We start from the raw sequence: 144,179 nt of genomic DNA on the forward strand, positions 1-144,179 counted from the left end.
TTACTTGGATGTTTCGTGGCTCTAACATGTCTTACTTTGTCCAGGTACACCTACCTGTCTCTGCCCACTCCGTCTCCTGCGTTGGACTTCTGGCTTGCTTTCGGACTGAACTTCAGTGTTTGGATCTGTGGATTGAAATTTGGGCATCCCTGTTCTCGGACCTCTGTGCACTTATCTACCGCCTGGTCCCGGGTTGTTATTTGGACTTTTGTGAATTATTCAGCCATCAGTTTGTGGCTAACTATTATTTCAGTAAAAACTTTATGAAACTTTGTCCTGTCTCTGTTTGTCTGCTGATTTGGAGTCCACTGTTTTGCTTAAAATCTAACAATTACATGTACATAAAGCTACATTATGTGGATGGATGTCTCCACAACTAATTACTAAAGAAAATAAATTAAATCCAGTTTTTACAATTCTGTAGCACAATGAATTTTCTACTCCATAATTCAATTAATGTACACCTGATGTTCATACACATTCCTCTTGAATGTCTTGCAGCAATTGTAACGTGTTATCATGTTTATTATCATGTTTTGAAGTAAATGAAGACTGTTTTTATTTCTATACCACATCATAAATCCTTGAATATATAACTCATTGAAATCAATTGAAAAATGTAAGTGTTATAGTGTTTTATCCAGTAATGCAGCTGCCTGTATTTATTTAAAGGCTAGTTTTGCCTTTTCCAATATGTCAAATATGTAGACACACAATCAAGTGACCAAGAGGTAAAAAGACTATCACTGAAAAGAGACTGAGATGCTTTTCATTGAAAAACATCAAAATATAATTGAACTTTTATTGAATTTCTTATGCCTGTGGGGTTTTTTTTTTTTTTTTTGACAAATACAAATGTTTCATTATAAAGTTTTAAGTTTTAATCTTCAATTATAAGTTTTATTTTCAGTGATAAACTGTAATGCCACTGTTCTTGCCCTATAAAAATTAAGGTACTCTGTAAGTGTATACCGGGTACTCGTCACTTAGGTAAACTCGAAGATCATCTCTTGGTAATTTGTGAGTAAATTCAACAGTCTAATGGCATACATTACCATGGCACATTTTAATTTGTCAACCAGAAGACATGAATCTTAAGCCAGTATGATTTAAGGTTAGAAAGACAACAAAAACCAAAAATGTTGCCATAATGCTATGATCTGTTAAAATGGTGTGTTGGCCAATTAAATACATGCAAGTTTACATTCTTGATGAATTAGATCATAACAAATTATCCAGCTACAGTAGATACCTTTTTGATCTGGTAAGCTGCTGATTTTAAGTTTAAATAGTTGAAAAAGGGTGTATACAGGATCATGTAAAAATTCACAAAGGCATTTTCATTTTAATATCACTTACAATTGTATACAAGACGAGTCAAGATGAGTCATGTTTTTTCTGTGTTGATAAATAACACTGTTTTCAATAGAAAACACATTTTAACTCCGACTCACAAGAGCTTACAGATGATTGGTTTAAAAGGGGAAAAAAGCTACAGTGACATTGATGTACAGTACATCAAATTCTGAACAAGTTTCAAACGGATATACTTCTACGTCTCCTTATCACTTTTGTTTTTGCCCTGCTGAACAGAGTATTAATGCTTTCAGAAGATACAGGGGTTATGACCATCTCTGAATCAGTTGTGTTGACCTCATTCACTATCCCTGAGCTCCTCAATATAGTTGATGTACTTGATATGGAAAGCCTGCCATTTTGTAAGGATGTATCCATTCCAGGGATATCTATATCTACATCTGCTTCTGAAGTTGGACTAGAGATGACTCTCCACCTCCTCAGAATCCTCTCCAGTGTATCAGTTTTGGATCCCCAAAGTGCTTCATAGCACTTGGGTAAGAAATGGCAGAAGATGATTCCATAGCTGGATACTAGAATGGCTGAAGCCTGCACAGCAGTGCCTTTTTCATGGTTGGTGATATAGACTGGAATAAAACACACCCATACAAACAAGTACATCAGCATGCTGAAAATGATATAGCCTGTTTCACTGAACTCCTGAGGAACCTTCCTGCTTTTAAAGGCCAAGAGGAAGCCAACCAGTGCTAGCAGAGCTATGTAGCTCAACATAATGCTAAAACCTATGTATGTGCTACCTTCACTACATTGGATTATTTTCTTCATGCTTTGTGGGGATGGAGGTGTGTCATCAATATCAGGAGAATCAAAGATCAGCCAGAGAAGACAGATGATCCCCTGCAGAGCAGTTTGGATAGTGATAAGTATAGGGGGCTTATAAAGTTTGTGTAGTCCCCTGTTTGTTATCTGACCAAAGGGAAGGAAAGCAAGGAAGGTGCGAAAAGCCTTGATTAAAATGCAGGAAACACACAAGGTGAAGCCCATTGCATACATTAGCTGGCGAGCCCGACAGAGGTGTACACTGGGCTTGCCTATGAAGCATATTACACTTGTAAAACTCACTGCAAGACCAGCCATCATCACACAGGACAATCTCACCTCAGCTCTTTTCATAGGTGGGGAATTTCTGTGCACCATAAAGATAATGAAGATAACCAATAAGAGCAGGATGCCAAAGGTTGCTGCTGCCATCATGGTGATGGGATGAGGATCACTCCATTGTAGGTAGGACTCCCACCTAGGCTTACACTGAGTCCAGCCCTTGAGAGACCAAGTTCCATTGGGACACTTTTTGCAGTCATTAATATCTGATGAGAAGATGATTTATGTGGATAGCATTAGCCAGTTGTCTGTATACTCTATATAAACAGCCAAAAGGCTATCTGTAAGGGTTACACTGTCTCAAGTTGGTTTACATTTATAAAACTGAATATTAAAATCAACATAACAATCAGGCATACCCCAGGTGTCTGAATATGTCCCCTCTGGACATAGGGTGCAGTTGTAACAGCAGGATATGTTTGAAATCTTCTTTACTGAGCCAGGGGTGCAACGTTCTGAGCATCTAGACTGAGGGATCTGAGAAAGCAGAAGAAGGGCACCTGTAACTGATCAGTCTCAAATGGCCTGTTTAAGATGCTCACACCAGCTTTTGTTCTGCTGTGTTGGTCTTTTTGGAAATCTGAAACATACTGGTTCTTATGGATCTATTCAGAGACATGAGAGTATCTACTATTGTAAAATGGTGACCATACAGTTATTATTGAACAACTACAGCTGTGTAATTGTAGTGTCATGCTCAATCATGCCTCGCTATGTGAACTAGACAACTGAAAAAGAATGGTTATTTTATTAATTTTAGATACCTGTTCTGAATAGCCATACTCAAATTAGGGGCAAAATTTCTCTGTATTCTGTCAGTCTTTAGATATTATGAACAGTAGATTCTTTGCAGCTGTACACTGAGAAATGTTTTTCATGGATTATTTATTCATGCATTCATTCATTCATTCATTTTTCACAAAGTGATGAACTTTGGCCCATCCTTGTTGTTAACATCTGATGCCTCTTTTATACCCAATTATAAACCATGATACTATCACCTGTAACCAATGAACTTGTTTACATGAAGCATGTTTGAAACAGGTGTTTTTTAAGTGTTCTACAACCTTACCAGTCTGTTGTAGCCATTGTCTCCAGTTTGTTGTTGCCCCCAAATTCAGAATAAGCATATACTGGTATTTACAGAAGTCAATTAAGTTGATGAGGTCAGACAAGATTCCAGAAATTATCATATTTTGTTTCACTTGTGTTTTACACAGCATCCCAGCATTTCTGGAAACATGGTTGCGAAACTGAAATAACGGTAAAAACTTCTGGATAGTATCCCCTCAAAGGCATCAACGGTGTTGGTCTTGTTTGGTCATATGAAAACTAATGTAAGTAGTTATTTAAAAATTTGCTCAGAAGGAAGTACAAACTTGCCAAATTTCTCCCACTTTCGGCGACATGATTTGATCATGGGAATAATCAAAGATTCTCTGTTTTAGAAAGAAATTGTCTATGATGATATTGTCCTCTGTTAGAACAAAAGGGTTGTTGTATGATCTGACAAGTCCTTACTTTAAAGCACACTGGGGATCGTCTGTCTTTTTCGACCACCTGAACTTTTCTCTTGATTCATGCATTTATTTGTAGACATGTAACTATGCTGTTTATTGCAGCAATTTACCTCTGAGTGGATGCTGAGTGTGAGTACAGGTTGTCTTACCGTGAAATTGCCTGTTGAAAGCCAGGTGAAATTTCCCTCATCAAGTTCTATTTGTTTATCAAGAACATGGTATTTCCCAATCCTTTGAAATCTTCTGTGGTTTCCAACCCTTTCCCACATGATCATATCATAGCCATTTACAAAATCACCATTTACATCAAAGGAGAACTTCTCGTTCCCAAGGTTGAACTCAACCTTCTTTAGTTCTTCAAGAAGCTGCAAAGCAAGTGCCATTATGTTAATTAAATTTCTAAAATATTAGAAAACTACACTTTAAAATTAAAATCATTTGAAGATAATATCAGTTCTTACCTTCCATGGTGGGAAGTCAGTTTCTCCCAAGCATAAAGAACTGTTGCATTTTAGCAGATTTTTGAGAGCATTTGCTACTGCCCACATTGCAACTCTGATAGGAAAAACTTCACTTGTATCCAGAACCTTTACAAGATAATCATCATTTTGTGCTTGGGGATCTTTGAAATTGCATGCATTGGCAGATTTAATTTTCAGTAGGTCAGGTGTGGGACAATAGGATGGAGACTTATCTGAAGAACATTCTGGGGTGCAATTGAATCTCAGGTTCTTGTATTCTTCAATGAAGTGATTATATCCTCCTGGTGTTGCTGTAAGATTCTGGAGATAAGTATCAAAAGATTCACTCTTGCCTGAAATAAAGGTAAAACCTAAGATGTCTCCAACCAGGTTAATATCATCCATTTGAGCAAGGGAAGAGGTCCTGGACCAGGCATCACTTGCAATCCATATCCTTGATGTGTTGGTCCTGATCATTTCATGAAAGAGGTCCTTCACCAGCTCTGCCTTGAGGATCAGCAGTACCACCTGAGCACTGGAGGAGCGGATCTGCTGGGCAATCTGCTGGACACGATGCATGTAGAGTGAATCATCAAGGTGATAAGGAAACACCTCCTGGTAAGCCAAGCACACACTATTTGCGTCAGCATCCCTGAGGAAGCTCTGGAAAGCTGCTCTGCCATAGTCATCATCCCCATACACAACACCGACCCAGGTCCAGCCATAGTGATTCATAAGTTTGGCCACTGCTTTAGTCTGATGGATATCACTGGGAATAGTGCGCAAAAAAACTGGGTAGCGCAGCTTATCACTCAGTTCTGGTGAAGATGATGTGCTGCTCAGCTGATAAAGATAAAAAACGAGACAAGAACAATTTTAAATACACAAAAATAAATTCCAATATAAATTTCAAGTATTATGCACTATAAAGGTACAGGTAGAATTTAACATCATAAAGTCTCCTCAAATCTCACAATTTTCCCCCCAATATGTTTTGAATTTCAGCAACAAAATCAGAATGGTATCAGTAATATTGCAATATTTACTGGAATACTACAAACTTGTTGTTTGAGAGGTTAGGTGAGAGGATCAGACCAATTAAATCTCCAGTTTGAGTGAAAATTTTGATCCAGGATGTGCTTAACTGGTCTTATCATAAAGACAAGAAGTAGGGGCAAACATCTAGTCCCTACCAAAGGAACAAACGTGTCCTCCAGCTGTTCCAAATTTGTTTTAAATGTATAGGTGATAGCTAGCAAGCTGGACACCGATACATAAAAAAATTACCTGTGTTTTGAAGACAAAGTGCCCCAATTCATAGGCTAATGAATACAAAATACAATTTGGACCCTGCGATTGTAAAAATACATCTTGGAGACAGCTTTGGAATTTATAGAAGGCAACTTTGGTGGAGCTAGGCTAGGCTAGCTGCCAGTTTCCTTCTAGTTCCATTGTGCTAATCTGAGATAAATGTATCATTCCCTTGTACTAAATGCATAGACCTGTAATTGAGCTTAAACATTAAAGCCACCGTCAATTAAAGTATCATTAAAGGGCCACAATTAAGTTGAGCAACCAGGGCATAATGCACACTCAGAAATTAAATAAGTGATCATGAATAGGAACAAAAAGGTACTAAATACTTGGCAATATGGTGTATTTACTGATACTTACTAGGGGCACCATGTACACATTCAGCAGTCTGGCCACAGCAATTGACACCTCAGAGTACAATGCTCCTAAAATAACTTTGACCCTGGGCTTGAAGTTGGTGTAGTCACACTCCAAGTTCAGAGAACTGTTTACTGCAAGCATGGAACCCACATTCTGCAGAGCTTTGCTTGCATATGAGCATGTGTCACACATCAAATATCCAAGACGCACTCCCGGGAGGAAGCTGGCTGCATTCATCTCCTCAATTTCGTGGACTGCAGCCAAGGACATCATAAATGACTCTAGATCAAAACTGAAAATGGACAGTGTTAATGCACATGAAATGATCTGTCCTTGAAGAACTGTGGCAAAAAGAAAAAATAGCACATTTTTATACATGTAAATAGTTAAAGGTGCAATGTTGAAGAATTGGCCCCAGACAAACAGGGGAAGCATATCACTGGAATAACCACTAACTGCTGCTAATTGTAGCTACAAGTAGGATCTTGGATGTAACAAGACAAAAATGGGTGATATGCAATTGATGGAAAATTAGACTCATACACTACAAAATCAAAGATTACAAATCAGCTTTCCCTCACTTTTTAGATTATAAGAAGGATGCCAAACGTACAGCCTTGCCTTTGTCTTTTTTTTTGTCCATTGTTTTTTTAAGTAAAGGTACTGTGACAGTGTCTGCAATTTCTTCTTCAACCTTCAACGTCAATACAATGAATATGAAAGGGATTAAATTTGTGTTGCTCACAGTGTTAAACTGCTGTATCTTTAGACTGTATCTAAAGATTTCAGGAGCAATACCTACTGCCCAAAACAACACCTCTGTAAGATTGGAAACAGGTGATAGCACTACTTATAATTCTCTGTGGTATTTCTGTTTATTGATTAATAAATTGATTTATAAATCTTTGTTTGAGCCTTTAAGTTGAAATAAGTAATGACAAAGAAAAAAGGATTCAATCAGTGATCATAGCCTTAACTGAAAAGATGTAAACTGAAGCCAGCATCATTACCCCCACACCTCACACAACAGAAAAATCATTGTGCATAATTTTTTTTTTTTTTAAATTCATAAACCTACTATTTATAACCTATATAAATGTAAACATTATTATTATTTCTTTAAATTGTTATTGTGATTTCTCTAGACTAAGTGCTATTAATATGGCTGTATGGAATTGTAGCAGTTCAAAAACTAAGGTATTGAAAAATGAAAAAAAAAACCCAAAAAACCATTAAGTGATGTCAGCAATTTATTGAAATTACTCTTGTATGTCCAAAACTGTTACTATTACAAACATCGAACAAACAAACAACAAAAAAGAGCCTTTATCAAAGTTGGCACTGTGTCTTTACATATGGGAAGCTGCTTTCATAAAATAAACAAACAAGCAAACAAAAAAACACATACAGACGTAAAGGATCACCAGCAGTACTGAGAAAACAAAAGAAACATATCGGCTCTTCTACTCACTCTGAGCATTGGAAGCTTTCAGGTCTCAAGCGTTCGTGAAGAGCCTTGACTTTATGATGACACGGCAACATAATACCTATGACAACGTCCCCCGGAGCTTGGGCCCCACAGACGCACTGGGCAGAGTCACTCCCATCCACGCAAACTGGGATGCTGCTCAGCATTAGTACAGCATAAAGGAGGCTGCACAGCAGATGGCATGTCTGCATCTTGAATAGTGGGGGGTGAAAAAGCACTTCAGGTATCTGCTGGAACGCTTTTATTCTCTCCCATGGAATTTGGGAGGTGCTAGGTACAGTGTATACAAGAAACCTGTTTTAAAGCGGAACTGAAAAGAATGTTTCATGCTTCAGATGTCATTCTCTGGGCATTTCCCTTGACAAATGCTAGCTCAAGGAAGTAAAGTATCAAAGGATATCTTTAATTAACACAACTGTTGGATAGAACAATGAAGAACACTTGCCGTCCAGGATCCTTTCAAGATCATTGAGATTATCTGTGTCAAGAAACCAATCAATAAAGGAATTTTGGTTATTTAATTGCTCTTTATTATTATCGTGGAAACAACAGAATACTTATAAGTACATGCTTTTTGAACTGGTATCTCTTTGTTCGCTGTGACAGCCCAGCCTGAAATGTGTGTTTATGTCCTCTGCTTGGCTGTGCTCTCGTCTTTCCAGCAAGTTCGAGGGGTGGAGCTCAAAGCCTGTGAATGATGCACTGAATGTGAGTCAACTGAGTGAAACAGACTGCATAATGTTTTGTCAGACTAGAATTGGCTGTGCAAAAATCAGGCAGGACAGGAAATGTGGGGGCAGGGCAGCAAGCAAAAGAACAGAACAAGCATAACAAGCATGCCACAGACTGTCGTGGAACTAATAGTAAATGTTTATATTTGATTTATTATGTTCAGTGTGACTGATTCATGTAGTGTCCTTTAATACGTCCGTGAGTCACAGGTCTGTGTTTCAATTTATCTACTCACTAAGTGGACTGCATCAGGAGGAAACAGAGCATGAACTATGAGGTGCAGGAAAAATGCCATGCATTGCTGCTCAGAATTTTCCTATATTGGCCAACCTCGTCTTGGATCAGATCTTATTATCCTCTGGTCTATTTTGCTTCAGTCCTTTGATATGACAAGGGACGGCTGTCATGAACAACAGACAAATTGGATATATTTGTTAAGTGTTCGAATTAATGCATATCACGTTGGATCTTTTGTGTCCTCCTTACAGGACTGGATGCAGGCTGTCCTTGTCGGATGGCCTCATAGTGGTTACGTGTACTGCCATAGAATTACAGTGTTCTCGCCAGCTTAAACAAACCAGAACAAAAATGTAAACAACCAGGTAATCAGCCGTGTGAAAGATATAGGTATGAAAACCAATTGCTTAATCTTACACTGTCTCCACATACGGGCCATTAACAATTACACTCACAACAGACCTGTTTGGTTGACTTATTGATTGGTGAATGTAACTCACCGGAAACCAGGCAAATCCCACACAATGAACTTAAATTAACTAAACATACAGCAGAAGTTCAGTAATGTCTTATTTGTTTACTACATGTGTGTGCAGAATTGTAATTCTGAATATAGCCAAAGGAACCAAAGGAACAACACGTGTTAGCAGTTAGTACTAAGTTGTTTGGGATCCTTTCCCAGAAAATGAAATTATAGTTTAAAACAGATTTTATTGCATTTCTACATGACCAAACCACTTGAATTAAGTCAAGAAACAGCCACCCACACTCATCTAGACTAGGTATACGGTTGAGGGTTCTGTGAAAACAAATAATACATTAGGAAGAGTAATTTGGTGGATCAAGTTGACTTTTAGAAGAAGGGTTATTTCATATTTAAAATATTTATTTTAACAGACCACTAAGCCATATTCAAGGTCAGACAACAAGAAATAATTTACAAATGAAATAGCCTCACAACACATCACAATATGATTTGGATAATTAAACCTGTTGAAACAAAGTTAAACCTGAGGATTCCTCTTCTGAATAGTGACAAGGTCCACTTTAAAGCGGAAACAGTACAGGATGAATTAAATGATTAATAATACAACAGTTATTTAATTCTAATCTGAAAAAATTAGACTTTTCCTGAAAAGAGTTATGGGAGCAGGCTGCACTTAACAATTGTCGGGTTTTAGCAGTGGAGGAAGTACTCAGATTTGTACTTAAGTGAAAAGTAGAAATATCACAATGTAGATATACTCTTTTGCAACATAAAAGTCATGAATTTAAATTTTACTTATGCAAAAATACCAAAGTATTATTAAAAAAATACTTAAAGTATCAAAAATAAAAATTTAATTCAATGTAATTCAATTTATTTACATTGCACCTTATACAATCAAAATTGTCTCTAGGTGCTTTACAGAGACCCAGAGCCTGAACCCCCGAGCAAGCAGACAGTGACAAGGAAAAACTCCCTTTAAACAGGAAGAAACCTTGAGCAGGACCCTGCTCGCAAGGGAGAACCATCCTGCTGATAGTCGGCTGGGTGAAGGGAGGGAAGAAGAGGTAGACAGGACAGAGAGGATGAAAGAGAGAGAGAGAAACATACATGCAATAAACATCATAAATTACAAAGGACAAACATGACAGGTTGTTATAATTGGAATTCTGAAGACTATGTATTGTATGTATTTGTTTTTTAGCTGATATGTTGTTTAAGTTAGTTATAATAGCACTGCATAGAAGAACAACATGGGCAGATGTTGACAGTAGACATTGTGTTTGTCAGAGAGACACAAAACTACGAGGAGAAAAAAAATGCTTATTATACAGAATAACATATATCAGATGAATGTATATTGTAATATTCATACATTAATGTGTTCATCAACTAATGTTGAAATTATTCAAGATGTTTCAGTGCTTTAGTCAGTTTATCTTTAGCTTGTGAATTTCCCTTTGAGGGATCAATAGCTTTTTGTATTACCCTGTAATACTACATCCTAATTTATTTGTTGATTATATTTTGTAAATCTAAATCTGCAAAGTAACTAATAACTAAAGATGCCAATTAAATGTAGTGGAGTAAAAAGTTCAATATTTGGCTCTTAATAAGTAAAACAGACTTATAAAGTAGTAGAAAATAGAAATAATCAAATAAAGTACAAGTACCTCAAAACAGTAGCTACTTAAGTATAGTATTTGAGTGCAGGTATGTAATTACTTTCCACCATTGCTAAATTTTGAGTAATTAATGACTGAAAAGCCATTTAAGCCATTTGGTGGGTTGAGCTGTTGTTCTTAGCGCTAAACATTAGACAATGTTGCCCTCTGCTGGTGATTTGCAGTAAACCAGCTCGCTGCAAACAGACGTGCATAACACAAAGAATCTGTGCAGGCATCTTTTTTTGATATGTACTTTTATTTATATGTCGATCTTTAACCGTTATGTTAGTTTTATGTAGAATAGAGCAGTATGGCATAGCAGCAGCAGCAACAACATGTGTACACTGGAGGTGTAGTCAAAAGCACAAACTGTGCTGGAAATGTTAGCTGTGTACAGACTGGGACATGAAATGTATATTCAGTTTGTGACAGGAGTCTGTTACAGATGTTTTTCAATAGCTAAAGCATATACATGTGTTGTCTCATAACACTATGAGCAATCAATACACCTTTTTCTGAGCAGCAAACCAACACTTCAAAAGCAAATAACTTGATCAATAAATTAATCACCGTCAACTGAAGGTGAAATGTCCCTTTATCACTGGTTCAGTTAAGGTGAATGTTAAAGAAAGTGTGTGAGTGTGATTGAAGACCTCACAGCTACACACAGCTACCTAACAATGCAGTCAACTGTTCAACATGTGTTAAAGTTCTCAATAAACGTTTACTAATTCATTCAAACAGAAGAGTTTCTTATGATAAAACACAAAAACAAACATTTTTGCACTGTCCAGCCCTCTCTGTGTGGCGATTTGTGTCTCTGACCTCTGTGTCCATTGTCCCACCTGAGCAAACTAACACAAACAGACTTTGACACTGACACTCGTTCCTGCCTGAGAAGCCTGTTGTCCCTCTGTGATGTCTGTCTACTTAGTTTGTAGTCACGGTGCTGTGTGAAAACAGGGCTTGTTTCTCTAAAGAGTTCATTTTGTCATCAAACGTGCTCAGCTGGTTCTCGTTACCAACAAGACATTAGTCATTTATTGCGTGATGACAACCAGCAGATATTCCCAAACATGTCCAACGGCGTGCACAGGAGTGAACAAAAACTAAACGAGAACGTCACTTGTATTTTTATTCATTTAAAAATAACAATGATCATCCGAAGACTTTTCAAGTCACCCTCGAAATAACCTATAAGATCACTTTCTTCGACCTTATTGTTAAATACAACCCAAATAAATCAAACATAACAGTAACGCAGTCTGCGTAGACTGTCATCAGTGTTGATCTGCTGATCTGATATGACACAGTGGCTTCAATACAGCAGTACGAGTAACACTTCAGAATGAGCTCGGACAAATAAACAGATTATTAATTCCTGAATTAGAGAAAAAGGTTAAAGATTATGGCTGTTTAACGATTATGGCCGTTTTTCCCACTGACGGCTGGGGTAGGGTTAACAACCTCTACAGTCCAGCCAACCTACAGCTCACAGTTAATTCAGTCAGTGAGCTAACAGTGTGAGAACAGCCACATGTTAAGATAAGACTCTTTTGTTCCCTGACTAGTGTTTATTTGTGCAGCCCTATAATGAAGTGTTACTGCTTTATAGGCATACAATCCTATCAAACACACACACACACACACCATGCTAAACAAGAAGAGTTTTCACACAGTGGAGCATGCAGCACGTCACGCTGATGCTACATTAGCCTCTGCCTGTCCCGCTGGGCTACAGGCAGACCCGGCGGTTTGAGGGACGAGGGGATGGGCAGCTCATGCAAGCTGTCGGGGAAGGTCGCGGGGCTCAGCTGCATCAGAATAGTCTGCATAGCAATAAGGACCAGCGGGCCTGGACTACTTCCTGCCAAGTACTTGTACGTGTCCTCTCCCAGCACCTCGCTCCAGCGCTCCGGCTCTTTGCCCAGAGCTCCTTTCATTTTAAAGTGAACCTTTGGCATGAACATGAGTAGGATGTCCAGACACTGCCTCCTTTCCACGCCGTTCAGCTGCTTGGAGTCCCTGAGTTTCTCCAGAGTGACATCCAGCGGGGTCAAGCCGTTGTGGTCCTGGGTGTGCGGTGACGCTCCGTTCCCCAGCAGCAGGATGACCGCTTCGGGTCGCAGGAGCTCGCAGGCCAGATGTAAAGGGGTCCTGCCGTCCTCCATGTGAAAACACCCGGCTCTGTCCGTGTAGGGGGGCGTGCTGGGTACCCGGTGAGTTTCCTGTAGGATGAGGCTGAGAATGCAGCGCCTGTCGTAGCGGACAGCCATGGCCAGGTGCGGGGCGGAGGAGGGGCAGCAGCAGAAGCGCTCTCCCGGCTTTGCTAACGCTTCGTCAGAGTACCGGCTGAGGAGGTACTGGGCATACGCCTGATGATCGTGAACTATAGCGTAGAGCAACGCTTCTGACGGGGTGTAAATCCTATGGCTGGCGTTATCCTCTTGGTAAAAAGTCTCCATCGTCCGCATGTCTTCCAGCATCCACACCGGCTTCAGGTCCCGCACTGCCCGGTAGAAGAGCAGCGAGAAGGACTTGCGATGCTTTTCAGTGTTCCGAGCCGCTGAGCTGACGGTTAGAGAGGCCATGGCGACAAGCTACCGAGTAACGTAACTTAAGGAATGTCCTGAAGGGGTTAAACACAGTCCTTCCACACCATTACTTCAGGAGCTGTGGAGCTACGCGGAGAGAACACAGAAGCCTTAACTCTACTCAAACACGCTGAGTTAAGACTAGACTAACAAGTCATTTCTGAAGTGACCGACTCACATTCCACGGCTCCTGACAGCTGCGGAATTCTTCCCTGCAGTATAGCACCGGTGCGCATGCGTGGAATAGCATAACGTCAAAACAGTCTGAGAAACTTTATTGACAGTGTTGCATTTTAACCCAAGCGCTATTAGCCAGAATTACAAATGAAGACCTCGCTAATAACATTTCATAACATTGCATTTAAGTAAAAAGACTGATCATTTTTACAGATATATATAAACTGCTTCTGAGACACTGACACTAAAACTTTGCAGGAGTTGTTTTTCCACAAATGTTTTAGTAATCATTTCAAAAATTCTCTGGTTTTAAATTACTATAACGCAGGAAGTTATTGTAAGTTAAAGGGAGAAATGTGAATAATTTCACTTAATTACACTGGTTGAACAATGTCTGTCTATCTATCTTTCTTGCATTATCCTCTTTGGTCTTCTTCTGTGGCACTGAAATACTGAACAGATGATTCTAAGTGATTGTCATTGTTTCTATATACTAAATTTCTAGAATTTAGAGTCTTTCTAGAATAGAGTTTCCTTCATATCCAATAGATGACCTATTTAAATTCTCTCTATGCCAAAATTCAGTTCCATTTTATTTAGTTCATTCTTATTTCACAGCCAGCTAAAACAACAAAACTATGCAATCTTTTGTTCCTGATATGTAGGAATAAATCCTACTGAATTGAAAACTGTGGTTAAGGTAAGGTAAATGATAATTCTGTTACTAAAAGTGTGTTTTTATTTACCATACTTACACATACTGTGTGTATTTGTTGATTGCTTCATCATACAATGAAACAATATTTTCCAACTTAGACTGAATACTTGTTGAAAGAGTAGATAAAGTTTAAAATAAGTTTTGTAACTCAATCTGAAGAAAATTCAACAGTTTTTTTTTTATTGTTATGGTACATTACTTATTTAAGTTTAAATAAAATATCCACTATGTGTGAATGTCTTGCCAAGGACACACACACACACACACACACATACACACACACTGTTTATCAACCTTTAATAACAGATGACAATACAGAAACCTGAGAATCAAGGCGGCATGACACATTTAGAAGACATGAATATCAACAAAATCATTCATGAAGTGATTCATTTGATGAAGGTGTAGTAAATAATTTAAATACATTTAGCAGTTATTTATGAATCACTGCTCTCAGACGAGAAACTGTCATCAGAAAAACACAAAAGAACGAGACGCCATACAGTTATATGCAAACAGACAAGGTTTATGTGAGAGTTCAGATCAACTGTCTGACATTTATCCAGCACACTACTGTTTATGCTAGACAAAAATCTCAGACTACTAAAATGTCAACCTTTAAGAACAGATCAGACAGATTTTAGATCTTTGTGATCTTTGCACAAAGAGCGGCAAGCAAAACTTCACCTGAAAATGAAAAAGAAGTACCTCTCTCGAATGCAAATGTTCAGGAGAGCACTGTGTGACTGTCTCTAGGGACCAATGAATTTACAGCCCAGTTTGTTTGGTTTTTTGATATTTGTGTCGTGTGTCTGCAGAAATAAAAATGTGTAAGCGACATTACAAATAAACAGTACAGTACAGTTTATAAACCAATGAACATTGATGAAGCCAGCTGAGGCCAACACATGAACTTGTGTAAGGGACAGTTAACAAGACTGAGTGACTACAGTGTCAAAGTTGCACCTATGGGACTGGTTATGAGAGTATGGGAATAGATAGACAGATAAAAGGCCCCCATCCCCTAACTATCTCCTCTCCCTCTCTATCATTAACATTATGCAGATTAACAGAATAGTACACTGCTGCTGATACACTTTAAGTGAGTCTACATGACAGACATTACCACTTGTTGACATCTGCGTAAGAGTCCTTCCTGGCCAGCAGAGAAACTAGCAACAGCATCAAAACAACTCCAAGAATTTAAAGCGTCCCTGAGTGTAGACATTGAAACATCACTACCAGTGACATTCAAATTTTACATGAATATAGTCATAGGTGTGGAAAACAGTTCACTTTAATACACTGCTTAAATATATGTTAAAATGTTATACATTGTACCATTATGCAGATATGCACGCATAAGTATATCAGAATCAGAATTCCTTTATTTATCCCTGGAGGGAAATTCTTGACATGCACATACTTTCTTAATGTATACATGTGGAGAAAAAGGCAGCCTTTTGTCTCACATGCATGCAGACCTGTTCCAACATTCAAGTGTTACCTACATTTTTGCTGATACTTATTGATATTATTGATACTTATTACTGATACCTAGAATGTTACTAATTTAATTAGTAACATTCTAAATGCAGGACATTTACTTGTATCATTTTTCTATTGCAGTATATGCTGCTTTTACTTACACTTCCGGAACTGCTTTTCTGGTCAGTTATTGGCAATGAATTTTCCAATTTACAAGTATGCATGCTTGAATATAAACAAAACCTAAATACATAAATATATAACATAGTCATTTTCTGTTAACAGAGTTGGCATTCGTTATCATTATGTATTATCAGCATAAAATTACTGCTATACTATAACACCAGTAGTGTGCAGCACAGTACATGAACACACAAGACATTAGTAACGTGTAGTAATCATCTTTGGTCACACTGAGGCAGAATTGTTCTGTTGAATGTGGGCTATATTGTGGAAGTTCAAATGTCTGGATTATCAACATGTCTGCATGTCTTTGGGTTATTTGGGATGGCAAAGACAGAAAAAAGCAAGTTATCAGTTGCAGAGAAAGACAAGACTGTTCAATTGTAACAAAGATTAAAACCATGCTGTAAATGACCTCCTTGCATAGCTTTCATCAACCCAGGCCACAACATCTCTGGAGCACTCGAATCCTTAAACTTTTATTTTGTACTGATTTTTTATACTGGGTCATTTGTATAACCTGGTGTCACATGCGATGTCTCAAAGAGCCTTATGGTCACATAAGAAAATGATTAGTGGGCCAAACTCCAACCAGCTCCCAAGTAGAAAAAACTCCAGTGGCATTTTCCAAAACTTGGAATAGGGAAAGCGGACAGCTGAAGAAATAACTTAACAAAAAATACAGAGCCTATCATAAACTAACATGGAAGAGGTATTTCGGCACTGATTGGATAGGAATTTATTACAGAGATGGTACAGAAAGTTTGTCATCTGTTTGTCCTCCATAAAGTTACAGGGAATGGATCCAGGTCAGGTTTTAGATGTGTAGGGCTGCATTACTTTCTGTAATTGAAATGATCACCTAATGTCTGAATGTGAAATAATTATTAAAGTGAAAAAAAGAAAGAAAAAAAATATATTTTGAAATTTATTTCTGTCACGCATTACTTGCTTTATTGTTTTGTAATCTGTAATCTGATTACTTGTAATCCACTACACAACAGCCCTGCTGACAGCTCTTTGCATGCTGGACATCTGCCTTATTGCCTACAGCTCGCCTGGTTTATTTGACCGACCCCATGACAAATCTCAAGCTAAAGCAGGACATGGCTGTGAACATTTCATATTTGAGTGTGACTGATGAAATTGCCACGACTATTAAGATTCCTTTGATTAAAGCTGATCACCTCTGGCTAATCCTTTGATTGAATTTGCATTTGGTGGGTGGTCATCATCGTGTTTCAGCTGTGACCACATCTCTTTTATCCCCAGAAATTACACTCTTCTATTGCAACCAAGTGAATTAAATGTCAGAATGAACTTGCTCAACAAGCCTTTTAGAATGCTTTGAAATATAATGTGAACATTGAAAATCTGTAGGGAGTCCTGATTTCTATGCAAAGCATTAGTTTAATTCTCCTGCCAGTTAGTAGTGCTTTTAGCCCTCGCTGCTCACAGATGCCTGTGTGAAGGTCTGTCTGTGGATCCTAATGTGGGAGCAGTGTCTGTGATGACACATGGTACATGTGAGCCTATTTACCAGGGTTAGAACTACTAAATCTTACAGTGTGATATTTGTCTTTTAATTCAATTCAGTTTATTTATATAGCGCCAATTCACAACAAAAGTTATCTCATGACACTTTCCAATTAGAGCAGGTCTAGACCAAACTCTTTAATTAAGTTGTAATATAGAGAACTGAACTTTCCCCCTTGAGCAAGCACTTGGCGACAGTGGCGAGGAAAAACTGCCTTTTAGGAGGCAGAAACCTCGGAGCAGACCCCGGCTCAAGAGGGGCGGCCATCTGCCTTGACCGGTTGGGTTGAGAGAGAGGGAGAGAGAGAGAGAGATGCATGAGAGAAGGAGCACACAAACAGAGATGCATAGCAGCAGTAATAATGCCAGAAGTACTGGAACTGTAGATAATGATAATGACAATGAAGTATACAGAAGGTACTATGGCGATTATGATAGCAGTATTAGTAACAGTAATAATGGTAGCAGCTGCAGCAGAGTAGTAATAGAATTGAAATAGATTATGACTAAACAGTAGCAATCGTAGTAAGTTTCGAGCAGGACCACAGCAGGAGCTCCAGGGAAGAAGTTGAGTTAGTAATATGCATTAATGGGACATAGATGTGTGCAGAAGGAGAGGGAGAGGAAGAAAGAGCTCAGTGCATCATGGGAGGACCCCTGGCAGTCTAAGCCTATAGCAGCATAACTAGGGGCCAGGCTAGGCCAGCCGTAAGTATAAGCTTTATCAAACAGGAAAATTTTTAGTTTTTAGAGGTTAAAGCAAACATTCACCACAAAAGACTTTCAACAATTGTATTTACTGTAAATGTATAATAATAAAAATGTATTCAAGATCAAGGATTTTTATTGTCATTACAATCATGTATGTGTGGTACATAGAGCAAAAACTGCTGTTATCAGACCCTTACTTAAAAAACCTTCACTTGACCCAGACATCTTAGCAAACTATAGGCCAAAATCCAACCTCCCATTTATGTCTAAAATACTTGAAAGAGTGGTTGCAAATCAGTTAACTGATCACCTACACAGGAACAGTCTGTTTGAAGTGTTTCAGTCTGGTTTTAGAGCCCATCACAGCACAGAAACAGCACTGGTTAAAGTCACAAATGACCTCCTCATGGCATCAGACCGCGGGCTTGTCTCCATACTTGTTTTGCTAGATCTCAGTGCTGCTTTTGACACCGTAGATCACAGCATTTTATTACAGCACTAGGTTGGTTTAAATCATATTTATCAGACAGATTTCACTTCGTTCACGTTTCCTCTTCACATATGAGGATTACCCTTGGTGTTCCACAGGGTTCAGTGCTTGGGCCGATCCTGTTCACCTTATACATGCTCCCTCTAGGAAATATTATTCAGAAACATGGCATAAACTTTCATTGTTATGCTGATGACACTCAGCTGTACTTATCCTTAAAGCCTGAAGAAACAGAGCCGTTAGCCAGACTCCAAGCATGTCTTAAGGACATAAAGGACTGGATGACCTCCAATTTTTTATTATTAAACTCAGACAAAACTGAGATCATTGTTCTAATCCCCAAACATCTTAGAACTAGAATAGCTGATAATGTTCTCTCAATGGACAGCATTACTTTGGCCCCCAGTACGACTGCAAGGAACCTCGGCGTTATCTTCGATCAGGACGTCTCATTTATCCATCACATTAAACAGACACTCACTTTAACAACCACACTCAAATACAGTATGTTGTTGTATTGCACGGTCTTGTCTTTCCCCTTTGTGCCTAACTTTGTACAATTTCTAGTTTTTTCTTTCTTATTTTTATATTCATATTTTTTATTTATATGTTGTCTGTTGTGTAGCATTATGTAGCTCTGTAGCTATGAAGGAGGAGTGCTGTTTTTTCGCTCTATGTACTGTGCATACATAGCCGTAATGACAAGCTCCTAAGTCTTGAAATCTGATTCACCATGCCAGGTACTGCCCCATTGTTCTAATCTCTGATGACACACTCCCAGTCATCCAGCCTAATCATGATTTTTATTTTTTACTTCAGTTTCATTTTGTCAGTTGTTACCTATTGTATTGTCAGTACCTTTGTACTTTCTTTCTTTGCTTTCCTGCCAGTGATTATTAGCTCCTTCCGTGTGGAGTTTGCAGGATCTGACTGTGCCTGCATTGGTTTTCTCTGGCTAAACAGATTTCCTCCCACAGTCCCAAAAACACAGATAAAAGGTTAATTGGCCTAATATACTCTACATTGTCCCTAGGTGAGAGTGTGTGGTTGTCTGTCTTTGTGTGTCAGCCCTTTGATTGACTGGCGACCAGTCCAGGGTGTACCTCGCCTCTTGCCTGTAGTCAACTGGGATAGACTCCAGCCCCTTGTGGCTCTGACAGATAAAAATAAAAAAAATGAATGGATGGATGGATGATTGTTAGCTTTCACGTGTCTTGTTACCACTTGTGTATATGTAGCCACATTCCTTCCTTGTCCATATCAGTCATGTTATGAGTCAGGTACTTGGGTCTTGCTCTCTGTGTACTGCCAGACTTAACATATGATTGCCCAAACAGAGGCAGAACTTTAAGTGTTAAAAATGATGGGCAGTAATGCACTGCAGCACCTACATTTTGCCAAAAATCCAGAATAGTCTGAAAGTTTGTAAAAGTAGAGTCTGGTTAAGGTCTGTAAATAAAGTCAATACCTGCTATTTAAATTCATACATGATTTATGAATGTATTAAGCAAGATATAAGTGACATGCAACATTCATAGTATGTATTTTTGGCTATGTTGCAAAGGGAAGCTACTGGTTTTGGTGATATTCCACTGCAACACATTTTCTGTGATTTACATCTGAATTTGAATCAGTAGAATGGATTTTCAATACAAGCTTATTATTTAAATTTTGTTGGTACTTTACTCTAACTGCATTATTTTCTTTTGGATATAGTATTCTCTTGGTTTTTCAACAGCACTTAAACACACCGTGCATTTGTGGAGCTGGAGACTATGAAATGTGTCTCCAAACTCCACACGTAAGCTTAACTCCTGTATGCAGGAGATCTGTGCACACATTTAACAATATGTAAAGAAATCCAAAAGAGTATTACAATTGCCTCCACTGTCTCATGCAGAGGGTGAGAGGTGTTGTCCATAATGGATGTCGGCTTGGCTAACGTCCTTCTCTCACCCACCTGCTCCACAGAGTTCAGTGGGCAGCCCAACAGACCACAGCGTAGTGAATAGCAGAGGCAACTTTGGCCCTTCTTGTACAGGGCATCGGTGTTATGTGACCAGTCCAGTTTATGGTACTTGATACTTAAAACTGTCCACCATCTCAATGTCCGAGCCCTGGATGTTCACTGGTGTATGTGGTAATGACCTTCTCCGAAAGTCAATCACCATCTCCTTTGTTTTACTGGTGTTTAAGCACAGGTGGTTGCGCTCACAGCAGTCCACAAAGTCCACGATGACTGACCTGTACTCCGTCTCATTCCCCTCAGACACACAGCCAACAATGGCTGAGTCATCAGAGAACTTCTGGAGGTGACATCTGCTGGTGTTGTAGGTGAAGTCCGAGGTGTAGAGAGTGAAGAGGAAAGGTGAGAGTACTGTTCCCTGGGGGCCCCCGTGCTGCATACTACCACCTCAGACACACAGTTACGCAGTCTCACATACTGTGGCCTGTTGGTGAGGTAGTCCAGAGGGGGCCAAGCGGCCACAACTCGCTGCTGCTCCTGTAGCGCCATCTTGGATTATCCTTTCGTGTGCAAAATGCTTAAGATCTCAAAAATTTGAACACTATTGTTTTAAAAGTAAGAGGGATTGCACTGACTTGAATCAACAATGGATTAATCCACTTAATTAATCCAATATTTGGCGCTCTAGTGAGCATTTGTGGCAGCAGGACTGTGCATGTGGGATTGACTCAAAATAAACTGCAGTGTGTGTGTGTTCTTGGTAATGAAGGAACTTGTCACATAGTGCAACAATGTAGCTTAACTGATGTTTTTATTTATATTGGACAACAGTGGGACATTATGGCACAGTAGAATATGGTCAGCCTTTGACACACACTATTTATTAGAAGATATAATTACTGGTTAACTTTGTTGACAGTAAGAACATATTAACACACTTAGGTGATAATTTCCTTGTTTAAAAGCTGATATACGGAGCAGCAGGCTGTAGGTTCCGCAAGCCTAATAAAGCCATAAGCCTTTTTTAGCTTTGCCTTGCACAAGACCCATTGAACAAGGTCTCCCCAGCACTCCACAATGTTCTGGTTAGGCACAGGAGTTCTTTCGACGACAGACTGATTCCACCATGATGTTACACAGGAGGTCATTCCTGCCTGTGGCCATCAGACTTTACAGCTCCTCCCTCAGTCAATAAATTGAGACATTGGTTCTGCAGTTTCACTGTATTTGCTGCAAATATCTTGTGCACATACTTTTATATATTTTTTTATGTTTATTTTTGTATTCTATATATACATATATATATATATATATATATATATATATATTGCTTCTATTTTTATTATAATTCTTTGGCCGATAGATTTCTAATCTTGGTTGGAGCAACTGTAATAAACTCAATTTCCCCCAGGGATCAATAAAGTATTCTGGTTCTGATAAAGTATCAGGTATCTGGGTTTGTGTTTATTTGGGTTATTTATTAGGCATTTGGGTTTGTATTAATCTTTATTTTTGTCTCACACTTCACTGTGTCTCCCCAACTCCTAAAACCTTGATTCTTCCACTTCTTTTAGTGCTCTTAGTGAACTTATCAAACAATGAAATACAACATGTTCATTACTGAGATTTAGAAGTGTTCGGTTGATGTATTTCAAACATTTCATCAGAGACTAGCTGTTTCTCCTTGCATCCAGTCTTTAAACTACGGTAAATTAACCGCATTCCAGCTCTGTATGTTGTATCACACAGACATGAGACTGATATCAATCTCCCCTGATCCAAACTGCCAGGATAAGAAAATTTATTTGGCAGATAAAACAAAGATGAAGAATAAAATTATTACTGAAACTGTAACATCATCACAGTTTACAGAACCACTTCCTGATTCATGTTTGACCTACTGGACTGACTATAGATGTGCACACTCTTCACTGTTTTGCTGTTTTTATCTAACTGGTCATGTTTCAATCCTTATAAGATCACAGCCATTACAACTGATAAAATTCCTGGAGAAAATTATAGCAATAACTCCCAAGTTATAACTCTTAAATCTAACAATGGTTTTGAGCTCATCAAAAAAAAAAAAAAAAAAAAACTAGAGTAAAGAAACCAGGTGAGGAAGAGCAACAGTTTCATGTTGTATGGCACGTATTAGATGCCTCTGCAGGATTTCTCTTAAAATGCAGATTGGTTGTTTGCTTCTGTGCCTCTGGTAGCTTTTCAGATACAGGGTACCCCAGCCTCAGGCTCAGATGGGTTGACAGCTAATCAGTATGAGTGACAGGGCAGGAACTCGACCAAAATAGTGGAAGAAGGGTGGAGTGAGCAATAAATTAACAGCCTCAGCACCAGAGCTGAAGTTTGTGATTTTAGATCTGCCCTGGACAGTAACGTGCATATTCCACATATGGCTAGTGTGTATGTGCAGTGAAAGAATCACCATTGCTCAGTCTGTTTAGTACTTTGGTATAGTGGATTGTATGGACATACCAACCCTTATGTATCCTTGATCTCCATCTTACTATAGGAAACAATCACGACATCAAAATGCATGCTGGGTAAACTGTGAGTCTGTGGCTTGAGATATGTGAATCAATTCTAGACGCTTGAGCACTTTGTAATTTATTTGACACCAAGTGATCTCCATTTGGTGCCCAACTTTACACAGACCCTTGAGGTGGCTTTCTGGTTTGTTTTCTGTGGATTTTTCAAAAGCACAAACTACAGTGTTGAGGGCAATGGCAGCTTCTTCATGGAAGAGAGAGCAAATACGACCATGTTTTTGGTTTGCAGAGAGTGCACAGACAGTAAATTTCCCCACCGTGGGATCAATAAAGTTCATCTTATCTGATCTTATCTTAAATAATAGCCAGTTTTGGCCCATAAATTACTGTGAGTATATAGGTTTTGTTGCAAAAGCATGAAATGAACGTGTTATAAATGTATCAAATGAATGGATGTAATTTACCATAATGTTTTAATGCATAGGAAATTACGTTGGTGTTTTGTAATTCCAATCCAAATATGTCTTTTTTTTTCTTCATATTTGCAGTTCCACCCCACTTAACGGTAACTTTTCAGTGTCCACATAACCCAAGTGCTGTAGTCATAGAGGAAATACTCTGACATCACATGGCTGTCTTAGAAGATTTTTAGTTTTATCTTAGTAGCAAAAACAACAAATTTGACCACACAAAGATATTATACAGATCCAGGTAAGAAATTTGTACAGTTGCATTGTAACAAGACAGTGAAGCTGCTGCTCCATGCCTCCTCTCCTATTGTACTGGGCAACTGCCATATATATTCCCCCTGGAGAATGGTACACAAAAATCCAGTACACAGAGACACTGTACACACACAGTCGTATCAGAAATATCAGTTAAAAGCCATTCAGCATGGGAAATGAAATGACAGCATGAGAGTATGCACTTTGATTTACCCGTCTCATGGGTCAGTTCTGCAGAAACATGCAACACCTGACAGTAAAATCAAACATATTAATAGATAATAGAACTTTCTGGACAACAAAATTTCATTAAATAGTTTTGTTATTAGTTTCACTTATTAGAACCCATATCTGCTCCAGGTGGTGTACTACCATCTCTAGGAATTCTATGAACACTGACCAATGTATGAGGGCACAAGAATTCAGTTTCCAATATTTTATGTTCACCTTTTGAGAGAAGTGTATTCGTACAAAATGACTGAAAGTAACTTACAACCCCTAATAATAGAATAGAATAAACTTTCCCCAAAATGAATATAGTGGGTAAAGGCAAATTCTGGTTTTACACAAGTTGGGACCAAAGGAACATGGCTAGAGACTAGGGTTGTTGTTGTTGACACTGTAGTTATAGGGTTTACTTCCATCCATCCATTTTCTATACCGCTTAACCGTCAGGGTAAGCCTATCCCAGCCGACTACAGGCAAGAGGCGGGGTACACCCTGGACTGGTCACCAGTCAATCACAGGGCCGACACACAAGGACTGACAACCACTCACGCACACCTAGGGGCAATTTAGAGTAGCCAATTAACCTAATGTGCATGTTTTTGGTATTGTGGGAGGAAGCCGGAGTACCCGGAGAAAACCCAGGCAGGCACAGGGAGAACATGCAACCCCCCCAGACCGGGATTCAAACCTGGAACCCTTTTGCTATGAGGCGACAGTGCTAACCACTGCACCACCGTGCTGCCCTACGGTTTAACTTGAATCTCTCAGCAACATTCAGGTGTCCTCAAACAGATGTTCTCAATGCAGGAAGGTGGTAGTCATACACTGGTTACCTCACATACAAAAGGTCTATTTTGGTTCAGAATGAGTGTACTGTTGCTAGAAGAGTGACAGGGAGTGACGGGGAAACCTGTAGCACAGACTGACCCGAGTTCAAGGTCATTAAACTAATCCAATTGTAGGCTATGCAGTCATACAATGTTTTAGTCCTTGCAGCCTGATAACAAATGTTTTATACTAGTCCCTAGGATGTGGGAACTTTTGTTCAAAATAACTTGTCTGACAGTCTGACTGCTCAACCCATTGCTAGAATAAATGCTGACAAAGTACATTTCTGCAAATAATTTGTTAAAACCTCAAGTTTTTATGTTAAGTTTTTAAGTTTTTGTTGTCACAACACTTTGCCTAAGGTCTTGTGAGGTTTAAGCACAAAACTTACTCGACCAGGGTTAGGAAAAGTTCATGTTTTGGCGAATGTGGGTTGTTGCCACAGAATGGTTGCAAATTGTCTCGTCATCTTGGTAAAAAATATTATGTATTGTTGCCACAAACAAGAGTGGAAAAAATATCTGGTCTCTAGCCAGGCAGCACTTTACAAAATCTATTAACTTAAAATATCTGTGGTTTACAGAAGCATGCATTACAATATTGTATTCTGGCAAATGAGCTGAACTGCCTGTGTTCCTTGCTTTGTTGAGCTTCTTTGTAGTGACATGGCCGTGTTTCCAGAGCTCAGCATTGACTTTGGTGAGTAGTGTTATTATTGCTGATTGAAATTATGGCTACAACTCCGAAAATTAGACTCAAGTTGTAACAGACTAGAATTATTTCCTAAAAATAAACTGCCCGATTTTGTCATTGCATTAAATATTACTAAGAATGTCTAGTAAGTTTAAGTAAACTGGGAGAAATATTTGGTATGGGGGCTTTTTTGGCGTGTATCTTTCAAAAAATTACATTGAAATGAATAAAAATAAAGTCAACAGAAACAGCCATTTTGCTACAATATCTAACAAATCTAAGGTACACTAACTAATCAGGCTTAATTGTCTTGGAATATCCTACTCTTTGCACCAGTTTCCTTCCCCCTTAAAAATGTGGCATTTTTTAAACAATGAATTGCGTCTTCACATACAGTACAATATAGTTAAGGAGATAAGATTTGTGTAGTCACATAAAAGTGGGCAGAATTATTTTGAGTGAACCCTCAAATATATACTCTGTAGGCTATAGAAAGTATATAAACATGTACAACTTTGTCAATAAATCATTTTCTTAAATATTAATCAATCAAAGCATCACATCTACATAATATATACAGTATATACTGCACCATTCAAACAGAGAAAGTTAAACTGCATCAGTAAGTGACTGAAATGAGGGTGAATTTACAATAGAATATTTTATAGTGTGTACCGGTTACACCTTGCTCTTGTGTCAAGACAGAGACCAGTAATTGATCATTTGTGTTTGACCAGCAAAATAAAAAATATAAAACTTTCAATTTCATTACATTTACATTACATATACATATACATTTACATTACATATTTAAATTTATACAGTATAATAACAGTCCATGGCCGTAACCACATATTATGGGCAGACAGACAGAACTGTTTGCCATTTCCCTTCAGCTGATCAGCCGTTTTAATCCATAACTGTTTGTGTGAGAGGCAAAACAATCCAAAGGGCTTGGTCCTTAAGTTTGTATTTGGCTGTGACTGTAAAACCTCTTGGTTCTGTCTTGTGGTGGATTGAAAAAATTATATGTGTGCTTTGTGTAGGACAAAGGCTCTTAAACCAGCAGGTCTGTCTTGGCTCGGCTCTTGGCCATCCATTTGGACAGTGTTTGACAGTGTGACAGTCCTGCATCTTTCCTACACAGTACTCTCCATCACCCAGTCAGCACTGTCTATTGTCCCTTTGCTCCCTCCTGTGTCCCCTTCCTCCTCACACTGTAGTAACATGCCATTTACAGACAGGCTCCTCTTTGTCCAAATACTGCTGATCCTGCGTGGTTTGCTGCACAGCTGAGAAGCACCAGCGCCTGTAACATCTCCCATGTCGAAGGACTGGCTCCGTTTTGGCTTGGAGTCCAGAGGTAGCATGAGGAGTCGGCTGAGGCTAGAGTCCAGGGTTCGGCCCAGCAGCGGCTCCCTGTCTGTGTGGGGTTTTGCTGCCTTTAGTGCAGTGCTACTGGGTGCTACCAGGTCGCAGTCCTGTGCTCCCCGCAATTCCAGCGAGGTGAAGGCCCCAAGTAGGTGGTCTAGGTTGGACCGGGGCTTGGGGTGGGCTGACCTCCAAATACTGGCAAGCGTTGTGTTGGGGCTGTATGAAGCCCCAGCCACAGAGCTTGAAGAAGAGGAAGAAGAGCTGAGGCTACTCTGGAGGGAGCCACATTTAAACTCCACCACCTCATCCTGCAGAGTCACTTTGGCCTTGACTTTTGGCTCAGGCTGAGGCTGAGACTGAGACTGGGCCATCAGAAACCCATTTTGCCAGAGTCGCCCCCCGTTGGTCTGAGAATGTGTATCACTGACACCAGTCAGCTTCCCTGCTGGGGGTTCAGTATCTGCAGCTTTGTAGCGTACCATGAGGATGACGATGAACACAAGCAAAGTGGCCACAATGATTCCTCCCACCACCAGGATCATGGTGCCTCCCAGCAACTGGCTAGGCAGAGACTGGCACTGAGGGTAGTCATCCTGGGTGAAGAAATGGGTACAGCCCACGACGTTGGTGGCCGTGAGCGTGGTGGCGGTGTCATCCCAGGCGGCCAGCACGCACAGATCATAGCGGGTCCCCGACACTAGATTTGTCAGCAAGAAAGCTTTGCTGGAGGCTGGAATCATCCTTAACAGAGATAGGAAAAAACAGTTAGGAGCTGTAGGTTAATTACTGTATTAAGATAAAGAGGTCTTCCTCTGTAATAGCCTGGATTGATTTCACTTAAAGACAGAGAGGTAACTGTGAAAACCTGCGAAACTCTGAAAAGGAGTGATGCAGTAAATACTATTAATGATTGAGCCATCGGCATCTGAACAAGGTAAACATGTAATTTCACCACATGGAGGCTTAACTTCTGTCGTAGATAATGCAAGATCTATTCACTATTCAGTTTTCCACTATTCCCATTTGCATTTCCTGGAGTTTCCTTCCACTGCTATGTCTCTGTGATTACTGCTTTAACAAACGGACAACAGTAATTGGCTTTATCTCTCAGTGCCGTCTGTCTCGCTGAACAGAGAATCCATTTGATATCAGAGCACTGGAGCAGCGATAAATAAATAAGTAGAAAACCCAAGAAAGGCAAGACCAGAGAATGAAGTACATTTTGTATGTGTCTGTCCAAGATTGACTTGGAACTGTTAAGAGTCCTTGTGATAGGAAAAACAACACAAGAGAGTGTGTCAGGTGTTGGGGTATTAAGCTATGGAGATCTGTAATGCTATATGCACAGGTGTGTGTGTGTGTGTGTGTTTGTGCATGTGTGCTGAGGGAAAAATGTTCTTTCCTGCTTTAACAAGTACCACCAGGATGTCAAAGTGCCCCAGAAAAAGATGGCTGTAATTGCCTGAGGCGTACTGCTCAGTGGTCAGCAGCAGAGGAGTGGAGCTGCTGTTTAAATGGTATTATTCATTCGCTTCCAGACCCACAGTTTCCCACGCAGAGATTCACATGAGTCATGAACCCAATCATCTAATCTTCAGGCTGACTCTTTCATAAATCATATGGTAGAGCTGAAAGTAGTAGTTGTAATATAATAAACTGATTCCATGTGACCGTTTTTAATATTTGTATTCAACAAAATGAAAAACAAACAAGCAAACAAACCATGCACACACATAGAGGGTGCCTAGTCTCTACAACTGGCAGGTGCATGATGTGATGACTTGTGGAGCCAATGTACTTGGCACAATAGGCGAGGTGACGTTACTTTAGGTGCACACACAAGCTTTACAGCAAAGCAGTCCTTAACCACTTCCTCAAGAGCACACTGACCATACATGGTCCAGCTGTATACTAGCCTTTGACCAAGTCTTGTTAGCTCAGACTAGCTCCCCCACCTCCTCTCCTCTTTTTCCTCTCCCCTCCTCTCCCCTCATCAGATCAACATATGATTCATTATTTTATGTCACTAACTGTGTGTCCAGTTCTCCTCGTAGTCTTGTGTCTCTCCCTCCCTTTCTTTCTCTCTCTCTGTATCTTTCTGCAGGTCTCTCTCCATCCAGATCTTCAAGTTGAACTGCATCCAGCCCTACGACCAACCCAATGACTACTATCAACATCTGCCCAAGTTGTTCTTCTATGCAGTGCTATTATAACTAACCTAAACAACATATCAGCCAAAAAACAAATACATACAATACATAGTCCTCAGAATTCCAATTATAACAACCTGTCATGTTTGTCCTTTGTAATTTATGATGTTTACCACATGTATGTTTCTCTCTCTCTCTCTCTCATCCTCTCTGTCCTGTCTACCTCTTCTTCCCTCCCTTCACCCAGCCGACTATCAGCAGGATGGTTCTCCCTTGTGAGCCGGGTCCTGCTCAAGGTTTCTTCCTGTTAAAAGGGAGTTTTTCCTTGTCACTGTCTGCTTGCTCGGGGGTTCAGGCTCTGGGTCTCTGTAAAGCATCTAGAGACAATTCTGATTGTATAAGGTGCTATATAAATAAATTGAAATTGAAATGGTCATGTCCATTGTGACTCGTGTCTATAACGACTAAAGGCAGAAGTACAGTCTTATGGGTACAAGGCCAGATGCAATTTTGAAACTGCTGATTTCTTGTCCCCTAAATCACCAAGTTCCCTGACTTTACCAAAGTGGCTGTTTTTAACAACTATGCCAAAGTCTTCCACTAACCAAGTATTGTTTTAGTATTGTTATTTTATTTTTATTTTTTTTTTTGTTTTTTGCCTGAACCTCAGAGAGTGAGGAAGGAAGTCAACAAACCACCTGGCTAGTCACCTGTTTACTACTGTTTACTTGTTTCTATTACTCACATGTAGAAAGATTTTCATTAGCATGGTACTTGTTTAACATCAAACTCTATCTTTTGTTATTGTTATTATTGTTATTATCATTGAGAGGCCCCTAATTACATTACATACTGTTTCTTTAAGCATATCAGTAAACACTAATATTAATATTAAGAAAACAATGTGTCATTTTTTTGTCCTCTAGTTTGGAAGATTTTTTGAGTTAAGACCTATGCAGAAATACACTATTATAATTGGCTGCCTGGGATTAGGAGCAAAATTCTTTAGCCTGTGATGCTTTCGCTGTGCGCTGCTTGCTTCTGTGTCTAGGTCTAATTGGTTTCAGTTGCCTGAATAGACTGGCCAGTTCATTTTAATTCACAGGAAAAAAGCCCAAGTCCAGAGATACCTATGCCCATGCTTATCACAGGGAGATAAAAAGTTCTTCCTGCCCCTTCAGGCAGCAAAAGGTAATTTGCAGAGTGGCCTGCTTAGCTCCCACTGATGGCGTGAGGCCATAGCATTAATCAGAGTAGAAGCAGGGGGGAGAGAAGAGAAGAGAAGACTAGGAGACGAAGAAGCATTGTGAGATAGTGTGATTTGTCAGTTACAGTTTTAATATTCTCAGTTCGGAGAAAGATGGCATAACAAATTATTACAAGCACATCATTAGTCCATGTTGTATCTTTCCTGTTGAATTGAATTGAAATATGTTTATTTAATCAAAATCTTTAATGGCCTTTGACTGACTGCTCCTCACTGTTTTTAATAACGCTTTGCACTGTAGCCACTGGAACTTGAAAACAATTAGTTATGGCCTTATAACCCTTTCCTGACTTGTGAGCAGCCACAATGCTCAGCCACAGGTCCTCAGTGAGCTCCTATGTCTTGGCCATGACTGTCCACAAACCAACTGAGTTGCTGTTTTTCACCTGTTGAGTTGATTAAAACAGCTGTTCCCAATAAATCAGGGTAATTAGGATCCTTCAGAACAGCTTGGACTATTTGGAATGATATGGAACTTTGGGTTTTCCCATAAAATGTAACAGATTTCAACGGGTATGAATAATTTTGGACATGCCACTTTTTCTTCAAATGTAAATAAAAGCTGTGAAATATTTTTTTCCACAATGATGTCCCTTGTACATTGTCTTGTTATCTTCTTGGAAATGCCTGTGTCATTTTCAAACAAGAAAAAACTTGCTGGTTGAATAAAAGTAACTTTAAGTGAAAATTGCCAGGGGTATGAATAATTTCAGGCTTGACTGTACATTTTTAGATTGCTTTGTATATTGCTATTTTAACATACGCTCATTGGTCTTGGTTATCGACACTGCATTCACATCTTCAAGCAAACTTTCGGAGGGTACTTTGTCACTTAGCTATGGTAATCAAACATGGGGGTGCCAGGTATCCATCTTTGTCATTATCTTCATTCTCAGGTCAGTCGCCCTTGTGTTCAGGACCTCTGTGTCTGTTATTGGGGCTTTGTACCCAGTCTCGGAGTGTAGGGATGATGATTTCTCCTCGCTGACCTGTTGTCCTGGCTCCCCCTTGCCGTAGCATCGTTGTTGTACCTCACTGATTTGTTGTTGTGATAGCAGTTGCTGTTTGCGAATGTTAGAACACTGTGCCAGCAGTTGCTTCTTTGTTAGCGTAGATGCTGGTTTTGGAAGCATCCATAGAGTCTCTGCATGTATCTTCTCTCTCTGGGATTGCTTGTGTAGTAGCATTCCAACAGTTCCCTATTCTCCGCCCATGTCCACGAATATCTTGTTTCTGTAGGCCATTTCTCATCAGGTTGCCCTGGTCCCCCAACACCTGACCCAAACCTTGTTGAACTGGGTGATGTCTGAGCTGGTTTCGTACATGCCTGAGGTAGACCAATAGCATGAAGGACCGAAGTCAGTGGTGTTACCTACTGAGCTATGCAGTATATATATATATATATATATACACAGTATATATATGAGTACTTGTTAATATAATGTAAATATTGCTGTAAATATTGTTGTCATCCCTGACAAGGTTTGCATATATATATATTTTTTTATTCTGATAGCTTTTATATTGATATAGTGCTGTTTTATATTTATAGTAGTTACGCATTGGTTATTGGGCTTATACCGGGACCAGGGAAACTAATTTCGTTCCACCTCATATTCCTACATGTGTGAAATGACAATAAAGCTCCTTGAATCCTTGAATAAAGTAACCATAGTTTTAGCTGAGTACATTTTTGGTGACTCTCTCCTCTGATAACACTGCTGCTGAATACTTTGGAACATCTCAAAGTATTACACTTTTCTGGAATAGAAAAGCCTTCTTTTCACCCTGACAACAGCCCATTATTTTAAAGTCTGTGCTGTTTTGAATAAGTTCTGTGCATCCTCAGGCCTTCTCATTCACCCATCCTAAATGATCGTGTAAAACCTTTAGTTCATGTAACAATGTGCCAATCATGGAAACTGGAGCAGTGATAACATTGTCCTCCAGCTCCAGTGTTTGAACAGAAAACAGCTGTCAACTCTTACCTTTTGTGTACAACAGTGAGACACAGTTGAAATGATGAAGTTGTCTGGGTCTCTCGTATCTCAGCAGCTACAGGCCTCTTTCCAAACTTCCATTTACATCTTAACTTTTATATAGAGTTGTCGTCACTCAACTTTCCTAAATTCAACTTGACTTTAATGAATCATTCTGAAACATCTCACACTGTGCTCAGAACAATGCACAGCATAGAGACTGTCCTTTTTAAGGTAAGGTGTTAAGGTGTTAAGGCCTGTGATCGGAGGGTCACCGGTTCGATTCCCCCACTGGGCGGGCAGGAAAAATCTGGGTGTGGTGGAGTGATTAATGCGACAAATGCCCCCCCCCCTCCATTAGCCGCCTGATGTGCCCTTGAGCAAGGCACTTAACCCCCCAATATGCTCCCCGGGCGCTTGATGCTGCCCACTGCTCCTGTGTGTGTTTCACTGCATGTAATTTGCCGGGTGTTGCATGTGTGTGTTCAACTAAGGATGGGTCAAATGCAGAAGACAAATTCACTGTGTGTATGTAAATATATATATACTGTCAATAAAGCTGATTCTTCTTCTTCTTCTAAAAAAAAAAAAAAAAAGTCATACCCTCATGGTAGCACAAAAGCTCTATTTCTGTCCCTCTGGATTTGGTGTAGCTTTTGCCAACATCTTAAACTTGGGTGGGGGAGGGGAGGGGATAATCAACACTCTCCCCCTCCATAATGGCTGTATTCCAAAATGTAAAGATACACACATTTTCAATTTTATACATTCCATGTTTTGTGCAAAAAAATAGCACATAGTACTTATAAATGTGTGTATAAATGAGTCCCGCAGGAATTCACTTTATAAAAGCCATCATTTCTAAGTAATGATGATCAAAGTAAAATGTTGCAATATAAATGCTGAATAGAGTTAATTACATTGCAATACTATCTGGTAGAGTTATGTTATATAATTACACAAAGTACTCAAAAACATTCTTTCCACATTATTATCATGGTGAAACAATAAAGAAAGTATGCTTTACAACAAAGAACAATGTTACAATGATAGAGTGGCCAAAGCTGCAGCTCTAAATATCTCGCTTTCCACAGTTTTGAGAAGAGTAATTGATTTAAATATGATTTAGTAATTGGATTTATCTCTGGCTGTTTGCACATTACTTTTAGAGGCTGTGGCTGCAGAATATAAGACTCGTCTAATCCAGTTTCATCTCCATCAAATGCTGCTGGATTGACAGAAATCCCAACCTACTGAGCACAGAAATTTCTCTGGTTCTGGACTGCTGAGCATTACTGAGCCCAGCACTGCTGAGCACTGTGCATGGTGAGCGAGACAACAGATGAAAAGGTGGTAAGGAAGGGAAAGGAGTTGTTTTTTCTGCTGTTAACCAATTGACAAACGATACACACATGGATGATGAATCACTTGGATGTGCCAACATGAATATAAAATATTACAGAAAGCCTTAAGCCTTGCTCTGCAAACTGGGAAGTCAAGATGTGTGATTCAGAAAACATCGTGCCTTGTAAACTGACATCATTCAGTGTTTAAGAAAAATGCATCACTATTTGTTTAGGATGAGATGCTTCTTTAAAACAAAACATTCTGTTAATTTAGTTTTGTGCTGTGCCTCTCACTCACGCATTTCCTCTTCGTCTTTTAGCAATGGAAATTTAATTCGTGCTGCACAAACAGTGAAAAAAAATATTCACGCTGCCATTATGCCAGTGTAAAAAATACAGTCATTTCTAAACTACTGGGATGTCAAATTAGCCAAAGAACTTTTTCAGACAGCTTCCAAAACAGAAGTACAGAGTCTGCCAAAATAATGTATACACACATCAGGAAAAAAGGGTAATGCCATCTGTTGGGAAAACATTGTACAACAGTACACAGTGTTATCGTAATTTGATCAAACCTCAAAAGAGGTATCTATAAGTATATAAGTACTTATACTTTTGTTACCAGCCACCCCTGTCACATTACACATTTCAGTCATTTTATTCATATAAATATAAAAATATTTAATGTAGCTTTAAATAAACCCAATCATCTGTCAAACAATACTTCAGACATGTCAAGAACTTTGCCTGCACTTGAAAATTCCTAAAACATGCAAGTATTTACCTGTAGATCAGAACTTCATCATCAGAACAGTTGTACTGGAGCTGGTACATCTTCACCTTGGGAGCTGATTTGCTCACCGTCCACTTGACCAGCGCTGAAACAGCTGTCACCTCAGAAACAAACACAGTCCTCTCTGGTTGGCTCTTGGGAACCCCTTTGCTGATCCTGGTGATTCCTGTGATATCAGACAAGCGTGACTTTGGTGATGCTGGCTGCCCAGTGCCATTGCTTAGGTGGGGCAGCTGGACGATGGACACCTCCACAGAGGCAGTCGACTCCCCCGCCACGTTTGCAGCAATGCATGTGAAGGTGCCGTAGTCCTTGGAGGTGGTGATGGTGATGCTAAGGGTTCCATTGCTGTACACAGAGGTTCTAGTGGAGTTGCCAAGCAGACGGTCATCTGGGGAGATCCAGTGGATGGTAGGAGAAGGATCGCCAGTTGCTTCACACCTTAGACTGGCTGTTTGGCCCTCCAAGACCAGCATTCTGTGGGTATGCTGGGTAATGAGAGGTGGTTGACACACAAACTCCTCCTCCTTCAAATTCCAAAAGTAACGACCCTTCAGGGCAGGAGGGGAGGCACAAGTCTCCAGGTCGTCATCTCTCTCAAGCCTTCGAAGCCACAGCATCTCACAGTTACAGTGAAGGGGGTTCCCACCCAGGCTTAGGGACAACTGGGGAGCATAGGGTGTAGTCAGAATCAGTGAATCCTGGGCACGGGCAAAGATGGGGTCTGGGGGAAGCTTCTGCAAGCGATTTGAGGTCAGGTCCAATCTAGCCAGCCTTTCCAGGTCAGTGAAGGTGCCCTCTGGAATGAAGTCCAATAGATTGTGGTCTAGGCTGAGCTGGTGCAAGTTAATCATCTGACGGACAGAGTCCCAGGGCAAAGACAGCAGGTTGTTGAAGGAGAGATCAAGATCCTCCAAAGCAGGTGCCAGATCCTCAAAGGCTTTATCATGGATGCGTCCTAGTTGGTTGTTGTTAACAATGAGGTGCTGCAGGTTGACCAAGCCTCGCAAGTCATCAGGGCCTAACTCCATCAAGCGGTTGTTGTCCAGATGAAGCGAGCGCAGTGTTTCCAAGTCACCAAAGGAGAAGGGCTGAATGTAGCTGATAGTGTTCCTGGAGAGGGTCAAATCCACCAGGTCAGTCATATTGGCAAAGTCCTGCTGTGTAATGCGGAGGATGTAGTTCCCTCCCAGACGGAGTTCCACTGTGCTGCGGTCAATGTCTGGAGGCACAAAAAGAAGGCCTTTGGATGGACACAATGTTCCTAGGGACTCGGACAGATTCTGGCACATGCAGTACTTGGGGCATGCATGGGTGATCATAATTGTGGCTCCCAGGACCAGCAGGCAACAGATGATGTGGTCCATGGTAGAGTCATAGAAAGGAACCTGTGTATGAAACAAAAGTATATGAATTAGGTAAAGGCAATATTCATAAAGTTTTGCATTTTTCAAACTTTGTCATTAACACAACACTGCTCCTCTGAAAGACAAGAAATAATTTTCCAAAAATGTCTGTTAAAAGGCATTTGCTGTAGGGAAACTGCACGCATTGTATTACTAGCCGAGCCTTGCTTTTTAAGGAAGGTGGAACTGATCCAATATTTACATTAAATGTAATATAAAGAACTAAAACAGGGATTGGAGTTGCGGAGGAAGTTGCAGCCAAACGGCACTGCAGTGAAGTGTGCATTACCTGGCCTAGGGGGAACCTGAGCATAGCATAAAAAACTCCCCTTTTTTGACCAGTTTTTTGACCAGGAATGACCAGTCCACAACAGACTCCAGTCCAAAACAAAGTGGGTTTATTTTTCTGACACAAAATCAAGAAAAAACAGCAGGGTGGAGAAAACCCAAAACAACAAGCAAAAACGATTTAGTTATTAGCCAGGGCTACCTTCCCTTGTTCACAAAAACAAAACAAAAGAAAATACAGTTCACTGACCTGAACTCCCTAACCAAAAAACAGGAGAAAAATGGAATAGAATAAAAAGGCTTCCCACCCCTACTGTTAGCTGTTACTGCTTGCTAGTACAGGACAATTTACAGTATTTACAATGATATATCCTCGCAGATATGGAGAGCGCCACTTTTAAAGGCCGGCCAATTTATGTCCCCACCAATACGCAGCAACCTCCTGCAGCTGTAAAAACAGAGAAGACGACAGGAACACACAAACAGCACCACCACCGGGCAGGGAGGAGAATAACTTACTCTTAAGACTATATTATGACCGTGGTTCATAACAAGTGTCATGAGTGAGAAGTCCTGAGTGTCAAATTGTATCATAGTAATGTTCTATTTCTGCATGAATTACTTAATACTTGTTTTTATTATTACTTATTTTTATTTATATCCTTAAAGCCAAGCAGCTGATGGTGAAGCATGACCGAAGGAACTGATGTAAGTCAGCTGATGCAGGTATGACTTTATTGCACACCCTAGGAGTACCATATTATTATTGCTGTTTAGAATGGTGGTCCATGATTAAATAAGTCAGAGTTGTTATATGCATTTCCATTTACTGCATCATATATTCACAGGTAGACATAAGGAACAAGGTTACAGTAGCTATGTATCCATAGGATATTTATACATAACTCAAAACTATATAGTCAATAAAGTGAATAGCATACATGTTGTGCTTGCCCTGCATAGTTTGTTCCATAAGCCTGGAGCCTGTCAGTTAGCAGCCCCAAGGGACAATGAGGCAGCCTCTATCTGGGATGTCCTGTGACCCAGGTCCGTTTTTCTCGGTGAATAGAGCATTCATGTGCAGATATTGTTACAATCACAATGTAGTCCTGTGATCAGGGAATACAGTGCAATACCTCAAGTACAGTGATAAGTGATAAGTGGTATTTTTATGGAATGGGCAATAGCATATCTCAGTGGTCAAATAAAATAGCACTTTGAGTGTTACCACTCATCCCAGCCTATTACGCATGAGATATGAATGCACCTGCAATTTTATTTATGCACTTTTGCACATGTGATAATCTCTCTGACATTTAATGGAATGACTCAGATAAAGACAACCGGCAGCCTAAAAAGAGAGGGATTACAAATGAATTCAATATACTGTGCACCATTTCATGCACAGTATTGTAATACGGTATTATTTTTCAGACAGGGACAAACATGCAGACAAACAGCATGAAATAAAGACAGCATGCTTTCCAATATAAACTGAGATTATCCCTTTTTTCTTTGCCAGCTCACACCCACACATGCATGCACACATCTACAGCTGCATGGAGCACACAGACATATGCACATGTCCAAATATCCAAACTCACACTATTGCAATGCCAATTATTGTCTGTGATTAATCAATCAAATCGAATTTTGATTTCAGCCGAATACAAGGGTTTCTGTCACACAAGACATCATGTCTTTCACATGATAAAGGTTCTAATGGTTGCAATGTTGATCAAAAGTTCAGTGTAATAGGTAGAGGGAGGATAAAGTAAGGAACTGTAGTACTTTTTAACAAAGCATATATATGTGTGTGTGTGTGTGTGTGTGTGTGTGTATACATATATTGGCAGACCAATTACCAAAGGAATTTCTTAAGAAAGATCGACAAGTCTCTTCTTTGTATAGTATAGCAAGTGCAAAACATTTAATCAACTGGCACCATCTCCTAAAAACGATATTAGACTTCAACAGGACTGTTAATTAATTAATATACTTCGTGTGCTGATCATTAGTTATATTGCCCCATACCCCAGTATAGTATGATTGCAAATGACCTGCAAAGTCCTTTTGAATGTGCTCACAGGGCCTGGGGAACACAAATAGAAGCATTTCATCACAGAGAGCAGAGCAGCACCCTGAGGTAGAGTGTTTAGTAAATCATCTGGTCAAAGTCAAGGGCACTCTGTGGAGAATGGATGGTGTGGAGGTTGGGGAGTTAGCAAAACGAGACCTCTCCTGACAAGTCAGGCATGGTGGCAGCTCCTGTGACACCTACATGACATGACTAGCCCAGAGATGAACAGGAAGTGACTGGCTGCAGAGCTGTTTCACTGCAACACTTGAACCTAGGCAGGCCCATACTGTTACTGTATGTAGATTTGGAAATGTGGGTCTCACCGTAACCGCAATTTTAATGCTACTTCCACACCACTGTGAAAGACTGAAGTCAATATTGAATTTCCTGAACATTCACAGCTTTCACTAACTTTGTTGTGCATGCTGAAATTTCATTTCAGTCGGAGCTCCCAAGGGTATAGAGCCTGCATAGACAACACCTGAGTGTGAACAGCAAAGAGGCAAACAAGTGTCATGACTGAAATGAGCAGAACCATAGTTTGTCTGACAACACACTCCAGCAGCCAATACAGAATTAATCTGAAAAAAAAATCAAAGGGGTAAAAATGGAAACTGTATCAGTAGGATTCCAGTATATTTACACTGGCCGACTGTTACCAGCAGATAAATATGGTAAAATTACATCAAAACTACATTGTGTAAGAGCTGCAAAAGATACTGAAAGTGTTTTCAATTGACTGTTGTAATACCATGACAAGCAGCTGAGAACAACACAGAGGCTCTCATGCTGCTTTTCATTCAAAGTTGGGCGGTGTCAGGTAAATCTGCATCGTCATTTCTTTATAAGTTCAGAGTGCCAGCTCTGAGAAACCATGAGCACAATCACATTATCTTTTTCAAATATGCTGTTCCACACGCAACATCTTCACTCCTAAAGAGTAACTTAACACCAGGCTGAGGAGTGAGAAATGCAGTTCCTGCCACAGAGCTTTTCTACATGAACACGACGTGGCATCGATTAGATGTAGACACCAGAATAGTTATGATAGGGCCAAAATGTACTCAAAGAATAATGCCCCACTGCATGCAGCACTCTAATGAGAAATACTCATTCAGTGAATGCCTCTCTCTCCCTACATTGCTGAAACTAGAATCCTTCTCATCAGTGTACAGCTGATGGTGGGAGGTTTCCTTGTTGGTTCATTATTTCTCTAACATATCACAGATAGCATGTTGCTTTTTATCTGACTCATTTGCAGGTTTCCAATTGGTCTACTTCGTAATGTATCTCCAAAGGTTAAAGAATGGATGACATAAGCTGATGTACACTCAATGATAGTGACAGCAACATTATGAACCCAGCTCATGCAGGTGATGTGGACCCTCATTGTTCATTTCCATATGTGTGATCTATAGACTATGAAAGAGGTATGATCATGAAAGAGAAAGGTGGGGGGGTGAGCATTTGCCAAGGGGTCATCTCAAAGGTGTACAATAAATATTCAAGAACATCAGTTTTCTGTTCAACAAGCTGGGTGGTCAGTAGGCTGCCCTGGACAGGCAAATCTAAAATATTTAACTGCCCAAAATTTACAAGAGCCTTGTAGAATCTAAGAGCACATAATGCAGACTTAATTTTACTTGTTTAACTTTTAAATCACTTAAGCGTACAGTTTAAAAAATACACAGTAACCTTCTTGGTTTCAGCCATTTCAGTTAAGTTCTGTTTTTTGTTACACTGCGATGGGAAAAGAAAAGAAAGTTTCTCTCTAGCTCATTGCTATTCTAAATGAACTGGAACCAGTCAGAGCTCAGTGCATGGTTATTAATATGAGAAGAGGACTGCAGTGGTCCGGTCCAACAGTCCAGCAGTGAGCACAGCCCATTCTCATACCCAGAGCGTCAAATACTGCTGTTTTGTCACATCAATCGGCATCTCATCCAGATATAGAAAGTTTAAAGTTTAAAGTTTAAAGTGACATATTTTGTCATTGGAGGGAACTCACTCCAACGAAATTTGTTCTCTGCATTTAACCCACCCAAGTGACGTGCACACACACACAGCAAACCCGGGGCAGTGGGCGACCGCGTGCAGCGCCCGGGGAGCAGTGGGGGTTAGGTACCTTGCTCAAGGGTACCTCATCCATGGACACCGGGACGGGGAATCGAACCAGCGATCCACCGGTTACGGGTCCGACACCCTAACCGCTGATCCACGACTGCTGTAAATTTTTCCTGCCCGTCCAGTGGGGGAATCGAACCAGCGACCTTCCGATCACAAGCCGCTTCTCCAACCTCTAGGCCACGGCTGCCTCAAGATACAGATACTGTTACTGTTACTGTTGATACTGTTGTGCGTTTAGATGAGACACACTGGGCTTTAATGTCCCTCCTGTTTCAATATATGACAAACCACACACAGAACTGCTGTGGCCTACACTGTAATACCTGAGCCAATAGTAATATTAACAGTAATTCGTTTTAGTTTAGCATTAGTTATTATTACAATCACATTTGCTAATTTTGGATGGAGGTGCATGGTTGTCATATCATAATTTTTTTTTAATTTCTTTTATCAATATATTCATATATTGTATAGCTGTCGTGAGCAACTAATCCAATTTTTCACCAATGAAGATTAAAACACTGCACCTAATGAGATTATAATAGGTTTAAATCACAAATATTGCACAAAATACCTGGTATCTGCTAAGAGACAAGTGTGAAAGAGCGTACATGCTACTGTACTGAAGAGGTTACATTCCACTTTCATATACTCTGTGTGTGTTTCTGTGTATTGTGCTTCTATGAGGATTTGGGCTGGGGAGGATTCAGCTGAGATGTGATAATCTGACTTATCACATCCACAGTCATGAGATTTGGGTCTAAGTCTCTTCGTCGAAACATTTGCCTACAGGAGAGCAGCTACAGAAGCAGGATCAGGGCCCTGATATTTAATCTAATCTCCATGACATGGCAGACTACCTCCTTTTAGTATTCTGCTGCTGCTGGGTTTTTTGAACAGCTCTAAGTAGCTTGTGGGCAGAAACCTGCCTATCGTCTTTAGAAGACTGCACAGTCTGCAAGATGTTGCATTGAGTTTGCACTTTAGTGGATGAATGTAGAGTGCAGAGCTTAATAGAGACAGTTATAATGTTAAGCTGAAAAGATGTGACCTATGGAGAACAGCTGCAGTTCAGTTGACAACGTTTAGAGAAGAACGAGGTCTTCTGGGTTTGTTGAAGCGCTTTGTCCTGCAAAAATAAATCCCTTTAAACATATATTTCATGCTTAGAGAAGAAAAGAACAGTGTTAAAAACATGGTTATGTACTAATACGTGTGTTTTAGGTTCACTGTTGGATAGATGTTTTTGCATCTCAACATACAACTGGGGTTCGATTCCCCAACGGGGAGTGTTTCTTATTTGGGGGCAGCCGTGGCCTAGACGTTGGAGAAGCGGCTTGTGATCGGAGGGTCACCGGTTCGATTCCCCCACCGGAAGGGCAGGAAAAATTTGGGTGTGGTGGAGTGATTAATGCGAAAAAATGCCCCCCCCCTCCAGTAGCCGGCTGATGTGCCCTTGAGCAAGGCATTTAACCCCCCAATATGCTCCCTGGGCACTTGATGCTGCCCACTGCTCCTGTGTGTGTTTCACTGCATGTAATTTGCCGGGTGTTGCATGTGTGCATTCAACTAAGGATGGGTCAAATGCAGAAGACAAATTCACTGTGTGTATGTAAATATATATATACTGTCAATAAAGCTGATTCTTCTTATTCTTACAAAGTCACTCATTCAGCAACAATAGCCAATTCTCACCACAAAATACAGGAGAGACAGCGGGATCAATCTGAGTAATGCCACAATATTATATATAAAGTTGTTCTTTATATTACCCCTTGTGTAGCTTAATTTCCATATTATTGTCAAGCGAATTTGTGTGTTAGGCATGTTCAATTCAGTTGGTTCAGGAAAAACAAAAAAATAAACTTAACTACACAAAGTGTAGTTTCTTCAGAAGCTGTTGTTATAGGATTCATTATTCATGGCTGCAACAGAGTAGAAGAAGTAGAGGTCACGAACCCGAAGCTGAAGAAGAGGGAATTCACATCTATTGGGAAATGTGGGAATTGCATGGGAATATCTGGGAAGATGCCAGCTTTGGACACAGCTTCTTCTTCTTTTCTTCTCTAAAGCACAAACAGCCAATCAGATCCATACTCAATACATCAGCTTGTGTCTCCTGTTCAGCTCTGAAAAGGCCAAAAACCATGTCAAGTAACCTTAAAATCTTTTGCTAAATTGAGGAAGTTTGTTTGAATTTCACCATTCCCATCAACCCTGTCTTATGTGATACTTCAAAATGTGCATAACTGACCTAACAAAGCACTCTTCTAGTCTGAATGACCACTCAGAGCACTTTACAACACAAACCAGCAGTCACCTCTTCACACACACACTCAGACATACATACACTGGTGGTACAGGATGCCATGCAGGCCTGCTCATCAGGAATGGTAACTATTCACATGAACTACAGTGACTGAACCACTGACCTTCTGCTCAGCGGATGACAGCTTTACCCCCTGAGCCACAGCTCTCTTGGTGATGGAAACTAACTGACTGGCTTCTTCTGGCTAAGGCTGGCAATAGGTATGCTAGTATATAAAGGAATGTGTCACTACAAATTGACAAAATTACATAATTTCCCGGAGAAGCAGTAGAAATAATTAAAACTGCTGGACTTAGCATAAAACCCACTGTAGAGCATGCTTTCAGATGAGCATTTATTACTCTGTAAGTCGTTGGGATATTACACCATTGTGTGATGCGTGGACTGACTACATATGACATCACCAATAACTTGACCCTGCATTGAAAGTTTCTGGAATATTAAAATTTTTTTTGATGCTAGAAAAACATGTTTGGGTATGGCTAATCACAACCGCACACACATATACCTGAGCCCCCACACGCATGCACGTTGACTATTTCTGAAACATAAGCACCCTACTTTGGAATTCGTAGTTTTCTGCTGCAGTGCTGTTCAGAGTTCTCCTGCATGGCTGCGTGTATTTTTCTAGTTACAGTGATCTCTTTTATCAAAAGTGACAGGGGGGGTGTTTTCATAAGAGCCACTCAGGGTAAAGATAAGCTTATTCAGCTAACTAACAGAAAAAAAAAATAGAAGGGAAACACTCTGGCAGTAATTCCACAGCCCCATCGCTCTCTTGTGCTAGTTCAGTGTTGGCTCAGTGTCTGCAACGTGCCTGCCTCTCTCACTCTGTTAGGCAGGTCTGAACCCTGCTTCCAAGAGGCTCTGTTCTGAAAGACTAATAATTTCAGCTGGAAGCAGAAGTGACATCATGAAATTGCTTTCCTATTGTGTGGCTAATTAATCTTCTTGCTTCGTACTCTGAATAGTCCTCTTTGGTGTGACAGCAGCATTATGGGTCCACTTCGCTTCCAGAGAACACCAGAATTTCAACACAGAGTGACAGGACTGCGAGACACCCTTCTGGGTGAATTTCTTCCCAGATATAAAGGGACAAGGGATGCTTAGCAATGGCACCTTACAAGTTAAACTTACTGCTGAGAATCACAGAGAAAGTTACAGACTGGACTGGCAGCATCCATATGATATATTGTTATGATACCGTTGACAACACATACATATTCACTTGTTTTTTTAGCGTTTGCAAAACAAGTGAAATAATTTCCTTACTGTTCTACATCATCGACAATTTATATGTATTTACATGAAAAATAAATTTCTCTTTAAAATGCATTTCAGTTAGTCATCTGATCATCGGCCCACATCACAGTCTTATTTGAAACATTATTTTGTCTGTTTTGTGAAATGGCTAATTTTACCTTGTGTACTCTATGAACATATTAAGAATTAAGAAGAATTAAGAATCAGCTTTATTGACAGTATATATATTTTTACATACACACACTGAATTCGTCTTCTGCATTTGACCCATCCCTAGTTGAACACACACACACATGCAACACCTGGCAAATTACATGCAGTGAAACACACACAGGAGCAGTGGGCAGCATCAGGCGCCCGGGGAGGGTGAAGATTGAAGGATTGAAAGAATAGTGCGTGACGTCGGCACAAATGACACATCCTGCCAGGAGTCCAAACGGACAAAAAATGATTTTACAGACTTCTTAACGTTTTAAAAGCAAGTGGAAAATCAATCTTTGTCTCTGTCTATTCCCTCTTTTAGTCATGGTACTGAACGTTTTAGCAGGATCCTCAGCCTGTATGTGGTAGGAGTTAGCCACACCTATTTCCTAATGGCTGGGCAGTCTGGCTGATTTTTTGTTTTGGTTTTTAGTTTTAATTTTGGCGTTTGTCCAATTGATATTTTAGTTATCAGGGTACTCTATTTAGGTGTGTTGTGTTGTATATTTTGCAGTTCACTATCTACTGTTTCCCTCCAAGACTGGTCTTTTGTTGAACTCACATTCATGCTTGTCTTTCTTTGTGTATTGTGCTGTAGGGTAGCCACGCCGCAGCGAGCGTGGCTGGCTTGACCGCCAGGATGATAATTTGTGCACACCCTTCACTTCTTGTTTTTCTCCCTTTGTTGTTAATTTGCTGTGTGAGTGTGTATGTAGGGCACGGGGGGCTGGTGTTATGCCCCGTCCCATGTCAAATATTTCCGCTGCACCCTCTGGCCCCTGCTGCCAATCCCTCAGCGCACTCCTGGTTTGCTTTGCATAATATTTTAACTTTATTGTACATTAAAGTTCTGATTTTTAGATTGTTTATTAATAAAACTAATCTTGGGGGGAAAATCCTTGTCTCAAGGCCTTCACTGCATCCAGAGAACTTAATATATTCTTTGATTTGATTTGGCTGGGCTGAGGTCAGTGTGAAATCTGGGCAAAGCCACCGCTTCCTGTCACATGTACACCTTTTATTACTATAAAAGTTATTATTATGTTCCAAGAATTTTAAGGATTTTCCAAGCATTGCAGAAGTCTGCACCTCCAGACCTTGATGAAATATTAATAAAGGTATCATATTTGCAAATATGGTACAAAATAATGATAAAGCAATAAAGCAGTTTTAGAAAGTAGCACTGCTCCTATGTGAATGTATGAAAGTATGCTTCCTGTATGCAGCTCAGCTTCTAACCTTCCTCTCTCCACTATAGATCACAATGGCATGAACCACTGACTTCACGGTTCACTTCATGGATAATAAGCTCCAATGAGAGGAGTCTCGTCAAATGCCAGGATAGCTGAGTACAGAGCAAAACATGCTGCTCTTCAAGGCAACAAGTAAACTAAAACAGAGTCTATAAAATATTAACATCAGGCTTCAAAAACCCATGAACTGAAACCACAACACTGCATAAATTTGATCAAAGATTTAGAACAGGTTATAAAAGTTAACACAACATAAATTCTCAAATAGAAGCTGGTTTTTCCAAAGTCTCAAAAATATTAGGTTTTCCTGATCTGCTGTCTCTCTAACAGAATTTCATCAATTAATTCTAATCATTTTTACTTTGTTATTAGCTGTTGTTTTACATCCTTGTTAAGCTCAAGAAATCAGGAATGCACTTTGAGCAGCTGATTAGCTTTTATTAGCAAACATTTGTGCAGGAAGTGTTCAGTTCCAGGAAATGCTGAGCTGAGTCTTCATTATTTACTTCATAGCTGTCTCGTAAGATAAGCACACTGAACTTCTGTAGAAGTGTAAACCTTTTCCAGATAGTCCAACAGCAGCACTTTCTGTACGGGAGAAAACAAAGCCAGAGACTGTAGGTGTTTTCACAGCTTCAGATGTTCTTTTGTCTCTGGTTGGAAATGGCTGGATGAACGTCTCATCCATAGTTATGATTTGCTTGAGAAATCTCTCCACCTCAAAAATTGTTAGACCCTTGCCTTGTTTCTACTATTATTACTGTTGCCACGCTTCTCTGCTTGTGTGCTCCTTCTCTCACACCCCACCCCCCTCTCCCTCTCTCTCCTTGTCTGTCTATCTCTCTCTCCTGCTCTCTCCCTCCCTCTCTCTCTCTCAACCCAACCGGTCAAGGCAGATGGCCGCCCATCTTGATCCGGGGTCTGCTCCGAGGTTTCTGCCTTCTAAAAGGCAGTTTTTCCTCACCACTGTCGCCAAGTGCTTGCTCAAGGGGGAATGTTGGGCTCTCTGTATTACAGTTTAATTAAAGAGTTTGGTCTAGACCTGCTCTAATTGGAAAGTGTCATGAGATAACTTTTGTTGTGAATTGGCGCTATATAAATAAACTGAACTGAATTGAATTGAACATCTTGTTTGCTAAATTGATTTCTTATTAGATCAAAAGAGTTTCAGGACCCAGTGAGCTGACACCTTGGTCACTTGAAGTTTGTGGTGGATAACTGCATGGATTTGTTCATGGGAGATATTCAACTAATTATCTATCATTATTAACTAACTATCATTATTGTGAAATTATTGTGAGTTGCACAATAACTGTCATGAGATTTACCAGAGTAAACTTTTATTGTAAGCTGCTGCCACCTCTTTTCTCTTTTTGATCACCTCCCAACTTGAAATCGCTACATTATCACTTCCTCTCCACTCTGCACTGAATATAGAAACACCCAGACACTCAGACAGTGAGCTGACTGTATTTTCACAGGACATGGATCACCAAAAATAGCTGCCTAGTTGGATCTGACAGAGTTTCTAAATCGACAACTTCACTCTTATCTGTATATGTCAGATACGTCCCCTCATCCCACACAGAAGCCTGGTAGGCATGCACACAAGCACACACACACACACATTCTCACTTACACTCGGTCACAGTTGGAGATGATCACATTCGTTTTTTTTTCATATAGAATGACACACATTCAGCTGAGGACATTTTCACAAATTGCGGAGGGCTCACATGGGTAAGTTGTTGACCACACTGTCCATTTGGCCGTCACTTGGCTAGGTTGCAAACTCTGCAGCAAACCATCAAGAGCCAAAGAGAGTTTGCATGTTAGCTGCTATGCAGATGCTGAACACGATCTGATGCTGGGAACAGGAACTGCTCAATATTAGCTTTGCCAGTGTTAGTCCAACGGTGTGCCAATGTAAACAGAAAGATAGGAAAACAAACATATTTTCCAATGTCATGGTTGAGGTGACGTCCTTGAGGTTCATATTTCAAAACCTGACCTGACCTGAAAACATCAGTAGTAGTTACAACACCTTTTTTAGTGTGAAAGTTAAAGGACGACACAATTGATAAAAACACACAAACACACAAAAGTGTGTTTCCATGTGATGAGGAGTACTACTCCTATGTAAATAAAGTTGTATAATTCTCAACAGCAGCTGTGGCCTAAAGGTTGGAGAAGCGGCTTGTGAAGGTTGCTGGTTCGATTCCCCCACCGGACGGACAGGAACCCCCCCCCCCCCAAATCAACCGGCTGATGTGTCCTAGAGCAAGGCACTTAACCCCCATTTTGCTCCCCGGGCGCTTGGTAGTTACAGCCCACTGCTCCTGTATGTTTCACTGCATGTTGCATGTGTGTGTGTTTCAATCAGTGATGTGTTAAATGCAGAGAAGTAATTTCCCAGCTTGGGATTAATAAAGTAAATAAATGATAATAAAGAAAGATATAATATGAATTTGAAAACTGATGTCATTGGTCTGGGTCCTTCTGTTTGGAGTTTCCATGTTCTCCCTGTGCCAGTGTGGGTTATCTCCGGGTAGTCCGGCTTCCTTCCACAAGCCTAAAAACTTGTGAGTCTCTCTGTGTGTGGGTGTGTGGTTGTCTGTCTTTGTGTGACTGGCAACCTGCCTTTCGCCCATAGTCAGCTGGGATAGGCTCCAGCTCCTGGATCGGTCTAGAGGATTGGTGGGTGGCTAACTTATTTCATATTTATTACAGTCTGAGCTTAATGCACAGCAGCTACAGCACTCCACACGACCCCACATAGCATTAAACTACAATGAGACACGACAGGAAATGTTGTAAAATGGTCTCTTGCAACTCCCTCAGTGCTGTCAGTGCACCAACTGGGAGGTTTTTCTAGATGATTCTGAGAAGAATGCAGTCTCCACAGGGATCTTGTCTTTTGTGGACTGTGAACCATACAGAGAAGCTGACCCACTTTATACTTTATACAGTTTACTGTTTTTGAATTTGTTTTTAAGAAGCTTCACAGGACATTCAAGGGGAGTCTTCTTTCCCTGGATTTTAGCTTTGTACTGTAATAAAAAGGGGATTAATTACCTTACAAAAATTAATAGACAGAACACAGGGTAATCTTGAGGTAATGAGAGCAATTAGAGCACAATGAAATATTAAAAAGGGTGGATATCTCTTCTCTCAGTCAGTACAAGTCCCCTAATGTGCTCGTTCTCCTGAGTGGGACAATGTCCTTTTCAAATGCAGTTTGCATCCCTGGCAAACGCAGGACAAAAGAATGAAATTCAAAGTGACATAACTTGTCTAGAGCATACACTGTTCCTCTATAAACACTCTGAAGATAATTTATGTGCTGCACTCTACTGTTAGATAAGTCATTGGTAATGAAAAGCTGTTTGTGTGCGACAAGTGGTATACTTAGCCATAGAAGCATCAACTGCTTGGGGACAAAATGCCATTACATTGATCATTCCAAACCTCCACTTTATGATTAAGATTAAGACATGTTCAGGGTCAAGCTCAAAGCCTCAAAGCAGAGAAAGAAATGAAGAGCTGTAGACAAAATCTGTTATCAAAAAACCTGTAAAAATGATTTTCAGATTTGTTGTTAATATTCTGCATGTGTAAAACAAAAATCTTTACATTGGAATGAAACCTAGTATTGGTATTAAAGAATGAGCACAACATCATTTAGCATCTAACTGGACCACTGTTGACGTGTTAAGCTGTTTAATTTGCTACAGTTCGCTAGCTATTTGGCTAGAAAACACATGACAACTGCAGCTTTAAGCCGTGGTTATAGCAGAAAGTGGCACAGTAAATTCATTAGGAGGGCAGGGACCTTCTAGCTGACAAGCTAACAGCTGACATGCTAACCATCTGGGAACCTGCTACAGACATGGAGCGAATTCTCTTTCTGTCAGTTTATGTAAAGAGGAAATCAACAATCTTCCGTCTGGCATAGAGAGGACAACCTACGCTCAAAAAAAATCAAACACTGACTTTAATTATGTTTATCTTTTCAACAGGTTCCGCAAAACACACAATTCATAGTTATTGGGATAATTAAAACAAGTTACTTTCGATCCAACATAAGTCAGTTGTACAGACTTAAAGGATACATTTACAGGCTACATAATTTATGTTTGTTCTTTCTTTTTTATATTTTGTAGCAGTAAAATAATTCATTTAAGTTCAATTAATTTAAAAATTAGGTTTTGATCCCTTTTAAGTTTTACTAATTAGTTTGACATAATTCTACTTTATCAACAGGTCCCACACAAATAAATCGAGGAAACGCAACATATTTTTGGCATTTTCTTTATTCACCAACAGCAACAACACTGATTCAGTTAACATTTTGGTCCACTTGCTTTAAAAATCATACAGTAATGCATGGCACCATAAGCTGCAAATACTACTTGATCAATTAATAAATCTGGGTTGATTGACAGAAAATGAACAACAACTATTTCTATGTCAGCGTCTATCTTGAGTCATTTTAAAGAAAAAAAAATTGTTCCAAGCAAGTTGCAACCCTATATAATAGACCATTACTGGCAACATTATGATGCATCATGGTTCCATACAACAGTTAGGAAGTCCCTTAATTTGGCATAAAAATCAAACCAAACATCTTTTTATTTGTCAGTTATGGTCTTGCAGCTTTCAAATTCTTTGTAAAAGCACACTGGTCTAACCATTTAACAATTTCTAACATTCAGTATCCAAATCAATGGTTGGCTCATTCATACAGTTTGTTATTGAGCGTCTGTACCTTGGTTAAGAGTCTGCAAGGATCCAGATGAAGGCTGAACTGCTTTACAGGCAGCTTTCACTTCCAGTGGATAACCAAGGTTCAGTGCATATATTACAGCCATTAAGAGTGCACAAGCAGAGGCATCTCACTCACCATGCATGCTGTAGTTACTTATTCAAGCTCCCTCTGAACAGCTGTGGCATCACAATCCCTTTAAGAAAAAGACAAAAACATAATTTTAACACCACAATCAGATTTTACAGAATTCTACAGAATAATTATTGATTTTAATGACAATGACAGCCATGTTCAAATCTGAATACATAAACAGCAAACTGACGCCAGGATCTGAAATTCAGCATGTTAACTGGAATCATAAAAGCTAATAAAATTCATTAAATTTTTTAGAGACCTAGGGATAAAATACCACCTAGAATAAATACGTTATTCAGAACAATAATAAGAGAATGAAGCTTGTCATTTTAAAAACAACTTGACAAATTTAGGCTAACACTTTAGAAAGACTGCAAATTTATAAAGTGTAACGTTTTGGCCGAATACCAGACAGCTCTAATTATAAGGTGTGTGTGGATTGTGATGTGGTCATGTTATCGTGACCACATCAAGCTTACAGTCAAGCTTACAGTCATTTGCTGGCACTCTTCAGTATGTTAAACTTTACAGCAACGATTGGTGTGCTAGCTAACAGGTTTTACTCATACGCAAACATTTAGCATTTCCTGTAAGTGCATTACAATAAAAGCTTTCCGGTAAAATATAAATGAAGTATAAAGTATAAAAGTATAAGTAAAGTCGAATTGACCTGAATCATGAAGCTAATATTAGTTTAGCTAGTTAGCTAATGTGTCTGAGATCCACCTGCTCTCTACAAGTACAAACACACCAAAAATACAGAATATGTCTTATTACTAACACAAAATACCATTATGCTCAATATGAAAATGACACAAATAGGTGTGGGTGAAAAGAAATGTCCTCTTACCTCTTCCAGTTCAGGAAAGAAGACCAACAGCAACTTGATCGCCAAAAAAATGAATTTACAATTTGAAGACGTGCAGCCTGAATGGTTAATCCTGTTCTTTGGGGTTTTATGACAACATTATCGCATTTGGCTACTGCCACCTTCTGGATATAAGAAGTATCTCAATCCTAATTGACTTAAATTAAATGCTTTGTGATTAAAGAACATGGTGATATTTTATGATATCGAGAGACACAATTACATTGACTTTTAAATGTTTAGACAATGTTAATTCAACAAAGATGTGTATTTTAAATAAACGGAAACTAAAAAAAATAATAATTGCACCAACAAACAAAAAAACCCCACATCTCTGTCTATATTAGTGGAGCTGCATTGGAGCAGGTAAACAGAACAGAACAGAAAACTGGCAACATTCCTGTGCCAAGTTTACAGAGGAACATTGGAAAGTACCCAGATTGGTAACATTTCTGCCGCTGCACCACAAAAAATGTTTTATTTATATGACTTAATAATTATTTAGCCATTTAGCTTATTTTGTTTTTGTGAGTAACATAAAGGAACCAAACTATCATTTTTGTTGTGCAAGTTGTGCAGTCCTCTGTTGTACAATGATAAGTAAATTGTATCTTGAATCTTCAAGTGATAAAAATTGGTGTATGCATAAAAACAACATGTAAGTATCCACAATTGAAACAGACGTAGCAAATAAACATATTTCTCATTCTCTGAGAATTGACCCTGTAAATTAAATATAATCATCTCATTTCTTCTCTTATTCACTTCCTCTTCTTCTAGCATCGAATTGGAGAATTAGTGCCACAGGTGTTTATTGTCAGCTCTTAATATTTTCATTATAGTTGGAACGATGGATTAAGTTATATTTTCTCCTGACAATTTTCATGATGGTTGGTTGCAATTTGCATGACATTAGGATGAAAATTTGGTTATTTATTGCTGTCTCAAACCTGTCTGCTCACTGTGCCTTTTTTGTGTAGTTGTTCATACTCCAGGGGTGGAGCGTGAAGCTCAGTTACTACTGAATGAGTCACTGTGCACCATGGAGGTGCAACACAGTTAATTTGAGATTATAGTTCTTCTGTTTTGGACTGTCCTATGTTCCCTCATAGATCTGCACACAGCAAATTTTGTAGTGTTAAATTAACTCAGAGAGAGTTCAGAGTCAGTCCTAACCCTATGTTGGTGTTTATTTTGCATCCGCCTTTGTAGATGTTAATTTAACACTTCTTACAGTGTTAATAACAAAACTCTAAACAAAACTCTATAAATGACTCTGTCCAGAGTTAATTAACTAACTCTGGGTAACATTATATGTCAAGAGCTCATTCACGGCTTCCACAGTATGAATCATTTTATTGATCTCCTGACTTTTCTTCTTAATGTCAGTTTCTACATAAGCCAAATACCTGCACATTTACAAGGATTAACATCAGTGTCAGCTGCATTTGGTTAACAAATGTTAGTATGCTAACATTCTGGAGTAATATACATTTTGCTAACCTGGCTGTTTAGTGGTACCTGATGTGTGCTTTCTCATTCATTGAATGATCATTTTATGAAGATAATGCAGAAAAAAAGCTTGGCTAGACTGTCAGCCTGTTAATACAGAGGTGATGAACTGCTGTCTGGATGTCTGACTTAATCAGCTGTGTGAACTGAAGCTTTCTCTCCTGGCACCATTTGTGTACAGTCTGCACTTCTGTCTATGAAATATCTTATGCTCTTTTTATCACTGATATTTAAATGGAAGTTGCAGAACATTAAATGAATTCTTTACATCTTTAGGCACTCTCCAAGGTGATGATCCCACTGCTGGAAGCAGCTGGAGATGATGTGAAGTTCCTCCTTCAATATACCCCATGAGACCTTATATTGGAAAAATATGTATAGTTAATAGCGAGACACAAATAATTTTTTGATAATGTTTGGATCGTGCCATGAATTATATAAGATGTTTCTAAAAGATAATTTTGCATGTCAGTGAAATAAGTGAAACCAAAACTGTAGTGATGTGTAGACAGCTGGGAGATGAAGTTAACAGGTTTTATTAAGTTGTCTCAAACGCACTGAGACTGACTCTCCATCCAAGTTTGGTTTTCTGACCCTTTGATTACATGTAGTCAGGGCCTTGGTAACGCATGATCAGCAGAATTTCCTGAACATTAAAATTGACATTAAAAATATGCCATCATCTCACCAGGAAAAGCAGTTCATGGCAAAATGTCAGCAGTCAGATAAGGCTATTACATTTGTGAATTGGCATATTTCCCAAATTTTTAAGCCAATACAGCCTAGAGAACTAGGGCTATACGAAATGAACTGTGTGGATTGTCCGTCTAACAGCAATCTCAGCTACCTCATCACAAACCTCATCATACAACAGATATGTATCTGTCAAATTTCAGTTCACCACTGAGATTAAGCAGCTAAAAACCTAGCTTCACTCACTATATTATTTCTAACCACAAACTTGCAGTTCTTATCTGTTAGTGATCAAAGAACATCCATGCGATTTTCTCACGGTTTCCCTGCAGAACATTGCACTGTAAAAATATGATTAATTTTATTCACTTCATCTGTCAGTGGTTTTAATATTGTGATTGGTTGGTTAATTGAACCGTTGAAGCGGAAGAGCAATAGAACTGATGTAGTATGTTTTATTACTGCCCTTAAACAATAAACAGTACAAATAGTTCATTTAGATAGTTAATAAAGAGTAAAGAGTTTAGGTTGGACAAAATTAATCTGAAACATTAAAGGACCTTTGGATCTATTTGGCCAGAGAAAATAACTTTCAGCACTTTTAAAATACAAACTTAGCAACAAGAAAATGCTGATTAACAATACAGAAAACAGCAAAAGATCAACCACCGGTGAAGCACAGACAACTAATTAGAGCCTTCTGTTTTTCCATCATCTGCAAGGCTTTGTTCCATCTCGCCTGTGCAGATTCATGCATTAGTTCTGACGATGGATTTCTGGTGCCATCAAGCCATGGCAGCCTGCATGACCAAATCCCTGTTTGTTTTCTCCAGGTGTCTCAGTGATACCAACCCCCTTCTGGTCCCTGACATACAGTGACTCATAGTGCTATGCTGCTGGGCCAAGTGCTGGAAAATAATGGTTTCCTCTGCAATTATCAACAATTATCTTCAGCTTGTGTGAGTACTAGTGAATTCCCAGCTGCCACAGGGATCAGTCAGCTCTCTGCTGCTCAGCCTGCAGTGGACCACTTTCATAGATTTTAGATAAAAAATATATGGAAAGTAAAAATCCAGAAGGCTTTAATTCACTGGGTACTGTCGGACAGATCCACAAGGATTATGACCCGGTTAATTGGTGCTGAGATGCAATGAGACAGTTACATGGTTCAGGATTCTAAACCAGCTGGAGCGCAAAGCAATTAATTTACAGCCTGAAAAACTGAGTATACTGAAACATATGAGAAGGACCACAGAGGATATAAAGTAGGTAATTAATTTATGTTCTTCTCAAAGTCTCAGCAGTACACTGAAATGAGCTTCACAATGGAGCTTAATTCCAAGGGGTTCAGTAGCTGTGGCAAAGAGGAAGGAAGTGGTAAGTGTTCTATATACTTAAATTTGTTGCTTTGTAGTTAGTAGAAAAATATGACAAGCTGTGTTATCCATACATACAGTATGTCACAAAAGTGAGTACACCCTTCACATTTGTGTAATATTTTATTATATGTTTTCATGGGAGAGCTGTCCCTTCAAAATAACTCAACACACAGCCATTAATGTCTAAACCGCTGGCAACAAAAGTCAGTACACTCCTAAGTGAAAATGTCCAAATTGGGCCCAAAGTGTCAATATTTTGTGTGACCACTAGAATTTTCCAGCACTGCCTTAACCCTCTTGGGCATGGAGTTCACCAGAGCTGCACAGTATACCACTGGAATCCTCTTCCACTCTTCCACGACAACATCACAGTGCTCTCCCATAAAAAGATATAATAAAATATTTACAAAAATGTGAAGGGTGTACTCACTTTTGTGACATACTGTAGATTAGACAATTTGATAGTTTACACATGATTTCAATATGATATTAACAGTATCCGGCTGACTATCAGCAGGATGGTTCTCCCTTGTGAGTCGGGTCCTGCTCAAGGTTTCTTCCTGTTAAAAGGAAGTTTTTCCTTGCCACTGTCTGCTTGCTCGGGGGTTCAGGCTCTGGGTCTCTGTAAAGCATCTAGAGACAATTTTGATTGTATAAGGTGCTGTATACATAAAACTGAATTGAACTGAATTGAATTGAATAGTCACACTCTAGTGAAACTGAAACTGCCATACTCATTCTCATACTGTCATTTTGTGTTCCTCATATGTGTATATGTGTTTGTGTGTCATAACAGTGTCAACCACATGCTTTGTCCATCTTCTGTTTCTGCTCTCCTTCTACTTTCCTCCTTTTTCCATCCCATAGTTAAACCCAGCCCTCTCAGCATCAGCTCCAGATGATGACATAGATGGCTCCATCTTGACAGAGCGCAGAGCTTTTAGACAAGTCTAATTCCTGTTCATTAGTTATGCTTTTCATTTACACAGGCTTTTGCTGATGCCATTATCCGGTGTGACTGTCTGACATGCAATCATGCGAAGGAAAATGAGATTCTTAGTTCTTAGTACAAAGTGCAGCATCGGTTGCGCTAAACCTCTGGAATAATTTTACATGATAATATGACCGATAAGGCTGAGACTGAAAGAAAAAACAGTTCGGAATTTTTATTACAGTCCCTGGTCATATCCTAGATTTCTTATTTTCAAATCATTTACAAACAAACTGGGTTTTGTTTTGGGTACAGTCCTGTCAAATTTAAATTCTGGTTTCAAATTATATCGAGATATGTCTTCTGTTGACAGAAATGTTTCTAGACAAAGTAAAGTAAAACTTTGGTGATGACTTCTGATGTTTCTTCTAATGCAATTGTGAGGTCAAAGTTTCAATTTGTCCAATACAAGTACTTGCACATTATTAACATATACCCATACAATTTCAGTATTTCAGCCTGGTGTGTTTTTCATTAAGTTATAATTAGGTTCATAATTACATATACAAACATGAAGGTGGAACTTGATAATCTTGCTCACAGAAAGTGTCATGTGTCACTGTTGATGGTTTTCTTCCTCGTCCTTGCCAGTGGAAATTTCCCTTGCACATCATTGAAATTCTATTTTATTTTCATGCCTACATGCAGTCAGGGTGTGAGACACCGGATGCCTATGTGAAACATGCATTAGCTGTGTCTGTGTACACATATCAGCAAAAGAGAGAAAAGAGACAGAGATAGAGATGGCATGGGAGAGTGGGCGGTGTGTCCTTTGTGCTGTCTGAAAGCCTCCAGCACAGCTGCTGGTCCTCTGCGTCAGCTTGGAAATGCTGTGTGCATTAAGATGGAGAGATAACATTTCTGCCTCCCTGTACATGACTGACAAACCTACACTTCAGCAAGGACCTTCAGAGGTTCATTTTCTTAACAGCTTCAATTCTGTTTTATATGAAAAATACAGTGTGATCGGTCAGGTGCGACAATCTCACTTGTTTTCAGTACAGTTCTAACGCATTTGGGGTTTTTACCTGAATAACATTAAATTGCCAAGAAACAAGCATTCTTCAGTGTTTCAGGGTACTGTTATGTGACTTGATCTTGAATCTGCTTTGTTTTACATGCATATTCTTCACGTGTTAGTAGAGTATTAAATGTTTTATGGTCAAGCAACTTCAATGAAGTCAAATGGATATACTATACTGAAGTGCCAAAAACTGCAGTGTTTGCTTGGCATTGCAGTCAAAAAACTACTTGTGCTTCTCCATCCAGCGACACCTGAGTGAAAGTTCCTACCTGTTTTGTAAGAGCCCCAAAGTACAAAGGTGACACCTGTTGGACCAGTGTGGTGTTTTACATACAGTTAGCTCTAGAAATGGCTCCTACACGTAAATGTAATAATAATAATAATCATAGTAATGTTTAACTTTGTAGTATTTCTGGCATTGACTAGCATCTACTAGATGACTAATCAAGCATATTGCTACACCAAAAGTGATTCCATCCCCATAGAACCCCATGTTAAAATGCAAATTCATAGGAAAAGTAAACATTTTAACAGCCTGGTGCAAAAAAACTACTTTCGTCTCCAAAGCTAATTGTACAGGGCTAAGTTCCACTCAGGTGTCATTTTTTGGATTACCTGGGAGTACAGGCTTCACAATATCCCTTAAGAAGCCTGTTGGTGACATCATTCATGGTTTATACAGTCTGTGGCATATATGGTGCTGACATGACATGAATAACATTGACCCTCTCTTTACAATGCAATGTTCTGCTGAGAAAACCCATGTTCTGTCATTCATGTGGATGTTGTAAAGGGGTGAACAACTGTTTCCCACCTCACCTGTCAATGGTTTTAATGTTCTGGCTGTTCAGTGTATAGTGACTATCTGAGAAGCTATGAGTTTTCATAGAAAATTCTGTTTTACCTTCAATTCTAGTCTTATTTTCAGAGTTTTGTCCATGACTTCTCTCAGTTATAAAAACACCATTCTTAAGAAAGTAATAGCTGAGATCTGTGAATATGGTGAGATCAGGCCAAGAAACATTTTATGAACATTGCTGTGCATTTTTCTTCCCCTTCTGTGCTTTCATTGTCAGCATTATATAATGATGGTAAAAACTAAACATTTCTGTTGATGGTAAAACCTGAACATTTCTGTTTTCATTCTAAAATAATGCATAGGTGGACATACTTAATCCAAGATATACCTGCATTAATAATGTATCTGTTTTGGACAGTAGTAATAATCCTGATGGGTCCTCATTGGGTAGTTGACTAAAGTTTATTGACTGAGGTTTATTAAAAACGGAATCTGTAACTAGATTTCTTCCTTTTGTGATCAACAGCATTAATCCGAAGCTAAATTCTGAAGCTGTGCTATAAATAGTGTTCTAAATAACAATGAATAAATACAAATTTCAGGCTACATTAACAACTTCCAACAAAGTGAAATTAATGAGAAAGTTATTTTTCTTCTATTAACATTTTAAGTTTTAGACAGACCCCAGTACTCCAATGGCCTCTTTCACTTGTATAGACACCTCTTTGGACCTCATTTTGAGTGTTCAGCTACCAAATGCAAATGTAACACCCAGAACCAACTCCAGACCTTTACCTGCTTCATTTGTCATGGACTAATGAGGGAACAGGGAACATACTTGGCTGTATAAAATCCAAGAAGTTCTGGCAGCTGTGCCCCCTCTTCTTTTTTTAGTATTTTCAACTGTCTCTTGGTGTGTTTTAACAATAGTCTTTGAGCTACTTAAAAGTTTTTAACATGCATGAAGTATTTAATTTCACTGACACTAAAAACTAAAGAACTATCAATATGCACATGATGGAAATTATTGAGTGAATTCATATTTTTTCTAATTTTTTTTAAAAAGGAGAAAGTCCGAGATGCAGAGTGCAAAAGTGGTGTAATGGTAAGTGAAGCAAAGGCTTTGTGGAATTAATGCTGTGAGATGGTACATACTGTACTGAATGTACACACATACTGTACAATATGAAACATTGCATAGAGTTTTCTTCATGTTCATGTGTATCTGTCCAGTGAATGTAGTTCTGTCTTTTCTCTTATTTTTGAAACCAGCCTTTTTTTACTCGTGGTGGAGGCCAGTTATTACTTAAAACTCAGTCAGTGTTTCAATGCTAGCTCCTATGTTTACGACATGTTAGTATGCCACAGTGTAAGGTACGTAAATGACAAAAAGCACTGGTGATTTATAATGTAGTTAGTGCAAGAACAAGAGGACAGCAAAAGACAACTGACATTTCACTGAGAAATTAGTGTATGTTGCTCTTCTGATTTATAGGCTAAGCAAATTTCATGTCAACAGTTTTGTAAGTGACCCAAAGCATAAAAGTGACACCTACCGAACCAATTTGGTGTCTTACATACACTTAAGAAAAGGTAAATTAATATAACAACAACCAACAAACTAACAAATGATGGAACAAGCTGTTGGTGAAGAGACCTTCTCTCTTCCCTGATAATTGAAGTATTAGCATTGCATGGTGTCATTGTGGAGGGAGAAAGTCATTTGTGTTTCAAGCCTCAGAAATGAAGCTTAGCGAAAGTTCAGTCGGGAAGATTATCTGTTTGCGCATGCCCTGTAAGTCACAAGCATGTCATTTTTCCTCTTCCAATCACAGCCTGTCTCCTTTAGCCAATTGCTAGCAAGCTGTAAAACTTTGAAACTGTTCTCTCTCTCTCCACTGTCATTCAGCGGTCTGTTCAGCCCCGTGAAGATTTGCATCCCATCTCCACCCCTTCACCACTGCTGCCATGATATTTGGCCATCTTCAATCAAATCCTCCAAATTTCAGTTTCCTTTCCATGCAGTCAGCATCACTCCTCATCACCACCACCAGTGTTAAGCCTCCGGGGGAAAGTCTCCTTCATATGGAAGTTTCCTGTGGTGATGTACTTCCTGCTGGGGTCTCAGTGCCAAAGTCTGTTTTGCTTTTCACAATACATTCATTTTACTTGAATTGTCACATTCATTTTCTTTCGTGTTAGTCTCTCCTGACTGAAGCGGTACCAACTAACCTTGAGAGATCTGATAATAAAATTGTGAGAAAAAATAAAACGCTCCAGTATCCTTTCCTTGTTTCTCTGTTGTTTTTCACTCAGGAGCAGCCTCAATGCGCAATGCGTTTTAACATTTGAGTTGTTTCATGTAAACTGTATGCTGGCTGATTACACTTTTTTGGTTTGTCAACATACTTCCTTCCTGAAAAACAAGCATTTATGTGAATATTTAAAAAGAAGTTTGTTTTTTTTTCCTGACAGGCGTGTAGTGATTTTTTCTTATTTTATAAGTTTATTTTAACTCTGCCTTCGCTTGCGAGATTTGTTATGTAAAAAAGGGATCAAATAGCTACATTAAAAGACAGTTCTCATGTGTTCTAAGGTTCATAAAAGTGCATTTAACTTGCAGATGATCAAACCTTTCTCTGTATCAGGGCTTTATTTTCCTCGTAATAAGAGGAAATCGCCAAGGACATGTATTTGTATCTTGTTATGACAATGTATTATTACAATTTAAGTCCATCCTATTTAATTGTCATATAAACAATTACACAATTATACACTTCAGGCTTTAATATTATCTCACATAATTCCTTATATTATATTATAGGAGTTCTGTAGTACTCCAGGGTGGGATGAAAATATTGCAGTGGTCACGCCGGTCAGCAACCATGGAGCTGAAGCCTGTTCATCGTTACATATCATTACTTTATTCAAAATTAGTGAGTGCAAAAATGTTTGTCCTAAAATCTTGGAGGAAGAGTATTACTATGTTTTTTTTCAATATAAAAGGGACAGAACCAATGTAACATCATTTCTGGAGGCAAGCTGGAGGTGGTCAGAGCAGCTGGGTGAGTCAAACACAGGGCTAAGACAGGGTTCAAATCCTGTGTCTGCACAAACGTTCGCTTTTGTGCCTAAACCTAACCAAACTGTGGTTGGTTAGGTTAACTATTATTAACAGTCCAAAAGGCATAATATGTTGTATGCGAATGTTTGTTGGAGAGCTTTGTACTGAAAGCATAACTGGATATTGCATATCCTGCAGGTACAAGGGTAAAAAATAATAGCCTGGAGCTTAGGGACATTTACCAAGGTTCTGTATTTGATGGGTTGGGAGCGAGAACATGTTGTCTAAGCACTTTTAGTTGCAAGTAAGTGGATGTCACACAGAAGGAAAATCCTTACGAAATACAAAAAGGCACTGGCTATAAACTATATTTTGAAACCATAATCTGACATTCATTAGATATTACCATCTAAAGCATTTGTATGAAATCTAGTGCTACTTTTAAGAAACTAATTTCAATACCAGTTTTACAGTTGGCTCTGTGTTCTGTGCTTGGGCTAATCTGTGATATTATTAGGAACCACTCCATACATTTTCATTGTTATGCAGATGACACACAATTGTACTTGTCAGTGAAACCAGAAAAAAACAAATCAGCTAGTCAAACTTCAGGCATGTCTTAAAGACATAAAAACCTGGATGACTTGCAATTTTCTACTTCTAAATTTGGACAAAATGGAAGTTATTGTTCTGGGCCCTAAACACCTTAGAAACCAATTATCCAATGATATAGCGACACTAGATGGCTTAGCCTTAGCCTCAAGCTCCACTGTAAGGAATCTCGAGTTAGGACCTGTCATTTAACTCACACATTACACATTTCTAAGACTGCATTCTTTCACCTCTGCATTATTGCAAAAAATTAGACGCATTCAGTCAGAAAGAGTCAGAAAGATGTAGAAAAATTAGTCCATGCATTTTTTACTTCTAGGCTGGATTACTGTAACTCCCTTTTATCAGGTTCCCCCAATAAATCTCTAAAGACTCTCCAACTAATCCAGAAAGCTGCTGCAAGATTACTCACAAGAACCAGCATTACAGATCATATTTCTCCTGTACTGGCTTCTCTACATTGGCTGCCTTTAAAATGCAGGATAGATTTTAAAATTCTTCTCCTCACATATACAGCCCTGAAGCCCTGAGGCGCCATCATATCTTAAAGAGTTGATAGTTCCCTATTATCCCACCAGAGCTTTACGTTCCCAAGATGCAGGGTTACTTGTGGTTCCCAGAGTCTTCAAAAGCATATTGGGAACCTGAGCCTTTAGTTATCAAGCTCCTCTACTATGGAACCATCTTCCGGTTTCGGTCCGGGAGGCGGACACCCTCTCTATATTTAAGAGTAGACTAAAAACTTTCCTCTTTGATAAAGCTTATAGTTAGGGCTGGCCTAGGCCGGCCCCTAGTTATGCTGCTATAGGCTTAGACTGCCAGAGGACCTCCCATGACACACTGAGCTCTTTCTTCCTCTCCTTCTGCACACATTTATGTCCCATTAATGCATATCACTAACTCAACTTCTTCCCTAGAGTTCTTGTGCTTTCTCATCTCGCAGGTTCCCATGGATCGTGGTTGGACCTCCTGCTGCGGTCCTGCTCCTACTAATTGAATTAAATAATGGATTTCCTTTCTGGTAACAAGGATAGGCTTCTTGCTCCTTTCCTCTATTATCCACAGAGCTAGAAAAATAACATTTGACAGTAAAGGAGCAAAATTAATAGTAACTGTGTTGTGTTTCATTGCAATAAAGCTTGTCAGTCCATTAATCAACTTCGTGTATGTATGGGCTGCTGACTTACTAACAATCACTGCAGACAGAAACATGCATCTGTTCGTGGACTCATGACTCATGACGGTGGAATGTAAACATTAAGGTGTCCTATTTGGCTGAGCTGTAAAGTTAGCCAGCTTAGTTAGCTTAGTTACTCATCCTTTCATCCATACGTAGATGCATGTTTCCTTCTGCACTGCGATACAGAAAGAAAATAGTTCCTACATGAAACTGCTCACAACAAGGTCTGTTGATCATCTTGCGTAACCGAGTCATAATTTCTGGAAAGAGCTGTTGAGTTTTTCAAATGTATGTTTTAGTGCTTTGAACACCACAAGTGAATTGCATTCTAGTTCCATTATAATGGAGAGAAAGCAGTGATTTCTAAAGCCGATATCTCCACTACCTTTGCAATTCACTTCAAAACAATCTTGATAAATAAATGGCACTACAGGTGAGAGAAAAAAATATGGATTGTTGAATTTGGAGTGAGCTTTATTTATTGAAAAAAAAAATCAATTCTAATTCTTATTTTGTACGCAGGTGCTGATCAAATAAAGAAGGAGAACTAAACAGAGGTTAAAGATTGCATTGCATTTAATTGCCTTCAAGCTTTTTGTCTTTGAAACAAATTCAGTTCCTACTTGAAAGTACAAATTTCTTATGTGATAAAACTAACAGTCTTCAATTAACTCTGTCTTCCCTGTCTGGTGGGAAAAGCACACTTGACTTGCCTGATGAGTAAGAGAGCCATCTCACTGATCTCTGACCCATGTGCTGCCTGCAGTGCTCTGCCTTTTGGGCCTCATTCTGCACCCTTGGTTGTGGGAGGGTGACTTTGGTCTATGAGAGCTGAGACTGCTATGTCCCCTCTGATTTTGGGAGATGATAGTCGACAGCATGAAGGCCGACCACTGTAATATCTACTGACAAACTGAATCAGACTAAACAGTAGAAGTACGTATTGCTGAGATTTGCTTGTCACTCGTGTTGTTCTTAAACAGGTGTGAAGGGTGACACGACAGCTTAGTGTAAAGCACGTCCTTGAAAGCAGCACTGTTCAAAACAACAGGTTTTTAGAAAGAGGTCAGTATTATTCTGCTGAAACTGTCATGTAATTTAATGTTGCACACTGAATATTTATTCACATCAGTACATGTAGATACTCTGATCATTGTTTAAATTACCATCTTGATCTGAAACTCAATACCAACCATTGAGAAGATGCAGATGCAGAATTTGTGCTGAAATCCTACAGCATACAAATTAAAATATTTACATTAGGTTTTTAACAAATGTAAAATCATTATCTGGGAAAGCCAGAATCCTTTTCTTTAGACTCAGACTCAGTGATTGCAATCTGTCACTCACATAAACCTTTAATGAAGTTGTTAAACTCTGAGTCAAAAGGAGAAAAGGGCTTCTGTTTTCTTGTGAATGCAAAGCAAAGTGGCAGACTAGATGACATAAAGTTTGTACATATCAGGCAAGATAAGGTACTGGGTCTGATACATTAAATTTGCTATATGAAAACTTGAGATTATAACATCAGATTATTACCTCTTACTCTAATTTTGTCAAAGATCAAGGATCAAGAATACTTTATTGTCATTCTCACCATGGGAACATGAAAAGAGCGAAATACAGAACTCGGGTCTCAGTTAATAACATGTACCTTTCAAGAAGAATAAGAAATAAAACAATAAAAAACACGGGAATGATGTAACATCAGTAGTAGTGTTGGGCATGAGCAGCATTGAGAAGACAGTGCTCCACAGTCAATGTTCAATGACAAGTTTCATCAATCAAAACTCCAAAAGTACTATATATACTGTGTATCTATCTGTACGTATATATTTTAAAAGACTTTTGAAGCCTCAATTTTTTGGAATTGTTCATAAGGCGATGCAACTCAATACTTGGAAGGTGTGCCAGAGATTGTGCACAGTGAGCGCTGTGCATTAAAATCGTCATGTTATCCATGAAATGTAATCAGAAGGATTTCACCCTGGTAACTTTGTGAATTTCACAGGCAATTCTCACACTGATCCACTCAGCTGCAACCACTGCTCAGGCTCTTTTGGGATAAGAAGAGCAGCCTTAAAGAATATGACTGAAGAAATCCATGAAATCCTGTCTGTTGCAAAATCCATTGCCCTCAGAGAGAAAAGGCACAGCCCTGCTCCCCCCCCACCCCCCCGTTTTTAAAAGAGGTCTAAAACTTAAGAGGAGCAACAATGTTACAGAGCCGAAAGACCAGTAAATAAAGACACAGTAGGTTTACCTTTCAAAATGAGTGATGCTTCGCACCATTCACAAGTTCCCGTAAAGACTGATTCTCAAGCATCTAGAGACAATTTTGATTGTAAGAGATGTTATATAAATGAAATTGAATTGAAATTCTGTTGTTATTTCCTGAGTGGTTTTAGGGGAAGTTCAGATAACACAACATCCTGAACACTCACAAACGTAATCAGTATCTTGATCAGTACCTTACCTTAATGAAAGTGTTTTAGTAGGCTGGTAACACATACAATGTGAACCTTGGTCTTAAGTCAATTTAATTTATTTATGATCATATCAAAGATTATCTCATGACACTTCCCAAATAGGGCATGTCTAGGTAATACTCTTTAAATAAATCTTAAAAATAAAGAGACCCATCATTCCCATATGAGCAAGCATTTGGCAACAGTGGCAAGGAATGATTGTCTTTTAGCAGATGGAAAGGATGAGGTCATCTGCCTTGACTGGTTGGGTTGAGAGATGATTATAATAATAATAATAATAATAATAGTGAAACTATGTGACAAACTGTGCGATATTGACACATGTGTTTGCATTGAAGGTACATTAAAGCTGAGTAAAAGACAGCAAGGTTATAGATCCACCCATTTTACATCAGGTCGCAGGGGAGCTGAAGCCTACCCCGCTGACTACAGGCGAGAGGCGGGGTTCACCCTGGACTGGTCGCCAGTCAATCACAGGGCTGACACACAACCACACACTCACACCTAGGGGCAATGTAGAGTAGCCAATTAGCCCAACGTGCATGTTTTTGGTATTGTGGGAGGAAGCCGGAGTACCCGGAGAAAACCCACGCAGGCACAGGGAGAACATGCAAACTCCACATAGAAGGGCCCAGACCGGGATTCAAACCTGGAACCCTCTTGCTATGAGGCGACAGTGCTAACCACTGCACCAACACGCCACCCCAGGTTATTGATTATAAATGTAAATGAAATATCCCAGTCGAACATCTAAGCTTAAGAGCTATAAGCTGTTAAGCTTAAGAGCTTATAGTTCTTCATCACCTTGAACATGTATTCTATGAAGCTAAAGTGTTACGGTGTAGAGCTACCAGCAGTGCTATTTGGGTTGTTCAAAACAAGACTTATGTCATTATATCATTATTAAACATAATGCTAATTTGAATGGCACATTGTAAGCTAAACTTGTCATTTCTCTACAGGCTAGGTATTTTACATTTTATATATAATTTTAGATTAGAATTTATTCAAATTATGGGTTAGTAAAATATAACCCTGAAAGTCCTAAACAGCAAGTAAGGTCATTTTTATTTGATACTCATAATGTTTATTTTTTTTTATAAATGTTAATTATTGTTTTTTATTCAAATAAATCATAATGTTAATTACTGTTAAAATTTCAATTACAGTATTGGTCAGAGAGTTATTTTCCTGTTTTTACAACTCAAGTGCCACAGACATAAATAAACATAAATAAAGTAATTTATGTTCTGTGATTTCTGAAAAGACAGCTCCAGTAAATGTGCAATGCAGTCAGTATTTTTGTGTTGACTCTTCATTTCGCTGTGTTGCTTGTGCTAGCCTCCTGTCCTTCCTGGTTGCTACAGATTGATTTGCTGTTTGAGGGCTGGAAGGTGATGCATGGCCACCCTCTGTGGATGAAAGAGGCATCTCCTGTCAATGCCTTTAAAGTCAGGCATCTGTTATTTCTAAGGACATCTTTGGATTAGCTTGAAGAATGATGAACCCCACACAGTTCCCACAGCACTGATAGATCCTGGTTCTGAACGCATGCATTAGCTGCTCTTTGAAACCTACTCCAGCTTCGCTCTTCAAATATAAGCCTTATTTTTATATGATTGTCTTCATTTCTCTTTCTTTCACTCTTACTTGCACATCCTCTGTTATAGTTATATTTGAATACAGCAGCAGTGAGCACAATTTAAGAGAAGTAGTTGGGAAAGGAGGTGACAAGAATACACTCATAATGTGTTTGCGGGGAAATTAGGACTGCTCCAAATAGCTCAAGTTCTCAGGAGAACTGCTTGAAGTAGTTTAAAATATTGAGAAAGTTTTCCAGTCTCTGACATGGGCCGGAAGCTTTTTTTGCAAACATTGATTTATATAAGTACAAACGATGCCGCCTCTAGTGCTTGTTCCTACAGCTCTGCATCAGCCTTAAGACAATATTAGTTTCTACATCCCACTTCGCTCTCCGTCTTTTGCTGCAGCTTTTTGGATATCTGTAGCCCAGAAAGACTGTAGTCAGCCTCTACAATCAGTGGTTGTGTATCTGTAACATTCTGTGGTCAGCTCTGTCAATCAGAAGGAGTGCACCAAGGGTCAATCCCAGCTCAGCAAGCTCAGTCCAGGAAAAAAAAAACAGTGAATTACTGTCTGATTTGCAACCATTAGGTTATTAAAATCAGAAAATGAAAAACACAAATCCTAAATAGGATAAAGTTCAGCAAATTGGTGAAATGATCTCAGTAATTTCAGCTTTTACTGCCTTTATGTTTGGATTAGGGTCTGCTCAATCGCAGACCCCATCTTTGTATTTTATTTTTGTATTCTGTATTTTTAACGTTTATTTTCCTTGAGCACAACCCTCACAACATACAGCACATTCAAAATGCTGTTAAATGATCTGCCATGCACTAAGAATGACGCATACTCAGGCCATAAGAACTGAAGCGTGACTGATACATCAGCATGGCTGTCATTTTAACGTATTACATATACTACTGGTATCAATTTATGTATCACCTGGTAAATAATATCTGATTTAATTTAGAAACAGTAGAGAGTAGAACACTGACATGTTTATTTTTCAGCTGTAAAATGTTGAGTACAGCATGTATTTTGGTCTCTTGCTTAAAAAACAAATTTAAGGGACATATATGAAAATGTTTATATTATACATCCATATAGAAAAAAAACACACATATACATACACTCTTCACATCACTCTATGGTGTTGGTCAAACACTCGGACCCAGACTCAGATAGTATTGGTTGGATTGCCTTACAATGTTGCACAGACATCCATGAATCATACTGACGAGACCCCTGTCCTTTCATCTAGTCACCACCAAAAGGCTGACATTTTTGGTGCAAAGTAAAATATCTCCACAAATGGAGTGGCAGAGTACACATTCATGTTTCAATCCTCCTTCTATGTGGAGTTTGCATGTTCTCCCTGTGCCTGCGTGGGTTTTCTCCAGGTACTCCGGCTTCCTCCCACAATCCCAAAGACATGCGCATCAGGCTAATTGGCTACTCTACATTGCCCCTAGGTGTGAGTGTGTGGTTGTCTGTCTTTGTCTGTGTGTCAGCCCTGTGATTGGCTGGCAACCAGTTCAGGACGTACCCTGCCTCTCGCCTGAAGTCAGCTGGGATAGGCTCCAATGGATGGATAATAATAATAATGATCTGACTCTTCTAAGAACATCATTCCAATAGTCATGTGTATTTTCACTGTGTCTACCACTCTTGTATTGCTGGGTGGCTGCTAAAAAGGCCTAATATCATTAGTCACACTGAACAACAATATGAACAGAAGGTTCCCTCCAGGTATGTCCTTACACAGTTTGTCCTATTTTGTGCTGAGTTCGGGCACAGATTATCTGTGTTTGTGGAAGTTCTTACCTGCACTGTGCTGTCTGTCTGCCATAGGTCCACTCACAGGCTCAGCCCACTAATCACAGCCTTCATGTCTCTCACTCCCACACCAACAGAAACAGATGACCTGGAGAACACAGGATGACAGCACACCTTCAGCTAAGACATGCTTTGTGACAAACAAAGTCACGGTCAGGCACGTAGGCGCTAACAAACAACCCCAAGAAACAAATGCAGTACATGTGTTTTCACATGGTTTAACTCATTTCTTTCATATTGCTAACTTATAAATCAACTGATTGTTACATCACCAGTAAACACACAAAAAAATTGTTAGAAAGTCAAAAACAAACAATATATAATGCAAATGAGATTTCATTTATGAAAAAAAACCCGAAAAGTATATGACCCCATTTCCATTCACAATCAAGGTAAATAGAAAGACACTCTTATTTACTGAACATAAATAATTAATGTAATCATTAACATCAACACACATATCACTGTGCTCCACCACACACAATACCTACATGGGGACATAAAGTGAAAGATTTACATTTTGAGCTTAAGCAGCTTCCTGTCCAGATATGAGTAATAGAGTAACAGCCAGCTCTAGTGCAGAAAACCCTCCTGAGATAAGTTCCTGTAATACCTCTGTCACTGTAACTAGTCTCCATGGAAGCTCTGCTGGAACAGAGATGAGCGGTAATGACTTTTGCTTCTTATTGTGCTGACATTTACAGCTAATTTACACATTTCACATTTGAGCTATTTGGCTCGTGTTACTATCCAGAGTGAATTACAATGCTAGATTTAGCTTCAGTACCAACAGAGGAAATGTCTTTTTTCTGGTTGTCGATGTTAGTTGCGATGTCTCAGATGTTTCCAACCCTAGTGCTGCCTGAGTTCACTGAATGTGAATTTGACCAATGGATGCGATCGGAAGGGATTTGCTCGTTATCATGTTTCCTCTGTCAGCGAATGGGCAGAGAGTGGTGTATTGGTGAGAACAGAACAGTACCTCTAGTAGACCTTGAGTCATTATCAGAAAATCTTCAAGGATTCAAGGATTCAAGGAGCTTTATTGTCATTTCACACACGTAGAACATGAGTGGAACGGAATTAGGTCCCGGTATAAGCCCAATTACCTAACAAAATAAATATAAATATAAACAATGCTATATAATATAAAAAAAGCAATATAAGATATAAACAGTATGGACAGTAGTGCAAATGACTGACAGAGTAGTGCAAATGACAGTAGTGCAATGGGATGAGTAGTTCGAGAGTTCTGTGCAAATGGCTGCATTGTGCAATGTTCCATGAGTGGTTGTTGGTGTAGGTGTGTGTGTGTGTGTGTGTGTGTGTGTGTGTGTGTGTGGGGTGTGAGAATAAGCCAATGAGATGCATTAACCTGGAAGCTGGATCTCAAAGTCATTTACAGAATGTAAATAAGACACAAACATCTAATGGACCTGTCAGAGAAGAGTCTCATGACATCTACATCTGCATATTCATCTGACTTGTAACAACTCAGGGATCTGAACTTGCTTTTTCTCATTCTATGACATTTCCAAAACAGAAATTTTTTATATGTCTTGTGAGACCCTCGAAACGGGAGCGAAGTTAGTAATTTTACAGTTTTAGAACAATTGGAAGTGATTGTAGAGAAAAATGAGAACAGAACACAATAAGTAGAATCACTTGAATAGTGTGTACAGTGATCCAACCACACCTGTGTTCAACATGCACGAGAGCACCTGAGCACAAAATGAGATCAGCTCCTGCATGAGATCAGATCTGACTGTTCACAGTGTAGCATCACACAGCGATCACACTCTCAAAGCTACAGTATCACAACTCTAACCCTGCTGATTCTCCAGGTGTACTTTTGGATTGGCTCTGATTTTCCTGAGCCACTTAGTTTCAATAAATGTAGATTTTAATCTTATGGCATATGATGATTTTATAGAACAAGGGTGGAGGAAGTGCTCAGATCTTTCAAGCTCAACATCAGTTGAACTAAAAGCATCAGTACAACAATGTCAAAATACATGTAATCAATAAAACTTAGGGCACTCATGCTGCAGGACCAGTAAAAGCTGCATTACATGTTTAATAGATTGATCAGAAGACTTTGTATGAGGAAGCTTCACCCAGAATTAAGCTAATGAAGCTAATTCATGCTGACAGAAACTCACTGCTGCACCAAAGTGAGTACACCGTGGTACACCTGAAAAGCTCATTAGCTTTGGGTTATCAAAAGGAAAGATTCAAAGGCTTTTTAGAAATCAATTAAAAGAGATGAAAGATAATGAGTTCGATGGGATGCTTTGATAGGGTTTTTGGGGTTTTTTTACATTTCATGATGAATAGGGTAACACATTTTCAAAGGGCTCAGAATCCAATAATCTTTCATCAGTGACGGATTAGTGTTCTCATACCTGCAGCTGAAAAAGTCCATTGCCAGTGACTCTTAAAATTACATATATGACCATTTCCAAAACAATATACCACATATGACCTTTGGGTAGTCATGACATTTTCGTACTAAACTTGATCTCCATGTGGATGGGCTGTGTATTTTCTATATTTCTATATCATTGTTGGTGTATGGATCATGCTAATTTTGCACTCATTGCCTATGTTGTAAACATTCAGGGAAACAAAGACTTGTGCAAAACATTGCACATCAGGCATCAGGCTGAGCTGTGGGAGCCTCCTTTACTTTGGGTCAGAGACAAGCATTTAAAATGATTCATTTAAAAAAAAACATGTTTATTGGACAGCTATAGCTACAGGTCAACCCACTATACTTTGTTTTGCCTGAGTCCAGGTTTGCTTCCAGCTACAAGCTACACTAAACTACATTAAAGCAGAGGTTTCTCGATCCATGGTGTAGAATATCGTTTTGGTCTATGAATAGAAAATACGACCATTATTTATTATTATTTGTATTGTTTAAGCTATAGGCTGCTGTATAAGTCAGAGTTCAACTCTAATGCTCAAACTCTGATCTGATACACAGATACATGACTACACTGATTATATTCTCTAATTAACAGTCTTTATTGTTTCACTACACATGCCATCCCACTTTGAGGAGGATGATAAAGCATAATCTTCTTAATGAAAAAAAGATTGCTTCCTCTGTATCTCATTTTCCTCTTTCCACATTTGGTCCTTGAATGCACCATATAACAATGAAAAAATCAGCTGTAGGTAAGAGGTTCTAGTTTTTCTGGGAACTTAAGTTATTGCTGGCTCTAATACACATTCCACACTCACACTTCACATTTATACTCTGCATACATGCTCATTTCCTTTCAACTAATAGTAAACTGATGGAAGCATTCTTCTTGAAGTAAAACATGCTTCCTATTAAGTGACTAGGGGCCATTACATACTGCCCTGTCATGGTCTGCTTGAAATAACCACAGTAAACCACTGGATATTGGTCTGCGGTACAGCTTCATTTTATAGTTCAGCTGTTTGTGTTTTAAGAAAGGAAAACTTAAGAAACGAAAAGGCCAACCACAAGCTGTGGGAACCCAAGGTATCAATTTCAAGTGTCTTTTGATTAAAGTCATACATGTTAAAATTAATGTTTAATTAATTTCATTTTTAATTTCAATTCAGTTCAATTCAGTTTATTTATATAGCGCCAATTCACAACAAAAGTTATCTCAGGACATTTTCCAATTAGAGCAGGTCTAGACCAAACTCTTTAATTAGATTGTTGATTTTTAATTTGATTGATTCATTTTTATAATTCCATAAATGTGTCTGAAATTGAAAGTCTGAAAATCTGAATGTCATTCTGGACAATACAACCAGAAAATAGACTTACTTACCTAGAGTCTAGGTGATCTGCTCAACATTGGCACCAGTGTGTCTGAAATGTCAGAAACTTACGTTGGCACTTTTTTTGAACAAGGCGTTTCTTTGTTAATGTTAATTTGTTAATGTCACAATGGACATTGTTACATTTTGAAGGATGTTTCATACAGTACAGTAAATGACTGACAATACAGTTAAATGAACAATTCAATTTCTCAGATTTCATTTACCTCATTTCATTGAAAAAAATGCAATCTGGAGGCAAGAAAAACTCATCTCATTTAACATAACATAGATAAGGTGTTTCCGATGCAATACAGTGTATTTCTAACACTGACTTCTAAGATGGGCGCTTGTCATTATGAGAGGACATTCCTGGTTTTTAGTGCTGCTTGTACCCAACCTGTCCCAGAAGAGACAATTCAGAGCTGACATTTTGGGGTCAGCGAGCAAATTTGAAAAGATCCCTCAAAAGTTAATTTTCAACGAACAATGTGTGCTTTCTGTGGTCTGCTCACTACTGAAATATTAATCTTAAATAAAAGCCAGTCCCTGCTCCCAAGCAGCCACGTTGCATACACTCTCCTGAAAAGCCAATGTGAAATAGCAAAAATAGAAACTAAATTAAAAACTGCATTAGAGGTACTGTATGAGTCCACTTTGTTGGCTGCTGATGCTATTTTTACCAGCCCTTTGTCCCAGACCAACCTCACTGCATACGCAGGTTGCTTCATTAAAACAACACTTCCAGCTGTTCTCAGCCATTTGCCTTCAACACAGTGTACTTTGACTTAAAATGATAAAAGCGTGTGATGGAAGCCTGGAAGTATAGGCTTTAGCAGCACCTAAAATCTATCTCTCATGGCCACCCGTGAAGGTGTGTTAGTAAAATATTTAAGAATGTTCCTGAAATGAGTATTTCTGACATGGTCAGAAATCAGTCAATAAATTGGTTAATCGACAGAAACTAAATTGTATGCAATATCAGTAATATTTCCAGAAATTATGCAGCCAAGATTCCCATGTTCAGGGAATTCATAGGGTGCAATGGCTGAGCCTCGCCATGTGTGAACCACCTTCTTGATCATGGTATCTCCTCTGCCAGGTAAGTATCTAGCCCACGGCTGCAATTGTGGCCTAGAGCTTAGAGAAGTGACTTGTAACCAGAGGGGTGCTGGTTTGATTCCCCCCTGGAGTGGCAGGAAAAAACCTGAGCGGGGCGTGGAGGGTGATTAATTAATGCTCCCCCCCCCATCTGCTCTCTGGGTGCCCACTGCTCCTGTGTGTTTTACTGCATGTTGCATGTGTGCATGTTCTGCTCAAAACTTACTGCAATTACTATTGTTTAGTCATAATCTGATTTAAATCTGTTACGACTCAGTACAGCTACTACCATTATTGTTACTACCATTGTTATCAAAATCACCATAATACCTTCTGTATACTTCATTGTCATTATCATTATCTACATTTCCGATACTTCTGGTATTATTACTGCTGCTATGCATCTCTGCTTGTGTGCTCCTTCTCTCACACCCCACCCCCTCTGCCTCTCTCCTTTGCTCTCTCTTTCTCTCTCTGGCTCTCCTGCTCTCTCTCTCTCTCTCCCTCTCTCCCTCTCTCTCTCTCTCAACCCAACCGGTCAAGGCAGATGGCCGCCCATCTTGAGCTGGGGTCTGCTCCGAGGTTTCTGCCTTCTAAAAGGCAGTTTTTCCTCGCCACTGTTGCCAAGTGCTTCCTCAAGGGGGAATGTTGGGCTCTCTCTATTTACAATTTAATTAAAGAGTTTGGTCTAGACCTGCTCAAATTGGAAAGTGTCATGAGTTAACTTTTGTTGTGAATTGGCACTATATAAATAAACTGAATTGAAAAATTGAATTGAGTGTGTTCAACCAGTGATGAAATTTCGATGCATGTAAAAAATATACTGACAGTAAAAGTTTAATTTCAAGTTTAATACACAACACTGAAGTCATTTATCGAGAGAAAAAGATCAAACATTTCCTGGTTAAAGTTTAAGTGTGTGAATCATCTGGGTCAGTTGATGATTTCTGCTGACATTTCACTGATTGATAGAAAAACTAGAAGCCAAGCCACCTCCGTTGAGACCAGTAGTCCACTCTTTTATTATATTGGATGTTTGGATATATCAGCATCACCTCTCTATCACTTTGACTCAATTATCACTTTGACCTACCAGAAGTGTGTGGCATTATCTGCAATATCCCTACATTGTAGCAAATGCTCTATGTATTGGTACCAGTCTGGAGTCCCATAGCAGGTTTCCAGCTGTGTTTCATTGCAAAGATCAAGATGAAATATGTACATAAAATGTGTAAATGTTACAAAATGAATTACAAGATTTTGCTTGAAGGGGTTAACAACAACATTGACAAAATGTTAAAAGATACTGTCCCCAATTAACCACGAAATCCATGTGGACATGGGAAGAACATGTAAACTTGACAAGGAAGATGCAACGCACCAAAAACAAAAGTGAAATCATTCTCTGTACGTCAGAGTTGTGGTGTGGTGTGCAGAATCTGACTCTCATGAAAGCATAGATATTCAAAATAATTAACTGTAAAAATCCTACATGAAGACTCGTAACTGTACATCAATATTTTGTCCTGCATTCAGTGAGCCAGTGGTAAATAAGAGCTCTTTAAAGGCATTTTTGAAAAACAGACTTTCTTTAACGTAACCTTTTAATCTCAGAAGATTAATCCATATCGGCCACCCCTTGTTTTAAAATCCTGAGTCGCCTTCAGCGCTGACATTTTGTGAATTCCTCTATGACTTTATGTAGTCTTAACAATCACATAGACTTTGTCTTTGTGGTGAGCACATCAATGTCTGGATGAAATACTCACAGTGAGTAGGGTGAGTATTATGAGGTGGAAGAACCGCCTGAGGTCAGAACTCCATCCTCACACCATTGCAGTGCCCAGGGCTCTGAACACATCCTCTCGGTCACAGCCTCCTGTGGGAAGAGAGGCAAAATACCCTTCAGTCAATCACTGTCTACGTACTTGTCTGGCAGACTCCAAACTATGTTGTAGCTGTGGTCACATCATTTTTCAGGGCATTCCGCAAACTTTTGCCTGCACACAGCGAGGGTAAAAGTTCATGAAACTGTAGATCAGCCTTGAAATGAATCTCCTCTGTTCTGTTTTGGCAGTGAGTATTCCACCCCCGACACCACAGCCTTGGAAACTTATAATGTTGTATGATGTATAATGTAAAATACTAATGTTTGGTAGCGCATCTAAGACTAACTATGTCAACATTCTCAATTCAATTCAATTCAGTTTTATTTAAAGTGCCAATTCATAACACAGTTATCTCAAGACACTTTACAGGTGTGTAAACAACACATTCAAAAAAAAAAAAAGAAAAAAAACCCCACACTGAGTAAGCATATGGCGACAGTGGCGAGGAAAAACTTCCTTTTAACAGGCAGAAACCTTTAGCAGAAACAGACTCAGTGTAGACGGCCTTCTGCTGTGACCGTCTGGGAGGGAGAGGGGGGAGAGGAGAGACAGGGAGATGGAGAGAGACGGGAGAGGGGGGAGATAGAGAGAAAAAGGAGAGAGAGAGAAAAAGGAGAGAGAGAGAGGAGGACAGGGAGGATAGAGAGAACAGTGCAGAGCAGGAGCAGCAGGATCCAGGCAGGGCCATGGAGAGGGTTCTGGATCCAGCAGCACTATCAGTACAGTAGGAAGGGCCATAGAGGGCTCAGGATCCAGCAGCGGTACCAGGCCTCAGGAGGGTGGGGTAGGAGATTCTGGAACCAGCAACATGCTCCGGAAGTAAACTGCAATGTAGTAGTTTGGAACTAATGTTGAAGCTAGTGAAACTGTGAGTATGGTTGGGTTCAGATTGCTGTTTCAGTTGTTGATTTGGTTCTCCTATGGTAAAATATGAAGCATCAGTGCTAAAGAAAGTCTTATCAAACCTTCATTAAAAGCCTACATTATTAGACTTTAATTTTTAGTCAGCCCTGCTTCATTTTCATATTAGCATCAGCTGAACTTGCAAGTCAGGTAGACCAATTCTGCACAATATCAGTTCAAAATGGCAATAAGATCGACTTCAAAAGGCACATTAAAAAAGTACTTTTTGCATTTGTATGCAAGGTTGATAGATCCAAGGCCCAGTGCTACAGAAAATTTATGGATCAGCAGTGCCAGCTCTTACTTACATATCATGGTAAACAGTGTGGAAACAATATTGAGAACTTATTACACACTTGGCAAAAGGTTGTTCTCCTCAAGGGCAGCATGTGGATGACTTATGCTTGGTAGATTCTCGCTCTTTTTTCCAAGTGGATGCTTGTTCTATTTTTCAAAATAATTTTAAGTACATTTTTTCAGTTTAATTTGTGTACCTCCATTGCTACTAGTGTATGTTATTGCTGTAAGACAATACCATGGGAGTAGCCTCACTTCATCTGTATTGTTAACAGCTGAATCTCATTATTGTTTATGATGAATAGAGTAACTTATTGTTTCAAAGGGAGAAGTGGATTTTCTGTACAGATTTTTTACAACTTGGCATCTCTAAAAAGAGGTCCAGTGTGGCCAATACCAGCAGACGCTATCGGACATTGTAACCTTGATAAGACAGATCAGTTTTGATAATTATTTCTGATATCTGTGAACAATCTCACAGGATGCAGTGCTCTGCATCAGAGGACACAACAGGCTTTGATACAAACCGTCCACTTACAACAGCTCCAGGGCTCACAGCAGGGGAATAAGAGCATATTCCATCTATCCACCCATTTCATTTTCTATATTCCCCCCCCCCCCCCCCAAAAAAAGAAAATCCTGTCAACAATCAGAAAACCGTCAGTCACATTGCACTCTGACTGATTCGATACAATTTATCGGTCCCAGATATTTGTGTCTGTCTAACTGACAGACCGCCTGATTCCGATGCTCTAACTTTCGGTCTCTACCTTTCTTGCTCTATCTCTCTCATAGCTTCCTCACAGTTCACGAAACAATTCACAATTGCTTTTTGTCCATATTAACATCATATTTCCTCCTACACTCACCCAGAGATGCAAACAAAGACACAAAACTCTGAACTCAACCTATCACCTGGCAAGGATGTTGACATAGGACAACATAGAAAATTCTGGCTTTTATATATATATATATATATATATATATATATATATATATATATATATATAAACAGAAAACAGTCTCCCTCTACAATATTCACAATTACTGTGAGCAAAGATCCTATTTTCTTTATATAAAGGGTATGACTGGGTTCCTTATCAAAGTGACATGGCCATCCTGTGAGGCGCCACAGATAAAAGAGACAGCATCTGCTCTGCCAAGGATCTGTTGAGTACATCACCTGTGCGCCACTGCCAGCTCACCAGTGAATCACTCTGCTTTTTATTTATTTATTTATTTATTTCACAGTAGCGTCACTTCTGTTATGTTATCTGTCCATCACAACAACAGCATATAATGATCCACTGAGACATTCCAGGACAAGAGACATCAGAACAAAAAAAATTAACAAATGAAGCTTTCAGCCATCTTTATCACCATGTGGAGTTCCACCAAAGGATATCTAATCATTAGGCCACCGCAGCCAGTATGGGACAAATCTTAGCAGAGCAAATCAAATAAATCAAATAAACATAATCTTGTTGTGTTTTATCTCAGGCTGCTGTCCAGTTGTTGGGCCAGGTTAATATGAGTGAACGATGATGTTATATGCAAATACAGTTTAAAGTAAATGGTCTGAAGGCTACATTCAAGAAGCTGTGCATGTCTGTAGAATAACCAAGCAATTGTCGTTCACTGCTCATAAACAAATTAATTAGACTTCTACTTTGTCATTTGGTTTATGTCCATTTTTTCAGTGTTAAATTGAATTGAATTTAATTAAAATTAAACTACATTTCTATTTCTAAACAGACATAGTTTAGGTCAATTTTACTTTCAATAGCCCAACACCCAGTAGTGGTAATAAACCAGTAAAAAAAGAAATATGTGAAATAGTCAGGCATAGTCTCAATCAAAACGCTACTCTAGTCACCTTTTCTACGATGAGATGAGAGAATACTCATAGAACACTCTAGTCTAATAGCATAACCTAATTCCACAACTGTTTTACAACTACCAGTGCTGGAGAAAGTAGCACACTGGACACTGCATCTCTCAGTCAGGACTGATGTAGGGACAGGAAGTTGTGAGTTTTTGTTTGTGAGGGCTGTATTGCAACTGGGGGTCAGAACTAGCTTGTCTACCCTAGCCAGCTTGACCTTTAGACATGACAACACAAGACAACTACAAGCAGTTTGTCTCAGAGGGCCTTACATATCATCATAGCAACATCCTCTGCCCTCAGGCCCTCACATCGACTCAGGAAAAACTCCCAGAAAAACCTTTAACAGGAAAAAATGGGAGAAACCTCAGGGTGAGCAACAGAGGAGGGATCCCTCACCCAGGACGGGCAGACGTGCAATGGATGTTGTACAGGCAGGAAAGCAGTTAACAACATGAGATATGGGATAGATGAGGAATGTTCAGCTCATCCCTCTTCTGTGTTTAGTCACAGTAGCTCTTTCTGTACCACCTTTACGAATCCTACCACACTGATTGGCAGCATATCGCCTCAGATGCATGGATCACACTCCTCCATCTGCGTTGCAGTGTCACAATCTTTGACTGTGAGCCATCCTCTGATGTGTGCTCTGGCATGGTGCTAGTTCTGTTAGCAAACTGAAGATCAGCATCACAAAATTTACATTTGACTTTTTCTGTTCCCATACCAAACTTCAATGTATAATGCACAAATGTGATCCAAATATGGCACATCCCCCTGGAGCATCAAACAAACAATACAGCAGGATGTTATGTAATGACAAAACTGGCTGGTGTACAGACAGAACAGCACATTAATATTATGTTGGTTCGATGAATAACTGCATGCGCTGCATTTACAGCTATTTATTTATTTATTTTTTAAATATACCACTTCACTTCCAGCTTTTTCCCTCCATGACCCATTTGTGAGCTGCAGTGAGACAGCCGGTCTCAGCTGGCTGACTCCAGCTGACGGTGCACTCACAACCCGGCACCTACATTGGCAACGAGAACCGCTTTAAAATGGGAAAGAGTCCAGCAGTGTGGTGAGACGCACTGTGTAATTACATGCAAACACTAACCGGGAGACAGAATAACTGGACGGCCACTGCTGCCAAAGTCTGAACTAAAATATCTCTTACAGTGGGGTGCACAACATGCAACAACAAATAGACACCTTCCAGAAGAAAAACGTGCCCTGCGATTGACTGGCGATCAGTCCAGGGTGAACCCCGCCTCTCACCCACAGTCAGCTCCAGCTCCCCTACGACCCTGATGGATGATAGAAAATAGATGGATGGATGGAAGAAGAAAAATGCTTTTCTGGGAATCTGACCTTATTATACATACAAGGGGAACAAATGTTTTGGATTTTTTGTTGATGACTTGTAGAGGTGATTTAGAGGAAATTTCAAATCCCATTGGTGACTCAAATCATATTCTCTCTCTCTCTCTCTCTCTCTCTCTCTCTCAACCCAACCGGTCAAGGCAGATGGCCGCCCATCTTGAGCCGGGGTCTGCTCCGAGGTTTCTGCCTTCTAAAAGGCAGTTTTTCCTCACCATTGTCGCCAAGTGCTTGCTCAAGGGGGAATGTTGGGCTCTCTGTATTACAATTTAATTAGAGAGTTTGGTCTAGACCTGCTCTAATTGGAAAGTGTCATGAGATAACTTTTGTTGCGAATTGGCGCTATATAAGTAAACTGAATTGAATTAAAAAATTGTTTGGCAGAAGCAATGCTGTAAGGGTGGTGGGTGGGTGTGTAGCTTGTCTGACTGTCAGCAGTTTGTATCCCATTACAGACCTGCAATTAACATTTGTCTTTTTAGACAAGACAAGACAACTTTATTTGTACAGCCCATTTTTACGAGCAGTCTGTCTCAAAGGGCTCAACAGCAACATCCTCTGCCCTTCGACCCTCACATCGACTAAGAAAAAACTCGGGGAGGAGGGATCCCTCACCCAGGACGGGCAGACGTGCAATGAATGTACAGGCAGGAAAGCAGTTGACAACATGAGAGTGACATTACTAAAAAGACAAGTAAAACAAAATCTCAACAAAATTTTTTAATTTTCATGTGATTCATCTGTTCAGCTTCACTTTTGATACCACCTCAATATGATTTTAACATTTCACAAGACTTCACAATGATTGTTATAATGATGTTCTGTTGAAAACCAGTATCCTATCAATTCAATTCAATTCAGTTCAATTCATTTATATAGCACCCTATACAACCAAGATCGCCTCCAGACGCTCCACAGAGACCCAGAGCCCGGACCATGCTGAATGCTGAATGCTGTCCTGGGTTTGCAGAATCACCTAATGTGTTTTCGAATGCCAGTAGGGTTAAGATTTTCCTGTTTGGCTGCTAATTTGACATAGTGACCATTTACAAGACAGAAAAATTGTGTAGTCTGATTCTTGCATTGAAGATTTGTTCACTGACATACTGAAAAACCCTAGATGACATGAAAAATGCAGCAGTAGCTTAGCAGTGCATCTCAGTATATTGATGCACGGAGGGGCAGACCTCTTAACATGCAGAAGATAACAGTAGACTTCAGCACATTCATTTCAGCAGATGTGTTTCACTATGAGCATTGTGTCACAGCCAGACAACTGTAAGCCTGTGCAGTTCAGACCTGACCTTCAGAGTCCATTTTGTCAGCACAATTCACTGACATCTCCTTTTTATTGGCATTTCATGTTCTCTGTGAGGAGGTGGTTCACGAGCAGTGCAGCTCATCAATTAAGTCAGCTGAGCTATATTCTAATCCAATGCACTGAATGAAATAAATGGTTTACAACTCTAGTCACACAGAACATTGTCTGGGATCCTGCCTCCAATAATATAATAATGCTATTTTAGCACTGAAAGAAAAGGAGATGTAAAGCAGCTTTTTTGCATGCAGACAAAAAACTCTTCACTTGACTTTAATTAGCCACTAATTTGTTTGAAGCTTGTACTCCAAAAACAGCATAGTAACTCTGATGTTATCCGTGGCTTCTGTAAGAAACGGCATAAGCGAAAGAATGTTTTAATTGAACCATAGGAAAAAAATAGATATGCGAAGATGATGTAGATTATAATGAATATGTTAAGCTAGCTGTGTGATATCCGAGCACGACTGCTCTGTCACCCCAATAAGAAAAACTCCCACGGGTGTCCCTTTCATGACTTGTATCGATCTCCATCAGCCACAGGGTCCCAGCATGCGCCACGCAGTGTCAGCCATTTGGCTAATTGGGAGAAAAACACATGGGCAAAGACCACAGACCTCATTGTGTCTTTGATCCATAAAACATGATGAGTTCAATTCCCGTCCCTCCTTTCATTAACTTAATCAACATGTCAGGAAATGAATAATACATTCAGAAAGAAAACACAAAGTGAAAACAACAACAGGAAATGACTTCCTGGAGTTCATGTGCATGCTCTTGCTGGCTGAGGAGAAACCTGTTTGACATTAAAGGGAGCTTTTTTTTTTCTTTTCCTCACTCCACACAGACACATGCTGTGGCAGCAGCCATAAGGTCAGAACTCAGGGCTACTAACTGGAAGGCTGCCAGTGTGAGTGAGAGAGCAGCGAAGGACTGACATTCTTCCCTTCCCTTTCAACAGCCATCAACACCTCCAATGGTAAGTTTAACCTCCAGCTGCTTCAGGGAAGCTGTGGCAGGACTGGGCAGATGTCACTGTGTTCGTCTGTAGTAATTAGAAGCACAGTGCGCCTGTAGAAAATGAAGTTATCTGTACATACAGAATGGGAGCAAGCAAGTCCTTCCAGTCTTGTCTTCCTTACACATATATATACAAATATACAGTATATATATATAAAGTAGTGGGAGTAGTAGTATGTGAATAGCTACATGATAATTGTAGTACAGAGACTTTCACTCTCACCAAACAGCAAAGCAGATGATATCACTGATCAGTTTTTTTCTCTGGTTAACAGTATGCTTATGATATTAGATCCAAGCACTAAGACAGACACAGAACCAATGGCACCTGGGATGTAATCATGACACTCTGTTTCTGTTCCAATTCACAGATGTAGAGCAACAAAGCTGATTGGACTGAAATGGTTCTCATTTCCCCAGCTAAAAGTGGAGAACATTATAAGTCATACTGATCTGAAGACAAGTGGAGTGGAAGGACAGATGCAACTGAAGCGAGCACTGTGTGCATGTTCCATGAGCTCAGCAGTTCTAAACTAGTAATATAGACTAACTAGATACCAGATCCCTAATATGTGCCAACATAGGCGCCTGAACTCAAACTCATCCAATTAAAAAAGACTGTCTTCCAAATTACCATGCCATCAGTTCAGCAATGTTAAGAGGAATCATTCATGTCTTTCTGTTCCTGCTTGAACAAACAGCACAATGACAGGTTAAAAAATACAAAAAACAAACAAGGCCTTGGCAGGAGATATGGGCTTGTGTTGCATGTAAAGTAGCTTCTGGAGTTTGTGGACCGATCAAGAATATTTTAAGAATAAATGAATGGAAGGCACACAATGAGACCATGCTCCAGTGATGTAGAGAGATTTAAATCCTCACACAAATATGTGTACACCACAAAGTGGAGCAAAAGACATGCTTAGAGATGATGAACATAATCTCTGCTACTCTAAACTCTGCAGTGCCAACAGGCAGCCATCTGGAGACCTTGACCTGTGGCCAATCTGATTCTCATTCAAGCCTAAACAGCTGTCTGCTATGGAAGATCATTTCTGCCAGAAAAAGAAAAAATAAATAGATGTTTAGCCAGGTCTGTAAAATTAATCCTTGTCATGCACTGAAATTTTTATTGTTAGGTATAGATTTTGAGGAATTAAATCACAATATTAACTGATACAGTGAGTCAAAATGAATACAAAAACCTCAACATTTTCACCTATTGAGTCACCTTCTTTTTCAAATAATTGTGAAAGGATTTTTTTAATTTCACAATTATTTACTTAACCATAAAAATAATTGGCATATTATACACAAAAATAATGTACAAAATCATGATAATCTTATACTGTAAGATACTAAACTAAGTTAAGGGTACTAACACACAAATTTTCACTCTCTTATGCAGTAAAATGCTGAAAGGGTAGAATCAAGGACAGCAGCACCGTAAATGGCTGCAACATATGCAGACCGAGGTGGCTGAGGAGGTTTATCACATTTATTTTAATTAATACAGCTCTGTTAAATTATGCCTGGATCACTATTAGTAGTTGATCATTTTAATTGAAAAGAATTAATCGTGATTTTTGTATTTTATTTCTATTGATTTTATTATCATTTTAAAATAAATACATTTTTAATTCTAAATTAGGAGAGAGTTCATATTTCATAAATTGACTTGGATTTTCATGTATTAAGTAAGTCATGCATATTTTTATTTTACCATCACTGCTAAATTTAATAATTTTTTTCCCGTCATAGCATTAATGGACTTCCATAGAATAGGTGTATGCTTGTGTAAGAATGAACTGTATAGTCTCCTGCCTTCTAATCTGTTACATAAGTTCCTCCATTACAAAGCTATATAGCCTAAGACTACTATCACACAGCAACAATACAGAGGCTTTGCCTTTACAGCGTGACACATTATTTGGAGGAACAGCTCTTTCTCTGCCAAGTGGGAAGGAAGATAAACTATAATTTATTCCTGCAATACTTTGAGCAGCAGCATTCACAACCGTCTTAGAACAAAAGACATGTCAAGTCAAATTAATTAATCAAGCAGATTTAGCAAAACAAATCAGTCAAAAGGGCTTTTGCTGAGTACTGAGTGACATGACAGGAGACAAACAAATCACAAGATACAAAGCTTAAATCTGTTTGAGTGCAATATGGAAACTTGCAACACCACTTGCACCCCAGACAACTTCCACTCCCCCCTTGAGGAACAATTAAGACTTCTCTACTGCAAAATGTGTCACACAGCAGGAGGGACATTTCAGCACTTCACTTAATGTGCTAATGTTATGCACCAACCTGGAAAAGTATTTATTTATGTATTTTGGGTGTGTATGTGTTTGTTTGTCTCTCCCAAAATGAGAATAATGTCTTGCAGCCACAGTGTTGCCTTTTCAAGTAAGTTAAAAAAAAACAACAATAAAAAAACTGTTTTTCTTCATGTACCACATATAATGTGGTAAAACATACTGAATTTTAATTATTAGACTTAATAAACGAACCACACACGAATATCTGCTTTTCCCTGATGTAGTAAATTAAATGACAGGAAGTCAGGGCACCTCTTTACATTGATTTTAAACTTCTTCATAAGCAAATATTGCCACAAAGCAATTGCCAGAGATTGTAAAAAAATAGCTATCTCAGGATAATAAACATTTATGGCCATTATGGCCATATCTGTGGTGGTTTATGTACACAACATGTAGTGTCAAATTGCCCACTTTTACTGCTTATTGTGTACTGCTGAGGTGCTTTGGACTGCAAACAGTGAAGAAGTAATGATTAAAAAAGTAATAAACGTTTAGATAAAGCATAGTGCAAGTTATCAGCAGGTCTTTATTTCCCCTGGCACAAATGTCCTGTGTTCATTACACTCTCAAAAGCAATTTACCCCAGTGTGGCCCTTTCTTTTAATTTTCCAAATGAGAAGGATGAGGAGGAAAAGGTGAGGTTGAAAGCAGATAAGGACTCAAGGCGACGCCACAGACAGTAGATGACTGAGGTAGAGCTGCAGCACGGAGGAGGATTGGAGCTTTCCAGGGAGGATATGTTTGCTTTGCAAACAGTCCTATCTCACCATCTCTTGGGGGCCAAGAACAGCCATAAAACAGCTGTGGTGGGCAGGAGCCAACACTGCCCAGTTCAGTTTGAGAAACACATTAACCAGTACTACCACAACATAAACACACACACACACAAATGCACACACACACTTGTGTTTTCATCACTTTTAGACTTTCATTCATTTCCTGGAGACTCAATCACCACCTAACAATTGTAAGTTGCCTAATCCTAACCCTTACCCTAACCTCAACCTAACCTTAAAGCAAGTCTCCACCCTAATGTTTAATGACTTACTCTGTGGGAACTTGTCTTTTGCCCCCATAAGCAAGGCGGGTCCTCACAATGTGACTGTGTAATCAGAACTACAGGAATACGTGTACACACCCACACACACAGAGAGAGGTGGCATGGAGCATCTGCTGTCCACCAAATGTTATTCACTGCAGCGGCACATAAGCCATGTTATGAAATAAATCTACATCTCTGCAGAGATGGCAGATCAAACCACAGGGACTCATCGACCTTGGGAACAGGAATAAAGCAGAGGTTTAGGCCAGTAGCCCGTTTGCTTTGTGGTAGCACAAGCTAGTGAATGGCTGGCCGCACATATTCAGCATGTCAGACACGTCGACCTGGGTGAAAAGCAATCACAGACTCTGTCTAATGATTAAAACAAAGATGAGGCTATGTCTTTGTCCAACCCATCCACTCTCCGCTGCTGCTAATGGAATTCCTCGAGCCTGGTGCTGTAATGAGTGACAATGCTGCAGGAGAAATATTTGGCCAGCACCGCTCACCTTGATCCTCACAACTCTGATGAGGTGATACATGATAGCATGAGTGATACATGCTGCCTCGCCATTTTCAATTGATCCTGACCTGTCAGGCTTCTCTCAGGGAATGTTACAGGAAAAGATAGTAGCTCTGTATTATTGTTTTAATTATTGTTTTAATGTTTTATTTTATGCAAATGCCAATGATGCTTACAGTGCCTCTGCACTACCACCACTTGGCCGATCAGATCACAATCTGGTTTTTCTCCAGCCCACATACATAGCACTACCTGTTACCACCCCTACATTCAGGAAATGGTCTCCAGTGGCTAGCAAGACTCTCAGGGACTGTTTTGAGTGCACACTGGAGTGTACTGCTGGAGCTCCAGGAAAACAATACGGATATGGACAAGAGGGTAGATACCATCATGGACTACATTAACTTCTGTTGGGATGCTGTCCAGATCGAGTATGTCCAAGACTCCTGAAGGACTGAGCAGACCAGCTAGCTGGGCCCCTCCAGAGGATCTTCAATATGCTTCTACAAACAGGCAAAGTCCCGGTGCAGAATTATTGGTGGATTATTGCGCAATGATTTCTTGAAGTTCAGTTTAAGTTCAAGTTCAGTTTGTGGTGCATGGGGTCTGCCGGGAGCAGTGCTGGTTGTACAGTCTCACAACAGCAGGGAGGAAGGATCTGCGGAAACACTCCTTCACACACTTGGGGTAAAGCAGCGACTGAAGGAGCTGCCCAGTGCTGAGTCTCATGCAGAGGGAGGGAGTCGCTCTCCATCAAAGAGGTTAGTCTGGCTATCATCGTTCTCTCTCCCACCACCTGCACTGGGTCGAGTAGGCGCTCTAGGATAGACCTGGCCTGATGATTGATTTTATCCAGTGTCGTCCTGTCTGCAGTAGAACTACTGCTGCCCCACTCCATCGAATAGGGCTGATGCCACCAAAGGAAATGGCCTCCTGTCAGGAAAAAAAGGTCCTGCATTCCCTGGCCATTCCTGTACAAATGTACAATTATTCAACAGGGAAAAAAGTAAATCTGAAGCCTCTAAAATTGAATTTGAGGACTGGTTAAAATTTTATGTGATAAGCGTGGAGACAGAACATATATACGTTTTTAATTATGTGAGAAAGGCAGTTTTAGTCCCAGTCAGATTAAAAAGCCAAGCAGAAAGTGATGAAATAATAAAAAGGAAATAGGAAATAGATTGAAAGGACTCGGAGAGGCAATGACGAGAGATAACCAGAAAGACAGAGAAGAGATAGAAATGGGGGGAATTAAAATCAGTGTGCTACGATTTCTACAGGCAAAGTCAACAGGGACCCAAACTGTTCCCTCCGAAGCCTCCTCCCTATGTACCCTCCCAGCAACTATGACAATATTGAGAAAGAGCTGAAGTATCCTCCTTTGCCAGCCCTGCAAGCATCAGTTGCACTGGCCAACCAGTCCCTTTTTCCTAACCACCCCTGCCAAAAAGCTGTTCCAATATTTGTCCTGCCCATAGTAGAGGTGCATGGGAAAGTCCAGACATGCTGGATTCACATATGTCTATTTTGTTCTGTTGTCCCATAAATTTAATGGCATGAGATCTGATGTGTGGATTTGATATTGATTAATCTGCACAGAATAGGGTCTGCAAATCAACAAATAAAATAAATATGTGATGGGGGAGGGGGTATATAACATGCCCATGGAGGACCTGCATTGCACAGCACATGAAACACACAGCAAATGAACACAATTTGATTTTCAAACAATATATCGATCTATGTGTCTCTACCAAAACCACTCAGAAAAAGAAGGATGTGGGTCCATGGTGACTAGATGTAATGATATTTTTGATTGCAGTTGCTATCCCAATAGGGGTATTGCAGGTTTCCATGTGTGACAGCAAATCAGATGACTGCTAATGACCCATGGTTGGCTAATGTTTCCACTGAAATGCGGGCAAAACGCAAATATAATGTAGAACCTATAAGCAGTACCAAAGGTAGTAGCAACATAGCAATTTCAGTTGTTAAATGTATTTAAGTAAAGTGCTGTTGTATTATGTTATACTGGTCAGTCTAATATTAAGATTAATCAGAATTCCTTTATTTATTCCTGAAGGGATGTGCTAGTAAATGTCATCACCGAATAACCCGAATGAGTAATGAGGCCATACTCCTTGCTTCTGGTTCTGGGTTAATCCAGACCAGTTACAGGTCACCCAGTTAGTGAGATTAACCCTATTCACCTTTAACTAGTGTTTCCATGTAGCTGTGGCATAAGAAGGAACTGCGCTAAAATAAAAAAGAGACTGTTTCCACCCAGCTGCAGGAATTACATATTTTTCCAGGCTGAAATTCTTCTCTTCTCAGATTTGTCCTGTAGATTTTTCAGAACATAAAACAAGCCATGATTATGTGAATATACACTGCTCACAAAAAGTTAGGGATATTCTACTTTTGGGTAAAATTTATGGAAAGTGTAAAAAGTTCATGCTACAGTGATATTATATCATGAAAGTATTTAAGTAGAAGCATGCAGTGCAAACAGTTTGTTGAAACAAAAGCTAACTACAGTGGTAGGTAAACCACTCAATGTCATGTGTCCTTGAGCATCAATTACAGCTTGAGAACAACATCTCCTGCTGTTCACAAGTTGATTTATTGTCTGCTGAGGCAGAGGCACAATGACTGGATAAATGATGTTATTCAGGTAGTGTCGTCTTGTCACAGTACCATTCACAAGGTGTAGGGCTGACTAGACACACCTGCCCAGACTGTAACACCATCACCTCCAAAGGCTCGTCACAGTGGCTGATGCATAGCGTTTTCCTTGACCTCGCCAACAATGAAGCGGACATCAGCATGGGATGTGGCCAAAGGACGTCCACTTCTATAGCTTTCTGAGACTCTTCCAGTCTATCTGTGTCTCTGTTGCAACCTGCTGATGACACTCAGTGACACTCTAAGCTCAGTGGCGACTTCTCTCTGGGAACATCCCGTTTGAAGCCTCGCAATGGCCAGGTACTGTTGATCAGTACCTGTTGTTGGGTGTCGTCTTGGTCTCATAATGTCAAAATGTGACCAGCATGATGAAGAGGACTGTTTAAATACAAACTGTCATTGAACCAGAACATTTAGTGGTCGATTTATGGGTCAGGCACTTGTTGATTTTTGCGGTTAATCATCTGTGTGCATTCAGAAGTTTAGAGAAGGTCAAATTAAGTTCACCTCTAAAGGTTATAGTGCTGTTTAGGTGCATTCTGAAATTTCATTCTCAATTTTCATTCTGAAATTACCCTAAAGTCGATTATCTCTAACTTTTTGCTTTCAGAATCCAACTGTTAACATGTATGTATGCATGTTATATGTGTGTGTATGTTATGCTGTCAAACATTTGCCAGAAGATTTTTTATTTTTTATTTTAAGTTTTGCCATACACTTGTGGACTTTTGACCTCTTTAGATGTTTCTTCATTCTCTGTGCACCTAGGAAGTAGGTTCAGGTTTTGTACTGTACCCACCTGATTTTCATGAAAACTTGCATAAAATTGTGCGTTAGTCCAAACTGTTTACAAAACTTGATTTTGATCACAATAGGGAGGTAATCCCTATAAACTCTTCTATGTTTACATCATTGTCTTCCACTGACACCAGTCATGTTCAAAATGAATGCACACTCTTTTGACATTGTGAGGTACTGAGGTGTAATGGACCGATCAAATTGTTAATGTGAATTGTACTGTGGGATGTGGTGGTTATTACTTTGACCTGGTTGCTTGCTTTCTTTATTGTTCTCAATGTAGCTCTAAAGTGTGGTGTGGTGGTTTTTCATAACATGCCGTTTTAAATTTGATTTGATGGTCCATGCTGATGCACTGTGTGTGCCCAGGAAATGCTTTACTATAATTGGTTTTGAACACTTTTGAACACAAACATTTGAAAAGCTAACTCCTTGGATCCTATTTGTATTTTAAGAGGTCTGTTTGTTCAGACTAGGGAGGAGAAACTGCTGTTCATGCCAGTGACCATATGAAAGAACATATTTTTCCACATGAAAAACAAGCATACACTCTTCTGTTTATTAAAAATGTCATTATTAAACTCTTCAAGGGGCTCCGGGAGTCCAAGTTTTATTAAAAGTGCCAAAAATGTAATTGTCAGTCTTGAAATAATGTTTACAATATTCACCACATTGTAGTCCAGTATAAACCAAAATTGTAAAGGTGTTCAAACTTTATTTTGTCATGGCTGCGAGATTATGTAAAATTATGCGCAACCTGACGAGATTATATATCAACAGATGTGGTTTAATAGGTTGAGAACCTACAGACATGACATACTGTATAACAAAATACCATTTGATTTGCTTGCTCCATCTACCAAGTCCTCATGGCCTTTAGCTGCAATGCCCTGTTTGACTTGTAATCCATAGGTCTTGATGTTTACTCATTGGTCAAGTCATGACAATCAAATGGCAGGTAAAAGATACAGGATTAAAAGCAAATTATTTATATGATATGAAACCATCTTAATGAATTGCTAAACCACTAAATTATTGCGCTGCCATATCTATCTGTCTATTCAAAGTCTATTATGGATACGCAGGTTCCATCACTACATGTTCTCAGTTTAGTGGTAGTAACATTTATGATACAAATGAGCACAACTGTCCCTGAATTCATTTGAATGCACTACTGCTGGATTCTGGGAAATGTAAGAACATCTTGCATAGGTCTAGAGTTACAAGCGTAAAAGATGTATTTCCCAGAAACAGAAAAAACCATTAAAGATGTTTTCAATTGCAATCACCCCCTGCAGACTGCGAGACTGTTAGAATGTCAGCTCAACAAAAGGGTCATCACAAAGCCAGCCTAGGGTGAAATATATGAGAGTGGTGAGGTGTTGGCGGTGGTTGAAAGGGATATTTTGTTGGTGTTGTAGTGATGAAAGGATGTTGCACATCTCCTAATCTGCAGTGTTCTCTGCTGCTTTCACTGATGTGCTTTTGGTCACAGTACTGTATAATTGTTGGAACTGAAATGATGATAAGTTGGACCAAACCTTTGCTTTACATCTACACTCTTAAACCACTAACTTCTAACCATTCCAAGAAATGTATAAAAGCTGTTCTTGAACTATTTATAGGCATAGTTTTTGGTCTCTTGTAAAAAGTAACATATTTTTTCCCCCCTGATAGTTAGAATCACTATTGCTACTCGTATTATAGAATTTGGAACTGTCTGAAACTGGGGGTGTAATGATGACGGGCAGCACGGAGGGTTCCAGTCCAGATCTGGGCCCTGTTCAGCTTCCTCCCACAGTCCCAAAATCTTGCACATTAGGTAAACTGGCTACTCTCTAGTTGTGAGCGTGTGTGATTTTCTGTCTTTGTGTGTCAGCCCTGCAGTTGACTGGCAATCAGTCCAAGGTATCAGCTTTATATGTAACCCTGAACATATAAAGTGATATAGAAAATGGATGGATTGATGATCCATTAATCTGAATTGGTATATTAATTCAACGATCAACAATCCAGCTGAAGCTGCTGTTGGTTCAAATGAGATGTCAACTGACAGCTTAGAGGAAAGGCTTGATTTGAATACCAACATCTCTGCGTATCAGAATAATGGACCATCTGCCAGCTAATTTGAAATGACACAACAGCACTTCATGTATATATATAGACACCTCCCAGGGTGGCTGAGAATGAACAAGCTAAAATCAAGTGGGACTTCCAAATCCAGACTGCCAAAATGGTGATGGCAAACCAGCTGGACACTGTGTTGGTCGCCAAACAACAGAAGAAGGTAGTGCTGATAGATGTAGCGATCCCAAGCAACAGCAACATCAAGAATCGGGACACTGGGGGATGTGACCCCAAAACTGGAAGAGTGGCTGTAGCAGATTCCATGCACAACATCGGTGGTCTCTGTTTAGAACAGTGCTAAGATACTGAGCAGAAACCTCAAAGTCAAAGGCCTCTGGTAGGGGACCCAAGCTTGAGGAAGACACACACCACCCCAGAGGGGATGAGAGGGGGACTTTATATATACATATATATGTATATGTATATGTATGTATGTATGTATACTACTGCAGAAACTACTGCAGAAACTTATTTAGAGATGCTGTCCCCAGTAGATAAAACAAATGGATGTAAGAAACTTGTGTGACATTGGCAAACTAGTTAAAGACAAAATGAGGACAGGAGAAACCAGTCTTGGATGGAATAGGATAGAACAACATGCACTTTTATTTGCCTGCTGCTGAAGAGCTAGAATTTAGCTATCCATCTGCTAATTAGGCAGCTCACATGCCTGAAGGAAACACAACACATATCCATTGTGTATACTCACATGAGGCAGCAGACCTCACAGGGTTGTCTCCCTTGCAATTCATTACTGCGATACACAATCCTTCTCTTGGGGCAGAGCCAACACTATTACTGTGCACACACATTGTATCTACTTCCCACTGCTGATATCACAATCTCGTCAACGAAAAGCCAGTGGTCTTTTACGCGCACCCTACTCCCTCACTGTTAAGCTTCCATTGCACCAGTGTCATACTTGCATACCTCTTTCATCTGCTGTGTCTGTGTCTACTGTTTGTATTGTGAAACAGCAAGATTGCGGATACAAGTGGCCACAGGGTGGCTGGGTTCAGCCTTCGAGATAGGGTGAGGAGCTCAGACATCTGGGAGGGGCTCAGAGTAGAGCTGCTGCTCCTCAGCATTGAGAGGAGTCAGCTGAGGTCATTTGGGCACCTAGGTAGGGTGCTTCCTGGACGTCTCCCTGGGGAGTTGTTTCGGGCATGTCCATCTGGGAGGAGACCCCAGAGCAGATGCAGGACGCGATGGACAAATTACATCTCTTGTCTGGCATGGGAACACCTTTATATCCCCCAGATGAGCTGGTGGAAGTGGCCAGGCAGAGGACAGTCTGGGCTTCCCTGCTGAGGCTGCTGCCCCTGGACACGGATAAGTGGAAGATGACAAGATTTACGTTGTGGGGACTTGCATTTTGTCCCCATAAGAAAGGCTGGAGTAAGGCAGGTCTTCACATTGTGACTGCAAACCAGTCTTTGTCCCTACAACTACAAGAATATGTGTCCACACACACACACACACACTTGTGTTTCCATAACTTTTGGAACATTACATGGACTAAAATTCATTTCCAGGAGGCTTAACCAACAGCTAAACATAACAATAAACATTACTTGCCTAATCCTTCACCTTAATATTTAATGATTTATGTTGTGGGGACTCGCGCTTTGTCCCCATAAGTAAGGCAGGTCCCCATAATGTGACTGTGAAAACAGAATTCTTCCCTACAACTACATGAACTACATATGCACACACACACACACACACACACACACACACCTTACTTGCTTGTGTAGTTAGTAGCAATGTGATATGATAGGACAGATGAGCAGAAGTGATACTGAATTGTAACTAATGTTACCAGCGTTAATACATTTTGTTATATTAAGCAGAGACTACCATGTCTTAAATAGAAGTCCTGGTTTTGCTTCTGTGTTGTGATAAAGAGCTGGTTGACAGGGTCAGTGCTTGCATTCACACCTTTGCTGCTCAGAATCCTAATCAGAATCATGTTTTCAATATATAAATATTGATAGCACTGATACAGGCATTGGCATTGATACTGGTTCAATGCTAGTGTGATGGGATCAATACTTTAGTTTCACTATCTCTTCTCTACATTCAGTACTTTGCTCCCGTTTCATCAAAAAGTAAACATGTCTGTGCAAACACCACTCCTTTGCAGTCTTGTGTGTGCACTCTGCTCCTCCTGTGCTTTGTTGCTGTGTCATCATGTGACTCAGTGGGCAGAGGGACACATGTAGGCTGCAGTGTGAGAGCATGAGGGTGTGGCAGGGAGACAGAGGAGCATCAAGTGGAGATATCATATGGCTGTAAATATAAATACTGCAAAATGCGATGTCTGTAGGAAGGCTATTCGCTACTGTGGCAACACCATCAAGCTATATAAACATAAACACATGAACACAGTTGACACGGGCCTGTTCAATATTGTGTGGGGAAGTGGGGAACAGTGCTGAGGGAGTGCCGTCTCAAGTCCATGACCATCTCTGCCGTCTTGAGTGTGTTCAGCTCCAGGTTGTTCACCCTACAATTATCTGTCGGATGTTGACATTTTCAGGTGAACCCCCATTTGAGACTGAACTTGCTATTTTGGTTATTGGTCTGTTTTGTTTTGTTTTTTTTAAAATTACTCTTGATTAATAAGCTTCATTCAGTTCTTCCAAAAATTAAGAATTATTGTTGATAATTAATAATATTTATGACCAAAACTGCTCCTATACTGCACAACATATATGAACCTGGCCAGTACTAACCTGTTGTACAGGCCCACCACCATGCCTGGTTCAAAATCTAGAAAATACCAGTTAAGGTATGTAAAAGTTTCCGAATTAACAAAGTCAGACTACCAGAACAAGTTACTAAGGGGGGGTGCCGATTGGCTGCAGACAACAAATGGTTATACAAGATTTGTGAGTCAAATTCACAGCTGTGATGGAGAGAAAAAAGTAAGGGTTTGGCCTGCAATAAATAACTTGGACAGTGTTGTTTTTCTCAGTTAAATTTACAGCAGCATGTAGAGACTGGGAGCGCCAGAGCACTGGTGCTTATGAAGATGTATGGGTAAACATCCTCTGGGATACACCTGCTCAGGCAGCACAATCTCTTTTAAGCAATGACTCTGCAACAGCTTCTTTTCCTCTGTCTCCTGCTGAATCTTAATCACTGTCACTGAAATACAGGGCAAGTGCTAAAACATTCTGATGGCAATGTACAACATACATACATTTATCCTACTGTTTATCTGCTTTTTGATTACTTTGCCGAGTATGTACGCCACCCTGCATCTTAAATGACAGTAAGGGCCATGGCAGTAATTACCAAGGCTAGTTAATTATTCTTTCTGATCCACTGAAATGTGAAATATACTCATTCATATTCATCGCTGACCGAATTAGTGGCATCATTGAAGATACATGATGTGTATAAAGTTTTCAGGATGGTAGACGAGACAGAGAGTAAAATAATGTTGACTCATCTTTTAAAGATAAGCAACAAAGAATATTAGAGTAGAATAATATTCCTGGGCTTAAACCTGTGTTTATATTATATTACAGAATTCAAGAACGCACTACATAAACACCAGGTTCTTCCTGTGCGTTTTTGATTCCATAGAAACATTTTAAAAAATGTTTTAAAAAGTATTTTAAAAATATGTCATTTCCAGCCTGTTGTCCATAGAAATAGTTTCCGAATCAAGACAGAAACAAAAGCTTTAGCCTCAAGAAAAAAATTGAAAGAAGTTGGTTTGTATAGGAAAACCAGTTAAAACCAGTTAAAAAAAGGTTTCAGTGTATTGACAGATTCTTGTTTGCAGAAAATGTTGAGATGTTTGGAGCTCAAGCTGAGAATTGAAGGGATTATTTTAAAACTTTACTTAATACATTTTTTTAGCTCAGAAGTATCCCACTTATACTACTACTTACTTATATTAGGTTAAGTACTGCACTACTGTACTATTTATTTAGTTATGTTATATCAGCTTTTTGCACTTATGGTTATTAATAAATGACACTATATAGTAGTTTCTAAATCATTTGCTTCACCCAAATTCACATAAAAAAGATCATATCCACAATGAAAATTAATTTAGAGAACATAATAATAGTAGTAAAGCTGCACGTGAAAGAAACGTAACAGTAATAACTGCATGTTCATGGGAAGCAGCATGAATATAGATGAATGGAAATAGTAAGTGGTCTGTACTGAAAGTGAAAGTTTTTTTCAAGTTTTAGTATCCCCTCAGCATGAGCCAGCATTCACCCAGTCACACACACTCATACACTAGTGGCATGGACTACCATGATAGGTGCCACTTGCTCATCAGGACTGTTAACCATTAGCATGAATATTCACACACCATTTGGGAGCAATTTGGGTTTCAGTGTGTTACCCAAGGACACTTTGACTTTAACATCTTTCTTCAAGGCTTCAAAAGGAATTTCTCTTGAGCTCACCTCCTAGATTGATGAAAGAAGCTATCATAGCTTATTAGCAGTTTTACTTTTTTTTTTTACTTTTCTTTGTCCGTGAGTGAGAATGTAAGCTGCTCCACATCACAGATACGGCCTGCCTTCAGTCTTGAATAAACTGTTAACTTTATGTCCCCTTGCAACCAAGGTAACATGCTAACAGCTAACTGAAAAAGTGAGATACCTGGGTTATTGTGTCTGACAACCTTTAGCATGTTCCTGGTTGGCTCGTGTGTTGTGGTAACACCACCTAATACAATATCTTGACAACCAACAACACCTACATCAGCAACCAGCGATTTGGACTACTTTTTGAGAGGTCATGCTGTAGTTTTCTGTGACACTTGGAAATGATTGGTGAAGTTGTGGAAAATGACTTTGCAAGCACATGGCTTCACTTAAGGCATGGACACACCACAGAGGAACTATGAATTAATTTTGTGCGCTATTGTGCACCAGTATAATTGCAGTGGAAGAAAATAGTTGCCCAATGAGACCTTCCAAATAAAGAACATGCCACTCTGAATCTGTGCAGGTGAACAGAATCTCAATTGTCACCACATCAACGGGTCATCTGTCACCTTTGTATATATGGACCCACAACACTGACCTAACATGACTAATTACTGTAGTGCTGAATTTTTTAAATATGATGAAAGGGAGGTTGGTTGTTTATTGCAGCAATTCTGCCCAAACTCAGATAGCAATGTAAAACCCAGTCAATAGAGGAAAAAACGTTTGGTAGATTCTTGCACATAAGCATTTCATCCATCCATCCATTTTCTATACCGCTTATCCATCACGGTCGCGGGTACGCATTATACTGTATATAAGCTCTAATGGGAGGACACAGACCTTCTGTTAGAGAGTCAATACAAATATCCTGTAAATTATTAACAAGTTTTTGCATGAAAAAGAGTGCCTTCGCAATCAGAATCATCTATGGACAACAGGGAATACGAGTTGGGCTTTTAAGATCCGCAGCGATGTCTTTGATCAAAAGCTGAACTGGAAGTTGCTGACCTACACACTTGTTAATACTTTCCACATCCTCTTTTATGTGAGAGCTGCGACTGGAGGTGCCCAGCAGGTTCAGTATTCAGCACAGGAAAACTGGTTACGCATCAGCACACGTCTACAGTTTGAGGCGCAGACACTCCCACAGCAGTACTGAGAACCTTCAGATTAAGAGGCTGGACACTCCTCAGCCCATAACAAGACTCTATGTTCCCTGTTGTGTTCTCATGCTAAACACACCCTCTCACAAATGTACAACAAACAAATGCATTGGCGGTCCTTGACTGGCTTTCCCCCTCTTCACAGCCCGTGAACACTGTAGTACTGCCAGGCCTATTCAGTGCTGTAGAGTTAGAATGAGAGTACATTATATGCACAAAAACAGCATCAAAGAATTACAAAAAAAGCCAAAAATGTGCAAAACTGCACTCAAAACTGTTACTTGTCAATTGAAAATGAATTTGATGGCACAGATATGCAATCACAGAAGGCGCAACGCTGCGAAAGGATGTCATTTGAGTAAAAGCCATGACCATTGGTAGATAACAGTATCAGGCTAGTTACTTTCAAAGTGCAATGTATTGTATACTACTAGTCATTTTCTTTTGAAAGTAAAAAAAAGTTACATTATTATATTACTGTCTGTGTAGGGTAATGCATTACACAGATTACACTACTTTTTGTGTTACTTTCATGGTAAGAAAAGCTGTAAGTACGACCAGGCGTTATTAAATGGAGAGAAGGTGTTCTGGATTATCAAAGCACAGTAGCAAGTTTATTGTAATTCATTATAAATCCAGTGGTGGTCGATATTGTATAGCCAAATAGAGGCTCTCAGTCAGAAATGTAGCATCTGATTGGTTGATTCAGCTCAAACTAAAGTATGATAATGAGTCATTTACAGCAGACAACTAACAACCATCCTAACAACAACCACTGTTTCCAACAAGGAAAATGGATTTAAAAAAAATCATAGATAATATTCAGTGTTTATAATTATGGATTCATTTAATAAAGTCTCCAAAAAAGACACTGCATTCCAAGACTGAATTCCAAAGCTTGTGAAAGGGAAACAATAGCTCTCTTTAACAAAAACACACAGTATGTCTCTAACATGCAGCTTACAAGAGATATTAAGTATGATGTATGCGGCGTACTTTGTCGTATTTGACATCATTGGTCCCAGGTATGTTGGGCATTAGCATTTTTGTTGGCATAATACATGTAATACTCGTACAGAAACCCTGTTGGTAAGGCCTGATATTGCTTTGAAACTGCTAAAAGTAACATATTACTGTCACTGTAATTTTACAGTGTGTTACCCCCAACACTGGTTGCTAATCGCCTTGAACAGCAACCTCAACAAGGGACATAATAAATATTCTCTTAGATGTATACTTGAATTTAGTCTTAAGATCTTAAGATCCCCAAGGTTTTGCCCTTATGTAATGCCAGCACAAATTTGGAGTTTAGAGGGTTCAGTCAGGAATAGAGATGGACCAAAAGTGAAAATCTTTTTGGAAGACAAGGTCATAGAGGAGATTAAAGCCAGGCAACTACCCACACCTGGTTTTCTGCTCAAGTCATACTGAATTTCAAAATTGATCCTAACTAAGAGCAACATCAAAATGTTTCTTAAGCCTGTATTGTCTTTTGACACATGTCCCTTCGACTCAACTCTTCTTCACCTTTCATTGCTTGACCTGTTCTTACCATTGTTGTCACCTTTTCTCAATACAGACAAGTAGAAGAAATTAGAATGTTTAAGGTGCAGATATGCCGTCATGAAAAATATTTCAAATTAACACCGTTTTGCTAATTTGTCACACTAATGTTTGAATCCTTTTGGGATTTTGGATTTGTCACCAGTGTTAGAAAGCAGGCCTTGAAAGCCAGAAAATTTACACCCAGCAAAAGTAATTTAAACATTATTATTGATCAATAATTCTATTACCACACTCTCTCCACTTCTTGATATATTATGACCATTGTGCAATAATGCAGTGAAAATCAACACTAGGACTAGAATGTAACAGTGGAGTGTCTGACTAATTGACTCTATGCAGCAACATGCACACTCTGAGTGGGAGCAGTCAGCATGCTATGCTGTGGGATTGTGGTTCAGCTGCAACAGAAATCGATTCAGCTCAAAGACCCAGCAGTCATGTGTCTGTTCTCTCACTGTAGGCAAACGTGGTTCTATGGGGAACGTGTTTTTAATGAGGCCCTCTGTCAGACTGACATCTCCACTGCCACTGGTTAGAGAGGGGCTAGAGAGGGCTAGAGAGACTATTCAGGGTGCTGCTACAGCTTGCTCTGAGTCTAACCAAGCTTTAGCAGAGCTGCCACAGAGCCACAGCCACCAGCAATGATCAGAGAAAGCAAACTAAGGACCTTGGTTGAGAAAGTGAAGCCCTTCTCTCACCTCTCACTACAGCTTTGTTCCTGCTCTCTGGATCTTTTTTTTTTTTTTTTAGAGAGAGACGTTTGGTTGAATATAAAAAGCTGCAACTGTCTTTAGTGTGTTATATTGTATGTATGATGTTTATTGCATGTGTGTTTCTTTCTCTCTCTCTTTCATCCTCTCTGTCCTGTCTACCTCTTCTTCCTTTCTCAAGAAGATAAAACATGTATTTTAAGCATCCAGAATTTGTTATCTTGGATTGTCATACACTGCTTAATGATAGTTTTTGATTTGGGAATGTTATTTTTTTATGCAAGAAAATCTAATAGACCATATTCTCAATATCTAACATACCAATTCTCAAATAAAATTCAATATTCAAATAGGTTAGCTATAGTTGTTCACATTAAAATTTATCTTCTAATTGACTTATTTCAGAACGCTCTCTTTGCGTCAGAAATGGTTTTCTTTCACTGATTAATTCCAGTCGCTTCTACTTGCTTGCTGCTGAAAGCCATTTGATGTGAAAAGGACACATTCTCTCATATTAACTTAACACTAATAACACTGAAAAATCAACACAATAATAAAAACTGCAACTAAACATGACTGTATCTGTGCCAGTAAAATGAATGTTGTGGAAATGTACATGATATTGAATTGAAGACAACGGTAAAGATGAATGAAGTTTTGATTTTGCAGAAACCTTTGCAGATGACTTTCTTAAATCCACATGCTGTGTTGAACAGACTAGCTCTCATTAAACAGAAATAAAAAGATTCATGGCAAAAGGTCAAAGTTATTTAACTTCCACTTAACCAGCTGTATCACAAACCTGTCCTCCTATCTGTCTGTTTACGCTGCAGAGAGTAAAGGGGTACTAGGACTCCCTGGGACTGCACCCCACATTATTGTCACTCATGAATACAATCAACTCTACATGACATGTGGCCAAGAAAACCTTTTAGATGTTTGCAGAGGGTGTAAATAATGGATTGGTGACTTGTGGTGCGAGCTGGGGGCTCCGCTGGAACACAGGCAGTAATCTCAAGAGATCTTCCTTTTGTTGTTTCTAAAAGTTGTCAGATGATTAGGGACCCTGCACAGCAGCTCTTTGGCAGGGATAAACAACAACACAAAACAACTCAATGGTTCCTGATGGGCTTCTGGCTGTCAAACAAAAGTACAAACTTAATATCACTGCCACAAATGTCCCACTCCTCAGTTACTTACCAGTTACTTTGCCACAAATTGCCAGTGACAAATGCTGTAGCTCTCAAGTGGGCATAAAAAATGAGTTTTTACACCCAAGCTTGAAAAGCATCCAGTCACCACGAGTCCAGTGAACTCAGCCAGCCGCATTAAGTTTTGTTGGCTCTAGACGGGCTGACGTGACCTCAATCCGTTGCATTGCGGGCTGCCTACTTAGATAATGGTTGTCTCGGCCTGTAAGAGCTTCTCCTTCATCAGGTCCAGCTAAAGCTTCACACACACACTGCCCATAACTTGGGCGGATTAGTAGACTCTTACCACATGTCTGAAGCTGTCGGTTGTCACTGAGTCATAACAGACCCAAAACTTCACCTGAAAACCTTCAATAGTTTTGGACAGTTTTGGGAGAACTTACCCTCCTTCAACATAAGCCCTCAAATCCAATGCTCTATGGAGCATTATTGAATCAGTGCCTGGCTTATAGTTCCCAGATGAACAGCCTGGAAGTGTTAACAGTATTAAGATCCTTAGTGTACTTTGAAGTTTTGCATGCAGGAAGTCTCATCCAGGATCCATTAATGATCTACTTAGAATGTTCAAACTTCTACTAAAGCTCTTTTCACCCAGGATGTGATTGCAGGGACACATATTCACAGCACAAGGCCATGTATGTAGAAAGAATACACCAAGCATAAACACCAGTTTTTCAGTCGCGTTTCACCAGAATATAAATCATTTTGTGAAGAAAGTGCACTTGTGCTAAAAATTAAATTAGCCAACACTTTCAATAGTTTTTTTTTTAAATCAATGTAGTTACAGCTGAAGTTGAAGTAGGGATTTGAAGTGTCAGTCAAAGTGTGTACATCAAAATGAGTTGTTAAAATTGTCACTGTAGACGATGAAAGCAATATGTCTGTCAAGTCAATTACTACAATGACTGGGACGAAAGTGTGAAAGCATTTGAACTGTCACGAGGTCAAAGCTGCGATCGATAAGTAGCCCTGCAACTTTAAAGATATACTATACAGGATTTCCATGAAAAACAATCCCCCTCGGTCATCACTTATTACCCACTAGAACTGAACTGAGGACGTTTTTGGCAGCAACACTGCTGAGTCTCATTCCGAGGTGGCTTGCCAAATCACGATATCTGATGACCTGGAAATGTCACTCAAAAATCAACTATAGTTCTCCAAAGTCACTCACTTCACTTGCTGTGTTTACAACTAAGAAACCAAGTTGACATTTTCGAATGGATGTTTTGCCCAGCCAACAGTCCAAAACTGCCATATATTCAATTTACACTCAATAGGGATGAGGAGCAAATGAAAAATCAAGCAATAACTTGTGAATGTGAATGTAAGTGCCATTGAAGGAGCTCTGTAGGTTCTTTAGTTGAACAGAAGAGGGAACGGGAGAGAACTTCATTGCCGGATTGCTTGTAGTTCAGAGTCTGGATGGGGATGACGAAGTGAAGGTGTCGCGCTGTGCACTGTGTTTCTGTAATGCTCAGTCATGATGCCAGTGCACTGGCTCATCAGTTTCACTTTAGCAAATTAACTAGTTAGCTCGGCTAACATAATTCCACTCATTAATGTCAGGTCTATTAACATAAAACCAAAGTACGAATATTTTGTTTGCAGTCAAATAGTTTTAAGAGTTAAAATACATGGTAAAATGAGTAACCCCAATTGTTTTTATTACTTATTATTACCAGAACATTGTCTATCAGTATATTATTTACATACAGTATGTCAGCTAAAATTGTCTTCCCTCTTCTGGCAGACAAAATGAAAAGACCATATCAGCTTAAGCTCAGCTTTGGTAAGAGAGAGGACAGAGGAGAAGCAAAGTCAGGCAAGTCAGACAAACATAAAAAGAGAAAGTGAGGAAGAGAAGGTCTTGTCCACTGTGTCCAGGACAGGATTAGGATGTTGTCATGTATTGTCAGTTTTAAAAAATAGATTCATTACTGTCATTGCAGTGAGTCTTCATAGAAATGGTTGAGCCCTGACCCAACACCACCCTGTTTTGTGATTATTTTACCTGTTCATATTTCCTATAGTGGAGATCAATTTTTGGACCTCCCTGTTACTAAAATCCTGGCTACAGCCAGAGTGTAGGTTCATGTTGTTTATGCTAATCATACAACATGAAACTTGATAACATTAACAAGTACTTAACAAGTCTTAATTATTCCAGTGTATCTATATGTTCTCGTTTTATTTTGTTTGATTTTCTCGTTAAAATGCCCTTAGCTATGACAGCACTTAGAGCTCAACACACTGCAAGTTAAGAAAACACAGATGAACGAAACAAAATCAAATAGAGAAAATGTCTTTACCAGAAACATGGACACTCAAAGCAGCACAGATGATAACAGCGAATGTTTCCAGGGGAGACAACAAAGTGATGAACGTATTCCTGCTTTTTTTTGTGGGGGGTTGTGTTTTCTCTGTTTATGTATCTGTATTTAGTTGTGTTTTCAGAATGGGTGGATTTTCAGAATCTGCAGTGTGTTGAGCTCACAAGGCCACTATAATTAGCAGTTTACAAGATCTGCATGCTTTAAAATAGACTCATCTTTTTGTAACAATTTAAATATGCACAATCATACAGCACAAGACAAAAGCCAGCATGTGCTCCTCAAACCACTAGACACTGAATTGTAAAAGGACTGCAAGCAACAGCTCTGGGAATGCATCTTTCCACCTAAAATGCCTTTGCACCTGTGCTGCTTCTTTCTCTGTTGGGACCTACATTAACACCCTTTTCACACCCTTTGCCATGACACTCAAAATTGAGCTCAGGTGCATCCTGTTTCCATTGACCACCCTTCAGAGGTTTCTACAACTTGAATTGAGTCCATCTGTGGTAAATTCAGTTGACTGGGTTGATTTGGAAAGGCACACACCTGTCTATATAAGCCCTCACAGTTGACGGTGCATGTCAGAGCACAAACCAAGCCACGAAGTCAAAGGAAATGTCTGTAGACCTCTGAGACAGGATTGTGTCGAGGCACAGATCTGGGGAAAGGTACAGAAAGATTTCTGCCCCATTAAAGACCTCAAAGAGCACAGTGGCCTCCATAATCCATAAGTGGAAGAAGTCTGGAACCACCAGGACTCTTCCTAGAGCTGGCCGCCCAACTAAACTGAATGATCGGAGTAGAAGAGCCTTAGTCAGAGAGGTGACCAAGAACCCAATAGTCACTCTGACAGAGCTCCAGTGTTCTCTGCAAGGTTCTCTGTGGAGAGAGGAGAACCTTCAAGAAGCAAGAACCTTCAAGAAGCACAACCATTTCTGCACCAATCAGGCCTGTATGGTAGAGTGGCCAGACAGAAGCCACCTCTCAGTAAAATGCATATGAAAACCTGACTGGAGTTTGCCAAAAGGCACCTGAAGGACTCTCAAGTCCTTTACATGAAGTGATGAATCTTATTCCATCTTTGCTTGTGAACAACTGAGACTTTCATGGATTCCCCTTTCATATCCAGTCATGATGCTATCACCTACTACTAATGAACCTGTTTGCCTGTCAAATTTTCCAACCTGGTGTTCTACGAGCACTCCACATCTTTCCTACTCTTTTGTTGCGCCTGTTCCAACTTGTTTGAGTTTCACTTTGCTCTGAGTACTTACACAGAAAGACATAAAACTAGAACAGGAATGAAGAATAAAGGTAATTTAGAGAGTAATGAAGTAACAGAGTAGATAAATTGACAATGAGAGTAGTGCAGAAGAATAAGTAAATTAAACTGAGTGAACAGAGCATGAGCGACTACATCGATTGCTATAAAGTATACAAATGTTTTCATTTACATGTGCAATTTTTACAATTGCAACATTGTCGTCCATGGCTGAGGTACCCTTGAGCAAGGTACCTAACCCCCACTGCTCCCCGGGCGCTGCACGCGGTCGCCCACTGCCCCGGGTTTGCTGTGTGTGTGTGCACGTCACTTGGGTGGGTTAAATGCAGAGCACAAATTTCGTTGGAGTGAGTTCCCTCCAATGACAAAATATGTCACTTTCTTTCACTTATTGTCCATGTAGTGTTCCACCTCACGTCTATAAGCAGACTCGTCACCATCCTGGATGAGGCTGATAACTGTTAACTGTTAGGTTGTCTGCAAACTCTCGAGTTGCAGTGCAATTAAGGAAGATGAGTTAAAATACTGGATATCTTGTCTTCGGACTGTTTTCAGTTGAGTATATGTCAAAAAGGATTGGCGAATTATCACAATGTGTTTTATTTATGCTCAACACTGCAATCTAACATTTTTTAGAATCGGTATTGTAATATATATGCAGACCTTTTATTTTAATTCAATGTGAGAGTCTTTACTGTGTTTTGCTCTCATTTATGGTCACACTATTTTTTTATCCTCTGCTCTATGTGTTTACCCCGAAATGTGGCAGTAGCTTAGCTCCTCCATATACGTACACAAACATACTGAGGAGCAGAGGAGGGACAAGTGAAGTGGAGATTATGTTACTCGAGTTGACCACAACTTGTAACATCACTGTTACGAGTACCAGCAACACATGTACAACGACCAACATACAAAGCTCATCTACAATGCCACATGTTACCGGGCAGCAGCTAAGAGGAGCGGTACAAACTGGCAACGGCCTTGCATACATCTGTGCACAATTTTCACAACAAGGAGCAGATACCATCAACACTGATGATCAAGTAACAACTTTTTGTGCAGTACTGTCAGTAAGACAGATACTTGTGTACTCGCTTGCCTATTGTCACTCTAAAAATGACTGGTAGACTTGTGTATGATTAATGAATCCATTTGCAGCAGAATTTAACTGGAGGAAATTTGCATGCATAACAGAGCATAACCCAAAGGAAAAGCAGCGGCGAAGAGCGATGATTTGGTTATAACTGGTTGAGTAGCTGATAGGTTGTTTGCACTTATGATGTATTACTTGGCTGCTGGGTGTATATGTATGTGTGGCTGACTTGGCAATATGCTCCAAGCTTTTTCTGGGCTTCAGACTTGAGGGAGCAGATTCACTTAGCTTTCCACTGCACTGCCTCCTATTGCTTAGGCCATTCAATTAACAAGCAGCCAGCCGGTAAGAGCACATTAAATTTTAATCTGAGCGTGATGCATGCTTATCATTCTTGACGGGCCCAAATAAACTTCTGTCACTGGCTTCCACAAAGTGAAACACAACAAAAGCAAGAGAGGAGCAGTGTATTTTTTTTAGGGCTCTGTGCACATGTACACAGTGTTCTTATATAACTTCACACTCATTTACATTCTCAGGTCAGTGTGTCTTAGTCAGGATACGATAATCATTGCTGTGCTCTTTAACTAGTGCTGGCTCAGGTCTAGATGGCACCCAAATATTAAGATATAGTGTTTATTATGCATGTAACCCCCCCCCCAACTCTCTTGCCCTCTCTCTCTCTCTCTCTCTCTCTCTCTCCCTCTCTCTCTCTCTCTCTCTCTCTCTCTCTCTCCCTCTCTCGGTCACAACAACGAGTCAAGGCAGATGGCCGCCCATCTTTAGCCGGGGTCTGCTCTGAGGTTTCTGCCTTCTAAAAGGCAGTTTTTCCTCGCCACTGTCGCCAAGTGCTTGCTTGTGGGGGTTTTGTTGGGTCTCTCTAAAAATCAAATTAAAGAGTTTGGTCTAGACCTGCTCTAATTGGAAAGTGTCATGAGACAACTGTTATAACTGTTCTAAATAAACTGAACTGAATTGAATATACAACAAAATGTATTTTGATTACAATGACATTACAGATTGTTACTGCACTAGCTCTGTATTTTGTTTCTTTTTCTGTCTCCCTCCCTCTCCCCTCCTCTATCCTGTCTGTACTGCCTGTCTGTCATCTTAATTTTGAGCCAATCTGGAGCTGGGCATTTGCACCTGGCTCTTTTATCAGTCGCGAACCTGCACACCTTTTCAGTGTTTTCCCCAATCAGTTCCATCGTCCTTCCTGGGCTCTTTAAGGACCAGCCAGACCACGCCATCTTTACCAGACTGTATCTGTCTCTAGCTATCCAGTTATCGGGCCATCCATCCATCCATCCATTTTCTATACCGCTTATCCGTCAGGGTCGCGGGGGAGCTGGAGCCTATCCCAGCTGACTACGGGCGAGAGGCGGGGTTCACCCTGGACTGGTCACCAGTCAATCGCAGGGCCAACACACAAAGACAGACAACCACACACTCTCACACTCACACCTAGGGGCAATTTAGAGTAGCCAATTAACCTAATGTGCATGTTTTTGGTATTGTGGGAGGAAGCCGGAGTACCCGGAGAAAACCCACGCAGGCACAGGGAGAACATGCAAACTCCACATAGAAGGGCCCAGACCGGGATTCGAACCTGGACCCCTCTTGCTATGAGGCGACAGTGCTAACCACTGCACCACCGTGCCGGTTATCGGGCCAATTTTTCTGATTTTATCTCTCCTTGCCATTTTTTCTGGAACTAACCTCTTGCTCTCTGTTCAGGATCATGCCTCTATCTCTGGCCATTCTGCCCAGTTCCTGCTCTGGTCTAGTTAGGTTCACCCCTCTGTGGTTAGCCTGCTGCGATTTGCCATCCAGATGGAAGCCTATGTGAATTATTCTTCAATAAAGACTGTTAAAACATTCTTTGAGTTTACATCTGCTTATTTGGGGTCCAGTTTTTGCAAAAACCTAACAGCGTAACCCTGTCTTCTTGACATTGCTCACACATTTGTCCAGATAGTTGGATTTACAGTTTGTTGCACTGTTTACAAATAACAAAATACACAAAAACAGTACTTGACCAATCAGAAATTTAGAAATTTATTTTGTGGTCTTTATTTGCGGTAAAGGTTAGTGCACTATGCTGTTGGCATAAATGAATGACCTGATATGGCTTTATATTGATGGAGTCATATAGTTTTAGTGTCTCCTCTAGAACTGCCATCACTGAAGCAAGTCAAGTATAATGAGAAGCAGATCTTTTAGGCTACTGTTAGATTCAAGTGCTGTGTGAGAAAATTGAAATAAGCTCTGTTCTTATTACCCACCAAACTAGAGACAATTGATGCCACATATAACCCTGCTGCCATATGACACCTACATGTATTTAAAAGAGATAAAAAATAGCTTCATGGTTTGACAAACTGTTGAGAAGAATAATGGTATTGGTATTAATGTCACCCACAGACTCTATCTTAAAGGCTTTAAAAGTTACAGTATGCCAGCAGACAACTCTGTTTTTCACACTATGAAGAACATTGTAAGTGATTAACAGCTTGTGCAAGTGTGTGCCAGCCGCCAACTTCAATTTGCAATGGTAAAACATGATGGAGACCTAATGGCAATAATTACATGAGAGAGGGAAAGGAACAGTTCTGTCAGGCACACATAAAGAATCTAATGATCTTCCTGCATAAAAGCACATTAAATGTCCAATTCTTCAGTGAAAAACTTTCTGGAATAACACTGAAGACAATCAAACTGAAATTTCTGGTATGTATTGATGTGAGACCAATACGGGCTATTGAGCACTTCAGCTCTTAAGGCATTAGCAATGCAAAAATGAATCCATTTTAATGGGAAAACCAGATGTTGTTTCTGTTTTTAAAGAAAGAAAGTGTTTTTCAGCTGCTATTTTTCATTGAATGTAATATTTTTTTTACCATATGTTCTTCTGAGATTAATTGAGATGAAAGCTTGATTATGCTTGCAGGAAAATTAGGTCACAGTGGCAACAAATAGTAACAAGCTCAAGCACAGAACAATCCTGCAGAATGCAACCAAATAGGGAATTCACTTTTTACTAACACAATATGTAAAGCAAGACTATACCGAATATAAATGGTAGGAAATCATACTGAAATACAGTATATGCTAAATGATTGTAGTTTTGAATTCAATTAATCAAAAAAAGAACATTTTAAACAAACATAATCTGCTCCTTTGGAGCTTCAGTGGAGCAGTTAGATTGTCAGATGCCTTTCTCAGGGGTCTGCCACAATTAGTGCTGAAGGAAGGAGAACTGATAAGTATTAGGGTCATACAGTGTTCTGCATTCCCACTTCTTCTCTTTGGTTCATCCATCCATGCCTTTACAGGACACTTTGTCCCTGCCCCAGTTTGATCCCTGATACTTTTAGAGCTTTACCAGCTAAAACTATGTCCTCAGTAAGTTGGATAATTTTGAATATGCCCTTTTATATATGAAAACTTCTTCCCTTTACACTAAAGAGTCTTAAACAAATAAAAAATCTCTTCAACCAAATTTTACATTATGTCATCTATTAAGAACAAGGAGAGATAGGCTGGTTACTCTTCTGAGTCTACACCCATTTAAAATCTGACCTGACCCAAAGTTCATGACCATAGGTGAGGGTAGGAATGTAGACTGACTGGTAAATTGAGACCTTCACCTTACGGCTCAGCTCCCTCTTTACCATGATGGACCGATACAACAACCGAATTACTGCTGTCGCTGCACCGATCTGCCTGTCAATCTCACGCTCCCATCTTCCCTCACTCGTGAATAAAACCTCCACTTGAGGCAGGATCTCTCCTCCAACCTGGAGGGGGGAGGACCACCTTTTCCAGTCGAGAACCGTGGCCTCGGATTTGGAGGTGCTGATTCTCATCCCAGCTGCTTCACACTCAACTGCAAACCTCCCCAGCACATGCTGAAGGTCCTGGCCTGAAGAAGCCAACAGGACAACATCATCTGCAAAAAGCAGAGATGGAATCCATGTGGTTCCCAAACCAGACAACCTCCGGCCCCTGGCTGTGCCTAGAAAACCCGTCAATAAAAATAATGAACAGGACCAGTGACAAGTGGCAGCCCTGCCGGAGGCCAACATGCACTGGGCAATGCAGACCAGACTCCTGCTCCGGAAGTACAGAGACTGCACAGCCCTTAGAAAAGGACCCTGGACCCCATACTCCTAGAGCACCTCCCACAGGATGCCACGGGGAACACGGTCGAATGCCTTCTCCAAGTCCACAAAACACATGTGGACTGGTTGGGAAAACTCCCATGAACCCTCAAGTACCCTGCGGAGGGTATAGAGCTGGTCCAGTGTTCCACGACCCTACGGGATGCTGCAGAGTCATGTCAACCAATACAGCCCCACATCATCCAGAGCCTTAAGGTACCCAGGACGAATCTCATCCACTCCCGGTGCTCTGCAACTGAGGAGCTTCCCAACTACCTCAGTGACCTTGGCTTCGGTAATGAGTGGATCCGCCTCAGGGTCCCCAGCCTCTGCTTCCATAATGGAAGACGCGTCAGCAGGATTGAGGTGATCCTCGAAGTATTCCTTCCACCTTTCAACAATATCCCCAGTTGAAGTCAGCAGCACCCCACTTTCACTGTAGACAGTATTAGTAGGGCACTGCTTCCCCCTCCTGAGGCGCCGGATGGTTTGCCAAAATTTCCTCAAGGCCGACCAATAGTCCTCCTTAATGGCCTCCCCAAACTCCTCCCAGGCCCGAGTTTTTGCTTCTACAACCGCTCGGGTTGCCGCACGCTCATTTAGTTTTCTTTAAAAATATGCTCACAGAGATTTGAGTCTACTGTATTATGGAGTGGAAGAAGTCAAAAACAAGTATTGTAAATCATTTCTAAATTATTTCTTATTATTTTATTTTTTCACCACACACACATCCATTTTATTGTTAATTATTGTCATTGTAAAAAAAAAAAAAATCAGATGGAAGGAAATTTTTATGTACGTGTACACAGGTACACTTACACTTACTGCACATTAGCCATAAGATAGCAAGCAATGGCAGGCACAGAGAGTTTGTGGGTTCAGTTAACCTCATACTGAATTCACCAGAGACTCCAGTTATTTCCTGCCAGTCTTTTCTTTTTCTCCTGTCTGCATGTGCTTAAACATTTCTCCCATCAGCAGTAAACACTAAGAGAGACTGATTAAGTAATTTTAATTATCAATAATTAATGAATAATTAATTTCTTAATTAATTTCCATAGCTCGCTGCTACAGACAGGTTTAAAAAATAAAATATAAAAAGTAAACATTGAGCTCCTATTGGTGGTAATCAGCTCTGGATCGGAGCAGAATCTGGTTGAGTATTCCTCCCTTAGCCCCAGCTGTGGCAGAGGGTCTCTTCTTCAGAGCTTTCAGGGCGTCCATAACTGAGCAACCACAATGACCATCCACTTTGGCAACAGAGAACAAAGAGGACAAAAGAGCAGTTATGCAGAAGGACTTCCTCCGTATATAAACAATCACAGTATTAAGATGATAACCTGCAATCTTTGTCCTCTCTAAATTTGACATCTTCTGATAAGATCAGAGAACAAAGTATAGAACTCTGAATTCAAAGAAGCACAAAATTAACTCTTGTTTGTATCATTCCCTAAAACTACCATTATGGCTTTAAGTTAATGTCACAATCCCATGGGACGTGCTTTGAGCAGGTGTATATGGGGTCAAAGTTCACTATAGTTCACCTTTTCCAGCATAATCTAACATCAGTGAAGTGCCAGTGTAGTGTGTGCCTTTATGAAAACAAAAGCTGATGAATAAATAAAGAAATAATCAAAGGCAATCATAGGCAAAATTGTACAAGGCATTTAACTGCTGTTTGAAGCCATTGTCCTACAGAGTGTGTTTAATTAGATACACTTTAGTGAGTCCTGTGATACTTGACAGACAACACACTATCATAACTGTAATAAGAAAGTGGCTGTGTAGTGCTACTGCTGTGTGGAAACTACACAAAGATTTACAGCTCATCATGAAGCAGTAACATGTACCAAACACAGCTGTGTACAGAATAATGTGGCTGTTCTTAGATGAACATGCAGAGCTTCCAAAAGTGTGTGCAGGTTCTTCATTCTTCATTCAGGTTCTCCAGAGTGGGAATGCTGCAATTAAATAGGTTGAGCACACCAATGCCTGAGGCCTGCTTGTCTTTCATGCCAAGCTGATCTGATTAGCTGGGCTAAATCCAGAGACCTACAAACACACACACACACACACCTCTGCTTCCTCACAGGTCTCCTAAGAGCAACACTGTGCTACAAAGACCTGAATGTGTTCATATCCCTGACAGGCTATATGAAGGAGGCTCATGGGAGAATCCAGCTGCATATATTTCATGCACTGCTTCCTCAGCAGTGCGTTCACAAGCACCCTTGGAGAAAAACTCCCATCAACATTCTCACTCTGATTCTTTATGCTGCAGCATGTGCAAATACAGAAAATAAATGATTCCATACGTGAAAATGTTGAGTCTGTTAACTATTTTTGTTTGTTTGTTTGTTTTAAATAAAACATCTGACTGATTGTGTTTCTTGTGTGAGTTCTTTTTAGTAATGATGGACAAAAGTATGAAAATAAGTTGTAATATACAGGAGTCATCCTGTAATGATTTGACTTCAGAGGGAGAAGCAAAACGCACGCTCTTTTGGAACATTTTTTACCAAACAACACATTAAGTACAATTCAATTCGATTTATTTATACAAATCAGTCAGAACAAAAGTTATCTTATGACAGTTTTCATATAGACAACACTCTTTAAATTAGTCTTTAATCACCTATTGCTATTAGCCTATTTTATGGCGAGATGAGAGACATCATGCTGAGAGACAGCATGATGTCAGTGTGTGTGAGAGCTGGGCTAAAAAACTCCTCAAAAATCATGGAGCACTCAAGCTGTGTATTTATTTTTTACCAATTTCTGCCAGTTTGAAAATAAGTCATCACTTTGGATTGTGAGGAATCAAATTTAACTGTTAATAGAATGTAAATACATGCTGAGGTGAGGTGAGATCCCCCACATACGTTAAGACTTCTACTAAACATGCACATACATTTATAAACACTCCCAGCATGGACTCTCTCTCTCTCTCTCTCTCACACACACACACACACACACACACTAATTGCTGATTTTACAGCAGCCTGCGGGCTCTCTTGTCTCTTTAGGAGACAAGAAAGGATGGATGCTGAGGGAAAGCACTGATCATTAGAGAGGGCACGCCTGTGCTTTCACATCAGATTGGGTTTGATTCTCAGCTGGTGCAGGTTACTGTCTCTCTCCACACTGTTCTCATTTCCCCACACAGACACCTGTGGACTGGTGCTATAAAGGTGAACACGAACATCAAAAATTATAGGACTGTAACATACTGTTCACGCGCTTTATTTATCACAAAATTCAGGCTCTTGTTTTAGTGGGAATATTAATTTTAATTTCAAATCATTTTATCATGTAAATATCTTTTATCAGCCAGTAATTTTAAATTAAAATGTCATGTTAAAATATCATAGTGAGTTCAGAATGGTCACAGCTGCATGCTGGCTTTTACTGTAAAAGGAGTGTTCTTTGATGGCAGCAGGAGCGCGTTAGCTACCCTGATGGCTTTTGGGAATGAAGTGCTGATTGTATGTCCAGATAAGCAGCCATGCTTGCACCTTTGTTAACAGCCTCCTGCCTTTAAGAGACAGTCTCCAACAGATGAGTGTCTCAACTTAAAGATCTAAGTTTAGACAGAAAAGGGGCTTAAAGGAGAGTGTTAAATCAGTATTTAGATCAGTCCTAGGACTGTGTCAGCAGGACAGCTTCATTAAATGCTCAGTTATTTCCAGTATACCTTAACATGAGAAATATTTTAGTTGAGGTTGTTGCTGTCATAATTTCTATTTGTATTTGTGGAGTTAAGAAGGTTTCAAGTGGCGAATAACATTCCCACTCACTGACGGATAAAGTACTGCTGCTTTTTTCAAGCAATGGCCAAATGGCCTTTTATTAGCACTTGGTGGGTTTGAGTGGTAATAACTGATTTATTTTTTGATTATTAATGAATCAGTACCAAACTGGTTGTTAAGCAAACCAGCCCCAACCCTTTTAAATTTTATGGCTTCCTTGGATCTGCTGTTAGCTACACTGTTGCACTGGGTGACAATACCACGAACAAACATGCTGTAGTTCATATGGAGTGTAATCTTGCTAGCTAATCAGACAGGCTTTTCAGACTTTTGAATGGAAGCCTTTTTGTTAACTAATTCAGCACGAATGAACCCACCATGGAGCCCCAGTGTACACACACACATACACAAACACATATACACACACAGTCTTGTTCCCATCACTTTTGTGGACATTACATAGACTTATGTTCATTTCCTGGAGGCTTAACCACTACCTAATCATAACAATAAACATTACTTGCCTAATTCCTAACCTTACCTTGACCTAACCCTAACCTCAGCCTAAAGCAAGTCTTCACCTTAATATTTAATGATTTATGTTGTGGGAACATGCATTTTGTCCCCATAAGTAAGGAGGGTCATCACAATGTGAGTGTGTAAACAGATATTGTCCCCACAACTACTGGAATACACACACACACACACACACACACACACACACTCTGCTTTGTGCGGGCAGATATTCCACAATACGATGATCAGCCATAACATTTTTAAGACCTGCTTAATATTGAGTAGATCCCTTTTTTGCTGCAAAAACAGCCCGTCAAGACATGGACTCCACCAGACCTCTGAAGGTATGCTGTGGTATCCGGCATCAGGTCGTGTGTAAAGTCTGTGTAAAGCAAAGTCCAAGATTTCTCTCAAAACACATTAAACATGTCAGAAAATATGTCATAAATGAGTTATGGAATTACACTGTTCCAACAGTTTTTGGAACACCTTTACATTCAGGATTTTCTGGGCCAAATGGCAGTTCGATGATGCACCAGAGCCATTCTTTGCATAAACCCGCCCCCAACGCTCTACCAGCTAGGTATGCCTTCGTCCCACAAATGCATCTTCTCTGGGTGCCAGAACAGCTTGGTCACCTTCTTTAAATTTCTAAGGGAATCTTGAGATGAAGATGAGGAGCACTGATTTTCTCAAGAGGCACACTGATGGAGAGCTGAAGATAACTACAAGCACACGCCTCTGCAGTGATCATTTTATATCGGGTAGCTTGAAAAACTTTCAGCAGCGACAACTGGGATTCACGGATAACCGCTGATACTGGTGGACGGGGCCAAACCAACTACCTCCGTAAGAGGCCTCCATCCTCCAACGTTGGCCCGTCAGAGAATGTAGCTCCTTCCTTCAGTTCCAGTGGCCCATTGTCGGCCTGGTATGCGTTTAGGGCATGCTGCAGGGAGTAGGGGTTCAGACAGACAGGCTGAAAGACTGGATGAAGAGTCATACATCTTGACTCTTCAAACATCTTCTATTCAGAGCCTGTATGAGTATGTGTTACAAAAGTTTTTTAGTGCTACGGATCTGTTACTCTACTTTTAATGATCATTGTGGAAGACACTTTTATTTTTACTACACACAGCATTAAGCTCTTTGTAGAAAAATTTGTCCATTGCTGTGGACATTGTCCTGCATTCTCCACAGGTTAGACATGTTGATTGATTTAACATGTTTATAGGTATTTGATATTGAGGTAATTTGGTTGATACAATTACAAGTACCAAATTCAGTACCCAAACCTACTTAGTAATGAAAGCAGTACCTCTGAAGAAGACTGTCCTGAAATATATGTGTTTTTTTTCTTGATGTGAGCCAAATAAACAAGTAAAAGATGGGGATGAGATATTCTGATATAATATTTTATGATACATACATCTACAAAGTTAAGGAATGTATAGGAATATCATCAAAATATTGACCCAAAGCACATTGTGGAGTATAACTGTCCAAATAACAGTGTGCTCCTACTGCATACATAACATAGCTCTTTTGAGACCGTGGTGGAGAGGAGGATAAACTGTTATCCATCATGGACAATGATTAGCACCCCGTCCATCACGCAGCAGACAGACAGCGGAGCACCTTCTCTCACAGGCCATCACACTGTACAATAACAGCTAAAACTCTGCTCATAACATACACACTTATGTTTTTACGCAGTCGCTTCACTGCACCTTACATTTTATTTTATTTTGCACAACAGTCAATACTGCTTATTTGTTGTATATACACTTTTATATTGCTTTATATAATGCTATTTGTACATAACTTATATAGGTTATTATTTTTCTTTTTACGGCATCGTCACTGTGTGTATTGCTGCTGCTGCTGCACTGTAATTTTCCAGCCTGGGACCAATAAAGTATGTCTATCTATCTATCTATCTGGCTACTGTAAGAACAAGAATGCAAGACATGGCATGCTGTGAGGAAGTCACAGGAATATATGTGTTACTTGGATGTCTCTTAATATATTCTAGGCACTTGTGAGGCATGTGAGGTAGCAGGCAGATTAAATTGGTAATGAGGTTACACTCTCTATATGGTACATGCTGTTCCATGTAAGAGACAAGTCAGTAAAAGCCTGTAATCAAGCTGGGAGAATGTAGGAGTTTGTCATGCCCAAAGACAGTTGACAGTTGTGTTTTTGAAAATATTATGACCATTGGCATTTTTGCAGCACAGAGAGCCTCATAAGTGCTTATTAATGTTAATAAGACAAAAATAGCAGCACAATGGCAAAACAATACAACAGAAACACTGGCAATTTTTCATTAAGAGGTAGGGATTTAATTCATATTCCCCTGCTGTTTCCCTCTAGCCTCTGTAATACTGTTGAATTTGTGTTCAATTCAGAAAAGCTGCACTTGATGTTTAAGCAAATGCATATCATAAATATTCCACTGGAGAGGTATATGAACAGAGCTGAAAGAGCTTAGCTATATAATAAAGATTATAAATGTATGATATGGAGAGTATAGGGAGAGGCTTGCAAATGCTGAGTTGATTTTTCCTCTAAATCAACACTCCTCATAATTCACAACTGATTCAAAGGCTTTCGTAAGCACATGGACGCTGACTGGTATTCTGAGTCTGTTAGTCATTAATAAAACACCCTGCATGTCTTCAGGAGCACTTAAGCACTTTGTAATCAACATAGCCACAGGATATATGACAAAGTTATTCATTAGGTTGTGTTTTGTTTCTCCCAGAGTGCTGGGTTGATTTTAATGCAGTGAGACTTAATCAGGGAAGTCTAATTTCACCGCACTCAGCTGGAAAATACCACAATCTGATATGTTAATCTGTTTCTATAACCGTGTTGGATATTTCTGTTTTTCTTTGGTTCCACAAAGAGGTGCGGATCTGATAACATGTAACACAGCAATAAAACACAGACAGGCTGGGAGCAAATGTAACGAATTTACTCTAAGTTAAGCTCATACAGTATAATGGAACACAGCAGGAAATCAAGCCAAGAGGTTCGAAAAGAGGAGACGACCAACAAATGAAGACAACTTTATCTTAAACATCCAACCATATGGTAGACCATTTGTACATGAAAAACAAAGATGAAAATTTAGGTTTGACAAAAGTTAAAAGATACCTAATCCAAACAGGAACTTTCTGAGATGGTCACTATGTCAGAATTTTGAATTTTTAAGCCACTATTATGGGATGAAATACAAAAATTTTTTTGAATAAAAAGTTACATAAATCAGGGCTATGAATGATCAATGTACAAACTCCTAAGTAAAAACCTTCAGAAAATGGACAGGAATAAAACTATATTTATATAGAGACATAGATTATAGATATAAATTATAAAATTCAATACATTTTTAGACAAAATATAGGACACTATAAATTAATAATGTATGTCAGCATGAAACCCCAGCTGATTGCTTACATCAAAGCAATTATCTGAAAACTACGTTTTCTGAAATTTCAATTTTAATAAGCAAGGAGTTATCCCATTAAATATGCACTATTTTTGCATAAAGGAACAGGAACGTGAACTAAAATAATCTATATTTTGCATGTTTTCTTTCCACATGAGCAAAGGTTATGGTCTACACCTGATTTAAGTGTCATGACATAAGGTTTGTTGTAATTAAATTAACTTGAGAGTCTGAATGAAGACATGATGGATAAGAAATGCACAAAAGGTACAGTTTTTGCATCTAGCCTTAATTATAAATGTTTTCTTCAAGCATGAACTGATACTGGCATGTGGCTTTGAGCAAAACACGAATTACAAAGAGGGCTTGTAGTAGCTTCATACATCTCACCCACCCGTGATGCACTTGCCATTTATTAATAATGGATGAAAGGTGAGAAGATGAGAAGAAGAAAGACTAAAAAAAAATACACTTCCACTGCTGTCAGCTCTGACATCCTTTGTAAAATTAATATTGGTAAGTAAAATATATTTCTAGTTCAGCCTTTATTCTCTGGTTGAAAACACCAAGTTCAGGTCTGGCAGGTATAGGCGGGTAATCTAAACAAATCATTATTGCTCAAACAAGTCAAGCTTATTTTCCAAACAGGTACAATGGTCAGTGTGATTTATAGAGGAGCAAAGTGGGGAAAGCTGCCAGTTTGACAAGTCTTTTTACCTGTCATCCTGAATCTGCATCAAGTCTCCTTTTATGCCTTGAAGGTTTCACGCCAAGTTTTACGGATAGATTAAGAATATAAATAGTTATAATAGTTATATATTAGAAATGTTTGTTTCCTCACTTTGTTGCCTAAATCTAAACAGTATGGTATCCACCTGCTGAATCTTACACACTAAAGTGAATACATTAAATGCAAACGGTGGTGTAGGAACTGTTAATAAAGACAGTATTTTTTTTCTCACCACTGTCACCAAGTGCTTACTGGGGATGTTCGGTCTCTGTGTGAAAGACTAATTACATAGTATGGTCTAGATCTGTTATATTTGGAAAGTGTTATGAGATAACTTTTGTTGTAATTGCTACTGAAATGAATTGAATTGAATTGAACTGAACTGCATTGAACTGAATTGATTTGAACTGAACTGAACTGCATTGAATTGAACTGAATTGAATTGAACTCAACTGAAATGAACTGAATGGAATAAAAGCGCAGTTTCAGAAGAGATGAAAAATGACTGCCCCATGTCTAAAAAAAAGTCAAGGTTCCACAGGGTCACTTTGCTGTGTACTTGTGACGGTGTCACCCACCCACTGCACTGTCACCAGCTGTACAAAGGTGGCACCCAACAGGAAGTGTCAGTGAAGTGTCAGTGGTTATTTCCTTGCCCTAGTTGCACAGCTTGTATCTGTCTAATGCAAGCGCACTGGGCCATGTTTAATGCATTGAGCTGCATTACAGCTGTGTCTGGTTTACCTCCCTTGCTACCCTGTGAACCAATCTCCTAAAGAGGCAACAAGAGTCATTTAAACCTGGAGAAGAAAACTGCAACAAGCAGACTTACCACAAAAGAAAAAGTGAAGCAAAGGGCTCACAATGTTCTTCGCAGTGTTCTTCTGCTAAGGTACAACAACTGAACCATTAGCTGTTGTACCTTAGCTTTAGTTTCTGGAATGTATGCAGGTATCAAGAACATTCTATGATTTTATGATGTTTATTGCATGTATGTTTCTCTCTCTCTCTCTTTCATCCTCTCTGTTCTGTCTACCTCTTCTTCCCCTCCTTCACCCAGCTGACTATCAGCAGGATGGTTCTCCCTTGCAAGCCGGGTCCTGCTCAAGGTTTCTTCCTGTTAAAAGGGAGTTTTTCCTTGCCACTGTCTGCTTGCTCGGGGGTTCAGGCTCTGGGTCTCTGTAAAGCACCTAGAGACAATTTTGATTGTATAAGGTGCTATATAAATAAATTGAAATAAATTGAAATTGAAATTCTACTGTACCGAACCTTTCACTTTGTATTTTTCATGTGCGTTTCAGAAGACAAGACACAAAAAAACAACAGCCTGAAAACAGCTGTTGTTCATTTGCTCTCCACAGCTTTTCTCTTCAAAGACTGGCTCACAACCCAAACTTAGCCCTTGGAAGATTTTAAATAGATTGTAGTTAGAAACAAATGATTATCATCACAGAAGCATTCTGGCCTATATTTGGGGAAAAATACAAAAACAGTACATAATTCAGCAGACACAACTCAAGTTGCATCAGAGAAGCTGCCATAATAATTGTACTTCAAAAGGCAATTTCCTCTTTATCCCTGCAACATCAGTCAGTTTGTGATGCTGTCAGACATGAAAGGCTTTACTTCAGCAGCAGCATGGTCTGCTTCTTTTTCATATATTGTGGATTATATTATTGTTTGTGCACACTGTGCTGGCCAGCTGGCAGCACATCTCCAGCCTCTCCATTTCAACCTCTCCTTGAGACTGAGGAAGGTGCCTGAACCGTGGAAGACCTCCTGCATCACCCCTGTGTCACAGACAAGTCGCCCCAGCAGTCTTAATGACTACAGGCCCACTGCACTGACATCACATGCCATAAAGACCTTTGGGAGGCTGGTTCTGAGTCACCTGAGCACCCTGCTTTCACCTTTTCTAAAAACACTGCAATATGCATACCAGCCACACATCAGGGTGAAGGATGCCATTATCTCCATGACACACAAGGCCCTCTCTCACCTGGAACAGCAAGAAAGCACTGTGAGAATCATGTTCTTTGACTTCACCAGTGCTTTCAACACCATCCAGCCCAGACTTCTGAGAGAGAAGCTACTGGAGATGCAACTGCAGTCCAACACAGCATAATGGATTATGGATTAGTGCCAGGCACAGTATGTCAGAGTGGATGGCTGTAGCTCTGAGGACATGCTGAGTAACACAGGTGATCCTCAAGGAGCAGTCCAACACCATTCCTCTTCAGTTCTCTGACAACTCTGCTAGATGTATCAGCATATATATATATATATATATATATATATATATATATATATATATATATATATATATATATATATATATATATATATATATATATATATATATTTACATATACATATGTACATATAGTTGAAAGACATATATGTAGGGGGGCAATTTCGAATATGTGCACATATGTTGGAAAATATATGTGGCATAGATACAAAAACATATATGTTAATATATTTTCTTTCCATGTGGGACTGTATAGTGAAAAAGGTGTAAACAGCATGACGCAACAACAGTGCTGCTCTGCTGTTGCATCATGTACATCTATCCATCCAGTCTGATAAGCTGGAAGACTAAGTCTCCATTTTTAGGGGACTGAATAAGATACAAACATTAGGTTGTTTGATTATTTAATCTTATTCCACTTCCTGTTGCAGATATGAGATGTAGTTGAAAGCTCCAAAAATGTAGTAATTGTACCTTTAAATCTGTTAAATATGTTATACATAGTGTTTTCAAGGTCTAGAATGAACGTCCTTACTGAACAACACACTTCTGTTTTGTCAACCATACGGGGATATTTTTTTGTTCCTTATCATGGTGGGAATAGATGACAACACTACGATCTTAGGTTGCATAAAATATTCTAAAGTTCACTTACTGTAATGAACTCGTTTTGTTAAGCCGTGATGTAGCAAAATTCCAGCAAAAAGGAGGAAAAACTTTCATGAATGTAAACACTGGCCAGCTGTATGGAGACACCAGGATCAGCCGAGGCCTTGGCTTTGCTTCCACGTTGGAAATGAGAAAAATCTCAGCCCATTGTTTGTTTTTACCAAAGCGATCATATGAACGACTGTGTCAGTTAACGACTTAGCACGTTTGCACCATGTTTTAACTTGTTTAAACAAAGCAACAGAACACAAGACCAGCGTCATGCATGCAGCTGGTGTAAATACACTTTTCAGGTGCCTGTAAAGCCCACAATGCATTGCGGTTTTCCCACTCCGCTATTCACACTTTCAAACCCTGTAGCCCTTGAAGCCGGGTGTCTCGGTTCGGCTTTATGAGTCGATAGTTCTCCCGTGGCCACAATATGGATCAAGTTGATGATAGATGATCGAGTGTGAGGCCACTTTAAAAATTGCTGCATGCAATGAAACAAAAGCTATTGTCTTATACATTGAATTTTCTTCTGCAAACCTCAGTCTGCATTGAATTAAAATAAGTACAATCATAAATACATTTTGTTTGAACATATATGCACATTATATCATTTGCAAATAAAGTAAGATATAAGCATTATGTATGGCATATATGCAAAAAGTCAGACATATATGAGCTATATATAAGGCATTATGTGTGACATATATGCTCCTGACTGTGACATATATGTGTCATATATGATGTATATATATATATATATATATACATCATATATGACACATATATTTCCTATATATCCACATACATGCACATATATGACCCTAAATATGGCATACATGCAACATATATTCTGCATATATTTGGATACATGTTCATATATTTCCTTTCCGTGTGGGGAAAGCAGGAGCAGCAGGTTTGTTGATGAGCAGGTGACAAAAACAGGTCCCTAGTGCCTGAGGAGACGAAGTGGAGAGGGTGGACTGAAACCAGTACCTCAGGGTGCAAATAAACCATAAACTGGACTGGACAAACAGCACTGATGCCTTCTACAGGAAGGGACAGAACAGACTGTTCTTGTTCATTCAGCCACCAGTTCATACCACCCAAGAGCAGGACAGTCTACACTGGTCGCCAGTCAATAGCAACAACAATCACATGCTCACACACTCACACTCAGAGGCAAAGCAGAGTAGACAGTTAACCTAATGCACATATTTTTGGGACTGTGAGAGGAAGCCGGAATACCCGGAGAAAACCCGTGCAGACACAGGAAGAATATGCAAATTCCGCCCAGAAAGGCCCAGATCAGGATTTGAACCTGGAACCCTCTCGCTGTGAGGCGACAATGCTAACCACTCCACAACAGAGTTAATCTTGTATGAAATATGCTGCTAACAATAAATAAAAGCTTGGCTGATAGACAAGCTAGCAGTGAGCTGTCAACACTTCATGTTCCATTTATTACCACTTGGATGGACACACACTGTAAACCACATTCTAATATTCTTCCATCCAGGATTTTGTGTTCATACAGGACAGAATATGTGTTAAGCAAACTGTGTCAGTAGACTGCTGATTAATGTCCTTGTGGACAAATTATTCCTTTAAAAAACATTTTCACAACATCCTGATGCCATGATATCCAAACATACAGTATATAACAACTGACAAGCACACATCATACATCAAACCATCATTATGTAAGACAGGACACAATTGCTCTGCAACTCATGTGTGTGTTTTGCATAAGTCTGCAGGCATCCTAGCCCAAACCATATCAGATATCAATATGCAGACTGTAATTCTGCCTCTCTGATCCTTTGTTTACAGAATTAAACACACTGTGCTGATCTGGGCCAATCCAGAAGGCTGGCAGCCAACTCAGGGCTGGATGGCAGGCCACTGCATAAGGGGGCAACGAGACTGATCCCTGGGACTGTCCTCAGTGATGTATCAGTGAAAATGTTCACTTGACATGCTGGATGGATTACAGTTAGTATATATATACTATGACTATATATATATATATATCCATCCATCCATTTTCTATACCGCTGATCCGTCAGGGTCGCGGGTGAGCTGGAGCCTATCCCAGCTGACTACAGGCGAGAGGCGGGGTTCACCCTGGACTGGTCGCCAGTCAATCACAGGGCCAACACACAAAGACAAACAACCACACACTCTCACACTCACACCTAGGGGCAATTTAGAGTAGCCAATTAACCTAATGTGCATGTTTTTGGTATTGTGGGAGGAAGCCGGAGTACCCGGAGAAAACCCATGTAGGCACAGGGAGAACATGCAAACTCCTCATAGAAGGGCCCAGACCGGGAGTCGAACCTGGAACCCTCTTGCTATGAGGCGACAGTGCTAACCACTGCACCACCGTGCCGCCCATTTATATATATATATACTATATATATACTATACTATGAATTCTTATAAATTGATATGAGTCATACTATGATCACCGCCAACAACTAAGGTAAATAAAAGCTGGTTAAAAACATTGCAGAGTGCGAAATTACTTGTACTAAAGTGACTTACATGATACATTGAACATTGTGTATTCTCTGTCCATCAGCGCAACAAGATGGACTTTACCATATTCATCGCTCTACCTTTATGAAGTTGTCTTTCACACAAATGTTTCATTTACTACTATTAAACGATTTATTTTATTTTAATGAACATCAACATTTAATAAGATTTTTCACATTAATAGCTTGCCAGGAAAAGTAAGGCTTGTAATGTGAAATACCTGTGGGATAAGTGTTGAAGTTCACTGAATGCATTTACATTTACATGCACATTACAATGCTGATTTTCAACATAAACCGGGTTCGAGTCCGGGTCTGTCTGCATGTTCTCCCTGTGCCTGCGTGGGTTTTCTATGGGTACTCCGGCTTCCTCCCACAATCCCAAAAACATGCATCTTAGGTCAACTGGATGCTCTACATTGTCCCTGGGTGTGAGTGTGTAAGCCTGTGTGCCTGCCTGTCTTTGTGTGTAGATCCTGGGACTGACTAGCAACCGGTCCAGGATGTGCCATGCCTCTTGCCCTTTGTCAGCTGCGATAGGCTCCAGCCCACAGCAACCCTGTGCAGACAAGTGGGTATAGAAAATGGATGGACAGACAGAAGCAACTGGAAATTGTTAATGAATGAAATGGTGAATATGACATAAGTGTTATTGCGCTAATGGAATACTTTTCTGTGGAAATATATATATTACTGTGAATTTATCAAGACAGTATAGGCAAAAATGGACATTATTCCTAACTGCTGCTATTTCTGGGTTTAAGTAAATCTCTATTATACTCCAGTTCAAAAGAAAAGCCTAGTTTTCTCTGCTACTTAAGTTAATATAGGGCCCTAGTCACTACTTGAGAATTTACATGTAATTATTTATGATAACTATGTTTAAAAAACAAGACTATATAACTGAGAGAAAGTGCTATCAAGGAAAATTAGAATTTGTTGGTCAAAAGCCTTGAGCACATGCCATCGCAATACTATCTTTGACACAAATAAAACCATATATTGAATATGTCATGTCAGCTGACAAGGAGCAGGAACATAGAAACCACTGCTCTTAGTTCATATTGGCATCAGATATGCGTTAGTAAAATAGATATGAACCATCAACTATGAATATCTGAGGCATAATTCAGAATTGTGTGAGAGTGGTGAAGGCTCTGCATGCTAATTCTGGTCCAGTCTTCACTCATATTTTGTTTTACTGCCAAAGATCTAATCAGAATACTTCATTTGAATCATGCTAATGGAATGGCCCTGCTTGCTGGCCTATGTGAACCTTAGAAGATCCAAGATCCAAGATCCTTAGAACATTCTGTTAACACAGATTTTTCAGTAATACACAGCAATGAAAAACACTTTTATTTTATTTTTTAAGTGTGTAAACCCTGTGGCTTTGTTGCATAAGAAAACAAACTACCATATCTAATCAGGTGCCTTATTCAGAGATGCCAAGGAAAAGGGGCTATTGCACTGCACTATTGGACATATGGACAGTAGGACATATGGACAGGAATAATAAAAACAGTGGCAGACCTTATATTAAAAACCAGTAATCAAATAAATACTGATTCTGAAAGCCGGATTAAAATGATTAACCACTTCAGGATCCCTTTCAGTTCGCCTAAACCACTTCAGGATCCCCTTCAGATCCCCTTCAGTTCGCCTACCAGCCCCGCCTTGGAGTGGACGATGCCATCATCTACCTGCTGAACAGAGTCTACACCTACCTGGACAAGCCGGGAAGCACTGTGAGAATCACGTTCTTTGATTTCTCGAGTGCGTTTGACAGCATCAGGCCGGCTCTGTTGGCCAAGAAGCTGACAGCGATGCCCCACTGGTGTCCTGGATCGCAGACTATCTGACGGGCAGACCACAGTATGTACGCCTAAAGTGCTGCTTGTCAGATGAAGTGATCAGCAACACCTGAACACCGGGGCTCCACAGGGGACTGTCCTCTCTCCCTTCTTCTTCACTATCTACACAACAGACTTTAAGCACTGCACAGAGACCTGCCATCTTCAGAAATTTTCTGATGACTCTGCAGTGGTTGGATGTATTACTGGAGGTGATGAGAGTGAGTACAGGACTGTAGTGGACAACTTTGTCACATGGAGCGGGAAAAACCACCTACAGCTCCATGTGACAAACACTAAGGAACTGGTGGTGGACCTGAGGAGGACTAAGGCTCCAGTGACCCCTATCAACATCAAAGGGGACACTGTGGAGGTGGTGGAGGAGTACAAATACTTAGGGGTGTACTTGGACCAGAAACTGGACTGGTGCAAGAACGTGGACATGGTCTACAGAAAGGGCCAGAGTCGCCTCTACTTTCTGAGGCGGCTGAGGTCCTTCAACATCTGCAGGACGATGCTGAGGATGTTCTATGAGTCGGTGGTGTCCAGTGCCATCACATATGCTGTTGCCTGCTGGGGCAGCTGCCTGAGGGTGAGGGACACTAACAGACTCAATAGAATCATTAAGAAGGACACCCTGTTGTGGCTGCCTGTTCAAACTGTTAAACTCTGCACTGTGACGGACACACATACTTTTATACATACAGTGTATATATATATACACATGTAAATACCTATATTTTTAGATGTACACTTATCCTATTTTTATATCTTTCACTGTCTTTCTTGGTTGGGAAAACTGCAAGTGCAATGTCTGCACAAAAAAGAATTCCCCCTCGGGGATAAATTAAGGAATTCTGATTCTGATGATACTGATTCTGATTCTGATTACTTTATTTTTAAGCTGAGAGACCTTCTTCATCAAGGTCACAGTAATAACCAAGTGGTCACAATCTTCCATCTGAACTTTGTTGTTCTATAACAATGTCACCTGACTTTTTTTTTTTTTTTTTTTTTTTGCTCCTGTCCTTAATACTAAAATGTTAGAGGGCTTCACCACTTGAATGTAAACATACACTAACTGCCATTGTTCTTATGAGAACAGTTTCATTTTACATGTTTACACTTCCCACAGGTACCTCACTGTACTGACATTCTCAACACTGTTTCAGTCACTGAAAAACTCAACACTTCCTGCAGATTTTTAAAAATAAAAGTCCAACAGGGAGCAAAGACTACACCCACTGACAACCAGGAACTTTATCGTGAAACAGTCGTGCAGTTGTTGTTGAGTTATTGATGGCAAAATGGCAAAATAAAAGTTTGAATGCTTGATGATTTAAAACAATATTTCTCTTAGAGAAAGGAAAGGGAACATCTGTGTCTTCAACAGAAGTGAATTAGTAAGTTAAATAAAGGTGAATTAAATAAAGGTCTGTCTCATCTAATAAAAGCCTGGTTGTCTCTATCTTGGTACTGGTACATGGTAAATAAAGGACCTGACTACCTGACTGTGGTATTTTGTTGAGAGCCTGCCTAGAACTGTGTCCAAAATCAATCAGTATTCATTGCACAGTCCTTAATAGGTATTTTGTAGGATTACTATACTGTAGTGAGCTCGAATTATCCCACAGTACTGATCCAGAGACCAGAAGATGAGTGAACATGAAACATCAGTATGGAGTTTAACATTGCTGTGCTCATGTGGTACAGCCAGTATGCAGAACACAAGCCCACACACAGCAGTGTGTGCTATGAATAGCAGTCACATGTGGCTCTTGCTGTGCTGTACTGTACAGTATGTAGGTTTAGTTCTTCCTCCACCATTACATTCACTTCAAAGCCTTTTTCTTTTTTCTGTGTCTCCAGTCCCCTGGGGCTCCTTCGTCCTCTTTTCAGGGTTTGTCTCACATCAACAGCTATACAGTGAACAGATCAAATACACTATGCCTCTGTGTGAGCACAATTACTATAAACAAGATCTGGCTTGGAGTTAGCACCGCCACAAAACACATGGTCATTAGGCTCATGTTATATGATAAGCTTTGGAAGGGGAAAAATTGGAGCACTGTTGCCTCATAGCAAAAGGGTTCCAGGTTCAAATCCCGGTCTGGGCCCTTCTATGTGTAGTTTGCATGTTGCATGTTTGCATGAGTTTTCTGCAGATACTCCAACTTCCTCCCACAATACCAAAAACATGCACATTAGGTTAATTGGCTACTCTAAATTGTCCCTAGGTGTGAGTGTGAGAGTGTGTGGTTGTCTGTCTTTGTGTGTTGGCCCTGTGATTGACTGGCGACCAGTCCAGGGTGAACCCCGCCTCTCGCCCGTAGTCAGCTGGGATAGGCTCCAGCTCCCCCGCGACCCTGACGGATAAGCGGTATAGAAAATGGATGGATGGATGAAAAATTGGAAGCATTTTCACAACTACACCATTAGTAGCATGAAAATTCATAAGCATGTAAACAGGACTTGCACATGTGAGGGTCTGCCTGTGTCAGTCAAGGTTGCACAAAGACATTGTAAATAAAAAAAGTAGCAGGCCAGTAATATCAAAACATGATGTCAGCCTAATTAAAAGTAGTCACATTCCTTGTTTCATTGTCAAGAATGCAAGAATGAAAGAAAGGAACGAAGAATAGGACATCACACTGTAGGTCAAAGACACCAGTCACACTCATTCACTCACATAACTGAGCCAAGTTTGAGAGAGGAATTACTGTTGGTCAAATAAAAGCCAATCATTCTCAAAAACCTCAAATAAGTAAAGGGTGGCCCATAAAACAGACCAGCAGGTTACATTACCCATATCATACTCTACTATTTTTTTTTCCTGCTCAAAATGTCATCTATGAATTAATTCCAAACAACACTAATCTAACTGTTCTTTGATAGGCTACAGTATAACAACATAGCCATACCATAATGGATATTATAGATCCCACTGCTTTCTGGCATGAGCTGCTCTACTGCCGTAAACTTAACATTACTGTTCATCAGTGTTGAGTAAGAGGAAACAATTCTGAGTTAACACTTTGAGTCAAGTATAGAGGCTGTACTGTTGTGGCTATGCTTTGTTTCGGCTGGTTTGTAAATCAAACAGCCAGTGGCAGTGCTGATACAGCTGGCTGGGAGCTGTAAGTTTCCCACTATACAAACCAACCTCTTTGGCTGCTGTAGCTGTCTGTTTGAGCTAGTTGGAATGAAAAACAAAAAGACGAATTTAACATTTCACAATGGCATCCCTTCCTATTTGATCGTCTACCATGCGGGCTATAAACCGAAAGAATGACTAAGTGAAACACTGCAACCACTGTTATCTGTTGTCCTCGAGTGTCTAATTATGTGTCTCAGTAAAGGAGGGAGAACACTGTGACAGCATATGAATGTCAAAAACATGGCAATAATTTTGAGTGCTTTAGAGAGATGTAAGAGGGGGGGGACACGATATTCACTCACCTATCCTCCCAGGGACACACTGAATTTACGAGGGACAGTTCATAGAAATAGGGGCTAAAAATACCAAGATTCCCCAGTGCCAGGTTTATAAAACAAGGCAGTGTGTGTGTGTGTGTGTGTGTCTGTATGAGAATGCATAGTGAGAGAGTGAGAGCAAGGAACCAGCTGGCTGATTGGGCAGTGGTGGGACAAGGCTCTATTCATTAGGGAGCATGAACAGCACAACAGAGACCCAAAAAGACCCCAAAAAACACCTGCTATGCCAAAGTCAGTAGAATCAGCATTTTATGCAATCTACCTGTTTTCTATTAAGTTAATTAAAGAACATGGAACTGAATGGACAAAGTAAAATCATCCTCCCTTTCTGGTTCAGGCGCTCAGCATGGAGAAGATGTAGAGGGAAGCAAAGGACACTGGACTGGTTGGTGGGTTTGGCTCAAGAGCCATGGCGTAGTGAGTGGCGGCAGGCCAGAAACACAGTAAGCCTCTGATAGGCTAACAAAGAGGAAGGGGAGGTATGTTTGTGAAGTACCAAAAAAAACCTCGCTTCACTCTCCTCGCTACTTCCTGCTCTCTGCACGCATCAACCTCCCTCCACCTATCCGTTTTTTACCTCTCGCTGCTTGTATTCTCATATTGCGTTTCTGCTTTGATTACACACACTACACCTATGGAGGTGCTAAAGCATGCATGTTGTTATTTATTTGTGGTATCTTTCATACACATGAGAATGTAATTAATATTTTTTTCAAAAATACCAGATTTATGTTTGTTCTTTTACGAGAGGATGAACAAGTCCACCCTAGTCTTTAGGTTAACCTTTTTGGTAATTTGATTCGCAAATTTGTTTCTGAATCTGCCCTAATTAAGTACAATATGCATGTCGTTCTTCTATCCGACAATCAGCAGGATGGTTCTCTCTTGCAAGCCGGGTCCTGCTCAAGGTTTCTTCCTGTTAAAAGGGAGTTTTTCCTTGCCACTGTCTGCTTGCTCGGGGGTTCAGGCTCTGGGTCTCTGTAAAGCATCTAGAGACAATTTTGATTGCAAACTTGAAACAACACATGTGGTTACCTGTTTTCTTGATTACTCAGTATAATGTATAACTTCCACCGCACTCAATCAGCTCATAAAGATCCCACATTGCCTTTATCCAAAGTGATGTTAAACTACCATGAATAACATTAACTTTAGGAGCATCCATCAGATGAATAGCTAAGGACTGGACTGGAATTGATGGAATCACTGCTAAAATGCGTGAAATTCTGTTAAATTTACCACGTGCTGTTGTAGTGGGTAATGCCACCACCTCGATGTCTTTTTGACCTGTTCTTTATTTATACATGCCAGCCACAGACTGAGCTGGTAATTGAAAGCTGGCTTTTATGAGCATCTAGGTAACTAATACTGCATGGTTGGAATCATTAATTTCACAATTTGACCAAATTTTTGTAAAACAATTACACAGTATGATCTTATCATCACAAGATGATCCCCTAAAAATAAATACATAGACCTACACTGTTTTCATCACTGTCCTGTCGCATTCTATTCCTTTCTCCCAGGATTTTTAGCATGTTGATAAACACTGTATTTACAGTTTGCTCCCATGTCCAAACCACAACAAACAACATACTGAAAAGGCCACATGGCTGCCATTTTCTGTTGTAACACCTCTCCAAGGATAGTTAGATGCTCCCATTGGATCAAATTATGTATGATTGACATCGTTTATTTAATTTTTTTATTTACTTGCGTGCAACAGGTAACTAAAGAGCAGAGGATCCTTTTTCAGTGAAGCTAGAAATAAATGAAATGAAAATAGATAAATAAAATGTTGATGATTATCTAAAAAAATGGATTGGGGAAAGGAGTCAAGTTAACACTACTGCATTTTATTTAGCGTAGTTTATTCATTTACTTCCTGGAATCTCTCTAATGGATAATAAATCATACATTTGTTCAGTTGTAACCTGACAAGGACTAATTGTAACAGCTAAAGATAAAAATATGGATGAAACAGAAAAGAAAGTGCAAACTGCCTGTGAATGTTTAGACATCTCCTTTACATTTAAAAATCTTATTCAACAGCATTTATATTTCAATAAGTGTGAATTCAAACATAACCAGTGAAATGCTGTCATACCACATTAAAACTAAGTTTATGCAGCCTATATTCTAGAACTGATGTTTAAACTACATTTAATCCCATTTCAGAATATTAAAGCCATTTCAGCAGCGCTACAAATGATCCTCACTCAGAAATATTTACATCATCCACGACATGATTTTGTAACTATGACGGAAAGGTTCTATGAGTACAACCAATCATAACATGACTGGTGACTCACTGAACAGTGTCTTGTGTGTCCAGAGATTCACAAAGATTTGTTTTGTTTAAACAGTAATTATTACATGAATGCAATTATGTCAGTCTACGGGAAGTGGTTGACAGTGCTGCTCTGTCCTTGCATTTTTAAGAGTTAGATCAACTTTGGCCCTTGGGTAAGAAAGTGATATCTAACCTAATGTGAACATCTAATGTTTTTGAAGATGTGAACTGAAAAAAACTGAAATTAATCACCTGTCAGACAGCTCCTTCAGGCTCAGCAGAGGTGTTGGAGAGAAACTTGTTTTCAAGACAACCTCACCTGGAACTGAGCAAGTTAGCTCTCTTTCTTGAACAGAAAACCCAGATTTTCCCTCATCTAAGAAACTGAGAATTTCATTAAACTTGCTTTTCAAAGTTTTATAATCATATCTTTTTTCCTTCATCTTCTCTTGCCTCTCCTTCTTTTGTTACCATTCATCTCTTAATGGCCACAGAATGTTGCTGGCTTTCCGGCCATCAATGCAAAATGAAGTTAAAACAATTATAGAAAGGCCATCCAGAGGAGTCAGAAATCTGATGACTCTTTAATGGCCACACTGGATAACACGGGGCTTCTCGCAACCCACAGACACAAATAATGCAGGTTATTTACTTGATATTGGAAAATTAGAAAAAACAGCAATTGCAGTCAGGGAGTAAGCTGCTTATGCTGAATGTTCAGACAGTGAGTAGGCACAGCCTCATGATCTATTTAGAGCCAGAGCACAGTGGAATTTCCAATGAGAGAAGCATATTCTGATTAGAAGATGGCATCTCAAAAGGTTTTCTGTTGACCGATTTTTCTGCCTCAGTTGTGTGACCTAATTTCAGGAAACAAAGATGGTTTCTTGTCATCCTGGATAATGTGATTTGAGAGGGTCCTTATGTTACAGATACATTAACGTGAAGGAAAGATTAAGTGACGAAAACTGCAGAGAAGAAAGCAGAGAGGCTCTAAGGATACCCATTTAAACCAGTTTGGGCCCATACATTTTATTCAATTTATTTATTTTATTTATATAGCACCTTATACAATCAAAATTGTCTCTAGATGCTTTACAGAGACCCAGAGCCTGAACCCCTGAGCAAGGAGACAGTGGCAAGGAAAAACTCCCTTTTAACAGGAAGAAACCTTGAGCAGGACCCGGCTTGCAAGGGAGAACCATCCTGCTGATAGTTGGCTGGGTGAAGGGGGGGGGAGGGGGGGGTAGACAGGACAGAGAGGATGAAAGAGAGAGAGAGAGAGAAACATACATGCAATAAACATCATAAATTACAAAGGACAAAGAAACTCTCAGTTTCTATACAGCACATGGTGTTTACTATAGTTAGTGTTCTTATTTATTTATTTACTTGTGTGTTTGTTCATGATTTTGGTGGGCTAATTTCCTCTCATTTTAAAAATATAATGTGTAATAAAAAATAATCTGTGTACGCGTGTGTGTGTGTGTGTGTGTGTGTGTATAGAGAGAGATTACATATTGTACGTTTAACTAACAATTTGTTTTTCAATAAGTCCAATGCTGAAAATAGTCAATAGTTAACTAATTAACTTCAACTGATTGTTTTACTCAGCTGTGAAGTAAAAATATCCATCCTATTCTATATTTCTGTAGGTCGTTCAATTTAGTATATTGTTAGTTATAGTTTGTTTAGTTATATTGTTATTATATATTTGTTTATTGGTTTTTTAGATCCCCACTGATTTTGGTTCTTGAAATAATGTTTCAGTTCAACAATTATTACAACAGATTAAACTCCAAAATACATAATTCTGATGTACAAATAGTTAACACACTTTTGTGATGTTGTTGTCTGTTGTATTTATGTTTTTTGCTTTTTTGGGTTTTTTTTTTTTTGTAATATTTGTTTTGAAAGGAAAACATACAAATCCAATTATCATTTACAAAAAGTCTTTGCTAGTGTTTGCTAGTCGCAAATTTTGAAATTCAAAATGTTGCAGCATTCCCCTTTTTGTTTGAATGTACAATGAATGTGTCTATACCACATAAATTGATGCAGAAAGATATTCAACTATTTCTATACAGTGTGTTTAAAACAATACAATATCTGTTTCAGATACCACTGAAAGTATAGATGATCAGGTAGCACAGGTGTAACATAATTAATTAAAGAACAGTTGTTGTTTTTATTGTTTTTTTGGGGGGTAGTTTTTTTGTGGTGTCAAATGAGATATCAGGTATTGTTTATACTGTACTGAAGTTTAAGATAAGATAAAGATAAACTTTACTGATCCTGCAGTGGGGAAATTCACTTGTCGTGGCAGCTCACAAGAACAGCAAAGGAGTGCAAAAAGCAAAAAGTGTGCAAAAACAGCTACAAAAATGTATAGAAGTAAAATAAATTAACAATTTACAAGTACAGTACACACAGTGCAATATACAGCTATATACAAGTCCTCATAAGGGAGGAAAAGAGGACTAGACCATTGAATTATATAGTCAAATACAGTAAAATTTTGGTATTGTGACAAACCTAATGAAGTGGAAGATACATGGTGAGGTGAATGATGTGTCCAGTGGACTGCTGATCTGAGCCTCTCTGCATGTATGTGAGTGTATGTGAGCAATATGGGCCCAGTGCCAAAGGCCCTGCTCATTTTCATCTTTTATCCCTTCTTGTATGGCCAACACAATCCTGGCTCTGAGAGATCAGCACTCACAGAGCCAGACAGCAGTCCCTCAGGACTGAGCTCAACCTGCCAGCGCCTCATTTCCTGCCCTCTCCCTGCCTCTCTTCCTCTTTGTGCCAGAGCTGTGTGGTGGCCTCATGCAGACCTGTTTCATTAGGTTTACAAAGACTCAGTTAAGTTCAGCTTCTGTTTAGCCGACTGGGAGGATCATTGTAGCTACTGTTTGAGTTTTGTTTATGTTGCTGTGCATTCTTATTTGTCTCATTTACACTGTGTCACAATATTTTTTTTATAATACTCTTTAATATTTTTCTTTGTTTCACTGTGGAGAAGGACTGTATCTCTACAGCTGGCCAAAAGACTTTCCATAAACATGAAATTCATGTGGTATTTAAGTAAAAAAATTCAGTGAACAACAAAATAATGGCTTCGCATTACATTGCAGCGCTCAAACAAACCTTTATGTATATATATATTTATATATATGTTTGTACTCCATTTCAAAGAGCACACTGGAGTCGGAAATGCTAATGTTACCCAGACAGTCGTGTTAGTTCAGGCAGGCGGAGGGCATACGGACAGCAGACCACTAACCCAAATGCTGCTTCTGCCACGTAGCAGAAGGCTCAGAAGGTCTGGCATGTGGTGTGTTATTTCCTCCCAGCCTGCCAAGGACACACACACATACACATTCTGTCCAAGGCAGATCACTCAGGAGTATGAACACTACACTCTCATACATACCCACTTATACAGCTTTTCTTGGGGAAAAAAAAAACCGAAGCTGACGAACTGGCAAGCATGACTATATAATCCCAGCTTTAGGGATGTTCAGGGAAAGACAGAACTGATGGCAAATGAGGTGACAGTGCAACCTTACATAGCAACAGATGAGAGTGTGACATCAGGACTCATGTAGGAAGGAGGAGGGAGTAAATGGAGCTGAGTCCACCACTGTGCATCTCCCTTTCTACCTCCAGCTTTTTATTCCTTCCAGCCCGGTGCCAGGCAGCTGTAACTGACACAGCGGCTGCTCCTTTACTGACCGTCACAACAGGAGGTCCGGCTAACTGTGACATTGCAGTAGCACTGGGCAGGAGAGGCCCTGCTAACTCTACCAGCAAGGTCCTGCTTGCTGCAAAGGCTCGTCTCTGCATTACTAATCATCAGCAGTGGACAAATACATGACAACTAGGGCTTCCCCATCTTAGTCAAACAGCTGAACAATTGATTGTGACGGTCATTAGCACTGACTGTATGTAAAGATGGACGACAAGACAGTGCCAAAACATCTGGACCCTGGTTGTTCAGTTGTTGTTTGTACAGTGGGGGGTGGAAATGTAACATATTCATCTTGTGGCATTACTACAGCCCTGATTCAAGTCCAGCTTGGGACTTTTTGAGTATCATACCTTATCTTTATTTCTTGAAAGGCAAATACCTCTGAAACACTCATGCTGCATCAGCTGGAAGCTGGGAATGAGTCTAGAGAAACAATTCGACAGATTCCGCAGTTACATTAATTCACTGAGTTAAGAAAGTTCTCATTTATCATTATTCTCCTAAGTGTAATTAGCAGAGCTGCTAACTGCTGAAGTGTTTAATCTTGAAAATGATTAATTACTTATTTACAGCATCACTTCTACGTCAGTGAAAAACTCAAATAAGAGATCAAGTTAGAGCCAACCTATGGAAGGGCTAACTGCATATTTTCTTCTCAGCATTCTCCTATTTTTTAATACTTAGCTGCTAAATACTAGTACTTATCCAAGCTAACATGAGCATGGATGACAAAGAGGTAGGATTAAAATGAGAATACTGCTCAATAGGTTACTGATGGAGAGTAAGGTGTAATATAGCCTGAGTCCAGGCTTCAGTCAAGACTGAGAAGCAGCTCTCTACTGGTCCCTATGGAGCTCAACATGGGGCTTAGTGTACGTCAGCCAAGAGCATGGTGACATATGTGCCATTATTTATAGCCAGTAGATCCGCTGAAAGTCCCAGGGGCTGCTTAGAGAAGGTATTATTTGAGAACCCAAAGACCAACCTGGCCACCACTGAGTTTACAGGACATTTACCAGCAAACAGCATCCACAAACACAATGCATCTCTTCTCAGGAGAGGCAATAATACTGTCATCAGAGTAGAATTACAGCTAACATAACCGAGTACGCACTGAGACCAGTATTTACTAGAGTCCGAGTGCTGAGGTGGTACAACAGCAGGGATATAAGGCAACGGGAAACCAGATTCTCATTGTGACATGACACTTTCTGGATAATAAAAAAAACAAATAACACATCTATCATGACATATTTCAGACTTCACAGTAGACCATTCTCACTCATATTGCATTGTGTGCACTGGGGCAAAGCAAGTCATAGCTCTGACAGATTTAAGCTATGATTACAGAGGGATTAGGAGTTTCATTGTGGTGCCTGGCTTGGGAACTTGGTGATGGACGACGAGGTAGATTAATGTCCCCCCCTCCCCCTCCTCCAAACAATCAGGACACGGTGCTGCTCTGGCTCCTGCAGCTCAGCCACCTCTAGCATGACAACACCAAAATATGTCTTGGAAGGGTTAATGGTAAGTCAATTAGAGTATGGCTCTAATCCGCATGAGGCAAAGGTCATCTCTTAGCAGACAGTAGGATTAGGGCTGGAGGTACCCTCACTTGGCGTGCTACTTTGCCTATTCATCTGAATCCTCTGCAAGAAAGCCGCAGCTTAGTAACAACTTTCCAACCATCAGCCCCATGTGTGACTACATCACCTCTGAGAGAGATGTACAAGGCCATGCATTATTCAGCCTGTCCCCCATCCCTGAACCACACACACACACACACACACACACACACACACACGCACGGTTACCTGATCAAGAAGCATGGGTAAAGTCAAGGTCGCAAAATGTTAAGCGTCTTAATAAAAGCCACACACATCCACAATTCTTTGGCGTCTCGTGGCCACAACAACGCAAGGAAGAAGAATGAAATTTCAAGTGTGCACTCAAGTAGACTGACTGTGTTTGCTGAGATTCAATAAGCTCTTTTGATCATTGGAGGGACACTGCTGAACAAGTTTCATGTCTTTTTCCAGTCCCTTAGGACTGTATGCCAGTGCAGTGTGTGTGTGCTCTCCAGCTGTCGATCTCTGCACATGAAAACACCCAGAGGCTATATGAGGATTGACGTTCACCATACACTCCAGCTGTATTTCATTTATCTGACAACAGCAGCTTTGGCTGAATGACAGGGTAACACAGAGGCGCTATGCATCTTCACTGGAGAATCTCTTACACCATAGCCTACATTAACATCAGCCCGGGATCCTGAATGGCTGGAAACAGACTGAGCTAAACAGGGTACTGTGATAAAGGTGGAGCAGAGATGGAGAACCGAAAACGGAAAACGACCCAACATTTTGGTCCAGTTAACATTTCGAGCATCTCTGCAGCATCTCTTACTAGGTCACACGCAGCAGCAGCAGCAGTGTGTCAAGCAGCTCAAAACGTATAGTTAGGATAACGCGTTCACATTCACAGTAACAGATTATCACAGGAGTCACAGTGTGCCTCAATCCGACTTCTTACCTCCCGCAGCAGGCGAGTTTAAGCGCTTCCTCTAGCCAACAGACGCACATCAAAGCGTTGTAGTTTTCATTTCAACATTAATTCCAATCGCTTTAGTAATTTCCATTGTCCTTATTGGATTCCCGGTGCTGCCGGACTTCTCCCCCCTCCCCTCCTTTGCGCTTAAGAACCGCACTCTGTCCACACTCCCCGAAATCTAACAACCCCCGCTGTCTCCTCCTCGCATCGATCAGCTTCAAACGTGTGCTAATGTCAAGTTTGAGATCGCGGAAAAGCACGAGTAAACTTTTACGAAGTCGGACATTTCAGGTCTGACACGCGTTTCAACGGACGCGTAGCGACAGCGCGCTGATGGAACAGCCCGTCCTTCTGGAGCGGAATATAATGTTCACTGTGCGCGTCCTCTGCGTTTTGATCTGACTGCAAATACCTGCAGTCCGTATGTCTCCCCATGCACTGACTGCGCCCTGCGTGGACGGGACAGAGACACGGCAGATGGACTGGAAATTCATGGGCCATGTGACACATTTAAAATGCAAGCACTGGGCGTTTCATATCACACTGAGAGATGTGCCATTGATAACACCAGCAGACAGCACGGCATAGTCATAATGATGCTGAGAACATCCCTGACGAAAGTAATTGTGATTAAAACTGCACACACACACACACACACACACACACACACACTGAGGACAACTATGCCAAAAGCCTCCCTTGATAAAGTCTGTAACTGTCTTCATTAATTATTAATCAAAATTTTTACTAATGCTGTATTGACTTGAATTAACGCAGCTGAATGCCTAATGTTTACAGACGGCAAGTTTAAGTATTTATAAGGTACACAGACAAAGTCCAGTGTTCGGTCATCTTAATTTCGCCTTCTCGGATCACATGACAGACATAATGTAATCTGATAGGACAGAGGACTGACTGATCCTTGGTGTCTCATGTTAAAAGTCTGAATTACTCATCTTGAATTCTGGTGTAGATTTCAACCATCTAATCTAATCTGAGCGACCCATTTCTCTGACTTGACTTGAACTCATATACCCAAGATCGACAGCATAACTAGACACAGTTAGTGACTCCAAAGACAATGCCTGAGCGGACCATTTTCTTCTACGTTTTATCTGTTTGTTTATTGTTATTTTTATTTGTTTCAATAAACGTGAGAGTCCCCCTGGGGGCTGCACACAGTTTCAGGGGAGACTCTGATTGGAAACGAAAAAATATTACTTAGTCGTGACATAGGGGAAAAGGAGCCCAGATAGAATAGTATAAATGTGAGTTAAGTGTGATTTTGGTTAAAGAAATATCTGAGGAATTATTCTGTTTCGCCCACTTAACTAACTTAAACAACATATCAGCTAATAAACAAATACATACAATACATAGACTTCAGAATTCCAATTATAACAACCTGTCATGTTTGTCCTTTGTGATGAATGATGCTTATTGCATGTATGTTTCTCTTTCTCTCTTTCATCCTCTCTGTCCTGTCTACCTCTTCTTCCCCTCCTTCACCCAGCCGACTATCAGCAGGATGGTTGTCCCTTGTGAGCAGGGTCCTGCTCAAGGTTTCTTCCTGTTAAAAGGGAGTTTTTCCTTGCCACTGTCTGCTTGCTATATAAAAATAAATTAAATTTCCAAGAGGTAGAAACCAATGCCCTGGGACAGGCATTTATTATGTATTTCAGTAGTCTGAAATTATGTCAATATTAGGTTACCCTGGATCAAGTAGTGTGTGTCATTTACAGTGTCTGTGGCGTTGAATGACATGTTCAAAGTCCCGCAGGCATCTAGGAATTCTGTTAAACTAAACAAGGGATGAGAGGCACTCGTTCTCAAGTTCTGTCTGGACAGTATCAGACTGAGAGAAGACCTAAATTATTTTAATGCTGCTAAGCAGAATTTCAGTTCCACTCTGGGCTCTGGTGAATGTGCATATGAACAGCTTTTCCTGAGAGGTCGCATGGTGCATTGGAGTGGCATATCTGATGGAATAAAGAGGTTAAAAAAGAGGACAAGTGTCCTGCAGAATAAGAAGGTGTACAAACACTAGCCACTGAGATTTTTTAAAACCTGAAATGTTTTACAGCTGATTTATGAAATACTGGTAAATGATGTGGTCTTTAGATCTAAGTAATACTAATAGGTCAAATTTATCAGAGTTAGCTTAGCTGCTTTTGGACCCACAAATGCTCTATAAGACTTTATTCATATATGCAGTACTACTGCATATATAAATAAACAGAATTTTAAAATCATCACCATTTTGGAAAGAGAATGATATCCCACATTAACATTTTACACAGCTTGTTGATGGATAGATAGATAGATAGATAGATAGATAGATAGATAGATAGATAGATAGATAGATAGATGACTTTTTTCATCCCCGAGGGGAAATTAAGTTGTCATAGCAGTCTGGTCTATTTGAATACAATAAAACACACTATGACATGAAATACTGAGTTTAAAAATAGAGGAGGGACTGTTGCACCTTTATTGCACTTTGTCATTCTGTATAAAAGGTACAGTGATGGAATGCAGAGTTGCTGTTATTCCACCTCTGAGCCTGCAAAATGCCAAAATGATGTCTGTCTGAAAGGATACAAACTGCTAAGCCTGTAGGAGGGCCAATGGTGTGATGTGACATACTGAGTTAAAAAGCAGGGAACAGTGTCATGTCCAGGAAACATTGTTAAGCTATCAGTTTTGTCTTGTGTCTATGTTGTCTTGTGATTTCCTGTTTTATTTTGTCACTACTTCCTGTCTGTGTCTATTGTTGTCAGCTTTGCTTTTTCCCTTTGTCTGTTTTCCCTCCTTTGAGATCACCTGTCTCCGCCCTGACTGTTTCCACCTGTGCCCTTACCTTGTGTGTGTATATAGTCCTCATCTCCCTTTGTCCTGTGCCAGTTAGTCTTGTCCCTTGTGCCAGGTCTTGTTATTTTGTTACTTTGTTCTAGTGATTTTCTGTTTGTTTTCTTAGCCTGGCTTCAGTCTAGTGAGTTTTTCTTTCTTAGTTTAATGTTGTTTTTTTCCTCTGTGAAGAGTGATTTTCAGTTGGTACTGTTGTGAATAAAAACTTTATTCTGAAACTTTGAGAGTCGTGCATTTGGGTTCTGGTCCGTAGTTCAAACAGCAGTTAGCAGATAACTCAAAGAAGAAAAATAGCACCTGGAAATGTTTGCAAACAGGGAGAGACAACATGAGGTCAGGGGTTTCTTACCTTCAGAGCAGAGGATGAGATCGACCACTACGTAACAGGAATTGTAAATGCATGTGAAACATCACATTGTACATTGATGCTTTTGTATTACACGTCTCTTGGTTGCAAAACGGCAGCATGTTATCTAAAATCACACAGTGGGGTGGCATTATTCCACCTTTGTTTTGTTCAGTGTAAACAAACTTTACATTGTGAGGCAGATTGTTGTGGAGGTTGTGGTGGACATTGGTTCAGGAGGTGCTGTGGTGAATATTCACCAATGGTGAATAAACAAAAAAAGTGAAAACAATTCATGTGGTTTGACAGGCTAATTTATGCAATACAAAATGCCATAGGAATAAGGTAATAATGTTGACTGACAAAAATTTTGTCTATGAACTGTTATTATTGAGTCAAATTTAAAAAATCTAAAAAAAGAAATTTTAACAAAAGTACTTTTTGTTAAAAGAGCAGAAAAGAAAGCAAGTGTGTTAAATAGTCAATGAATGGCAAGCTGCTAAATTGAATTGAATCATATTCATATCATGGCAAACATGACAAAAATGACAATTTACACACTTAGCAAGCTGAAACACTGTGAAAATGCCAAAGAATATGCAAAAAGACAGTGCTAAGCATAGAATTATACACACAGTTATTCACAAAACATCACACTGCTGTACTATTAACATATATTATGAAATGTGACAGGTGGATTATTTGTAACAGCAGTTGTTTCCATATTTTGACTTGTACAACTCTGTCTGCCTCCGAGAAAACTGCACTCTAAAAAAAAAAATACACTGGCTCAACTTAAAAAAAAATTGTTGTAATAATTTGCATTTATCATTTTAAGTAATCCCAACTAAGACATTATTGAGTATTTCCCATAAGACTTTTATAGTTGGACTAACTCAATTAATTTATTACAACCAACATGATTTGTTTTGTTCTCTACAAGCTTAATTATGTTTAACCAACTCAATTTTATATCAAAGTTTTAGTGTTATTAAGTGGTCAGATTATTCTATTTAAGTTGCTATAATTGCTTTATTTTACTTTCACTACTTACTTTACCTCAATTTTATTGAGTATTAATAACTCATTTCACTTAAGTCAGAATAAATTAGACACGGCAATTCCAGTTCTACTGTCAAAGTGTATTTATTGTAACCAACTTATATCAACAACAATTTTTATTGCCATCAACCAGCAATATCAGGTGAAGGACATGCTTGCAGATGCGGTAAATGCTAAAGCCCTGCCTAAATACCCTGTTTCAGAGTAAAATAGGTAAGCACAGTAACAACTTGAAAAATATACTTAGTATAATGTACTACTTGACAGTGTGATGAACTGGCACATTTTACAAACTGTTTTATCAACTAATTCCTCACCTTTCATCCTCTTAACATTAACTTTTACTGAACTTCAAGTGTACTTCAGGTATAAACTTAAATTGTACTTCAAGTACTTTAAATATCCTGAAAAACATACTGAAAAAAAGTGTATACAGCAAAAACTTTACAAACGTACAAACACAATGTATAAACATAAATTTAAAAATAAATATTTTCTGCTCAATTAGTGGACAGTTTTCACATTTTTTAGTACAGGAGTTTACTTTTCAGAGACATTACCTTCGAACTTGCTTTCAGACCATCCAGCTCAAGGAATACCTTTTGAAACACTTCAAAAGTGTTTTTCAGTTCCTTCGGGTAGCTGAGATTGAGCGAGTAGATCAGCCTCATGAGCAAGGCACAGGCTCTGGGTACGCCCACATCTTCCAGGACTTCTGTTCCCTCAATCGCAATCCTTGCGCTGGCTGGATCAGATGTTCTGCTTCTGGTTAGAATGATCTTCAACACTTCATTGGTGAGATCCCCATCAACCAAGCACAAATAGGTCAGAATCAATGTCAGAATTGAAAACAACACTAATACAAAGTATAGTTTTTCTGTGTCAGATTTACCTACCAACTGCTCTTTAAAGAGATTCTCCTCCACAACCAGTTTGCGACCAGTTATTCCGTTTCTGAAAAACAAGAAGAGAAAATACAGTTAGAATTAAATCACACCAGAAATGGTTATGTGATCAAAATAAACAGCTTATTACTAACCTACAGCTACAGAAAGAATTAAGAGATCACTGCAAAATCACCAGTTTCTCTGGGTTTATTTGTAGAAAATATTAACTGTTTATATATATATACATAAACGATGAATATTGCACAGAGGTGCTGTCACAAGTCTAAATTGCGCCAAATTTGACCTTGACCTCCTGCCAGGCTGCATGTGTTGTGACAGACTGGACTGTATACACAGGCTCTACCTTGGTCACCTGCAGAACCTAATTTTGCAATATTTTTCTTTACTGTATTGTTTACAGATTAATCGCATACTTTAACTTTGACAATGCTAGTTTAAACATCAACATACATCCATTTAAAACCGGAACATATAACCTACAATTTTTTGAGGTTTAACGTTTAAGTTGTTATGCATGTCAAATGACCCACATGCAGCCTGTTGCTGACCAAACCATCAACTTAGCGTCAATTTTAAATTAACTTACACTCGGTTCTAATTAATGTAATTTGGCTGACACTGCAACATCAAAACCAAACATTAAATCTCTATCATAGCTAAGCTGCTATAGGCCTATGCTGCCGGGGGACACAAACATGATCCACCAAGCAGTTTCCCCTCCTCCTTTTCCTCTTCTATCCTCTCCCCTCGTCAGATTAACATGCAGTTCATTATTTTATGTCACTAACTGTGTGTCCAGTTCTCCTCGTAGTCTTGTGTCTCTCCCTCCCTTTCTCTCTATCTCTCTCTGTATCTTTCTGCAGGTATCTCTCCATCCAGATCTTCAAGTTGAACTGTAGCCGGCTCTATGACCAACCCAATGTGTATTGTTGACATCTGCCTGTCATTCCTCTGTGTACCGACTATCGGCGGGGTGGTTCTCCCTACGGGCCGAAATCGAACTGATAGGATAGTGATTCTCAACATCACATAAAAAAAGAATACATGAATGTTACAGCAGTTCATTATAATTTTCATTACTGTAATTTTCTTATAACTTGTGAAATGTTAAAATCATATTGAGGTGGTATCAAAAGTGAAACTACACATTTGAGATTTTGTTTTACTTGTCTTTTTAGTAATGTCATTCTCATGTTGTTAATTGCTTTCCTGCCTGTACAACATCCATTGCACGTCTGCCCGTCCTGGGTGAGGGATCCCTCCTCTGTTGCTCACCCTGAGGTTTCTTCCATTTTTTCCTGTTAAAGGTTTTTCTGGGAGTTTTTCCTTAGTCGATGTGAGGGTCGAAGGGCAGAGGATGTTGGTGATGTTATGTTAAGCCCTTTGAGACAAACTGCTTGTAAAAATGGGCTATACAAATAAAGTTGACTTGACTTAAAAAGACTAAGTTACATCAGCTAAGTCGGTATAGAGCCTGTGCCGCACAAACCATGTTTCCACTACAAGATCGTCTTTAACATTTGCGGCTAACAGCTAACAAGTTAGAGCTTTTCTGTTCAAATTAATTTGTCATTATTAGCGTTAGTGGCTAATGGCTAGCGGTTTTTGACAACATATGTCCTCACCAATGTCAGCTGATTTATGTGTCTGCAAACATGAGGGCTAAA

At 39.7% G+C, this 144,179-nt stretch overlaps 3 protein-coding genes, 1 long non-coding RNA gene and 1 pseudogene across 5 annotated transcripts; 1 reads left to right on the forward strand and 4 right to left on the reverse strand.

The window, feature by feature from the left end:
* Positions 1-1,325: 1,325 nt before the first annotated feature.
* LOC124051008 (G-protein coupled receptor family C group 6 member A) lies at positions 1,326-8,084 on the reverse strand. The gene is made up of 6 exons (XM_046374017.1): positions 7,605-8,084; positions 6,134-6,425; positions 4,460-5,302; positions 4,148-4,363; positions 2,838-2,955; positions 1,326-2,684 (listed from the first exon to the last, which is right to left on the reverse strand). Exons 1-6 carry the CDS (start codon positions 7,811-7,813, stop codon positions 1,537-1,539), a joined length of 2,826 nt encoding a protein of 941 aa, XP_046229973.1. The 5' UTR covers positions 7,814-8,084; the 3' UTR covers positions 1,326-1,536.
* Positions 8,085-10,798: 2,714 nt separating this feature from the next.
* On the reverse strand, positions 10,799-13,597 carry zgc:112001 (uncharacterized protein LOC550384 homolog). The gene has a single exon (XM_046373892.1). It carries the CDS (start codon positions 13,334-13,336, stop codon positions 12,452-12,454), a length of 885 nt encoding a protein of 294 aa, XP_046229848.1. The 5' UTR covers positions 13,337-13,597; the 3' UTR covers positions 10,799-12,451.
* Positions 13,598-26,393: 12,796 nt separating this feature from the next.
* Positions 26,394-75,369, reverse strand: lrfn2b (leucine rich repeat and fibronectin type III domain containing 2b). 2 transcript variants are annotated; one of them, XM_046373740.1, is made up of 5 exons: positions 75,051-75,369; positions 72,192-72,232; positions 68,365-68,464; positions 34,487-35,883; positions 26,394-27,701 (listed from the first exon to the last, which is right to left on the reverse strand). In XM_046373740.1, the coding sequence occupies exons 4-5, from the start codon at positions 35,860-35,862 to the stop codon at positions 26,726-26,728; spliced, it is 2,352 nt and encodes a 783-aa protein (XP_046229696.1). In that variant the 5' UTR covers positions 35,863-35,883; positions 68,365-68,464; positions 72,192-72,232; positions 75,051-75,369; the 3' UTR covers positions 26,394-26,725. The 2 variants fall into 2 exon arrangements, with proteins under 2 accessions (XP_046229696.1, XP_046229697.1); XM_046373741.1 differs by lacking the exon at positions 72,192-72,232.
* LOC124050842 lies at positions 53,751-60,214 on the forward strand. The gene is made up of 3 exons (XR_006841697.1): positions 53,751-54,795; positions 58,678-58,716; positions 59,521-60,214. It is a non-coding gene; the product is annotated as an uncharacterized LOC124050842 (long non-coding RNA).
* On the reverse strand, positions 73,141-73,290 carry LOC124051124 (annotated as a pseudogene).
* Positions 75,370-144,179: the final 68,810 nt, after the last annotated feature.

This window comes from Scatophagus argus, chromosome 19 (genome assembly GCF_020382885.2).
Source record: "Scatophagus argus isolate fScaArg1 chromosome 19, fScaArg1.pri, whole genome shotgun sequence".
NCBI classification, from domain to species: domain Eukaryota; kingdom Metazoa; phylum Chordata; class Actinopteri; family Scatophagidae; genus Scatophagus; species Scatophagus argus.

What these genes read in the sequence shown, in the direction of transcription:
- lrfn2b (XM_046373741.1), bottom strand. Translation starts at nt 35,862, where the DNA reads ATGGACCACATCATCTGTTGCCTGCTGGTCCTGGGAGCCACAATTATG. An exon ending in GATGAAGTTCTGATCTACAG is followed by an intron (nt 27,702 to 34,486) that starts GTAAATACTTGC and finishes ATCTCTGTTAAG; the next exon opens with GATGATTCCAGCCTCCAGCA.
- LOC124051008 (XM_046374017.1), bottom strand. Translation starts at nt 7,813, where the DNA reads ATGCAGACATGCCATCTGCTGTGCAGCCTCCTTTATGCTGTACTAATG. An exon ending in GAAAGCTTCCAATGCTCAGA is followed by an intron (nt 6,426 to 7,604) that starts GTGAGTAGAAGA and finishes GTCCATTTTCAG; the next exon opens with TTTTGATCTAGAGTCATTTA. An exon ending in GACATATTCAGACACCTGGG is followed by an intron (nt 2,685 to 2,837) that starts GTATGCCTGATT and finishes TCTTCTCATCAG; the next exon opens with ATATTAATGACTGCAAAAAG.
- zgc:112001 (XM_046373892.1), bottom strand. Translation starts at nt 13,336, where the DNA reads ATGGCCTCTCTAACCGTCAGCTCAGCGGCTCGGAACACTGAAAAGCAT.